This window comes from Mauremys reevesii, linkage group 7, assembly GCF_016161935.1.
Source record: "Mauremys reevesii isolate NIE-2019 linkage group 7, ASM1616193v1, whole genome shotgun sequence".
NCBI classification, from domain to species: Eukaryota; Metazoa; Chordata; order Testudines; family Geoemydidae; genus Mauremys; species Mauremys reevesii.
The window spans coordinates 93216096-93325840 of record NC_052629.1 but is presented as its reverse complement, the minus strand read 5'-3'; the positions used below and the strand labels follow the sequence as shown (position 1 = coordinate 93325840).

The 109745-nt window shown below is 59.0% G+C and overlaps 13 protein-coding genes, 1 long non-coding RNA gene and 1 other non-coding gene across 33 annotated transcripts; 7 read left to right on the top strand and 8 right to left on the bottom strand.

Moving 5' to 3' along the window:
- Nucleotides 1–8139: 8139 nt before the first annotated feature.
- On the top strand, nt 8140–16016 carry LOC120409147. The gene is made up of 13 exons (XM_039546685.1): nt 8140–8221; nt 9847–10429; nt 10929–11023; nt 11246–11401; nt 11840–11996; nt 12338–12374; nt 12617–12759; nt 13130–13233; nt 13595–13670; nt 14780–14868; nt 15091–15222; nt 15374–15444; nt 15608–16016. The coding sequence occupies exons 1-13, from the start codon at nt 8195–8197 to the stop codon at nt 15831–15833; spliced, it is 1896 nt and encodes a 631-aa protein (XP_039402619.1). The 5' UTR covers nt 8140–8194; the 3' UTR covers nt 15834–16016.
- Nucleotides 16017–16128: 112 nt separating this feature from the next.
- Nucleotides 16129–29864, bottom strand: B3GAT3 (beta-1,3-glucuronyltransferase 3). Of its 3 annotated transcripts, none has more exons than XM_039546687.1 (7): nt 29694–29864; nt 24624–24721; nt 23781–23958; nt 22597–22927; nt 20047–20094; nt 17110–17400; nt 16129–16833 (listed from the first exon to the last, which is right to left on the bottom strand). In XM_039546687.1, exons 2-7 carry the CDS (start codon nt 24703–24705, stop codon nt 16735–16737), a joined length of 1029 nt encoding a protein of 342 aa, XP_039402621.1. In that variant the 5' UTR covers nt 24706–24721; nt 29694–29864; the 3' UTR covers nt 16129–16734. The 3 variants fall into 3 exon arrangements, with proteins under 3 accessions (XP_039402621.1, XP_039402623.1, XP_039402622.1); XM_039546689.1 differs by having other exon boundaries at nt 24624–24662; nt 29694–29849; XM_039546688.1 differs by lacking the exon at nt 20047–20094 and having other exon boundaries at nt 29694–29857.
- A 281-nt stretch (nt 29865–30145) lies between these two features.
- On the bottom strand, nt 30146–45415 carry GANAB (glucosidase II alpha subunit). 4 transcript variants are annotated; one of them, XM_039546682.1, is made up of 25 exons: nt 45331–45415; nt 43360–43461; nt 42903–43011; nt 41547–41674; nt 41149–41328; nt 40497–40562; nt 39149–39248; nt 38763–38856; nt 38190–38286; nt 37815–37995; nt 37420–37573; nt 36641–36876; nt 35904–36030; nt 35669–35748; nt 35355–35498; nt 34868–34964; nt 34017–34118; nt 33440–33683; nt 32991–33055; nt 32824–32900; nt 32650–32724; nt 32325–32438; nt 32136–32248; nt 31728–31828; nt 30146–31569 (listed from the first exon to the last, which is right to left on the bottom strand). In XM_039546682.1, the coding sequence occupies exons 1-25, from the start codon at nt 45342–45344 to the stop codon at nt 31460–31462; spliced, it is 2910 nt and encodes a 969-aa protein (XP_039402616.1). In that variant the 5' UTR covers nt 45345–45415; the 3' UTR covers nt 30146–31459. The 4 variants fall into 4 exon arrangements, with proteins under 4 accessions (XP_039402616.1, XP_039402615.1, XP_039402613.1 ...); XM_039546681.1 differs by lacking the exon at nt 45331–45415 and adding an exon at nt 43985–45197 and having other exon boundaries at nt 35433–35498; XM_039546679.1 differs by lacking the exon at nt 45331–45415 and adding an exon at nt 43985–45191.
- Nucleotides 45416–46558: 1143 nt separating this feature from the next.
- Nucleotides 46559–51721, bottom strand: INTS5 (integrator complex subunit 5). Its single transcript, XM_039547560.1, has 2 exons — nt 51550–51721; nt 46559–50377 (listed from the first exon to the last, which is right to left on the bottom strand). Exons 1-2 carry the CDS (start codon nt 51630–51632, stop codon nt 47578–47580), a joined length of 2883 nt encoding a protein of 960 aa, XP_039403494.1. The 5' UTR covers nt 51633–51721; the 3' UTR covers nt 46559–47577.
- Nucleotides 51722–53409: 1688 nt separating this feature from the next.
- C7H11orf98 (chromosome 7 C11orf98 homolog) lies at nt 53410–55820 on the bottom strand. Its single transcript, XM_039547574.1, is given in 5 exon segments — nt 53410–53868; nt 54341–54438; nt 54831–54955; nt 55712–55732; nt 55734–55820. Coding segments are annotated over 5 exon segments (438 nt in total). The 5' UTR covers nt 55806–55820; the 3' UTR covers nt 53410–53746.
- Nucleotides 55821–55833: 13 nt separating this feature from the next.
- CSKMT (citrate synthase lysine methyltransferase) lies at nt 55834–60401 on the top strand. Of its 5 annotated transcripts, none has more exons than XM_039547562.1 (3): nt 55834–56031; nt 56451–58059; nt 59198–59916. In XM_039547562.1, exons 2-3 carry the CDS (start codon nt 57984–57986, stop codon nt 59884–59886), a joined length of 765 nt encoding a protein of 254 aa, XP_039403496.1. In that variant the 5' UTR covers nt 55834–56031; nt 56451–57983; the 3' UTR covers nt 59887–59916. The 5 variants fall into 5 exon arrangements, with proteins under 5 accessions (XP_039403496.1, XP_039403495.1, XP_039403499.1 ...); XM_039547561.1 differs by having other exon boundaries at nt 55834–56075; XM_039547565.1 differs by having other exon boundaries at nt 55838–56075; nt 56451–56682; nt 59198–60401.
- LOC120369586 lies at nt 56158–56307 on the top strand. The gene has a single exon (XR_005583259.1). It is a non-coding gene; the product is annotated as a small nucleolar RNA SNORA57 (small nucleolar RNA).
- Nucleotides 60402–60736: 335 nt separating the features above from the next.
- Nucleotides 60737–72392, bottom strand: LOC120409452. 8 transcript variants are annotated; one of them, XM_039547570.1, is made up of 5 exons: nt 69809–69823; nt 67601–67741; nt 66913–67123; nt 66233–66665; nt 60737–60869 (listed from the first exon to the last, which is right to left on the bottom strand). In XM_039547570.1, the coding sequence occupies exons 3-5, from the start codon at nt 67114–67116 to the stop codon at nt 60826–60828; spliced, it is 681 nt and encodes a 226-aa protein (XP_039403504.1). In that variant the 5' UTR covers nt 67117–67123; nt 67601–67741; nt 69809–69823; the 3' UTR covers nt 60737–60825. The 8 variants fall into 8 exon arrangements, with proteins under 8 accessions (XP_039403504.1, XP_039403502.1, XP_039403503.1 ...); XM_039547568.1 differs by lacking the exon at nt 69809–69823 and adding an exon at nt 68139–69694 and having other exon boundaries at nt 67601–67771; XM_039547569.1 differs by lacking the exon at nt 69809–69823 and adding an exon at nt 68139–69694.
- Nucleotides 69718–71587, top strand: LOC120409456 (ubiquinol-cytochrome-c reductase complex assembly factor 3). The gene is made up of 2 exons (XM_039547576.1): nt 69718–69937; nt 70117–71587. The coding sequence occupies exons 1-2, from the start codon at nt 69818–69820 to the stop codon at nt 70249–70251; spliced, it is 255 nt and encodes an 84-aa protein (XP_039403510.1). The 5' UTR covers nt 69718–69817; the 3' UTR covers nt 70252–71587.
- A 31-nt stretch (nt 72393–72423) lies between the features above and the next one.
- Nucleotides 72424–73909, top strand: DMAC1 (distal membrane arm assembly component 1). Its single transcript, XM_039547575.1, has 2 exons — nt 72424–72764; nt 73282–73909. The coding sequence occupies exons 1-2, from the start codon at nt 72566–72568 to the stop codon at nt 73347–73349; spliced, it is 267 nt and encodes an 88-aa protein (XP_039403509.1). The 5' UTR covers nt 72424–72565; the 3' UTR covers nt 73350–73909.
- Nucleotides 73910–76511: 2602 nt separating this feature from the next.
- UBXN1 (UBX domain protein 1) lies at nt 76512–86722 on the bottom strand. Its single transcript, XM_039482910.1, is given in 11 exon segments — nt 76512–77122; nt 77767–77947; nt 78284–78400; nt 78797–78848; nt 79043–79234; nt 79426–79504; nt 79879–80000; nt 80101–80154; nt 82025–82109; nt 83298–83420; nt 86612–86722. Coding segments are annotated over 11 exon segments (1131 nt in total). The 5' UTR covers nt 86688–86722; the 3' UTR covers nt 76512–77072.
- Nucleotides 83861–86617, top strand: LOC120369505. Of its 3 annotated transcripts, none has more exons than XM_039482911.1 (3): nt 83861–84092; nt 85260–85520; nt 86124–86617. In XM_039482911.1, the coding sequence occupies exons 1-3, from the start codon at nt 84015–84017 to the stop codon at nt 86538–86540; spliced, it is 756 nt and encodes a 251-aa protein (XP_039338845.1). In that variant the 5' UTR covers nt 83861–84014; the 3' UTR covers nt 86541–86617. The 3 variants fall into 3 exon arrangements, with proteins under 3 accessions (XP_039338845.1, XP_039338847.1, XP_039338846.1); XM_039482913.1 differs by lacking the exon at nt 83861–84092 and adding an exon at nt 84765–84843; XM_039482912.1 differs by lacking the exon at nt 83861–84092 and adding an exon at nt 84773–84873.
- A 3389-nt stretch (nt 86723–90111) lies between the features above and the next one.
- LOC120369053 (zinc transporter 1-like) lies at nt 90112–92027 on the top strand. Its single transcript, XM_039481943.1, has 2 exons — nt 90112–90643; nt 91300–92027. The coding sequence occupies exons 1-2, from the start codon at nt 90112–90114 to the stop codon at nt 92025–92027; spliced, it is 1260 nt and encodes a 419-aa protein (XP_039337877.1).
- Nucleotides 92028–92516: 489 nt separating this feature from the next.
- On the bottom strand, nt 92517–95839 carry LOC120369225. Its single transcript, XR_005583013.1, has 6 exons — nt 95545–95839; nt 94790–94814; nt 94337–94390; nt 93947–94024; nt 93346–93437; nt 92517–92654 (listed from the first exon to the last, which is right to left on the bottom strand). It is a non-coding gene; the product is annotated as an uncharacterized LOC120369225 (long non-coding RNA).
- A 4631-nt stretch (nt 95840–100470) lies between these two features.
- LRRN4CL (LRRN4 C-terminal like) lies at nt 100471–104231 on the bottom strand. The gene is made up of 2 exons (XM_039481442.1): nt 104002–104231; nt 100471–102775 (listed from the first exon to the last, which is right to left on the bottom strand). The coding sequence occupies exon 2, from the start codon at nt 102768–102770 to the stop codon at nt 101910–101912; it is 861 nt and encodes a 286-aa protein (XP_039337376.1). The 5' UTR covers nt 102771–102775; nt 104002–104231; the 3' UTR covers nt 100471–101909.
- Nucleotides 104232–109745: the final 5514 nt, after the last annotated feature.

Sequence of the window (109745 nt, the reverse complement as noted above, 5' to 3'; positions counted from 1 at the left end):
GAGTCCAGGCTCCCAGCCTCCTACTCTAACCACTAGATGCTACTCCCCTTCCTGAGCCCAGGATAGAATCCAGGAACCTGACTCCCAGACCTCTTAACAGTGTGAGGGGTGACACTGAATGGAGGGAGCCCCCCACATATGGGATGCACTGGATCACCTTGGCACGGATAGTAGTGTCCATCCACCTCTGGACTGGAGGAGCCAAGGGCTGGGGACAGTGGCAGTGCTAGCCCACTGAGGGCCTTAGGCAGGAATACTCCCCCCCATACTAAAACAGGCAAGTTCTTATAATAAAAAACGAATGGGGGGAGGGGCTTGAGCTGCTCAGGGCCCTAAGCAACTGCTTAGCCTGCTTACGCCTAGTGCTGGCTCTGCCTGGGGAGCAGGGTCTGTGTGGAGGGTCTCTGCAGCCAGAATCTGGGGTGGCTGGTTTGTGGTGGGTCTGGGGGAAGGGTCCTGGCAGGGGGGCTCTGCAGCCAGTATCTGGAGCTGGTTGGTTTGTATCCAAGCTGGGCAGGCAGCCCTGGGAGGTGGAAAATCCCGGGCTGGAGCAGTGGCTCCTGTTTTCCTTGGCCCCCACAGTGCTGACGTTGCGTTGCCAGGGCCTGGTTGCCAGGACACACCGTCACCCAGCCTCGTCCAGGGGCCATGGGCAACACTGGGTAGAAGAGTCAGCCAGCTGCCCCCAGTGGGATCCGGGGCACTACAGCCAGGATGCACAGTCCCAGCCACCCCCAGCGCCCAGGATCCATGACCCAGGGCACTAGTGGCAGGATTCACACTCCCAGTGGGATCTGCACCCCAGGACCCTAGCACCAGGGAGTCACAATCCCAACCCCCACTCCCACCCCCCCACTGGGATCCACTAGCACCAGGATTCCCACCCTTAGTTTCCTTCAGTGGGATCTGTGCCCCAGGGCAGTGGCTCTCAACCTTTCCTACTGTACCCCCTGCAGGAGTCTGATTTGTCTCACGTACCCCAAGTTTCACCTCACTTCAAAACGACTTGCTTACACAATCACACATCAAATTACAGAAGTGTCACAACTCACTGTTACTTTCCCATTTTTACAGTATAAACTGATTGGAATATAAATATTGTACTTACATTTCAGTGTGATACTTGAGCCCGAATTTCACTTGCCAGCCTTGTCTGAAGCCTGAGCCCCATGGCCCAGGGCTGAAGCATGGAATTTAGCTTTGCAGGGCCCCAAGCAATTGCCCTGTTTGTTATCCCCTAACACCAGTCCTGCACTTGTTACCCCTTGAACCTGTCCCGCAGCCCTCCTGAGGGTCACCATCCCCAGGCTGAGAACACAAATCTAGATGAGTTGATGTACCCCCTGGATGACCTCTATGTACCCCCAGGGTTATGTGTACCCCTGGTTGAGAACCACTGCCCCATGGCACTAGCAACCCCCAGACCCCTCCACTGGGAACCACGCCCAGGGCACTAGTGCCTGGATTCACACACACACCAGTCCCCCCCTCCAGGATCCATGCCCCAGGGCACTAGCAATAGGATTCACACACACCCCAGCCCCCCACTGGGATCCATGCCCCAGGGCACAAGTGCAAGGATTCACACACCCCAGCAGCATCTGCACCCCAGGGCACTAGTGCCAGGATTCACACTCCCAGCACCCCACCCAGCACAATGGGGTGAGAAGGGACAGAGACACCCCCTTCCCCCAGGGCTGCAATGGTACCTGGCTTCTATTTCAGTGTGTCTAGCTCCCCTGTATGGCAGGAGGCAGGCACCGCGCTGCAGTCCTCACACCCTGACATCCGGGGGTCCCAGGAAGACTGGCCAGAACAGGGCTGGGTGCCAGGCTGAGCTGGACAGACAGACAGGCCCCTGGTTCCAGGCATGGGACAGAACTGGGCATGGGTGCTTGGGACAGCACTGCCCATCCACACCATAGTACATGTGACCCTGGCACCTAGCCCAGGGGTGCCTAACTCCTGACACATACATACAGTGTGTGGAAGGAGGGGAAATCTCATACTGGGGAGAGATAGGGGAGGTGAGTGTGTGTGACATGGAGTCTATATGCGGGGAGGTTAGATGGGCATCTATGTGTCTGTGATATGGGGGGAGATGAGGGGTCTGTGTGTGTGATATGAGGGAGATGTGGGGTGTGTGTGTGATGTGGGGGAGATGGGGGGACTGTGTGTGTAATATGGGGGGAGATGGAGGGTCTATGTGTGTGATACAGGGGGGTCTGTGTGTTTAATGTGAGGGAGATGGGGAGTCTGTGTGTGATATGAAGGAGATGGGGTCTGTGTGTGTGATGCGGGGGGAGATGGCAGGTCTGTGTGTGTGATGTGGGGGGGTCTGTGTGTGTGATATGGGGGAGATCATAGATTTGTGTGTGGTGATGAGCAGGGAGTCGAGAGGTGGGAGTGGGAAATGGGGGCAGTGTCTGTGATTTGGGCCTGGAAGGCCCAGAGCCCACAATCTCACCTGGGCCCGGCATCCCATTCCCCCAACCCCGCTCTCCCTCTGAGTCAGGGAGAATTTCCCCCGGCGGGCCCCAAACCACGCTATGGGCCCCGTGGGTGGCTGCTCCCGCTGTGGCTTCTCCCACTTCCTGCCCCCCCACCAATGTCACTGTCAGGACCAGGCCGCTCTCCGGCAGGGGTGATTCAACTGGAAACCCAGCGCCCTGCCGAGCCAGTCAGAGTGTGCCTGCCTGCCACGGGTGGGTGGGGGTGGAAGCAGGGGAAGAGGATTGGGGTTAGGTGGGGCATGGCAGGGCTCTGATCTCACCATCAGACCCTTCCTCACCCAGCAGGCCAGTCCTGCGTCCCAGGCTCCTAACTTGAGTCTCCTTCCCTTCACCTGGGGAGCTGAGCTGAGCCGCTCCACCCCCTTAAAGGCCCAGCTCTCCCTGTGAGGTGGGAGAGATGGGGATAGGCACAGGATCAAGACTGGGGGAGGGGGTGGATTAGTGCAGGATGGAGGCCTGCCCATGGGGAGTGGGGCAGGCATCTCTAGCAGAGACCCAGGCAGGCAATGGGAGGTGGGGAGAGGCTGTGGCTGCACTGTAAGCTGTGGTTACAGTACAGGAAGCTGGGACGCCCCATGATGTAGGTCAGAGCCACAGCACTGGACTGGTACATGAAGGGTTAACTCTCCGAGCCCAAGGGGGTGCTCGGTGTGAGACTGGGAGCCCCTGCTGTCCCCCCATTCAGCCCCTACACCCTCCCAGCCAGGATCGGGGATGGAGCCCGCTGTAGACACAGGGGAGAATCCAGCAGCCTCATTTCAAATGTGTGTGGGAGACGCTGAACCTGAATCCCATGTAGCCCTGCCAGTGCCCCTCAGTCCTGATCCGCAGCCCCTGCTAGCCCAGCCCTGGGCTCCCCACTCAGCTCTGCCCGTGCCCCTTAGTCCCAACCATCAGCCTGGAAGGGGGAGCTGCCACTGGACTGGGTGAGATGGGGGTTTCAGAAATGGCCCACCTTTCACGACAGGTTCACACTGATCCGGGGGGTCCTGATGTGCCTTTGCTGTACTGAGCCCTGTAAGGAACCCGGACTAGAATCCCTGCCTGCTCCCCAGGGAGCCGGAGACATGGCCGCTCCCTGCACAGTGGGGACAGACAGGGCCCTGAACCGGGGCTGAGGGAGGTGCGGTCAGAGGAAAGCTGCTGTCTAGGCCAGGCTGTAATAATGGCGCCCACACGCCCCGGTTTCACAATGAATGGAGGCCGTCAGTCCCAGCGCCCCGAACCCACAACAAAGAGCGACGCTGGCCCCGATTCATCCTGAAAGTGAAACTCCCCACGGGCTTCGCGGGAGCCGCCCCCCAACTGATCGACTGGAATTCACTGTGTGTATGGGAGGCATTGCTCTAATTTATCTCTTACTGACTGAGATCAGGGCCAGGCGCTGCACAGACCCTGACCGAGATCAGGGCCCCCATTGCATCAGATGCTGCTCAGACCCCGAGGGAGATCAGGGCCCCTATTGTGTCAGGCGCTGCATGGGACATGAGTGAGATGAGGGACTCTGTCACACCTGGCTCTGTACAGACCCCGAGTGAGATCAGGGCCCCCATTGCATCAGGTGCTGCACAGACCCCAAGCAAGATCAGGGCCCCCACTGTGTCAGGCGCTGCACAGACCCCGATTGAGATGGGGGCCCCCATCATGATGGGAGCTCACACCCAGTCTCAGCCCAGAGTGCTCACAATTTAAACAGTCCCATCCTTGAGCCCCCTGCTCCCTCCAAGGCCGCCCCTTTCTGGGGGCAAATCTGAGCCCCCCACTGCTCCCCCAGTGGAAGGTGTGAACCCAGCTGGCGCTGAGCCGGATCCTGCACAGTCATAGCGCGAGGGCCCAGCCCCACTCGCACCTCATTGGGTGGCAGCCTCCCTGCTCGAGTGAGACCAGGGCTCCCACACAGCCACTTGGCCGGGACCACGGAGCACAGGCGGCACTGCAGGTAGGGTCCTGGCAGCGGGATGGGGCAGGACTCTTTGGGTTTGGATCCCTGCAAGGCACGTCTCCCTGAGGCTGGGTGTCTGTCCAGAGTCTCCAGCATGACTCTGGCACTGGCGCCTGCGCTGGGGTCTGCACTGGGGCCCTGGGGTGGGGATCCTCCCTTCCTGGCACACAGGGCTGCATCAGGAGCAGAACCCGCCAGGGAAGTGGGGAGCCTGCTGTCACTGCCTCCCTTTCCCACTCGCAGGCCCAGGCATTCTCAGCAGGGGGAGCTTTAAGGTAAGGGACCCCCCTCACTGCACCCCAGGCTCATGGGCAAACTCTCCCCCCTGGAGCCGCTGTCCTGCTGCAGGGAATGATGGGGAGGGGTGAGGCAGGAGGGGGGTTGAGGAGTGGGACAGGAGTGGGACAGGGAGTGGGGTTAAGGGTGAGGAGTGGGACCGGAGGGGGACAGGGAGCGGAGTGGGTGGTGAGGAGTGGGACCGGAGGGGGACAGGGAGTGGGGTGGGGGTTGAGGAGTGGGACCGGAGGGGACAGGGAGTGGGGTGGGGTTGAGGAGTGGGACCGGAGGGACAGGGAGTGGGGTGGGGTTGAGGAGTGGGACCGGAGGGGACAGGGAGTGGGGTGGGGTGAGGAGTGGGACCGGAGGGGACAGGGAGCGGAGTGGGTGGTGAGGAGTGGGACGGGGGACAGGGAGCGGGGTGGGTGGTGAGGAGTGGGACTGGAGGGGGACAGGGAGCAGGGTGGGGGGTGAGGAGTGGGACTGGGGGGGGAGGTTATAGGGTGGGTGGTGAGGAGTGGGACTAGGGACAGAGAGCAGGGTGGGGAGCAGCTCTAGGGGGCATTGTCCAGGGGATGTTTCACACTGAGAGGCCCAGCCTTCCTAGCTGGTGTTGGGCCCTGGGAGAGGCGCTGGGAGAGAAATGACCTTGGGCCCAAGGGCAGCAAGCAGGAGATGGGGAGCATTCAGCCCCCACCCAGCAGGGGCTAAGCTGGCAGCTGGGGTCGGGGCTATACCCAGCCCCCCTGAACCCGCAGCTCTCTCTAAGTTAATTGCTGCATTTGCTGGGCTGGGTCCTTGCCCCCAGATCTCAGGCTCAGGCCCTGGGTGAGTTTCCTGCGCCGACCCCAGCTGCTGTGGGTACCATGGCGGGGTGGGAGGGTGCCCTGCTCTCCTGATGCCTCTGTCCCCTTGGGCTGGTCTCCCACCATCCAGAGCCTCCACCCACAGCTGTCCCCAGTGCTTGGCCCCCTGTCCCGCAGCCACCTGGTAAGGGGAGAGGGTATTGAACCAAGCCAGAAGCCTTAGCTGCTCAACATGGCGTCTTCCTGGAGTGCGGGGTTCAGGGACTCAAGGGGCAGGGTGAGGCTTCACGGGATCAGGATTTGGGTTAGGGGCTTACCGACCAGGAGTCAGGTTAGGGTCAGGGTTTACGGTCACAGGGGTTGGGGATGGGGAGGGAGCTGATTCCAGCCCGCACCCTTGCCCCAGACTCTAGGCCCAGCTGCCCTACCCAGCCGGGTTCCCCACCCTCAGTCGCAGTGACTGGGAGCCCAGCACTCCCAGGGCCCCAGGTGTTGCTGGCTGGCCGGCTCCCCCAGGGCGGGGTCTCTCCATCCAGGCCAATCTCTGCCCAGACCCAGCGAGGGCACCTCCAACCCCAACTGCCTGGCAGGGAGCTCTCACCGGGAGCCAGGGTCCAGCAGAACCGGGGGAGCAGGACACCGGGGGTGGGGCACTCTCCCAATAGCTTCAACAAACGGGGCCTCTGGGGCTCTCTGCCCCCCGCCTGGTGCGCTGGCAGCGTCTGATCTCTCCCAAGAGCCCATCACCCCAGTGTCCTGGCCCCATGGCCAACAGGAGGGGTTGGGCCCCAAGGCAGAACCAGCTCGGGGGTGGGGGTCAAATGGAGACACAGAAACCCCTTTCAGCTGGGGGCAGAGCAACCTGCCATGGCCCAGGGCAACTTGGGCATTCTGCCCGCCTGTCCTGTCCCCGTCCCCCGTCCTCCTGCCCAGGGACCCCGCCCTCACCCGAGCTGGGCCATCTGCAGGCTCTAGAGAGGTGCACGGCCTAGCACGGGGCGGGGAGGTGACCAGCACAGAAAGTCCGCCCCACCCCAGCAGCACAAGGAGGAGCAGAGGACATCCAGCCCCCGCACCCCAGCAGAAAACAAATTCTTACTCAGACAGGGCCCCCGGCTCCCCAAGACCAGCTCTCATTTACCCCCTGTATCCTTGGCTGCTGCCCCGAGGTATCGCCCCACGCACAGGGCTTTCCCTTGCAACAGGCACTCAGCATTGCAGACCCCATCCCCCCACTATTGGGACCCCACTCCACAGGGGACAGAGGGCTCAGACCCATGTACACCAAAGAGTTCCAACCCCACCTCGGCCAGCTCAGACCCCTGGAAGCTGAAGGTCCCAGTGCCTAGCAGGAGTCTGAGCCCCATGGAAATTGGCCCCAGAGCCAGGCAGCTCAGCTGGGGACTGCGGCCCAGGCCTTGGCCACCTTGTCTGTGCTCTCTGCAACTCACCGCATGCCTGACGGGCTGGTGGAACAGCTGGGGTTGGGGGAGGGAGATTTTGTGCCATTTGGCCCCACTGGGCCTGGCCTAGATCATCCCCAAGGGCAGAGCAGGACCAGCCAGACATGGGGGGGGGGGAGGGGGCTGGGGCTGCAGCGACCAAGGGGCAATGAGCTGGGGAGGGCGGGCAGGGCAGCGCCAAGGCCCTTTTGAGAAGCGCCAAGGGATCAGTTTGAGAAGATGTTACCAAGCCGATGAAGTGCGAGGCACGGCCGGACCCCCAGGACTGTGTTGGGGGTACAGCCCCCCCCAGATGTGGTCCCATGCTCCGTGTGGGTCTCTGTGTCCCTGCCATGTGTGGTGGCTTCATGGCACCGGGGTGTGCGTGGATGTCTCTGTCTCTCCAGGGGCGGAGGCAGCTTCTCCCCTTCACCTTTGTGTCAGGGTCCAGATGTTGGGGGAATAGCTCCCCTGCACTCCTTGTCCCTGTCCTGCCAGCTGCTCTGCCCCAGGCTCTGCCCAGGCTTCCAGCTCCCCTACATGGGCACAGTGCTGGGGGGGGGGGGGAGGGTGAGCACTAGATCGGGCAGGGCTCCAGGCGCTCAATCTGAGTAATTGAACAAAAAGAAGATGAACAGTGATCTGATCTAAGAACCACACTGGGAACAGACCTAGGGTAACAGTCTTGCAGATGAAGGCCTAACACGAGAAATAGCTAGACAAATTCAGAGTGGAAATACGGTGTAAATGTTCCCAGCGAGGGGGACAGCCCGTTAGATGGGGAGTTGCCATTGCTGGCCGGTTTTCTATCTCCAGGGGCTGTTTTTCTAGCAGATCTGCCCTAGTTCAGCCAGGATTTCATGCAGGGAGATTCTCCGGAATGTGTCACACAGGAGGTCAGACTAGATGAGCACTGTGGTCCCCTCTGGCTTTAGAACCGAGGCATCTGTGGGCTTGGCAGGCCCGGGAAGTGCTGGGCCTAGCTCAGAGCCGACAATGTCTCCAGTGAACATCATGGCTCAGGCAGGGCAGCGGGCGGGGGGCACTCACAGGGACCAGGGCAGCTGGGGTGCGGCAGATTCTCCCAGGGGATATGTGTCACACAGGACAGATTGCAGCGATGGACACACGGCTCCTGCCTGGTAACGGCTAAATTTCCCAGCACTGGGGAGACTCCAGCTTTGCAGCCCAGGTCCTGCCTACTGCAGACTCTCCATGCAGGGAACACGCCCCCTAGTCAGGGTGAGGTTACATGTTTAGAACTTACCCTGGTCCCAGCCCTTCCCAAAAAGGAACCAAGTGCCCAGGGCATGAGCACAGGAGCCTGTGGCACTAATTACTCCGGGGCGGTGATGGGGCAGGAGGAGCCTGGCGCCACGGGCTCAGGGTGCCAATGTTACCAGCCCCGTTATCCTGCCTGGGTCACCATCCACAGAGGTCACCAGGGCAGGGGGCTCAGTGACACCCCTTCACACTCAGCCCTAGAACTGCGCCCGGGGCCGTGACGTCGATGAGCCAGGCGCAGCAGAGTTGGGGTCAAGGTCATGGCTCAGCTCAAAGTCAGGGCTAAGGTGTCTCTGTCTCTGCCTCCTGGGCCCCCATCCCCTGTGTTGTCTGCCAGGGCTCTCTGGTGCTTGGGTCTCTGTGTCATGCTGGAGGGGGAGGGGGCCCTGGCAATCCCAGGTGCCCTGTGGGACCCTGACCTGCAGTGTTATCATTTGTTCTGGAGCAGAGCAGGGAGATGTGGGGCAAGCAGGGTGCAGCCTCCCCCACACCCCTCGGAGTTGTGGGGTTGCACTGAAGGGAGGGGAGTCGGGCCCAGTTCTGTAGTCCTGCTGGGCTCCCCCGCCTTCCCTCCTCTGCAGGGAGCTGCTCCCGCAAGACACAGGGATGGGAGACGACCTTTTGGCCCACAGATGAGACTGGCAGCCAGGACTCCTGGGTTCATCCCTAACTGGGAGAGGACTGGTGTCTAGTGGTTAGAGCAGGGGTGCTGAGAGCCAGGACTCATGGGTTCTATTCCTGTCCAACTGCACGAGTTGGTGGGCAGGTCCCTTCCCCACCCTGCGATGCGCATTGCCCCACATGTGTTTGTCTGTGTCTGCCCCCCCCAGCCCCCCCGCTCTCACACAGGATATTGGGCTGGGAAGGCGCGCGGCGAAGGCACCTGTTTTCCGTTTGTTCGTTCGCTCGCGCTGGGAGATAAGCAGGCGTCGGAGCCGCCGCGCTGACAGGAAGCGGGAGGGGGGGTCTCTGTGGGACCAGCACGATGTGCCACAACGCTGCACTGAGCCCTCTGCAAACAGCCAGGGACCCGGGCGGGCGTCAGCCGAGAGTCTGTGGGTACTGTGGGGGGAGGGGGGAAGCCTGGACTCATGGGTTCTATCCCCGTCGCCAGGAGTGACTGGGGTCTATGATTAGAATGGGGCGGGAGAGTTACTGGGAGCCCGGACTCCAGGGTTCCATCCTCAGCTCTGGGAGGGGAGTCGGGTCTAGTGGGTTAGAGCTGGAGCGGCAGGACAGAGCACTGGAATGGAAACACGAGACCAGGATTCTATTCCCGGCTCAGCTATTGGCTGGCTGGGTGACCCTGAGCAAGGCACTTCACTGCTCTTTGCCTCAGTTTCCCCCTGTAAAATGGGGACAATGACGGCTGGGTTCTCTTCCCAGCTCTAGGAGAGGAATGGGGTCTAATGGTTAAAGCAGGAGGGTTGGAAGCCAGGACTCCTGGGTTCTGTTCCCAGCTCCAGAAGAGCTGTGTGTCCAGCTGGCTAAAGCAGGGTGGGAGACTCAGAGTCAGGACCCCTTCGCGTAGAACCTGCTCTGTGGGGGTGTGCTGCCCCTTAATTTCTCTGGGTCTCTTTCAGCTCCGTATGGGACTCGACACCACAGAGATGGAGCCTGAGATGAGCACCTACGGCCCCTTCTATCCCCCTTGCAGCATGGAGGCCGGGGATCCTGTCAGCACGCAGGGGCCGTATGCTGCCCTGGGCCAGCCCTGCTGGGGCCCTGAGGGGACCCCAGCCCAGCAGGGCCAGCTGTCCAGGGCAGCGGGGGGCCCCTATGGGCTTTGGCCCCAGAGGATGGAGCCAGCCCACCGCAGGCTGGACCCCTTTGCCCAAGCCTTCCCCAACCTGCCTTTCGGGAAGCCATGGGTGCTGGGGACTCAGGCATCCAGAAACCAGGGCTGCAGCCTGCAGGAGATAATGGCCCAGCCGCCTCCTATTGCCCCACAGGAGGGATACCCCCCTGGCAGCCCCCTGCTGCTGCAACTCCCTGGAGACCAGATGGAGGGGTCAGGGCCTCCTCTGTCCTACTGCAGCCTCCCAGAGAGGCAGGGGCAGGGCGGAGGTGGATACGGGCAGCAGCGCAAGGAGCCCCCGCTTTCGTGTCTATACCAAGAGAACCAGTCTGCTAGCTACAGCCCTCCAGAAGGCTACCCGGGTCCCGGTGAGTGACGGGGGGGAAAGGAGGGTGGCTATGGGTGCCCTCAGGGGATGGTGGGGCCAAGATGGGGGAGGCCAGCTGAAGGGGACCCCAGTTTTGGGAAGGTTATGGAACTAGGGGATGCTCTCAGGCGCTGTGGTGGGGGGAAGAGACAACTTGGGGGGGTGGGCTGTGGTATCCGGAGGGGGAAGCATGGAGCGAGGGCTCCAGCTTGGAGAGTTATGGGGTTGGGAGGCACCACTGGGATGTTTGGGTCCAGGAGGATGCCGGGGTATGGACACAGGCAGATACATGCCTGTGGGGGGTGGAAGGGGGATGCACGGGTCCGTGTGGGTTATGGGGCAGAAGGGGGAACTCATCTCAGGGGGGGTATGGGGCCAACCCTGAGGGTTACGGGATATACTAAGGAGGGCCCCCAGCTTTGGGGGGAGGCTGCTAGGATGGGAGGGGGAAACTCTGGCTCTTTGCTGTCACAGCCTAACCTCCTCTCCCTGTGTGTCAGCTCCCCAGGGGCTTGCAGGCCCTGAGACGTATGCTGGGCTCCTGGGCCCCCCTGACTGGCCCCCTGATGCCGCCCCCAGCCTCTGCTGCTACCAGGTGGGTTGGTATGAGGAGGGTGGTGGGGAAATGGGCAGTGCCCAGTCCCAGGACCATGCTGCCGAGTAGGGGGTGGGGGGTGGGGAGAGTCTCCCAAGATTAACGGCAAGGGCAGTGGAGTCTAGTGGTTAGAGCGGGGCTGGTGCTGAGAGCCAGGACTCCGGGGTTCTCTCCCTGTCTGTGGGTTCTGACTCCCTGCACTGAGCCCGTCATCCCCTGCAGGACACTGAGCGCTACTGCAAGGGGCTGGAGTTTCTCCCTGCTGGTTTTGCCCCATGGCCAGGGGTCTCCCCTGGGGAGCCGGGTTCAGAGGTCGCTGCTGCCAGGCTGGGGCATGAGCAGAGCCCCCCACCGGCAGGCCGCACTGCCACCCCCCAGGTGAGAGTGGGATGCTGGGGCTGGGGGAGTGGGGCCTGCCTCACCTGAACCCTCAGGGGAGCACGGGCGGGGCAATGGAGTCAGAGAAGCCCCCTCCCCCCCCCGGGAGCCCTCCTACCCCACAATACCCAGCTACTTGTCCCCATCACAGTCCACAACCTTGCACCCAGCTGGGCTCCTGATCACTCAATGGAGGGGAGGGAGGCCTGAGGACACTGGGGAGGGGGATAGCCAGGGAAGATGGGGTTGGGGGGATGTCTTGGTGGTTAGCTGGGTGTTTCCCATCATGGGGGGGTGGGGGGAGTTGCTATAGTCCTGTCCCCCCCCACCCTAGACCCAGCAGGGGTGCCAGCACTGGGGAGACCACGATGCCCCATTCCCCTCATTGCCCCCCCATGGGATAGGCCCCTGCAGCCTCTGACCCCCTCTCCTCCCCAGGTTTCTGGGAGCTCCTTGGGCTCCAGTTATCGAGGCACTCCTTATTGGAGCCGGATGCACCGGGCCAGGGGCCCCCTGCACTACACACCACCCCCTATGCTCAACCCGCTGCGCCGAGGCACAGGGCTGTTTGCTGAGCTGGGCGCCTCGCTGGGCGGTAAGTGCCCATCTTGGCCACCTTCCAATGCAGGCTGCGGGGCTTGATTGGTCGCTTGGGAGCCAGTACTCCTGGGTTCTACTCCCACATGTGGCTGAGTGTGACCAAGGGGCAAGGGTGCGAGGGAGGGTCTCTCCCTCTACTGAGCCACATGAACTGGGTCCCTGGGTGTGGTGGTGGTGTGGAGTCCATGAAGGTTTGTTGGGTGGGTACAGAGCCACATGGGGGAGGTCCTGCAGGGACCTGGAAGATGGGGAGGGGGTCGGGAGTTCTGTCTCAGGGCAAGCTGGGGAACTGTGTCTGTGCCAGGGGCCTTCACTGCTCGACTCTCCCCTCCTCAGGTGGCAGCCCCGACCCCCTCCAGCACCTGGACACCCCGTAAGTCCTGTCTTTTGGGGTGGAGGGAAACTAGGCTACAGCCCCACGGGCAGGTGTGGCAAAGGGGATGGGCCCCAGGGAGGGAACTTTGGGCCAGGGAATCTCCTGGCGGAGGGAGGAATCCCCAGGCTGGGGGTGGCTGGGGAGCATGAGTGGGGGGGAATGGCTGGTCTGGGAGGGGCAGTAGCAGGGTGGGCATGTGCCTGCGGTTGAGGCTCCCTCACCTGACCCTTCCCCCGCAGACAGATAAATGTGGGCCCTGCATTCCAGCCGTCACTGCCAGCTCTGCGGGACCCACACCTGGCTCAGCTGGACCCCCAAAAGGCTGAACTGGCTTGGAGGCCCTGGCCAGGGCTGGAGCAGGATGCAGAGACCCAGTGCCAAGGTGAGGGGTAGCACTGGGGATTATCAGGGGGAGGAGCTGGGGCACCCACAGGCGGGGGCAGGGAGAGGTGGGGCAAGCCCATATGTCCCTTACAATAGTGGGAGGGGAGGAGCAGCAGGACAAGCCCACCCCCAGTGGTTCAGTCTGCATGGTCCAGTCAGTCCCCACCCTCTTGGGGCAAGTGGAGGGGTCCCACGGGGTGGGGGTTCCCAAGGCCCATCTGATGGCTGCTCTCTTGGTGCAGTGTGGGGAGTGGAGGGGTCCTATGGGGTGGGGGTTCCCAGGGCCCATCAATTGCTGCTGTCTGGGTGCAGTGAGTGGGGTGGAGGGATCCCACTGGGCCCAGCTGATGGCTGCTCTCTGGTTGCAGTGGAGACACTGCTGGACGTGGCTTGCTCCAGTGCCCTCCCCGGGGGTGGCACCAATCAGGAGCTGGCACTGCACTGCCTGTGCCAGGCTGGCGGGAATGTCATGGTAAGAGACCACCCTCACCCTGTGGCCTGGCCCTTGGTAAGTAGCAAGGATGGTTCTGGCAGGGGAGCCCCCTGGGGAGGGAAAGGGTGTGGGGCAGCTCCCCCCTCTCAGCTTTACTCCCCCCTCAGAATCCTGTGGCACCTTATAGACTAACAGACGTTTTGCAGCATGAGCTTTCGTGAGTGAATACCCACTTCTTCAGATGCAAGGTGCAAGGTGGGTATTGCATCCGAAGAAGTGCACCCATGAAAGCTCATGCTGCAAAATGTCTGTTAGTCTATAAGGTGCCACAGGATTCTTTGCTGCTTTTATAGATCCAGACTAACACGGCTACCCCTCTGATACTTGACTCCCCCCTCAGGTTGCCTTGGAGACTCTGTTGCTGCAAACCCCTGTGTGGCCCAAATGTCACCCTCTGGCCAGTTACCATTACACAGGTAAGGGGGGGGGGAAGTGGCATCGCCAGGGTAGCTAGCAGAGGCTGGGGCCAGTGGGGGCAGGGCCAGGGAAAGAAGGGGAACAGGGGTGGCAGCAGCTGGGCAGGACAGGATGGAAGAGGAGTGGGGGCAGGATTGGGAGCCGTGGCAGGATGAGGGGGTAGGGCTGGGGGGGGCAGGAGGATGGGGTGGGGCTGTGAGGGGTAGGGCTGTGGGGACAGGCGGATGGGGGCGGGGCTGTGGGGGAGAGGCGGGGGGGGCGGGGCTGGGAGGGGGCGGCGGTGGAACAATTTGCATAGTGGGGGTGCTGAGAGCCAGGGCCGGTACAACCATTTAGGCGACCCAGGCGGTCGCCTAGGGCACTGGAATTTGGGGGGCGCCATTTTCTTCGGCAGCGACCGTGGCGGCCGGATCTTCGGCCGCCCCGGTCACCACCAGCATTTAGGTGGAGGGAGCTGGGGCAGGGGAGCGCGGGGAGGGCCGCCTGCAGCAAGTAAGGGGGGGGGCGGCATGCAGGGAAACTCCCCACCCCAGCTCACCCCTGCCCCATCTCCTCCCCGAGCACGCTGTGGCTGCTTCACTTGTCCCACCTCCCAGGCTTGCAGCGTTTAAGCTGATTGGCCTGGGAGGCGGGAGAAGTGAAGCAGCAATGGCGTGCTCGAGGAGGAGGCGGGGCAGGGATGAGCTGGGGCGGGGGGTGTGTGCCCTGGGAGGAGGGTGGGGGTGGGAGCTGCTGCAAGGGGGGCCCCTCCGGGCGGCGGGGGGTAGCTGCTGCGGGAGGGGGTGCCTCAGACGGGGTGCGGCGGCGCAAGGTGGAAGTTTCGCCTAGGGCGCGAAACATCCTTGCACTGGCCCTGCTGAGAGCCATAGAAGCAAACGCTAAACCCTGTATATGATGGAAACCACTTCAAGCCAGCCGCACCCCCAGTTCCAGCCCCTGGGGTTGTGAGCAGGAGGGAGGGGGGACAGGAACATAGGGTGGGGTAGGGTCTATGCAGGGGGTGGGATGGGGCCAGGCTGTGGCGGGGAGGGGAGGGAAGGAGGGTGTGGAAGGGCTATGAGGGGTGTGGGGCAGGATACCCTGTCTCAGGTTCCTCTCCCTCCCCCAGGCAGTGATGTGTGGAGTGCCCACGAGCGCCGCCTCTTCTCCAAAGCCTACGCCCTGCACCGGAAGGACTTTGCCCAGATCCAACGTGCGGTGAGAGCAGCACTAGCCCCCTCCCCACTCCTCACTTCCAACTACCTTCTGCTGGGGAACGGACACCCGGCTACTCCAGCCCTGGCCTCTTCCAGCAGGGGGTGCTGTAGGAGTGGGGTGGGAGCGCTGGCTGCAGGGGAATGGATTTCCACCTACTCCAGGCCTGGCCTCTCCCAGCAGGGCTGGGGGATGCTGGCTGATCGAATTCTCCCTGCCCGCTAGGTGCCCTCCAAGCGGCTGGCCCAGTGTGTGGAGTTCTATTACCTGCACAAGAGCCGGTTGCGGCGCAGTCACAAACGAAGTGGTGCCGGGTCAGAGACGGGCGCCATCGTGGGCAGGGCCGGCCCCGGGCAGGTATGAGAGACCTCAGGGACAGGGATGGGGGGAGCCCCTGCCCAGACAAGGAAGCAGCCGTGTCTGTAGTCCTTCGGGGGTGGGGGGGGGGAAGGGGAGGGAAGAGTCTGTGATGAGGTCTGTGATGTCCCCCTCTTTCTCTCTCTCTCAGCCCCCACCTACCCCGGAGCTTCCTCAGGACTCGCCCCCTGGCTCCAGCTTCCCCTGCAAACGTTGCGGCAAGTAAGTGGCTTTAACTCTTTGGGCTCCACGCCCACCAGAGTGGGGGGCAGGCTCCAAGTGGGAGTGTCCCCCAGGCCTCCTGCTTGCTGAGGGAGAAGCAGCTCGGAGGCTGAAGGGCCCCCGCAGACGCCTCACTAACCCCTCCCCCCGACTCTGTCCCCAGGACGTTCTACAAGATCAAGAGCCGAAATGCCCACATGAAGATCCATCGGCAGCAGGATGACTGGGGTGGGCAGGGGGGGATGCTGGGACCTGGCACTCTCCCTGCCCCTCATGCGGGGTGCCCCCCCTGGCTCAACACAGAGCCAGCCGAGCCCGTTGCTGAGGCCCTGGCCTGCCCTGGGCTGGGGCTGCTCTATGGGAGGGACATGGAGCAGCTCTTCATGTGATGGGGAGTAGGACCCCTCCCTTGGCCTGGCATGGAGAGCCCCACCTTCCACGAGTTTGCCCCACTGGGGGCCAAGGGGCTGTGGTCTCCCCATGGGGAGCAGAAGGTTACAGGAGCCCCCTGCCATGAGGGCAGGACCTGCCCCTACAAGAGACTCCATCCAGGCTGTGCCTGGCCCCTGCACTGCCCCCTATGCCTGGGCAGCTCTGACACTGCCTATAGGGCATAACCCCTGGAGCATGTGGGGCAGGGGCAGCGGGCTGAGGGGCAGAGAGACAACAGGGGTAATGGGGGGTAGGCGCTTTATTGAGGATATAACATGCTTATTGCTGTAACAGCCACCACGTTCATGCAACAGCCACGCACACAACATGGACACACAGGGCTCCCTGGAGCTGGGGAGGGGATCCCAGTGGGGTGGGTGGGGGGAGGAACATTGTGTCGCACTCTCTCACAGCTTCACCACCCTTAGGAGCCCTGCCCAGCAGGGCAGGACCAGAGCCGCCATCCTCAGGCACCATGCAGAGGGGCTAGAGCCTGCTAGATCTGCACACTGAGCTGCTGGGCAGGGGGAACGGGTCCTGGAGGGGCTCACTGTGAACAAATCCTGGAGCAGCTGCCTCTCTGGGGGCAGGGTCTGACTTCCAGGCAGCAGGAACTGAGGATGTTGGGCTGTGGGGGGCTCCCTCAGTAGGGAGCAGCAGCACGGGAGATGCTGGGATAGAGGCTGCTCTGCCAGTGGGGTGGGGGCTGAGGGCAGGGCCCCTGCATGTCACAATAAATAAAGCAGTCTGGGGCGTTCAGTCCCCAAGTCCATTGCTCTGGCAGCAGCCCTGATCCTGTCCTGGGCTCTGGGCCAGCTCCCCACACGGGCCTCCATGTACCGGTTCTCCAGGTGCCACTCACACCTCGATGCTTGGGTCAGAGCCCAGGCCCTGCTTCTGCAGCAGCTCCTCCTGCTTCATTTTGGGCTTCTCCGACCGTGTGTGCCAGACCAGAACCTGCAATGGAGAAGTGCAGGACAAAGGTGGGGTCCAGAGAGATCCCCCCCAGACCGTGCCCCTCCCCCAACCAGCACCCCCAGCCAGTCAGCACAGCTGGGGAACTGAAGACAGCTGGGACCATCCTGCTTAGAGGCAAAATTTCACATTCCCCACTCCCAGCACCATGGATAGAACCCAGGAGTCCTGATCCCCTGCCCTCACCCACTCGACCCACTGCACTCCCAGCACCACGGATAAAATCCAGGAGTCCTGGCTCCCAGTCCCCCTCCTCACCTTCGTGCAGTTGTCAGCTCGAGGCTCCAGCTCTTCGATGGAGACCAGTGACTGCAGCAGGCTGCTCTCCAGGTAGCCACGCTCAGCCAGCAAGTCGAACCGGGCCTCGCGATTGGCCAGCAGCAGTTGCAGAGCAATAGCGAAGCCGGCCATGTCCATGGGGAAGGGCCGGTTGGGCTTCCAGGCTGTGTAGAAGCTCACCACCCTGCCCTTCTCCACCAGAGGGCGCTCGAAGCGCAGGCCACCCACGAGCCCCACGGGCCAGACTGAGACACGCTTGGTGGAGCGGATCTGTGGGGGAGAGAGAGGGGTGTCAGCAGCAGAAAGAGACCCCCACATTGGGGAGGCGAGACAAATGCCTCCCTGCTCCCCCAACCCCAACCCCAATCTCCCACCCCCTGCCTCCAGCACCCTGCCGCCCACTCCCTTCCCTGTCACCCCACCCCCTGCCTCCAGCGCCCTGCCGCCCACTCCCTTCCTTGTCACCCCAGCCCCTGCCTCCAGCGCCCTGCCGCCCACTCCCTTCCCGTCACCCCATCCGCTGCCTCCAGTGCCCTGCCACCCACTCCCTTCCTTGTCACCCCAGCCCCTGCCTCCAGCGCCCTGCCGCCCACTCCCTACCTGTCACCCCACCCCCTGCCTCCAGTGCCCTGCCGCCCACTCCCTTCCCGTCACCCCATCCCCTGCCTCCAGTGCCCTGCCGCCCACTCCCTTCCCGTCACCCCACCCCCTGCCGCTCACTCCGTTCCCATCACCCCACCCCCAGCCTTCAGTGCCCTGCCGCCCACGCCCTACCCCGTCACCCCAGCCCCTGCCACCCACTCCCTTCCCCGTCACTCCAGCCCCTGCCTCCAGCATGCTGCCGCCCTCCCCCGCACCCTGCGGCCCACCCCCCTCTCCACTCCCCTACCCCCATGCCTCCAGCGCCCTGCCGCCCACTCCCTTCCCCATCACCCCACCCCCATGCCTCCAGCACCCTGCCGCCCCCCCCCATCACCCCACCCCCTGCCTCCAGCGCCCTGCTGTGACAAAGTGGGGATTTTTTGTAATATTTTTATGCCACGTCTAAGTGTCTCCATTTCACCTGTACGGTGCATTGTTACCCAGTGTGTGTGTGTGTGTAGGGGGGGGGACGACACTGTTTGCTCTTGGGGCAGGCTGGAGACAGAGGTGAGGGTGTCGCCTGTCTGGGTCTCAATCCCCTTACTAGTGGAACACCTCAAAAGACACCAGACAAATCCAGTTGTCTGGACATTGCTCCCTAGCAATCAATGACCCAGAAAGCTATAGACTTCCCCGCCCCTCAGCAGGGGGGCTGAGCAACATTCCCTCAGGTTGAGCTCCAAGGACTAGAGAGATGTGAGCAGGGGTGGAAGGGCAAGAATGGGTGGCTGGAGGCAGCCGGGGCTCTCACCTGGAGTCTGACAGAGGAGATCAGACGGAGGGTCAGTGAGAGCTTGAACCAAGGAGCTCACTTCAGCTTGGCTGGGTCCTGGGCTAACCAGATTGGATTGTGCTTTACGTCTGTTCTCTGTGCTAACCTAAGGACTCCCTATGGTGTGTTCCAGAGGACTAATAAACCCAAGTGTTTTGACATCACTGTGTGAGTGTCACTGCCAGCTTAGCGAGGTGCATTAATCCCTGAGGAGTGTACCAGTCTCCACTGGGGGTCTGTCTCAGTTGGACTCGCTGAATGGAGCTCACAATGTGAAGCAGGTGTGCCGGAGGCCTAGAGGTCCAGTTTCACGAGGCGGTGAAGCCATGTGTCTTACACGGCCTCCAGGGGGTCTGACACACTGAAGGGGCTCCTGCTAGAGAATCTTCCCAAACTGAGACCGTATCACCGATCTTGTGGATCCATGAGAGGTGGTGGCAGAGGTGGGATGCTGAATGCACTGGTAGCATTTTGTAATAAATGACTTGCAGCAGTAAAACAAGGATAGTTAAAGGAAACAGCAAAAAAATGGTCTATAACCAGCTCCCTAAGACAGGCAATGCAAACGTGTGCAGGCAAAAGGGTTAAGCCTTGGGGAGCTCAACAAGGTGCAGCTGCACGGCTGGAGAAGGATGACCACTCCAAGAAGCAGGTTCCATATCCAAGCAGGGTTCCAAGAGGGTGTGAGAGTAGCAACAGGGCATCCTTGAGACCCAGCTCCCCGTACAGCAGTGGTCTTCGCGACCTGGTTCCCCATTGATAGATCTGAAGTGGTGGGATTTGGCACTGAGAGTGAAAGTGCTAGTGAAGGCTTCCAAGGAGGAAGAACAGCGGAAGAACCCGGAGAAGGAGTGAAAGCAGGAACCAGATATGGAGAAGAAGAGGGACAAGTGGGGAAAGATGCTGATTCCACAGGGAACGTAGCTCCCAAATTGTTGCCCCAGTTTACGGAGTGGGGATACTGATGCCTGTCTCACTGCCTTTGAAAAGGCTTGTGATTTGAACCAGGTGACCCTGCAGAGTGGCTCCGCTGTTTCACCCCTTACTCAGGCCCACCGCTATAGAGGCATTCAGCCACATGGATGGAGCTGACCCTGGGGACTATGAACAGTTCAGAAAGGCTCTACGGCTTACGTTTGAATTGACATCTGGGGCTTATAGTGAGGTTTTGGGGTGCGCAAAAGACCCAGAGTGTGACCTACATGGAAACCACCACCCTGATGGGAGAATATCTCCACAAGTCAGGTAAGAGTGCAGGGACACTACACGGGAGGATTGGTTTAACATGGGTGGGTTGGAGGAACTCTATGAGAGCTGTCCTCACGAGCTTAAAATGTGCACAGGGAACTGAAGGATCTGCATAGCACAGGTCAGTTGGCCAATGAGTTTGTGGACAGTAGGTCTGGGTATGAAGAGAGACCCAAAGAGAACTGGGCTAAGCATGGGTCCTGGGAAAGGGAACCAGAGGAGGCACCCCAGGAGCGGAACTCGGGTAAACCCACGCGGGCAAGGTGTCTTCCAAGGGACCTCCGAGACGTGAGATGTAATATCTGTAGGAAAACAGGACAGAAGTGGGCACTATGGCCAAGGCTTGATGAAATAAGGTTTGCTACTTCACTCTGCCCAACTAAGAAGGCCGCATTGTAGCTCCGGCTCTGAGCGTGAGTCACACAGCCAGCTCCTCGGGGGCACCGGGGGTGGTGAAAGATGGGCTCCTGATCCAGGCACTGTACACATGTCCTGTGGTACTCTGCGGGGCTCAGACTCATGGGATCCCCAGTGGGAGCAGAAGGTGCTGGTTACTGGGAAGATGTTCCTGGGGTAGAGAGATTCTGGGACAGACAGCCCTTGTCAGAGTACGTGGTACAACCCATCACATGCTGAAAGGTTGTGTCAGCTGGGTTAAGGTTCCTTTTGTCTGGCTCTGTGCACACCAGGAGGGCTCGGGGTGGCTGGTCTCCAGGATATCAGCTCTGACATCCTTTTGGGGACTGACTGTATCATCTTAAGACAAAATTCCGCCCGTTTCTGTACTAGCCCAGGATTTGACCCATCCGAGCCGCCAGGCTCAGACTGGAGGTGTCAGTGAAAATGCAAATAGCTTGGCTGGCAGGGAGCAGGAGGGTTTTCCCCCCTTGCTTGCAACATAAAGGAATGGCTGTTAGCTCAGGACACCTTTCAGTCTGTAACCATACAGCCAGATCTGAGTGGGGCAGGGGAACGGCCTCAGCCAGCTGCACACGGGAGATGTGAGTCACACTGGCTCAGGCGAAACTTCCCTGACGTCTGATGCTGTGACCAAGGGAGCAAGCTCCCGGCCTGCCCTCGCTGGGAAAGTAGAGGCAGAGCCGAGCCCTGTGGTATCTGAAACCCCAGCTGAGTGTGGGCACACACAGGCAGGGCAGAGGGATGACCAAACAGGTTTGCCCTGGCCAGGGGGAGAGAAGCCCCAGTGAAGAGGCCGCTTCTGGTAACAGACACCTGATCAGAGGGTGGCCCTGACCACATGCATTCTCTTAGCCAAGAGAGCCTGAATCACGGCCCACCAGGAGCAGGAGATGAGAGGATTGTCCTGGGGGTGAAGGCAACAGACTGACCCCAAGTGGGGAGATGGGCTCCTTGCATCACACAGCGCTGGGGTTGAGACACACCAATGTGAAGGAGCCCCCTGCATGCCGGCCTCACCAGACCATGGGACACCACAGCCCCAGGGATATGGCTGGGCGAAGACCAAATGATCCAGGAGTCACTTCCTACCCCAACCTAGGGTAAGGACACCCCCAGCTGCAGCCAAGCTGACACTTGGAGGACCGGGGCTCATTGCCCTCCTCACTCTCCAGCCAATGAGGGGGTCGAGGGAGTGGCTGGACCCCAGCCCAGTTTCAAACTCAAGGTTTTGGGGTACAAAAGGGCATGGGGCTGCACCTTGCTGGTGCCATCTAACAGACCAGACCTAAGGGAGGATGGGAAAGTGCTCAGAACGGCGTATTCAAACTATAAGTTGGACTGAATGGCAACTGTGCAATAAGAATCTGGAGAGTGCCGGGTGGGACAGCTACTAAGGAGAAGGGGAAGATGCTGTAGTATCTCTGGATAACATTTGTGGGTTCAAACTTCCCCAAGTGACTGGTTTAAGTGACCCTGCTCAGCTTGGCCTCAAAGAGGGAAGAGATGTGACAAAGTGGGAATTTTTGGTAATATTTTTATGAAGCTTGTGTGTGCCTCAGTTTCCCCTATATGCTAAATTGTTACCCGGTGGTGGGGTGGGGTGGGGTGGGGGGCAGGACTGTTTGGTCTTGGGGCTGGCTACGAGACAGAGCTGTGGGTGTCACCTAACTGTCTGGGCCTTAATCCCCATAGAAGTGAAGCCTGTAAAAAGACAATGGCAAATCCAATTGCCTGGACATTGATACCTGGCAACCAAGTGGCCCAGAAAACTATAGACTTCCCTGCCTCCCAACATGGGGGCTGATCTCAGATCCAGACTGAAGAGATGTGAGAGGAGGGAGAAGAGCAAGAGTCAACCGGGGAGTCTGAGGAATCAGACTGAGGGTCAGAGACAGCTTGAACCAAGGGGCTCACTATAGCTTGGCTGGGCTCTGGGCTAACCAGATTGGACTGTGCTCTGATGTGTGTTCTCTGCGTTAACCTAAGGACGCCCTGTGGTGTGTTCCAGAGGACTAACACTGTGAGTGTCACTGAAGTGCTTGGTGAGCTGCATTGATCCCTGGGGAGTGCACCAGTCTCCATTGGGGTGTCTCAGTTGGACTCGCTGAACGAAGCTCATGGTGTGAAGCAGGAGTGCTGGAGGCCTTGAGGAACAGGTTCAGGAGGCAGTGAAGCTGAATGGGGGGCTGGCACACTGAAGGGGTACCTCCTAGAGACTGTTCCAGAGCTGGGCCCATAGCACCAATCACGTGGATCTGTGACACCTGCTGCCCCCACTTCCACAGCACCCGCAGCCTGCCTCCAGTGACCTGCCCCCACCACCCCCATTGCACCTACGCTGTCCCAGTGCCCCACTCCTTCCCCCTGAAGCACACAGCACCCACCTCATCGAAGAGGCGCAGGCTGTAGGTGTTGTCGTCGTCGGCGAAGTAGACCACACCCTCCTCACTGAGCTCCCGGTTCTCCCGCAGCCACTGCAGGGCCAGGTTACGCTGCTCCACACCACGGGGCTTCAGCCAGTTGGGGTCACTCTCCTTGAGCTTGTGTTCCTTGGGCGTCTCCGTGTGCAGATGGGTGAAGCGCAGGCCGCTCTGGGCCAGCAGCTCCGACACCAGCTGGGTCTTCACTGGGGAGTCCTCTACCACGATCCAGTGGAAGTTCTTCACGTGCAGGAAGGTCTGTGAGATGCGCACCAGCTCAGCCTTCTGCACCAGCCTGCGGGAGAAGAGAACCAACAGAGAGATGCACCAGCTCAGCTTGCGGGGGAAGGGGGAAACAATAGAGGAACGTACCATGGTCCGGGAATAAATGGGGAGAAGCCAGAGAGAAGCACATCAGCTGGAGAAGGTGGTGGTGGGAGAGAAACCAGGAACATATAGCAGCCTTCAGGGAAAGGGGTGGTGATGAGGCAGACTGGGGTGGGCAAGGGGGAGCACGCAGTGGAGTTAGACTGTTCTTCCCAACGGAGATGAAGCAGTCGGGTTCCAAAGAGCACCTCTTGGGTATCGAAATATCCATTTCTGGAGTTGCCAGTGCTTGGCATTAGAGAAATCTCAGCTCCTCCAGCGCAAATGGGTTTAATACCAGCTTCCCCTCAGCCATGTCTTACCCCAGCAAGGCAACAGTAACTGGGGGTGTGGACACCCACACACATGATCTCACCTGACGAGGATGGGAGGAGGCAGGCCAGTTAGATCCTGGGAAATATGGCTTAGTAGCTTCTGCAGAGGTTGCTTCCCTGGGTGCTTGGGAGTGACTGGAGTGTTTCCATAAACACTGACTGGTGCTGGGCAGGGGGAGCAGGGCCCCTTTCAGCCCCCTGACTGCTAACACTGCAGCAGAGCCTGCTGGCGGGTTCCATGGGAGCCACAGGCCCTAGCCTGCTACCTGCAGGCGCCTGCTCTCCTTGCCGCTGGGTTTCAGGCTGCTGAATCCAGCCCTGGAGTCATTTCTGTTCCTAGCACATGGAGACTCTTCCCATCCCCAGCAGAGCCCCCCATCTCCCCAAGCCCAGCCTATTCCCAGCATGGCTGAGCCCCCTCCAGCTCCCCCCAGCAGGAGCTCCCACCTGGCATAGGTGGGTGTGATGGCATAGATGACGGGCAGTGCCTGTCCCTCCAGCTCTGGGCCCTTTCCTCGTGCCTGCAGCCGCTTCACCTCACTCAGCAGCTGGGAGATCTTCTTGTCCTTGCCATGCATGAGGTCGCTGGCTGATCTCAGGTGCTGGGAGCAGTCGCAGGGCTGCCCTGGAGCCAGGCAGAAGAGGAGGCAGACAGGTCAGAGAAGGGAGTCCCTCTGGGTCGCAGCTAGCCCACCCCTCCCTAGGGGAAGACTGCCTGGTCCCCAGAGTGTTCCCTGCCTGACTTGAAATCCACTGAGTAACGGTGTTCCCAGCCCTTCCTCATCTCCCTACTGGGGAGCAGCGGGGCTCCCAGCCAGACCCATTCCCATCAGGGAGATGCGTGGCTCCCAGCCTCTCCCCTGGGGACTTTTCCCCAGCTGGACCCAGCCCTGGTCAGGGAGCAACCAGGCTCCCATCCCTTCTCCCAAACCAGCATGGTCCCTCCTAACCCACTCTCTGACCCTCGAGTACTCCTGTGATTCCCCGAGTTTCCTCAGACAGGGTCAATGCTCTTCCCTCCAGCCCAATCCCTCACTCCGCACCTCTTTACGCAGATGCCCAGTGGAGCTGGGGCAGGGGCTAGCACCCAGTAGGACAGGGGCTGGCACTGGTACCCAGACAGGCTCCCCTCTCCCCAGGAGAGAGGATGTTCAGGGGCCAGTAACTGCTGGCACTGTGCTCTGGTGGGAATCGAGAATAGCTCCTGGCCCAACAGTGCTGTCCAGGCCCATGAACCTGCTCTGAGTTCAGCCCCAGCACCGCAGCTGCTGCGCTCAGCCCAGCACTCACCCAGCTGCAGCAACGCGTACATGAGCCCAATCACCGACACTAGGAAGTAAATGACAAACACATTCTTCAGCTTCACCTTCATGGTACCACTCTGGCCCCTGGGGAGATGGGAAGGGAGTGGCTGGTTATGGGGGTATCCTGCTGCAGCACTCCACCCCAAACTGCTATGGTGAGCACATCCAGGACATGCTGGGCACATGGACACACACCTCTAGCACCGCAGTCCCCATCTCTGTACCATGGCCACCCTGGACCTCCTGCACCGCCACCACTGGGAGTGCCTCCAGGCAGGGCTCACCATGTCTCTTGGTAGCCCCTGGCACGACTGGGCCCCCAGCCCTCACAGGAGCCTTCAATTCAGGCTGGGCAATGCAGCAGGAAGTGGATAAGGATTTGGAGCCATGTAAATCTCAGCCCCACCATGGCCACTGTGCCCACTGGGAGGAAAGGGGGACATGGCACCATCCCTGGGGAAATCACACCCCGGGAATGGGGGGGAAGGATGGGAGATGTGCCACTGTCCCTGGGGATGGGGAGAGCATGACACCATCCCCAGGGAGATTGCGCCACAGGGATGGGGGGGACGTGGCACCATCTCTGGGGAGATGACACCACGGAGATGTAGTGGGGGGATATGGCACCATCCCTGGGGAGATTGCACTATGGGAATGGGAGGGACGTGCCACCATCCCTGGGGAGATCGCGCCACGGGGATGTGGGGGAGGGACATGGCACTGTCCCTGGGGAGATCACGCCATGGGGATGGAGTGAACAGGGGTGTGATGGAGTGGGAATTTTCTGTAATATTTTGTATGAATAGTGTGTGCATGACTCAGTTTCCCCTGCATGCTGCATTAAGTAGGTGCTGGGAAAAGGTTGTTTACTCTCTGCAGAGACCCAGGTGTGACTGATGCTGTCAGGGGTGTGGGGCCCATATCCCTGGAGAGTTCAAGATGACAATGGCCACTCCATTGCCCAGATATTTGGTACCTAGCAACTAAGGACCACGACTCGCCCCCCGCTCCGCAGGAAGCTAGCCATGCTTGCGGGGGAACAGGAACGTAGGACTGAGGATGGGCCAGGTGGATGGAAGCTGGAGACTCTCCTGAACTGGGACAAAAGAGGGTTCAGAATAAGGCTGTGGCCTGGCCAAGATGGACCATGCGGTAACTTTCTGTTCTCTGTGCTAAGGACTAACAAACCCTTCTATTTTACAATGCTGGCTGAGTGCCCCCGCAGATGTCTGAGGTGGGGCATTGCTCCCTAAGATTGTACAAGTCTCCTTCAGGAGGTCCATCCCAGTTGGACTGGCTGAATGGAGCTCATGGTGTGAAGCAAGGTGCTGATGGACCAGAGGTCCAGCCTAGGAGGTGGTGAAGCCAAATGGCTTATCCTGGAAGAAGAGTTGGGTCTGGCATGCTGCAGGGGTTTCCTCACAGAGGCAGTTCCAAAGCTTGGGCCATAGAACCAGACCTGTGGATCCAGGCCAGGAGGTTGTGGCCCCATCCCTGGGAAGATCGCACGATGGGACAGGGAGGTGGAGATGTGGCACTGTCCCCGGGAGATGGCACCATGGAGACATGTGGGGTTGGACATGGGATATGGCACTGTCCCGGGGAGATCACACCACGGGGATGGGGGGCAGGGAACACGGCCCTGTCCCGGGGAGATCGCACCACAGGGATGGGGAGAGGAGGCAGGGGACACGGCACTGCCCCAGGGAGATTGCAGCACAGGGATTGGGGGGAGGCAGGGGACATGGCACTGTCCCAAGGAGATCGCAGCACAGGGATGGGAGGGGGAGGCAGGGGACATGGCACTGTCCCGGGGAGATCGCAGCACAGGGATTGGGGGGGGAGGCAGGGGACACGGCACTGTCCCGGGGAGATCGCAGCACAGGGATGGGGGGGGAGGCCGGGAACACGGGCCCGGTCCCGGGGCGATTGCAGCACAGGGCGGGGGGGGGAGGCAGGGGACCCGGCCCTGTCCCGGGGAGATCGCAGCACAGGGATGGGGGGGAGGCAGGGGACATGGCCCTGTCCCGGGGAGATCACACCAGGAGTATGGGGAGGGGCAGGCGGGGGACACGGCACTGTCCCGGGGAGATCGCACCAGGAGTATGGGGGGGGGCAGGCGGGGGACACGGCACTGTCCCGGGGAGATCGCACCAGGAGTATGGGGAGGGGGAGGCGGGGGACACCGCCCTGTCCCGGGGAGATCGCAGCACGGGATGGGGAGGCGGGGACACGGCACTGTCCCGGGAGATCGCAGCACGGGATGGGGAGGGGAGGCGGGGACACGGCACTGTCCCAGGAGATCGCAGCACAGGGATTGGGGAGGCGGGGACACGGCACTGTCCCGGGAGATCGCAGCAGGAGTATGGGGAGGGGAGGCGGGGACACAGCCCTGTCCCAGGAGATCGCAGCACAGGGATGGGGAGGCAGGGGACACGGCACTGTCCCGGGAGATCGCAGCACGGGGATGGCGGGGGAGGCAGGGGACACGGCCCTGTCCCAGGAGATCGCAGCACAGGGATGGGGAGGCAGGGGACACGGCACTGTCCCGGGAGATCGCAGCACGGGATGGGGAGGGGGAGGCGGGGGACACCGCCCTGTCCCGGGAGATCGCAGCACAGGGATGGGGAGGCAGGGGACACGGCACTGTCCCAGGGAGATCGCAGCACAGGGATGGGAGGGGAGGCAGGGGACACGGCACTGTCCCGGGAGATCGCACCAGGAGTATGGGGAGGAGGAGGCGGGGACACGGCACTGTCCCGGGAGATCGCAGCACGGGATGGGGAGGGGGAGGCGGGGACACGGCACTGTCCCGGGGAGATCGCAGCACAGGGATTGGGGGGGGAGGCGGGGGACACGGCACTGTCCCGGGGAGATCGCAGCACAGGGATTGGGGGAGGCGGGGACACGGCACTGTCCCGGGAGATCGCAGCACAGGGATTGGGAGGCGGGGACACGGCACTGTCCCGGGAGATCGCAGCACGGGGATGGGGAGGGGGAGGCGGGGACACGGCACTGTCCCGGGAGATCGCAGCACAGGGATGGGGAGGGCAGGGGACACGGCCCTGTCCCAGGAGATCGCAGCACAGGGATGGGGAGGCAGGGGACACGGCCCTGTCCCAGGAGATCGCAGCACAGGGATGGGGAGGCAGGGGACACGGCACTGTCCCGGGTGATCGCAGCACGGGATGGGGAGGGGAGGCGGGGGACACGGCACTGTCCCGGGGAGATCAGCACAGGGATGGGGAGGCAGGGGACACAGCACTGTCCCAGGGAGATCGCAGCACAGGGATGGGAGGGGAGGCAGGGGACACGGCACTGTCCCGGGAGATCGCACCAGGAGTATGGGGAGGGGAGGCGGGGACACGGCACTGTCCCGGGAGATCGCACCAGGAGTATGGGGAGGAGGAGGCGGGGACACGGCACTGTCCCGGGAGATCGCAGCACGGGGATGGGGAGGCGGGGACACGGCACTGTCCCAGGGAGATCGCAGCACAGGGATTGGGGAGGCGGGGACACGGCACTGTCCCGGGAGATCGCAGCAGGCTGGGGATGGGGAGGCGGGGGACACAGCACTGTCCCGGGAGATCACAGCACAGGGATGGGGGGAGGCAGGGGACACGGCACTGTCCCGGGGAGATCGCAGCACGGGGATGGGGAGGCGGGGGACACGGCACTGTCCCGGGAGATCGCAGCACGGGATGGGGAGGGGGAGGCGGGGACACGGCACTGTCCCGGGAGATCGCAGCACAGGGATTGGGGAGGGGGAGGCGGGGACACGGCACTGTCCCGGGAGATCGCAGCACAGGGATTGGGGAGGCGGGGACACGGCACTGTCCCGGGAGATCGCAGCACAGGGATTGGGGGAGGCGGGGACACGGCACTGTCCCGGGAGATCGCACCAGGAGTATGGGGAGGGGAGGCGGGGACACGGCACTGTCCCGGGAGATCGCAGCACAGGGATTGGGGGAGGCGGGGACACGGCACTGTCCCGGGAGATCGCAGCACAGGGATTGGGGAGGCGGGGACACGGCACTGTCCCGGGAGATCGCACCAGGAGTATGGGGAGGGGAGGCGGGGACACGGCACTGTCCCGGGAGATCGCAGCACAGGGATTGGGGAGGCGGGGACACGGCACTGTCCCGGGAGATCGCAGCACAGGGATTGGGGAGGCGGGGACACGGCACTGTCCCGGGAGATCGCAGCACAGGGATTGGGAGGCGGGGACACGGCACTGTCCCGGGAGATCGCAGCACAGGGATTGGGGGAGGCGGGGACACGGCACTGTCCCGGGAGATCGCAGCACAGGGATTGGGGAGGCGGGGACACGGCACTGTCCCGGGAGATCGCAGCACAGGGATTGGGGAGGCGGGGACACGGCACTGTCCCGGGAGATCGCAGCACAGGGATTGGGAGGCGGGGACACGGCACTGTCCCGGGAGATCGCAGCACAGGGATTGGGGAGGCGGGGACACGGCACTGTCCCGGGAGATCGCAGCACAGGGATGGGGAGGCGGGGGACACGGCACTGTCCCGGGGAGATCGCAGCACAGGGATGGGGAGGCGGGGACACGGCACTGTCCCGGCGAGATCGCAGCACAGGGATTGGGGAGGCGGGGACACGGCACTGTCCCGGGAGATCGCAGCACAGGGATTGGGGAGGCGGGGACACGGCACTGTCCCGGGAGATCGCAGCACAGGGATTGGGGAGGCGGGGACACGGCACTGTCCCGGGAGATCGCAGCACAGGGATTGGGGAGGCGGGGGACACGGCCCTGTCCCGGGGAGATCGCAGCACAGGGATGGGGGGGGGGAGGCGGGGGACACGGCACTGTCCCGGCGAGATCGCAGCACAGGGATTGGGGGAGGCGGGGACACGGCACTGTCCCGGGGAGATCGCAGCACAGGGATTGGGGGGGGGGGAGGCGGGGGACACGGCACTGTCCAGGAGAGATCGCAGCACTGGAGCAGGAACGTCCCATCGTTGCTATGGAGACCGCGCCGCGTGGGAGGGAACGTGCTGCCGTTGCCACGGAGATCGCGGCTGGTTACTCACCGCGCCGGCCCCGGGGGCTGGGGAGCGGGTCAGCAGAGGGTCTCAGCGCCCTGCAGCCTCCTCCGCACCCGGCACCGGCACTTCCGGTCCGGCCCCCTCTGTGCTCCGGGTCACACTCAGCACCGGCCCTGTAGGTCTCTAGTCCTCCGCCCCCTGCAACTCACTTCCGGTCCGAGCCCTTCGGCAGCTCCCCCACTTCCGGCCCCTATTGCAGGAGCTCGGACTCCTGGGTTCTAAGTCCCGGCCAATCACCGGCCCCGCGTCCCTCTCCCCCGATTGGATCGGGCCCCACGCGGGAGGGGAACAGGTACCGCCCAGCCAGCGAGAATGGCTGGCGGCTCTGGCCTTTGCCAGCTCCGGAGCAGTGACAGAAGGGTCACAACCTGCCAGTCCCAGGAGTAGCCAGAGCCAGAATGACAGAGGGGGGATAGGCACCAGCTGGGGTGATGGGGTGGTAGGGGGAGGAAGGGGCCCTGAGGCACTGGGGGTGGGGTGGGCAGAGCCATCAGGCCCAGGGTTAATCAGCGTGGGGACAATTGCAGTTCCTGAGCCACCCCCTCCCCGCAGCCCCAGCAGAGAAGCCCAGAACATCACTTTTTTTTCTTTTTATTGTTCATCTTTTATCAAAACATGAAGTCGATGATACTTCGCCCCCTGCAGGGCCAGGCTACCCATGGCTCTGTCTGTCCATCCATCTGGGGGGAAGAGGCAGTTTGGGAACAAAAATACATGCCAGTGCCAGCTCTGCCCCTCTGTGTGAGGAACGCTACCCCCCAGCCACCTGGACAGCGGCAGGGGTAGCAACCTTGCAAGAGCCAAGGGAGGGCGTAGAGACGAATACTCCCACCATTGCCCCCCTTCTGCCAGGAGAGAGGCCCGTAGGTACCAATATGAGCCAAGACACAGCTAGTTCCCCCCACCCTCCCCTTGCCCACGGTCTGGATTCTGATCCCCCCCTCCACATGATCCATCAGCTCCCTCACCCCTATAAATACAAGCAACAGTGAGCTGCTGTCATCCATACTTGACACAGCAGAACCCTCCCCTTCCCAGTAGTGGGGGCAGTGCACCACCTACACCCCCCCACCATGGGATGGGGACAAGGGCTGCAGGAAGGTGGGGGTGCCTTCCCCCACCCGCGGTGGGATACAGGGAGGCTCCCTGCACCTGCACATTCCAAAATTTGCTTCTGGTCCAGCAGCATTGCTTGGGGGACAGGCTGAGTTAGATGGGGGACCACCCCTCCCACCCACAGAGGAAGGGCAGCCAGAAGTGTGAGAGAGAGGAGTAGTGTCAAAGGATCAGGCCAGCCAAAGTGTTTGGTCCCACTACTGTGCCAGGGGCACCTAAATGTTTCTGGAGAACTGGGTGACTGGGCAGCTGCTCCCACCCCCACCCCTCCTGGGAGGGGCCTCTGATCAGCAAGGGGTGTGGGACGGTAACAGCAACCTGGCTCCCAGCCCAAGGATGTGTCATTCACAACCAGGAGCAAATATTGCTGGAAATTAGTCTATGAAGCAGCTCAGAGAAAGATAAGGGTGGTAGGGGCTGGGCACTCCCACCTCCCTGCCACCCCTACACTGTGGAGGGCTGGGGGTGGGGGTGGTGTCAGAACACCCCGTCTGCCCTTCACAGAGGAGACCAGCCCTGAGATACAGGGAGAGGGGTGGGGTACTGCTGGCTCAAGGCCCCATCCCTGCCTGTGAAGCCTGGGGGGAGGGTGGGGGAGCATCATCCTTCACTCCAAGCCCCCCCCTCCACACGTATTATCGCAGGGAGATGCTCCAATCGGCTCCGATGTTGACGCCAGGTTTGCGGAGAGTCAGGACAGAGGTCTCTGGCTCGTGCTGGAAATCCAGGCGCGTCTCGGCCATGCCTGCAGGAGTGGGGAGGGCGGCCATTAGAAAGGAGAGTTCCCTGGAGTACTCTCCCCAACCCCACAACTTGGACCCAACCCCCACAGGACATTTACTGCCATCCCCCATGACTGGACCAGGAAGTCCAGAGGCCCCTTGGCCCTGTGCCCCCACTCACCAGGCTGTCTGAGGAAGACGGCAGCTGGCTTCCCTGCTCCCAGGATCACCACCCGCTCAATCCAGGCTGGGCTTTCGAAGATGCCTTTGGAATCCGCCGATCTAGAAAAGTGGACAGAGCCTGGGGGTCAGAGGCTGCCAGATAAGGAGCAGAGCCAGGCTGTCCAGGGCAGGCAGCATTACTAGGCCAGCACTGTATGTGGGGGGAAGGGAGGTTACCTGGCAGTCTGGGAGGAATTGTGGGCTGGTGCCATTTGAGAAGAGGGGTGTCAGCATTGTGCTGGTGCAGCGTGGGTACCAGCATCAAGGTGGGACAGGGTGGGGTGGCAGCCCAGCGCTGGGGAACGGTGGGGGGGGAAGGGGGGAGAAGAGGCGCGGTGCCAATAACAAGCCAGCACCATGGGGGTACCTGGCTGTCAGAGAGTTGCTGGCAAAGCTGAAGTGGCGGTGCAGGTACTGGGCCTTGCTCTCGAAGTTGTACGTGTGCCCATCGTCAATGAAGAGATCTCCTTCTGCTGTACCCTGTGTGGAGACAGAAGCTGGTAAATAGTGGCAGGGTAAGTAGGAAACCCCCACCCTGGGGCCCTGCATCACTCACCTGGGGGCTGAGCGCCACGTAGAGTGTATAGGGGTCGCGGTACATGCAGTCCGATGAGCGGCGTACCCGCTCCTTCCGTGGCACAATGCTCCCACCCCGCTGGTACACAGGGATCTGCAGGGAGAGAAGTGGTCAGTAGCCCTAGCCAGAGCTGCTCCTCGGCTGGATCGAAGCCATGCCCCTGGAGGGGAAAGGCCCCGTGTCCCATTGCCCCCACACAGAGCCAGCCAACCCCCCTATCCTGGAGCTGAATCAGAGCCAGAGCAACCCTAGAAGTGAAGGCCCCATGTCCCATTCCCAGTGAGGAGGCCCCCCCATGACTCACACTGCTCAGGATGACAGGCACATAGAGCGTCTGGGGGGCATGGTGCTTCTGGTGCGAATGGACATCATACCAAACCTGCCAAGAGAGGAGAAGTTACAGGGGATGCCAACAGCAAGTGCCCCATAGCTCTCAGCATCCCGCTGCCCTTCCACCACGAGCCACCTCCCTCCTCACCTGTCCTTTGCCAGGCAGGTAGACCTGCACGCCCTGGGCTCCCTGCTCCGTCACTGGGTGGACCAGCAATGCATTACCTGGGGGGAGGACACAGCAAGGTCAGCTAGGACATGGGGGGAGGGCAGCACCTGCCCCCAGCCAGGGATCCCCATGGGCTGGGCACTCACCGATCAGGAACTGGTCATCAATGCTGAAGGTGGTGACGTCATCAGGGTACTCCACCCAGAGCGGCCTGGAACAGAGCAGGGCATGAGGGGGGGACCAGACCCTGACGCCCATGAGCCCCCCAAGCACTGTTACGAGTAGTGCCCCTGCCCCGAGCCACCCCCATTACACAGCAACGCCTCCCCGCAACTCCATCCCCAGCCATGCCGTCACCCCAAGAGGTCCCAACACTGTCCCCAATGGTGCCTTCTCCAGTAGTGCCCTACCAAGAGCTCCCCACAGTGCCCCACCCACTCAGTCTCCAGCGGTGCTCCCACTCCAAAAGCTTCCCCAACTCCATCCCCAGCCATGCCCCTGACCCTAGAACCCCCCAAACTACCCAGCCCAAGAGGCCCCGCACTATCCAGTGATGCCTGTGCCCCAAGATCTCTATCCTCCAACCTCTGCTCACCTCATGACAGGCTGGCCAGAGCGGTAGCTGTGGTAGAAGGTCGTGTACCAGTAGGGCAGCAGGGCATAGCGCTGGCGGACGGCAGCGCGGATCAGGGCCTTGTTCTCCTCCCCAAACAGCCAGGGCTCACGCCGCACAGTGTCCAGGTGGGCATGGGCTCGGTAGAAGGGCTGGTAGGCGCCAACCTGGTACCAGCGCACCAGCAGCTCCGCATCCGGGCTCTTGAAAAAGCCACCCACATCAGCTGGAGCAGGACAGACAGGGCCAAGTTGAGTGCCTGGTCTGGCCCCAGGCCCCAATGTCCCCCACCAATCTTCCTCCTGCCCCCTAAGAGATGGGGTCAGACCGGGCTCTCTCTCCACAGCCCCAACACCCCCCTGCTCTGCCCAGCACCAGAGGTGAAAACCTGACCCTAAGCCCCTCAGGCCCCCAACCCACTGAGAGACAGTGCCAAGGTAGGAGTGACCAGTCTGCCCCCCAACTGCCCCCCACCTCCCTGTCCTGCCAACCCCTAGCCCCCAGCCACAGCCTGGAAGGAGAGCAGCCAAGGCCAGCCCTGCCCCATGCACACACTCACCACCGCAGAAGGAGATGCCCGTCAGGGCCAGGCTCAGGCACATGGGTATGGAGATCTTCATGTGGTCCCACTCGGCTGCATTGTCTCCCGTCCACACCGCACCTGTGAGGGGGTGGGCGCCAGAGAAAGGGGTGAGGACAGAGCAGTCCCCCATGCTCAAGGGGGTTACAAGACTCCCTTGACCCTGGATTGTGCAGTCTGGTGCACCAAAAACACTCGTGCCAGGTCTTAAATGAAAGCCAGGCTCAGACTGGTCATTGCTATTGGTGTGAAACGTATGGAGATACGACGGGCAGTACTGACCACGCCGTCTGCTAGACAGTACCCAGGCAGAGCTGCCCAACAGCTTTCCACCATACCAGGTGTGCATTCACCTGGCTCTTGGGTGGCATGTAAATGGAGCATTGCAAACCAATGCCACAGAAGCCCCGATTGCATATGAAGTCAAGAGGAAGGAGGGATGTGAAATCAACAGGGCGGTGGCACACTGCCATGGGGCGACCCTGGGGACAGACAAGGAAATTGGGGGGGGGGTAAAAGGTGGCAACCCCCCCCTTTCTCCTGCATGTAGGAAGCAATTGGGCAGTGCAATCACATCCATGAAAATGAGCACAACCAGCCTTGGTTGAAAGGCTGCAAAGGATATTCAGGGTGAGCGAAAGGGCTTTCGCCAGATCAGCCTGCGACGTGTCTCGAGAAAGTGGGTGCTGCTTCTGGTTTGTGTGGGACCCTTTGGTCCCCGTTATCCTAGCTCACGGTCTCAGTCCTGGGTCCCCTGAAAACCATCAGAGCCTCTCCACTACCCGCCCCCTAAAGGGCACTGGGGGGCAGAACGCCCCCCACCTACTCACCGTAGCGCTGGGAGCCAGCAAAGAAGGCACGGCTCAGCACGAAGGGGCGCTCCAGGCCCCCCGAGCGCTGCTCCAGTCCCTGCGCTGTCGCCATTTGCTGCCAGAGGGAAAAGAGACTCTGTGAGGGTGACGGGCAGAGTCTCCCAACACCTTTCACCAACTGGGACCTCCCCTTCCTTAGGGAAACCCCAGCCCCCTGGGAGCCTACCATGGGGTTGCAAGAGTGAGTGACACTCTTCTCGCACTGGGAACCCCCCTTCATTGGGATCTCACCATGGGGGTGACTTTCCCATCCCCCTGAGCCATGGGTCAACCCTCCCCCCCACAAAGGTTTGCAGGCTCTTGAGCTCCCAACACTCCTGGTGCCTCCCCACACCATGTAGAAAGTTGTGCAGGTGGCAGTGTCCCCCCCCGGGTCTCTGGCCCCCTCACCACATAGAAGGTTGTGCAGCTGGCAGTTCCCCCCAAGTGCTCCCTGCCCCCTCACCACGTAGAAGCCGTAGAGGTTGTGCAGGTCGCGGTGCTCCCAGCCGCCCTGGTGCAGGGCGTCTTTGTACATGGTCACCTCGGGGCCGTTGAACACGGATGGTTCATTCATGTCGTTCCAAATGTACAAGTTCTCCATGGAGCCCTGGGGGACGGGGGTGGGCAATGAGAGATAGGCAGCACCCCAGTCCTCCTGCCCCACCTGGGAAAAGCTGCTGAGTCAAGGGACAGGCCAATGCTGGACTCCCAACCTGAGTGTGGAGACAGCTCACCCCATGGCTCCACTCCCCATCCATGGTCCCACTTCCACCCTACCTCGTACTGGTCATAGGAGAACATGCTGGCCCACCAGGCACGCATCTCAGGGTTGGTGAAGTCGGGGTAGCCAGACGAGCCTGCGGAGGGGTGGGGGGAGGAAATGGGAGGATTAGTGACACCGTAGGGGCTCCACGCCTAGCACTCTGCCAGGCACCCCCTCCTGGCCAGCCCCACCCCCACCCTGTCCTGGGCCACAGCCCTGTCCCCCATCCCAACAGCGTCCCCAGCTCACCTGGCCAGCACCAGCCTTCATAGTCGCTGCCGTCTTTGGTCTTGACATAGAAGCCACGGGAGCGGATCTCGTTGTGGACCCGGTACCCGCTGTCCACCTTGATGTGCGGGTCCACAATGGACACCATCTGGGGGGAGGGGCAAGAGACTTGAACCGGGCACCCCCACAGTCCGAGGGGGGTCAGGCGGGGCAGGGCATTCCTTGCCATTCAGGCTGGGCTCATGGCCATGTACCCCTGCAGGGACCTCACACAGGGCCTCCTGCTGGCAGCCACCCCAGTGGCACGAGGTGGTGGGGCCATCTCCCCTTCTATCTCTTGGCCCAGGATGCTGCAGGGCTGGAGGAACCGACTGAGGTCCCCAGTGAAGCAGCACCAGGGAGTGCAAGTGGGCGCTGGCGGGGTCAGGGAGGGGGGCGTTGCTGGGTGGCCGCCAGAGAAGTTGGGTCAGGGGAGCACGTTGGTGGGCAGGCGCCAGAGAAGTCGGGTTGGGGGAGAGGTGGCATTGGTGGGTAGGCGCCAGCAGGGTAGGGTCAGGGGGACATTGGTGGGCAGGTGCCGGAGAATTTGGGATGGGGGTTGGGGGCATTGGTGGGTGGCCGCCAGAGAAGTTGGGTCGGGTCAGGGGGTGCGCGTTGGGGAGCAGGCGCCGGAGAAGTCGGGTGTGTGAGGGGGGGAATCAGTGGGTGGGTGCCAGAGAAGTCAGGTCGGGGGGGGGGGGCACCGGTGGGGTTCTCACTTTGCGTCTCTTGGCAGCCAGGCGCCCCAGCATGTTGCGGGGCTGGGGGAACTTGTTGGGGTCCCAGGTGAAGTAGCGCTTGCCGTCGGTGTGCTCGATATCCAGCCAGATGACATCGCAGGGGATGTCGTGTGTGTCAAAGCCGTTGTCCACGGCAGCCACATCCTCCTCGTCGTTGTAGTTCCAGCGGCTCTGGTGATAGGCCATGGCAAAGAGCGGGGGCAGGGCCTGTGTGCCTGGGGGAAATAGGAACCAATACATGGGGCGCCCCAGCCACCCCGTGGAGCCACCTTTCCCTTGCACCCGGCTCCCCTGAGAGGGCTGTGCAGCGACCCCGCAGCCTGGCCTGACGCAGCCCCCGGACCCGTGAGGGCCCTGTAACCCCATCCCCACTTCTCTGTACCCATCAGGGCTGCGTAAACTCTCCCCTCCTCCTGTACCCGTCAGGGCCACATAACCCTTCCCCTGGCCTATCCCAACCGGGGCCACATACCCCTGCCCACTGACCTGTCCCCCCCGAGGGCCTTGTATCCCCCTCCCCCACCACCTGTACCCATCAGGGCTTGTACCCCTCCCCCCGCCCACTGACCTGTCCCCCCCAGGGCCTTGTACCCCCCTCCCCCACCACCTGTACATGTCAGGGCTCGTAACCCTCCCCGCCCAGGCCTCCCACCAGAGCCACGCACCGCCCACTGACCTGTACCACCAGGGCCTTGTATCCCCCTCCCCCACCACCCATACCCGTCAGGGCTGGGTAACTCCCCCTCCCTGGCCTGTACCAGTCAGGGCTGTGTACTGCCTGAAGACATCAGTGGGTGCAGGCCCCAGCAGCAGAAAGACATCGATGATGCCGCTCTCCGACATCCAGCGCACATCAGTCTGGGGGGTCTCGCCGCCCCCCTGCATGTAATCCAGCATCTTCCCAAACAGTGTCTGCAGGGGGAGCCGTCAGCAATTGGGGGGAGGGGTGTACCTGCTCCCCCACTGTCCCCCTCCAACCCCTCCACCCAGAGCCAGCCCCCATCCCCACACACAGTACCCGACAGGAGCCAGCTTCCTTCCTCCCGCTTGGAACTACCCCCCACAGAGCTGACACACCCCACACACACTATCCCCCAGGAGACAATTTCTGAACCGCGCCCTGCCAGCCCAGCAGCAGTCCGTGCCCCCATACCTTGCCAGCTGTGTTGGAGCTGATGTCGACCCAGGTCTCAGCGGCATTGAGCCAGAAGATGCCCAGGGTGCGCTGGGTGTTGTGGGCCAGCAGGAGCGGCACGGAGCCGTACAGTGCCATGGGGTTGTACAGCTCATATTGGAATACATCCAGGTTGTAGAGGCGGTATGGGTCACCCCCCCTGCGGGGACACGTCAGGTCACTGCCCTGCCCTGACCCTCCCATCCCCAATCCTGACAGGAGCAGCACCCCGTCCCCCAACAGTCCCTCAGCCTCCCCTCCCCCCAGCCCCCAACAGGAGGAGCACCCCTGCATCGCCCATGGGCCCAGACAAGCACAGAACCCCCCCGCAGCGCCAATGGGCCCCCTCCTCACTCAGTGGTGCGCAGGCGCAGGTTGTCGGCGTGCTCCGGGATCCCATAGACGTGCTCAAAGCCAGGCAGTGAGAAATCCAGCCCCACCGAGGTCGGCCCTGGAATGAGGGGGTTGTGATAACGCTGCAGCTCTTGTTATCCAGGACCTGAGGGTCCTGGGCAGCACGGCACTGCCAGGCTCTGCCCAGAAAGGGGCCTCCTTGCCCCAACACCGTGCCTCCATGCTGGCTGTGCAGGCTGGGGCCCAGTGTCACTCCCACTGCCAGTGCCACCACAGCAAAAGGCTCTACGGGGCAAGGTAGGCAGAGGCACTGGTCTCCTCCAACCAATGGGCCTGTCTAGCCCAGTATCTCCCGGTTCTGGTTCAGAGCAATGGGCCTGTCTAGCTCAGTAAACTCCCTCCCCCCCTGCCCCCCGACTCCAGATCAGAGTAATGGGCCCGCCTAGCCCAGTAACCCCTCCCCGACTCCAGATCAGAGCAATGGGCCCGCCTAGCCCAGTAACCCCTCCCCGACTCCAGATCAGAGCAATGGGCCCGCCTAGCCCCACATGGTAGGGTCAGGACGGCTCTCACCATTGGGCTTGCTGTCCGTGTGGGTCTTGAACGTCTCTTCCCAGGAACCCAGTTCTTCTTCAGCCCGGTCCGGCCCGTCTGACACCTCCTCTGACTGGGAGGGATGGAAGTTAGATAGAGGAGCTGCAGGGATGAGTATGGGTGCCCCCAAGCTCCCAGTCACACCCACGGGGCACCCTTCTGGGGGAGCAGGCCAGCCTCCACATGCATGAGGCATAGTAGTCAAGACCTCTACGTGCCTTTGCACCCAGTTACTGCTCAGCTACCCCCTTCCCACAGAGGCTCTACTTGTGCCACCATACAAGTCCTCCCCACCACTGCCCCCCGAGTCTCTGCACAGGGCCCCCACCCCCTGCTCCACACGAGTCCCCTTCTCTCTCACACACCTTTGTGCTCTTCTCACTGGACTCCTGCTCCCCAGGCACAGCTGGCTCGGTCTCCTCCCCGGCTGCCCCGCCCTCCAGGGCTGACTCCTTTGGCTCCTCCCTGAAAGAGGCAGAGGGAAGAAGAGCTGGCTCAGCACCTGCCCCGGGCACCACCAGGGCATGGCAGCGCCAGGGATGACGCCCCAAGCTGGGCACAACAGCATCTCCAGGGCAGGCAGGCACCGTTAGTCTCTAGAAGCAGGAATCACTCACACACAGGCTGGCACCAGGTTAGCGGGGACGGCGGGCAAGAGGGACAGCCCAGCCCAGATGTACCCAAACTCTGCAGGGAGCCCCCCGACCTGCATCTTTCCCTCTGGGCAGAGCCTTCCCCCTATGCCAGGGAGGGTGCTGCCCCCACCCCTGACACTCCACAGTCCAGGGGGCTGGGTCCCCCATGCTAACACACTCGGGGGCAGGTCTCATCACCCAAAGGGAGAGCAAGCATCCCAGCCACCGGCAGGGTCCTATGGAGCTATAAGGCTGGGGCGGCTACAGAGAGAGAGAGGAGCGGAGACTGGTGTAAAGCGGGTTCAGAGAGTCTCAGATTGGGGCTACAATACCACTGTGAGGGAGGGGACAGTGCCAGGTGTCTCCCAGCCCCAGGGCAGCCCCTTCCCTGATAGCATTCATTGGAAGATTGGATTCAGTCTGAGGGGGGCAGGGCTGGGCTCACCTGTCCCTGCAACCATCCTCCCACCCCTGAATAAAGCCACTCCCCCTGCATGGCCTCTGGGGCAGGGCACAGCCCCTCTCCCCACCTGATCCCCATTTCTTCCTTCTCCAGGAGAGACAGCCCCTCCCTGCCCCCCCCGCCTGGCCCCCAGGGGGACAAAGCCCCTCCCCAACCTGCCCCCCGGGAGGAAACAATTCACAAACAAATTCTACCTGTCCAAGTCCACAGAGCCCCCATGTCACCCTCCCCTAGCTCCTGCAGGTGGCTGCCCCGGCAGGCCCCAGCCCTGAGCAACTAGGGGCTCCCATGCACCTGCCGGTTCCCTCCCTGTGTGTGTCTTGCCTGCCTGGCACAGCCTGCCACCGGGGCAGGGATTAAGTCACTGAGGGTCTGGGGAGTGCTCGGAGGGAGCAACCCCGCCCCCGCCCCCGGCCCCCCAGGCAATGAGGCAGGGGGTGAACCATCCCCCTGGGACTAGAGGAGGGGGAAGGATGAGCCCCAGGGCTCCCCAAATCTGGACACGGGGGGAGGGGGAAGGGATTGGCCCCAGGGCTCCCCAGCTGTAGTACTACAGCCCCCGGCTACGGGCGGGTTGTGGGGGGTCAGAGACAGTAGCAGAAGCTGTGGATTTACCTATAGAAAAGGCTCTTGATCTTATCCCACAAGCTACCGACCGAGCTACTAACTTTATCCGAGAAACTGGGGCCGGGGGAGGCACAACCAACAAAACAGAAACAGCGAGAGTCAGTGCATGGAATTCCAGACACAGAGATCCCCGCCCCCCTTCACCTGCCCCTCACCAGGCCCTGCGCCCCCAGGAGCACAATAGATGTAGCAGGGACTGCTCCCCCTCCCAGCTGTGCCTCCTAACAGAGTCACAGCAAGGGGCTGGGTCCCAGCCCCTGCCCCCTCCAGCCCCCCAGCGACCAGCCCTGGGAACCAGCCCCCAACCATGGTCTCCAGAGAGAAGAAATCGAGGGGTTTGGGCTGTTCGCCAACAGCTTGAACATGGACCCTGCCTCACTACAGCGCCCCCCTGCTGGGAGAGGCTAGGACTGGAGTAGCTGGGAGCTCTCCCTGAAGCCAGCTCCTGCCCAGCCCCCTACATGCCCCCTGCCAGGAGAGGCTTGGACTGAGCACACTAAGCTGAACGGAAGCTGGTCACCCCTCAGGGATCAGAGCCCTGCTGGCTCTCAGGGACACAGCCCCACCTGCAGGGAGGGACTCACAGCTGCCAGGGCTACGGGCTGGACAGGCCCAGAGCTCCCCTCCCCCTGGTACTCACGAGTCCTTCCGGTGCCGCAGGTGCTCGAAGTGCAGCAGCCCGCGGGGGTTGACGCTCAGCACCAGCTCCCGCCCCTGCAGCAGGTCCATGCGGAACGGCTTCCCTGTCAGGATCAGCTTGTGTCCAGAGTCGCCCAGCGAAAGCTCCACACTGTTCTCGTCCCGGCCCGTCACCGCCAGCCTGGGGGGCAGCAGAGAGGGGATGGAGGGCAGAAATATGGACGGGGGACACAGCTAGCCTGCAGGGCCAGTGCCATGGGGGAACCCCCTGCCCATCCCCCCTCACCTGCTTACCCAGGGAGCACACCTGTAAGAGCAGGCCCAAGGGTCCCCCGCTGTTAGCCCCACAACTCCCCCAAGCATGGCAAAGAGGGTCCCTCTCCCTGCAAGGCCTCTTACCAGGTGGTGGGTGGGTCACGCACCAGCACATCGGGCACCTCGTAGCGTGGGCGCAACGGGCTCAGCTCATTGATCTTGATGCGCGTCATGTTCCCCTGCAGCCCGTAAAGCTCCAGCAGGAGTGGGACCTGGCGAGAATCAGTGTCAGCCTCACACCAGTCCCAAGGCCTCCCCTCCCCCAGGGCACATGCCAGTCTCCCTGGCCAGAGGGAACCCTGGGAATCGCTTTGAAGAGCTGGGGAGCCATGCATCACCCTGCTGTGCAGAGCGGGGAGGGGCACTGCTGGAAACAGAACCAGATGTCCTGGCTCCCAGCCCTCCTGCTTCAACCCACTGGCTCCCACTCCCCTCCAGCACTGGGAATAGAACCCAGGAGTCCTAGTTCCCAGTCCCCTTGCCTCATTAGGCTCCACTTCTCTCCCAGAACTGGAGACAGAACCCAGGAGCAGTAGTTAGTCCTAAATCTGAAGGTGCTGTAATGCCAATAAAATACTGATTTTCTTACACAAGAATTATTAAACGAATTCACATTTTAGTTGTATTCTGAACGTCTAGTGCGTGATCCATGGCTAACCCAGGCCTGGCTGAGGACTGACAGGTTATCCGAAGGGACGTGTCCAGATTAAAAACAACATACACACATTTATGGTGGGGGGTGCCAAACCCGTGCGGATCGGAGGGAACTGAATACCAGGGACTCCAGAGAGGTCTGGCTGCTTGTCCTGGCTGCTCTAGGGTTACCCTGCTTGAGTCCTTTCCAACAAGGTTCCTGCCAACCTCTCCACCGCAGCTCATATGGCCACTCCAGTCCCTGCTCAGTAACCAGCCATGGCCTCTGCAGCCTTTAGTCTCCAGCTCTAATGCCATCCCCCCAGGACTCACCCACATTGCATCCTGCTCACTCCAGGGCACACAGACCCCCACCCCCACCCCCACCCCCTGGCCCCAGAGCTGAGCTGCCCAGATGCAGCGGCTCATGTGACCTGGCCAGAGAAGGAGCTGTCAAGCCCCTGCCCCGGAGGGTGAGGGTCATGTACCTCTGCTGGCTGCACTAGATGCTGCCACTCACTCTGGAGCTTTGCCAAGTCCAGCAAGCCCACGCCCGCAACATGCTGCTCATCGTGAGCGAGCGTGTCCCCCAGCAGCATGGAGGCTCAGGGACCAGGCCCCCTTACGGCTCGACTACAATATTGCTACTGCTGCTGAACAGCTTCCAGTGCGATGCCACCACCGCCAAGAAATCCTGACTCCCACCCAGCCTCTGCTCTCATCACACCCAGGACCCGCATCTCAGGGCTGGGCACTACCTTAGCCACAGGCCTCTCAAGGCCCCACCCCGATCTGGGCCCCCCTCACCTTGTTCACTTCGTTGACAAGCTGTAGTTTCATGGAGACCTGGCTGAGCTGGAGAGACTCCAGCAGTGCCCTGTAAGGGGAGCTCCCGGGCTTCACACTCCTCTGGCGCCTGGGGACAGGGGGAGGGTTAGAGCAGCCAGCGCCAGGTGCAGCCTCCAGGGGAGGCGCTCAGCCTGGCTCCCTGCTCTCCAGATCCCAACAGCAGCGCAGCTTGTTTGTATCTCTGCTCCCTCCCCTGGGGAGAGCTAGGGGCAGAATCCAGGCTAGGAGCTGCACAACAGCCCATCCCCCATGGAAACCCGCTGCCAGTGCAAGGGGGAGTGGCCAGAGAGAGCAGCAGCTCCTGGTCCCACCTGGGGGCCATGATCCTCCCAGCCCGTCCCCTCCACTCCAGCTGCCTGCCCTCGCTGTCCCCCCTTTGCTTTGTTCAGCCCCACCCCCCTGCCCTGCTACTCACTTGCAGAAGGAGCTTTGCTCACATGTCTTGAAGTTGCTCCTGTCCACAGCAAAGGTAGCAGCGAGGCAAAGGGCCATCCAGGCAAGAGCTGCCATCCCCAGCCTGGAAGAGAGCCGGGGTCAGGAGGCGAGCTCTGGGGAATGCCCAGCCCAGCCCATGGGTTTCCCAGAGGGGGCAGCACTGGTTTCAGGGTACCCACCACCTGCCCTGAGTCAGGGACAGCATTGGCCCCTTGCTAGGGTTAATGCCAGTGTGTGTGTGTGGAGGGGGATGGGACTTGGGGGGAATTAATGCATCTGCATCAGAGTTAACCCCAGTGCCAGGAGAGGAGAGACAGCACTGCCCCCCCTTACATGGGCAAATGGGTCTCAGGGGGCAGTTCAGCACAGGTCTTGCCCTAGGGGCACCCATCTCCGGCACTTGGTACTCAGGACAGGGCAAATATAGCTGGCAGACCCCCTCATCCTGCCAGACTCTTGGGAGAAGCCCATTTCCCTCCTTCCCAGGGCAGAAGCCCCAAGTGAGTCAGATGAGCCATAGGACTCATTAAAGGACCTGCTATTGGGTCCCTCTGCCCCACGGGCCCCTCTGACATGCAGGCAAGAAGCACTGGGAGAGGTTCTACCTGGCAGTCACCCTCGCAGGGGCAGCTCCTGATGCAGCACGGGGAGGAGGCGAAGGACAGGGTCCCTTCACGCTGGTATGGAGCAAAGAGCAGCTTCCTGCAGGAAGCGCTTGCAACACAGGCCGCAGGGCCATGCAGCACCATGTGAACGGGGCTTGCTACTCGGTGCCTGTCAGCCACCCTGTTAGAGCATGAACTCTTCCTCCCTGCACCATGGCAAATCCCAGCGCTGGCCAGGCTAGGCTCAGCCTCTGCCACCAGCACCTGGGTTTCACAGCGCTGCGGGTCTGGACTAAAGGGCCCCAGCAGAACTGTGCATGGGGAGCCCAGTGCTGGGACAGCAGGGGCTGCAGGACAGGACTGAGTGGCACTGGCACAGGTAGGGATCAGGGAAGGGCTCTGGCCACAGAAGCCTACCCGTTCCTTCCTACCTGGCCCCACTACACCACTGGAGCCCTAATATCGAGCCCCCTGCCACCAGGGCTAATGCCTCCCATTATCCTGGGGAGGGAGACAATGCCCCCAGACCTCCACTCCCAGGGCTGCTCCCCCGACAGTCCCTCCCTGCCAGAGCTGGCCCCTAGCATCCGCTGGGACAGGGGATTTTAGGGCAGCAGTGGGTGCAAAAGGCAGAATTGGCTTGGGGGGGGATTTTCAGGAGCTTGAAAGCCCTCACCCCCCCAGGAGACAAGGGAGCAGAAGGTAGCGGACAGCCCCAGGGCACTGCCAGCCCAGGCTCTGAACCAGCTGCCCCAGGTGCAGTTAGCAGGTTCTGGCTGGACCCCAGTGGACAGACCAGAGCTGGTGTCTAGGGGGCAGCCTGAGCTTTGGTTGGAGGTGCTAGTATTGGGGGGGACCTGGGAGCTGGTATTAAAAGGGGGTCAGGGCAGGCGAGCCAGGGCCAATGGAGGGTGTTTGGTGGGAAGGGGGAAGAGCTAATATCTGAGGGAGCGTTTCTGGGGGCTGAGCACAGAGCGCTGGCATGTGTGGGAAGGGGATGGTATTTGGGTTTGGGGGTCTCTGGGGGTGGCCAAGTAGAGGCTAGTTGGGCAGGGGGGCAGCTCTGGGACAGGAACTGAGAGGATGCTGGTTGGGGAGGGGCTGGTATTGGGGGGCTCTAGGGTGGGGACGGAACAGAGGGCGCTGGGGCAGAGGCTGGTATCTGGTGGGGGGCCCTGGGCCAGGCGGAGGATGGGGGAGGGGCTGGTATTGGGAGGGCCTGGGTCAGGGATGGTCTCCGGGGGGGCCCAGGGCCAGACTCGTTTGGGATTCGGGGCCCTAGGGGGGGCGGGTTCCTGCCCCGGGGGGTTCTGGGTACCGGTTCCCCCGACGGCCCCCACTCTCACCTCTCCGACGCCATCTTGGATCGAGCCTGACCCCGCTCACCGCCCCCGCCAGCACGGCTCGGTTCCCCATTGGGCCGGCGCGGCCTGAGCCCCTCCCCCGCCTCCCAGCGCGCCCGCCAGCCTCGTTGCTGAATTATTCGGAGAGGCCCCGCCCCGGTCATGAATATTAATGAGCGTCGGCCCCGGCCGCTCGTGCCCCGTTCTGTGCCGGGAGGTCCCTGTTCCGGGCCCCAGGCCAAGGTGACGCTCAGGGGCTGCTGCCCGCGCCCGGGGGAGCCCGGCCCTGCTCCCTGCCCGAGCGCTGGGGGCCGCGCAGCCCCGGCCCAGGCTCCCGAGCTCGGGCCGCGCTTGGCGCTGACGCTTCCGCAGGGTCCCCCTCACGCAGACAGAGCCTCCAGCGCCAGCAATGCTGAGGGGGCCCGAACAGGCAGCTGGGGCAGAAGTTACAGCTTCCCCGTGACTAGGGTGACCAGACAGCAAGTGTGAAAAATCGGGATGGGGGTGGGGCATAATAGGAGCCTATATAAGAAAAAGACCCCAAAATCGGGACATCTGGTCACCCTAGCCATGACCCAGACACGCAGGGGGCTTGGAGGCAGGAAACAGATGTAGCTCAGTCGTAGGGGGAGGAGGGGGCTTCTGGTGACACACACACACACAGTCCCCCACGTACCTTGCCACATGCCTACCCCCCCTCACCCCTGTGATCACACAGCCAGTGCGAGCCAGAGCTGGGAATGGAACCCAGGCATCCTGCCCCCCACCCTATCACATCTGCTCAGGGGTGGCTCCAGGCCCCAGCACGCCAAGTATGTGCTTGGGGCAGCATGCCGCGGGGGGCGCTCTGCCGGTCGCCGGGAGTGTGGCAGGCAGGGTGCCTTCGGTGGCATGCCTGCCGAGGGTCCGCTGATCCCGCAGCTCCACTGAAGCCACGGGACCAGCGGACCCTCCGCAGGCACGCCTGCGGGAGGTCCACCGGAGCCACGGGACCGGCAAGCGGCAGAGCGCCCCCCCACAGCATGCCGCCGTGCTTGGGGCGGTGAAATATCTAGAGCCGCCCCTGAATCCAGTCACAACCCCAACCCACTCACACCCAGTCCATGTGCACACCTCTCTCAAACACAGAGGCCCTCAACATGCCTCCACTCCTCTGCTATAACTTCCTCAACTCCCAAGTTGCAGGTCCTGGGGCCTTACCCTCCCGCCCCCCAACACCAACTGCAGGGGCAACAGTCCCTTCTCAGTCTTTATTTTGAAAAGGAGAAGGAATTGGCAAAGGCGACAGCAGATTGAGCTGTGTGGGATGTGGCACCCCTTTGTCCCCCTGAATAGCTGGAGTCTTCAGACAATTCCTGTTCCATTGATCCCAAAGCAGGATGTGGTTGCCGGCCATGACAATAGAGAGATGGTGGCCCGGAGGATGATTGAGCCACGCTGCCCCAGCTATCCACAGCTATCCACAGCTATCCACAGCAGACCCCATCCAATAGTGGTAGATGGAGGTGGAAGCTGGTTTTGACCCCTGAGCGTCTACCCTCTGTTGAGACCCCCTTGTCCATAGCAGCTCTAAAAACTGAGCAGGAACAGAATCCACTCAGGCCTGGCTCAGCATCACCAGGGAGTGTGGGGAGAAGGTGGGCTGGAGCAGAAATACTGAACACATCTGCATCCCCCACTTCCAACCCCCCGCCAGTTTCTCTAGCTGGGTCCCAGGGCAAAGACATGACTTTGTGGCCCTGCTGTAATCCCCCCCCCCCCCACAGGGGGTGGGGAGACAAGAGCCCAGCAGCCTGAGAGCACTTGCAGTGAGCTGATGGGGCCTTGGGACCTGCTGAGCATGCTCAGTGCTTCACTGTGGGTGGCCCAGGGCCCTTCACTACTCCAGGGCAGCCCAAACCTGGGCCATCAAGCCCCTTGGAACCAGAAACTAAAGCTCCCAGTCCCTGAGAGAAACTGACAAGGGGGTGGAGTTTCCCCAATGCCAGCTGCACCAGCTCCTGCCTGCAGCTCCAGGGACTGTGTGGGAGGTGCTGTGACCCCCTCACTGAACCCTAGGAGAATTTTACAGTTGGGTTTTTTTTTACACCAATTAAAGAGTCAAATGTCCCATCCCCCCCACTCAAGCAGCCACTGCAGTGTCTTAGGAGTGGGGCAGGAGCTAAGTCTGGGACCGTCCTGAGATGGCAGGGGTGGCTGTGCCCTGGGAGGTGGGAGAAGTCCAGGACTGTCCTAATATGGGGGGCAGCGCTAGGTCTGGAAGCGCCCTGACAGCAGCCCCAGGCGGTCGATATTCTTGTGCAGCACACTGTGCAGCACGCAGAGATACTTCCCAACATCACAGTCACGGGAGAAGTCGCGGAAGAAAAGCCCCTTATCGGCCTGGAAGGTGAACTTCTGGGGCAGGGGGCTGTTGTCCCGCATGTAGTCCCAGACGCTCAGCAGCAGCAGATGCACCTCGAAGGGCGCCAGCTGATGGAAGATCTCATGCATGTTGCCAAGCACTGGCGGCAGCAGGGAGCCCTCGGCCATGCAGGCCACCAGGGCGCAGGAGGCATGCAGGTGCCACGGTGAGCTGGTGGTGTCACCGTGACGTGAGGCCTCCCAGTGGGCCATGAGGGTGGCTAGCAGGCCACGCAACAGCACGGAGCAGTAGCACAGGGCTGGGGGGCCAGCTGCCACCAGCCGCAGCAGCTGGAAGAGCAGCGGGTTGTCACGGAAATGCCGGCAGATCTGGATGTCGCGCTCCACCGTGCTGCGGGTGTGCTCCTCGGGCGGCCAGCCCAGCTCGCTGTTGGTGACGTCGGGGCAGATGCTCTCCACCAGCACCACAGCCACTGCCTTGGCTGCCTCGGGGTTGACAGCCGCTGTGTGGGCCAGGGGTTCAGGCGCACCGTAGCGCCCGCCCCGGCAGCAGCGCAGCAGCAGGCTCAGAAAGTTCTGGACATTGTGCACAATCTCCTCAGGCTCCTGCTGCCGGGCGGGCTGGGGTGGCTTCAGCCCATGCCCAATCACCCCGGCATGGAATACTGACCACACACTGCCAGAGAAGTTGACGGCAGTCGTGAAGCGCCGGTTGATGTCCAACAGGGAGATCCTGGTGCCTTCCAGGCTGGCGTCATCCCCAGCAGGCGGCTTGGCCAGGCCTCCGAAGAGCTCAGCATTCCCTGGGTGCAGGGCTCCCTCCACCAGCTGCTGCAGGATGGCCTTCATGGCAGCTGGAGAGGCCCCACTAAGACGGGAGAGCAGCCGGGTGCTATAGCTGATGCCCGTGGGGCACTGGCGGTGCAGCACTAGGAAGAATTGGTGCACAGCTGAACGGATGATGACAAGCAAGTGAGCCGGCCGGATGGCCCGGGGCAAGGGACAGACGGAGAGCAGCAGGGAGGCAGCCTCAGCCACTTCAGGATTGCGATGCAGCAGCAGCTGCCCGAGGTCGTAGAGGTGCAGAGAGAGGACAGTCCCTAGCTGGGCGCTCATGGAGGCAGGGCCCTCTCCCTCCCACTGCACAATCAGGGCCAGGTTGTGGAACAGCTGCACCATGTGCTGCTCCGACAGCCCCCCTGTGTGGATCTGGCACACGCACTTCTTGACAGTGGCTGGCAGCAGGTCGCTCATGCAGGAGCTCAGCACAGCGTAGAGCTGCGTGGCCAGGCCCAGTTCCTCCTGGCTCCGGGCCAGTGTGAGCAGGTAGAAAAGGGCATCTGTGGCGCAGCTGGGGGTGCAGTAGACTGAGAGGAGCCCCAGCAGCTGGTGCTGCCACAGGAAGCGCTTGCGCTCTAGCCGCAGCGTCTCCACACACAGCTCCCGCACGTGGCCCTTCAGCTCATCCAGGAAGGGCACAGCCCGGGGCGGGGCGTCCCCCAGGCTTGCTGAGCCCCGGTTGTACACCAGCTTCTGCAGGTTGAGCAGCAACAGCTGGATGATGCGGTCACAGGCCTCACGCACGCTGTCATGGACAGCCAGCCCTGGCGTGGTGATGACCGAGGCTGGCATGGCCGTGTTGACCAGGAACTGCAGGATACGGTAGGCTCCTGCTGACGTCTGGCAGATGAGATGCACTACTATGCTCACCATGTTCTCCAGATCCTCGCGGGGCAGTGCAGCGAAGTGCTGGTGCAGCTGGCTCAGCACGCTCGGCTTGAGGGAGTCCACCAGTTCAGAGGAGATGGTCCCCAGCAGCATGGGCGACATGACGGCCAGCTGCAGCAGGAAGGGCACTGTAGCTTTCTGCTGCTGGTCACGCACAGGACCCAGGCTCTCGTGGAACATCCTCAGCAGCTCCTGCTTGATGCTGTCTGAGTGGCGTGAGGCCAGGTGGCCCAGGATGCCCACTACCGAGGCAATCTTGGGCACTCGCTTGTCAGCAGCAGTGGGGAAGAGCAGGTCAACAGGGGCTGCCCCGTGGACGCAGAAGTCTTTGAGGCCGCAGGAGAGGACACGGCTGATGATGGTGTTGGGGAAAGAGGAGCCAATGTGAGCCACCACCCAGTCGAAGTGTGGAGAATGCTGCACTGAGGTATCCAGCAGGGCATCCACACAGGCATCAGGGCAGGTACTGATCATGGAGGACAGGCACTGGGTGTAGATGTCCATCAGCGTCCGAGTGGCCTTACATGACATCCACAGCTGCAGCAGCTCATTGAGGCTGGAGGCGTGGGGCACACCGTGCCGCCCTGCATACTTGCTGCTCAGCTGCCCCATCAGGTCTATGGACCAGGCTGAGACCACAGGTGCCCAGGCCTTGGGGTTCATGCGGACAAACTCAGACAGCACATTCTGGATCTCCTGCACAACGTCATCCAGGTTGGGCCCCTGAGTCCGCCTGGCACCCAGCCCCGCCTCACTGCTCTCCAGCTCCAACAGGTAGGTGCAGACATACTCATCAAAGACATTGCGCAGATGGTCCAGCACGGCACTGCGCGCAGGGGGCAGGCTGCGCAGCAGCAGGATGGCACAGCGGGCATGTTCCTTGATGGTCAATTTGTTACCATGCACAGGGTCCACACCGCTCAGGAAGGCTTTGATCTCCTGGGCCAGCTCCTGGGAACTGTAAAGAAGAGGGGGAAGCACAGATAGCATCAGGCTGCAAGCAGGGATGTATGGTGCAACCTCCCTTGAGGCCTGGATCCCAAGTCTCCTCACCATCATCCTCATCACCAGCACACATGCTATCGAGGGCCGGGAGTATCTAGTGGGTAGGGCACCTTGACTCAGAACCAGGAAACCTGGGTTCTGTTCCTGGCTACAGTGGGGATGAAAAGGGTGCCATAGAGATGAGTGAGCGTGGGGCACCCAAATATTGCAGAGATGGAGAATATATACATATCTAGATAGCAGCCTGACATCCCAGCTCTGGAGCACAAGATGTGGGACCCCAAAATTCACTCCCACATGGTTTTAGCACCTGGAGGTTTGGGGGGGCCCACTGCACTGGGGGGGGCACAGAGAGAGGGAGAGCAGGCCCAAGGATTCTGGAGTGGCCACCAGTCATTCATCCTATGAAGGGGTTGACAGCCTGCAGTTCCTTTTCTCATGCATTAGGGAGTCCATTATAACATGGATGGTATCCTACAACCCACTGGGGCTGGGCTTTAAATCTTGCTCCGCCAACATCAAGCAGCACCTGATGACTCAGGGGAGAGCAGACCTATAAAGCTATCATGGGGCTTAGAGAAGAAGGGGATTTCAGGAAGGGACTGTGATCAGTCCCTACGTGGCACGGAGGTACCTAGCTGGGGCAGTTGGGTGGCCTGGTCAGATGAGTTGTGGGCCTCCAAAACCTGGAGAAAGGGGAATTTCCTGCTTGGGAGGTCCCTGCCAAGCAGCAGAGGGGCCCTGGGGACTCTAGCTGGGGATCAAATTCCCAGGGTAGAGGTAGGGATTATGGGGCTCCAGGTGAAGGGGGCAGTGGGGATTTCGTGCTGGGCAGCTGGAGGGAAAGGGTCCCTGCTCCTGGGAGGTAGGATCTGGTCAGGGAGGGGTGTGGGGAAGGAGGAAGGGTGATGGGCTCAAGACCCCAGGCGAGAGTTCCCTGTGACGAGCTTTGCCAGGGTCCTAGCGTGAGGTCCCTGTGGGAGGGGTTGTGGCGCTGGAGGTTTCGCCATGGGGCATCCCTGTTCCTGGGGTCCCCAGGGAGAGGTCCCTGCCCGGGGGGAGGGGCTGTGGGGCTCAAGGCCTCGGGGGTTCCCAGTCGCAGGCCTGCTTGGGGGCTCCCGGTACCTGAGCGGCGGGTGGGCCCCGTGGGCCGGGTTCTGGGGCGGCCCTGGCGGCGCCGCCCCCGGGGGGTCGCACAGCGCTGACATCCCGGGCCAGGGGGTCCCGGCGCCAGCACCCAGGCTCGCTCCGCGCCTGCGCACTGGGGGAAGGTGTCACATCGAAACGGACCCTCCCGCACCCGGTGCCCGATATGAAGGTTCCTGCCCCGGTACGTTGGGGAGATGATGCTCAGGCCAGGGAGGGTGCGAGGTTGGTGGAAATGGGCTAGATGGGGTGTCTCACTAGGGAATGGATTTGGGAATCTGGCTGACAGGCTGGGTGCTGAGCTGGGGGCCAGGCCACGGGGAGATGATCAGCTGGGGGGACTTGGGGGCTTGGATAGTGGGTCCTGCACTGGAGATTTGCCATGTTCTGAATTGTGGGAAGAGAGACTGTGAGGTTGGTGGTGAGTTCGGGGTCTGGGCTGGAGACTGAGCAGAAATTTAGGCTGGAGACATCGAGTCCGTGTTGGGTTCCCATGTGAAAGGGTTTCACTTTTGGGTGTCTCCCCCATCCCCCAGCACAGAACGGTTTGTGCCAAACACGTGCTAGGTCTGGCAGCAAGGCTAGAACAGAGGGACAGCCTGGATCCCCAAGATAGCACTACTTCCCTCCAGTGCTGGGACAGCCAGTGTAGGTTCCTCCCACCCCAAGTCCCCTCAGGACATTGCCAAGGGACCTGCCCTCCCAATTGGGACAATAAAGCACATGCCTATCCCTAGAGCCCTGCAAATATCCGCTTTAGATCCAGAGATATCTGCATCCATGGATGTGTTGTATTGTTTGCCATCTTTTGGATCCTAATTTTTGTATCTGTGCAGGGCTCTACCTATCCCCCTGCCACCCATAGAAGCTTTGTCAGTGACTAATGAAAGCAGGAGCAGGGTTGGGGTTCTGAGCTGGTTGATATGGCCCCTTTAGGCCAGCATCCTGCCTCATTCATGCACCAGTAGTGATCTCCCAGTCTCTTGTCTCCAGCAGCAAGATCCCTGTTGATTTAGATAATGCATAGCATGTTGTGCTCACTGGGCAATCCTGCCTGTAGGCTTAGTGGGGAACATCTTGACACTGCCCTGACCCAGTTTGATGCTGTTAGTGGCAATAATAATACATCAGGCCCCTCTTTACCCCAGGTGTGATACCCAGCTTCAGTCACACACCCCTACCACCTCATACAGACTGTGCAGTCCAGCAGTAGCTGTAAGGTAGGAGCTGCCTTAACCTCTTCCCACAGTTCCTCTGACCCCTCACCCCTTAGTGTATGATATGCCCTCTGCATTTGGGCAGCATCCCCTCCTGCCAAGGAAACCATCATGCCAGCATGAAACTCAGCACATTCCCTGAGTCTGCTTATTGCTAACCGGGGCTGGAGACGGTTCCCTGGGTGTTCAGCCAATAAAGGGAACAGGCTCCCTGCTGCACCTGGTCATGGCTGTACTAAGACACCTGTGAGCTTCCCTACAGACACTCACAGCACAGTCAGCCCCTCCCCCAGAAGGAGCCCTCCTGATGCTCAACCTGAAGGGGAATGACCCTCCACAACCACTGCCCTGCGACCCACCTAGCCCAGCTCAGTTCCTATCTCCTAAAGGCCAAGCAGAAGGAGACTATTCTTTACCAAAAAAGCCCCTCCCACCCTTGCTTGTCCCTCTAGGGGTCCTGCCAGAGGGAGATGGTAAACTCCAAAGGTGGTTCATTTCACACATGGGCATTGTCCCCTTCCGTCCCGCAAACAAATCCTGACTTACAGCTGCCATGCTCAGCACAGACTGCTGGGATGAGGGGCGCAATGGAAGAGCCACAAAGGCAGCAGCACAAACAAGCTGAGATGCCAAGTGCCTCTGGCCCCACGGAGGGACCAGCCATGATTTTATTTCTTTCACAGGATACCACTGAGTCACATGTCAAAGCCCCAGTTCAGCCAATCACTTCCCACATAGATGGGATTGGCATTGCTTCAGCTCTAGAAAAGCAGGTAGAGGCCAGAGACACTGGGAGCTGACCATTCACCCAGGGTCTGGCATAGAGTAGAGCCAGGAGAATGAGAACAAGACACTATCTGCCCCAAGAATCCTGGAAAGGAGGCTGGAAAGTCACAGAGCTGCAGGCATCAATGCAGCAAGCAAGGGTGGGGCAGATTCCAAGTTTTGGAGTTGGTGGTTCAGCTGTCCAGTCCTGGCCCAGCCTCTGCTTCCTTCATCTCCACGTCTTGGGAGGCTGCAGGTTTCTTCCTCATCCCACTGCCAGTGATTTTTTTTGTCTGTGCCAGGTTCACAGCTTCAACTTTGCACAAGAGAAAAGGAAAATCATCGGTGCACATATAACAGTAGTGTAATCCCTGTCACGCTGCACATAGCCCGGCCAAGATGTGGGGGGCCCCCTCACAGAGAAGAGATCATTATCCCCACTGGACAGACTAAGAACTTAGGCTCAAAGAGATTAAGTGACTCCTCCAAAGCCATACAGGGAGTCTGTGGAGGAGGCATGAATTTGATCCGATCCCATCCCACCCGTGGTCCAGTCCAGCATTATGGATGCTGGACTAGCCAGGAAGCCCCAGAACGTTCTGGGGATTGTGGGTATCATGAGATTTTAGGAGCTGGAAGACCCTGAGCCCTGCCCCCTCTACAGAGCAGAGTCTGTCCATCCCTACTCTTAGCTTCATTTGCCCCCTTTGGGTTACTCACTCATTTCAGGACCCTGACCACACCCACCCTCCCCGAAGCCCCATGGGTCACAGCCAAGAAGGGGTTACCCTGCATGGTGGCTTTCTCCTTGGCAGCATGACGGATCTGCTTCATCAGCTTCCTTCGCTTCTTCCCTGAGAGGGTGATGTTGGCTCGCGAGCTGGAACTGTGGGGGGAGATACCCAAAGCCATATTACACCCAGAGACGGGGTAGAAGCCAGGAGAAGCAGCTGAATCAGCAGCCTCTACTACTTCCCAGCTGCAGGTGCTCACTGGAGTCCAGTGGTAACAGGGAGAGCTGCATGTTAAAACCACAGACCCCACCCCCTTCCCAGAGCTGGGAACAGAACCCAAGAGCCTTGGATCCCAGGGCCCCCTGCTCTAACCACTAGACCCCACAGCTCTCCCAAAGCTGGGGATAGAACCCAAGTGTCTGAAGAGACGGTGAGGCCTGAATGTTTCTTGGGGCCGCTGAGCTTATTCTGAGCTGGGATAGTTAAATGCCCTTCCCTGGCCCTCCGTCTCAGAGTAGTATCTGGATCCTCTGGAGGGACTCACGCACGCTTCTTCAGGTGGTGGATGGTGATCAGCCCCTTGTCCACCACAGCTCCTGTGATCTGATGCTTCCTTCTTTTCTCTTTGCTTAAAACCCGGCGTCTTTTGAAGAGGTTTTTCTTCAGCTCCTGAGGGAAGAAAGGCACAAGGCTCTTAACTCACCACCTGGCACCAGTAGCACCTCTGGCGCAGCCAAGGGGCTAGGAAACCCCAGGTGGAAGGTAGGGAGAGGGGCACAGGACACAAAGCCACAAACCCAGCAAAACAGTATAGAATTCAGATCATAATACATTTAGCAAATGACAATGCAGGAGGAGGGAGGGTCTGATGGTCACCAGCTTGTTGGGAGTCAGAGAGAATTTGGGAGTTGGCAAGAACTAAAATCCTCCACCGCCACCCATTTTCAACCCAGGGTTGGGGGAGGCAGGGAGCAAGGGCCTGGGGCTCAGCACTGCAGAAATACTATAGAACACGTGTGGGGGAAAAGGGTGACGGGGCTGGTGTCCCAAGGAAACATTGCGTTTCAGAACTGGGGATCAGGGTGTACGATTTCCGGGGGGGGGGGGGGGCGCTCAAAGACAAGATAATGGGAAGGAGGAACCCGCCAAAGAGGATCTGAGGAGCGACTGGGCATGACGCAAAGGGAGAGGCAGGGCTGAGTTATGGGGGCAATAGAGGGGCCATAGAGAGGAACCACAGGAGATGGTTTGAGGCCACGAGGGGAATCCCGTACAAGACCCATGAGAGACTGGATGATTATGGGGACTAGGAGGGCACCGGGTGGGGTACCCTGGGGAGGGCCCCGGGGGTAGGGCTGGGGCGGCTCTCAGTCACCGTTCGGGGCCGGTTGATTTTCCCTCCTGGGGTCCCCATGCTGCACCCACGTGGGCCTGGTCTCGCGGTCCCCGACGAAAGCACTTCCGGGTCCTGGAAGGTTACACCCCGTGATGTGATCATCACACTTGTCTTCCGGTTCATTCCTCCCGCCTCCCCTAGACACGTGTCCCACCTTCGTCCGGCCGCGCAGGGGATTTGAATTCGCAACGCGTTCTCTGATTGGGTCGAGCCGGATGCAGCTCTCTGATTGGGAGGCCGGCTGGCCAGTCACAACAAAGGTGCACCAGACCACGCCCCTACCCCTGCACGTGGAGTCCCTCCCTGGCCTGCCTTATAAGCAGCCGAGATAGGGCGTAAGGCACATGTGGTACGTTTCTAGTAAGAATTTTTCGCCCGATCTGGGGCTCTAAGGTGAGAGCGGTGACTGGCTGGGGCTCGGAACGGGGACGGCCAGTGGTGGCTGGATATCGGGAAGCAGGGTCCTAGGGCGGCGCCTCCTTTTCTTGGCAGGCCCGGGCGGTGCGGTGCCCGGCTCTGTAATGCTCCGGAGGCAGAGGAAGGGGATCCCATCCCCCCGGTGTTCTGTCTTCGGTGCCAGCGGCTTCCCCGTCTGCTGGTTCTATCCTCAAGCACCGGGACACGCGGCTGCGGCCCCGCGGAGAGGCTGTTTGCCCGGCTAGGGGGCTCTCCTGGGGGGTAAGGCTCCGTGCTAGGGGTTGGGGGAGGTTGGCCCTGGTGACAGATCGTGGGGAGGGGGTTTCTTACCAATCTTTTTTTCCTTCTCAGGTTCCCGCAGGGCGGGAGGACTCAGCTCTACTCTTGTCGCTAGAGCGCTCTGACGCTTGGGCTTGAAACCAGACACGACGTTATTGCAACCTCCTCTCCAGATCTGCCCTGCTGCCTCTAGACCTGCTGCCTAACGAGGGGTTGGGAGTGATTCTGCGGGTGTGAATGTCTGCACTCTTCCTTCTGTGCCCGGGGCTGTCACCTCCTAAGGCAGGGACCCCTCCTCTCTAAGGTGCCTGGCATAGTGTGTCCCTGATCCTCATGCAAATAGCACCTAGCTTGGCTTGCAACTGGCCCCATGTGGTTTGGGCTCAAACTTGAGCTCAATGGAGGAGGGGTGGAATTAATACCCCTTTCAGGGGGCTGGTAGTGATGGGCCTAGGGGTGCTGAGCCCACATGAATTAATGGGACTGGTTCTTAAGTGCCCGGGTAGTTTTGAAAATGGGATATTGGTCTCCTGTGTCACGTAGCCCTTCTGAAAATGCCTCAGTCCCTCTGTGGAAGAGCTAATGCTCCAGGTCCAATATGACACAGATATGGGGCAGGTGACTGTTCAGACTTGTCTGTTTGCACAATTTAGCAAAGAGGTCCTGGATTTAACCAACTTTGTTTCTATTTGGCTTACATCTGTTGGGCAGAGGAGAGTGTTAAGGGAAGTTGCTTTTAAAACGGGGGAGGTGTTCTAGTTTGAAGTAGTGCAAGTTTTTGCGTAGGCGGGCTTGTGGGTTGGGGGCTGAGCTGGAGTTCTGTCTGGAGGGGGCAGTGCAGCCTACTGGGGAGACCCCTGCATTGGGAGTCAGGTGGCCGTGGTTCTATTCTTTGCTCTGTTGCTGGGCGAGCTTGGTAAGTCCTGTTCGAGCCTCTGTAGCATGAGGCTTGAAGAGATCCTGACCTTGGCAAAGCAGCTGCCTCTGATCAGAAGTGCGGGGGAAGAGGGCGCGTGAACGCCTGGCACGAAAGCTCACTGAACATGCTCTTTGCGCTAATAAAGCTTTGAATGGAGTTCCTCTTGTTGGCTGGTTCTGTTTGCGGGCTAGGCATATGGGGGGGGGGGGGAAGGGGAGGACCACTCGTGTTAAAGCGCTGGCTGGCCTCCGCCGTTTCTGTGAGGAGACGTGGTGGAGCCCAAGCTGCCTGAGCGAGGAAAAGATCCCTGTGGAGCTGAACCCTCCTCTGGGGCTATGACCCAGCCACTCAGTAATGGGCGGCAGGGCCCTCCTGGGGCTGGTTAGACGGCGCAGCTCCTAGGGCGGGTGCTGCCCAGCCAGGGAGTAGAGAGGGGCCGGCACGAGGCTAATCTCTCCCCCGCCCACAGCTGCTGGTTGCTGTGAGCGAAGCCACGTAGCTTCACGGGGGGGAGGGGAACGTGCGCTCAGCTCGAGTTACAGCGGCGGGGGCCGGAGCCCAGGGCTGGGTCCTTGAGACGAGCGGCCGGGCCCGGCCTCCGCGAGCGCAGAGCCGCAGGAAGGGGGCGGGGCAGCGAGGCCCCGCCGCGCCCCAAGGAGCCGGAGTCCGGGCTTAGGCCCCGCCGCATGGCAGTGCTCATGCTCGCTCCGCGGCGCGGCCCCGCCCTGGGGCCCCTGCTCCGGCCGCTCTGCTCCTGGGCAGGTGGGTGCCAACTCCGCGGCGGAGTGATCTGGGGGGCAAAGGGCCTCCCCCCGGCAGGATGGGCTGGGATGCGTCCGGTCCCTACAGTGAGTGCTAGTTCACCCCCGGCCAGGGGTCTCCCACGTGGGGGGCGGGGGGGGACGGAGTGGGAAGGGCACAGGGAGAGGGGGGCCATGGAGTGAAGCCTGGAGGGATGGGGGTTCCCAGTCCCATTGGATCAGTTGTAGGGGCAGAAGATGGGGGTCATGGTCCCATTGGGTTTTAGACCATCATGCTGGGGGCAGGGGAGATGAGGTGGGCTCATGGGGTAAGGCTGGGAGGTGTAGGGGAGATTAGGTTGGGGGGAAGGTGGGAGTCCTGGCTTCATGGGCAGGGAGAGATGGTCTCACAGTTGGGGTGGGGGAGATGGGGAACACAGCCCTATGGGTAAGGTTAGGAGGAGATGGGATCAGATTGGGGGACAGGGGTGGGAAGGGCCCTTGCCCTATGGGGTTACTTGGGGGAGAGATGAGGACCCAGGTCATATGGAGTCAGGCTGGGTTATGATTGGGGAGATGGGATCAGACTGGGGGGAGGGGTGGTTCTAGCACTATGGGGCCAGTTGGCAGGGGGATCACAGCCCCAGAAATGGAGCATTCAGTCTCACTTACCTCATCCCCAGCTCCGCAGCATATGTGGGCTCCATGTAGGGTTGCTCCAGCAGAGCTGCCCAGAGGATTCAGGGATCATGCAGTGGGTCCCGGAGCGGAAGGACCTATTGCTGCCGAAGACTGGGAGTGGAAGAAGCTCTCGTGGCCTGGGCCCCTTGAGAGTTTTCTGGGGCCCTTTAAGCGAATGAAGGACCCTGCTCCAGGGGCCCTGAAAAACTCCCATGGGGGGCCTGGGGCAAATTGCCCCCTGGGCTCCAGGGTGGGGTTGCACCCTCTGCATCACCCAGCCACCCAAGGGGAGTCAGCAGGGGCGGCAGGGGCTCTCCAATTCCCCTCCATCATAACTCCACTGGGCTGGAATCCAGCCTAGGCCTGAGCTGAGATGGCAATCCAGGCTCTATAGAGCTTCAGACCCCTCCCCATTGGCCATGCTGGGATCTTCCCCCCTCTCCCCAGCCCATGGACTGACCCCTCTTTCCTCTCCCCAGATGGCCTGCTCCACAGCATGGCCCAGCCTGGCACATGGGACCGCTTCTACACGCAGCAGGACACAGCTGGCACCCCCAGCCATTTCAACTGGTTCTTCGACTACAGGGCCATCTCTGGGCTCCTGCTCCCGGCCCTGCGGGGGTGCAGCCCCCCTGAACCCAATCCCAGCCCCATTCGGGTGCTCGAAGTTGGCTGTGGCACTTCAGATCTGAGCCTGGGGCTATACCGGGAGTCCCCACACCCTGTCCACATCTCCTGTGTGGATGTGTCCCCTGTGGCCATCAGGTCTCTTCGCCGGCTGCTCCAGGAGGTCCCCCCACCCCGACACCCCCTCTCCCAGCTTCACCTCCATGTAGCTGATGCCACTGACCTTGACGGGGGTGGCTTTGAGGATGGTTCTTTCCACCTGGTGCTGGACAAGGGCACATGTGATTCACTGCTGCGCTGCGCCCAGGGGCCAGGCCAGGCCAGGCGGCTGGTGGCCGAGTGCCTCCGGGTGCTGCGCCTTGGGGGCAGCTTGCTGCAGTTTTCAGATGAGGACCCAGATGCCAGGGTCCCTTTCCTGGAGCAGGCTGGGGGGCCTGGTGTGACAGTGCAGGAAGTCGGGCACATTGGTGGCATGTGCTACTATGTCTACACGCTCTGCCGGCCGGCCCTGGAGACACCAACCACTGGGGCACTGAACTAGAAGGACACAGGAGACCCTGGGCTATGGGGCCCTGGATATGGGGGTGGGGAATCAGGGACCCCGCCCAAAGGGAGTTCAGGACTCAGGGTGGGGGGCATTAGGGACTAAGGGGATGATGCCTCCAGTCAGTGTGTCAGGGGACTTCCACAGCAGCATGTGCTCAGGGTGAGGGTGCCCAAGCCAGCTGGAGAATCATTAATAAAGGAATTAGCACCTTGCTGAGTCTGGCTCAGTACTCAATCCCCCTACATCTAGGGCTGGTCACCCCCAGTGTGGGCAACTCCCGCCTTGAACAGCAGCCCCCTCCTACTGCATCAGCTGGGGGCTCCACACCCCAGATGCAGGTGCCCAGGTATCGCTGCCTCCCTCCCCTCCTCAAAGCTCAGACACCACCTGGGGCCCGGAAAGTGTGGCGCTCGCAGCCCCCGGGAGCCTGGCCCCACTGGGACACTACACCTGTTCCCAGGGTCTCGCCAGCCACTTCACAGGGAGACACCACAGCTAGGACAGGAACCTTTTATTGCTGAGCTCAACAGGGGAGGAAGGGGCAGCTTATACCCACCAGCACAAACCCTGCAGGCGGCTAGACCCCCAGCTCGCCTGAGCCTTGGGCCCCCCCTGGCCATACAGAGCAGTTGCCCAGTCTGGGCCCCAGCTCCTGGAGGTGGTGGGGGCAGTGCATGCCCCATGGTGCTGCTGTTCCAGATCAAAGTCAGGCTAACTCTTGCTCACAGATGAGGGGCACTGGATTCGGCCAGGAGGGTGCCCCAGGCTGGTCTTATTCTGCCCCCTAAGGTTCTGGTGGCAGGGGGCCCATCCTCTCCTGCTGCTGTCCAGCTCCTGGGGAGGGTGTCCTCAGTCCCTGAGCTACACCCCCCCCCCCCAAGGCTACAGCTGGGTCTCTAGTGGGGTCTGGGGTTCCCTCGGCCCCTGGCAGCCTCACAGCAGCACTTCATCCAGGCTGCTCTCCAGAGCAGGGGGCCCTGAAACAAAGCACAGGGAGAGGCCTGAGGTCAGAGCCTGTGGGGCAGCACAGGAGGCAATGTGGGGCCCTGTTAGGATAATATCTATTTAAATACTAAGCCCCTCCCCTCTGTGCTCCCCAGACCCCTCCCCCCATGTCCCTAGGCCCCTCTCCTCCCCTCAGCCTCACCCTCAGGAGAAGCTGCCAGCCCCAAGCTCCACTAACCATCCAGCTCCATGCCAGCCGCGTTAACAGACCCCTCCCCAATACCTTGTGGCTTGGTGGCTTTGGCTAACTCAAACTATAGGTGGGGGGCAAAGCCCATGGGGCCAGAGCCCTGGCAGAGAATGCCCTGCCAGCTGCACCCTCAGTGAGAGGGCCCCAGCTCAGACATCCCTGCTGATCACAGTCATAGCAGGATGGCCCAAGGAGAGATGCAACAGCCCCTTGGGCAGGATGGTCCCAGGACTTTATTGGTCACAGCCACCTCCTTAAGCTCCGACCAGCTGGGCGCCCAGGCAGTAAGTGAGCTGTGGCATCCTGCGCCAGTCCTCGCAGAGGGCACCTTGCAATAGCCTGAAGAACGTCTGAAAGGTCCCTACCCCAAGGGAAAGGTCATACGAACACAGGAGCTACCATACGGGGTCAGAGCAAAGGTCCATCTAGCCCAGTATCCTGTCTCCACCAGTAACCAGTACCAGAGCTTCAGGGCGAGTGTATGGGCAATGCTGGAGAGACCCACCAGTATCTGATTCTCGAGTTTCTGGCAGTCAGAGGTTCAGGGACACCCAGAGCATGGGGTTGTGTCCCTGACCATCTTGGCTAATAGCCACTGATGGACCTATCCTCCGTGCATTCATCTAATTATTTTCTGAACCCAGTTATGCTTTTGGCCTGCACAACATCCCCAGGCAATGGGATCCTCAGGCGTGAACATCTCCTCTTGCTTGTTTTAAACCTACTGACTATTCATTGCATTGTGGGAAAAGGTAAAGGGCACGGTGTCAAATCTGGCAGGGCACTGCTCTAAGAAGGTTGTCAAACAGCAACTCAGTCATCCAAGTTGTGGGCCCGGGGAATAAGTGGCAGAATCATTCCCCCAGTCAAAGAGGCTGAGAGTGTAAGGCCAGAAGGGACCTTTAGATCATACATAGTCTGCCCTCCTGTGTAGCACAGGCTGGAGAATGTCCCCCAGCACTCCTGCATTGAGCCCAATCATTCGTATTTGACTGAAGAGCCTTCCAGAGAGGAAGCCAGCTTGTACTGGATCGGACACAGACTTCTCTTAGGGGAGAGTCCGATGATAGAGAATCTCCAGGTTATAGTCAGGAGCAGAGGACGGAAGAGGATAATGTAAGGGCCGGGTCAGATGATAAACAGTCACATAAAAAAGAATCTGGCACATCAGAAAAGGGCAGACTAATAAACAGGGGTAAGTTTTTAAAGTGCTTGTACACAAATGCTAGAAGTCTAAATAATAAGATGGGTGAACTAGAGTGCCTGGTGATAAAGGAGGATATAGATATAATAGGCATCACAGAAACCTGGTGGACTGAGAGCAATCAATGGGACACAATCATTCCAGGGTACAAAATATATCGGAAGGACAGAACAGGTCGTGCAGGGGGAGGAGTGGCACTATATGTGAAAGAAAATGTAGATTCAAATGAAGTAAAAATCTTAAGCGAATCCACATGTTCCATAGAATCTCTATGGATAGAAATTTCATGCTCTAATAAAAATATAACATTAAGAATCTATTATCGACCACCTAACCAGGACAGTAATAGTGATGATGAAATGCTAAGGGAAATTAGAGAGGCTATCTAAATTAAGAACCCAATAATAGTGGGGGATTTCAGTTATCCCCATATTGACTGGGAACATTTCACTTCAGGACGAAATGCAAAGATAAAATTTCTCAATACTTTAAATGACTGCTTCATGGAGCAGCTGGTACGGGAACTCACAAGGGGAGAGGCAACTCTATATTTAATCCTGAGTGGAGCACGGGAGCTGGTCCAAGAGGTAACTATAGCAGGACCGCTGGGAAATAGTGACCATAATACAATAGCATTCAACATCCCTGTGGTGGGAAGAACACCTCAACAGCCCAACACTGTGGCATTTAATTTCAAAAGGGGGAACTATACAAAAATGAGGGGGTTAGTTAAACAAAAGTTAAAAAGTACAGTGACTAAAGTGAAATCCCTGCAAGTTGCGTGGGCCCTTTTTAAAGACACCATAATAGAGGCCCAACTTCAATGTATACCCCAAATTAAGAAACACAGTAAAAGAACTAAAAAAGAGCCACCGTGGCTTAACAACCATGTAAAAGAAGCAGTGAGAGATAAAAAGACTTCCTTTAAAAAGTGGAAGTCAAATCCTAGTGAGGCAAATAGAAAGGAGCACAAACACTGCCAACTTAAGTGCAAGAGTGTAATAAGAAAAGCCAAAGAGGAGTTTGAAGAACGGCTAGCCAAAAACTCCAAAGGTAATAACAAAATGTTTTTTAAGTACATCAGAAGCAGGAAGCCAGCTAAACAACCAGTGGGGCCCCTTGACGATCAAAATACAAAAGGAGCGCTTAAAGACGATAAAGTCATTGCGGAGAAACTAAATGGATTCTTTGCTTCAGTCTTCACGGCTGAGGATGTTAGGGAGATTCCCAAACCTGAGCTGGCTTTTGTAGGTGACAAATCTGAGGAACTGTCACAGATTGAAGTGTCACTAGAGGAGGTTTTGGAATTAATTGATAAACTCAACATTAACAAGTCACCGGGACCAGATGGCATTCACCCAAGAGTTCTGAAAGAACTCAAATGTGAAGTTGCGGAACTATTAACTAAGGTTTGCAACCTGTCCTTTAAATCGGCTTCGGTACCCAATGACTGGAAGTTAGCTAATGTAACACCAATATTTAAAAAGGGCTCTAGAGGTGATCCCAGCAATTACAGACGGTAAGTCTAACATCGGTACCGGGCAAATTAGTTGAAACAATAGTTAAGAATAAAATTGTCAGACACATAGAAAAACAAACTGTTGAGCAGTAGTCAACATGGTTTCTGTAAAGGAAAATTGTGTCTTACTAATCTATTAGAGTTCTTTGAAGGGGTCAACAAACATGTGGACAAGGGGGATCCGGTGGACATAGTGTACTTAGATTTCCAGAAAGCCTCTGACAAGGTCCCTCACCAAAGGCTCTTACGTAAATTAAGCTGTCATGGGATAAAAGGGAAGGTCCTTTCATGGATTTAGAACTGGTTAAAAGACAGGGAACAAAGGGTAGGAATTAATGGTAAATTCTCAGAATGGAGAGGGGTAACTAGTGGTGTTCCCCAAGGGTCAGTCCTAGGACCAATCCTATTCAATTTATTCATAAATGATCTGCAGAAAGGGGTAAACAGTGAGGTGGCAAAGTTTGCAGATGATACTAAACTGCTCAAGATAGTTAAGACCAAAACAGATTGTGAAGAACTTCAAAAAGATCTCACAAAACTAAGTGAGTGGGCAACAAAATGGCAAATGAAATTTAATGTGGATAAATGTAAAGTAATGCATATTGGAAAAAAATAACCCCAACTATACATACAATATGATGGGGGCTAATTTAGCTACAACGAGTCAGGAAAAAGATCTTGGAGTCATCGTGGATAGTTCTCTGAAGATGTCCACGCAGTGTGCAGAGGCAGTCAAAAAAGCAAACAGAATGTTAGGAATCATTAAAAAGGGGATAGAGAATAAGACTGAGACTATAGTATTGCCCTTATATAAATCCATGGTACACCCACATCTCCAATACTGTGTACAGATGTGGTCTCCTCACCTCAAAAAAGATATTCTAGCACTAGAAAAGGTTCAGAAAAGGGCAACTAAAATGATTAGGGGTTTGGAGAGGGTCCCATACGAGGAAAGATTAAAGAGGCTAGGACTCTTCAGCTTGGAAAAGAGAAGACTAAGGGGGGATATGATAGAGGTATATAAAATCATGAGTGATGTTGAGAAAGTGGATAAGGAAAAGTTATTTACTTATTCCCATAATACAAGAACTAGGGGTCACCAAATGAAATTAATAGGCAGCAGGTTTTAAACAAATAAAAGGAAGTTCTTCTTCACGCAGCGCATAGTCAACTTGTGGAACTCCTTACCTGAGGAGGTTGTGAAGGCTAGGACTATAACAATGTTTAAAAGGGAACTGGATAAATTCATGGTGGCTAAGTCTATAAATGGCTATTAGCCAGGATGGGTAAGGAATGGTGTCCCTAGCCTCTGTTTGTCAGAGGATGGAGATGGATGGCAGGAGAGAGATCACTTGATCATTGCCTGTTAGGTTCACTCCCTCTGGGGCACCTGGCATTGGCCACTGTCGGTAGACAGATACTGGGCTAGATGGACCTTTGATCTGACCCGGTACGGCCGTTCTTATGTTCTTATGGAGATGGAAACTCTACCCCTGCCCTGGGGAGCTTGTTCCAATATTCAATCGCCTGTCCTGGGACAAATTTGGGCCTTGTTTCTAACTTAAGTTACTCTGACTTCAGCTTCCAGCCACTGTTTTTGTTCTGCCTGCCTCTGTGCAGTTTGAGCCCTTCTCTACTTGCTGTTTTCTCCCCACGAAGGCCTCAGACACCTGAGCTAAACAGGCAGAGTTCTTTCAGTCTCCCACTGGCAGGCATTTTCTCCTGCCCTCCAGATCCCCTCCAATTCTCCAATGTGGCCCTCAGAGCCCCAGGATCAGGCTCACCAATACCCTGTACAGAGGAAAATCCCTCCTAGGGCTTGTCTGCTCTTGGAAATTGACCCACTAGCTATTTCGGGATAAGCCCCATGTGAACACTGGGCGTGGACTGAGCTAAGCAGGATCACGGCCCTCTCACTCCAGAATGTCCAAGGAGCTATTTTGGTACATTTCCAGGCACTAACAAGCCCCTCCCTGCCTTTTTGCCTCCTATAGCTCCTCTGGCAGCTTCCTTCAAGGCCCCAGCAGACCCCTGGACTCAGCAGCCAGCTGGATCCCCTCCACACTCCCCTCACAATTTGACCATGGCTGAGGCACTGAATGGAGATGGAGAGCAGGTCCAGCCCCACGCCCTGACCTCCTAATAGCCTCATAGATACACTGAATGGGGGAGGGGCTCCTGCAGCACATCCCACCCCCCAGAGCTTTATGGAGCCACAGTCCCCTCCCAATGGGGCTCTCGCCATGGAGGCTGGGGAGCCCAGATCCTGAGGTGCCTCCAAAACAAAGGGTTCTGGTCTGTATCCCACGGTCCTGTTGATCCAGGCCCCGGCCCCCAGACTCTCCCAGCCCCGCCCTGCCCCCCAGGCTCTCCCAGCCTTGCCCCTCACTCTCCAGGCCCCAGCCCTGCCCTCCAGACTCACCAGGCCCCGGCCCTGCTGCTTGCTCCTCTTCATCAGTGAAGAGCTCGTCCTCGCCCTCCAGCAGCAGGAAGTCATCTGGGGGCCAGCGCAGCTCCCCGCTCTCCACCTCTCCCACCTCTGTGGGTTCCACCACAATGGACGGCAGCCGGGCCTTCCCCTGCACTGGGCTTCCAAGGGGGCCTTCGCATGGCTTCCTGGGGGGAGGATCTTTGCACATCTCCTTGCATGGCCCTTCACATGGCTCCATGGGGGGATCCCTGCACAGCTCCCAGGGAGGAGTGTCCTCACACAGCTCCACGCACGCCACCTTGCACGGCTCCCTTTGGGGATCATCGCACATCGCCTCGCACAGCTCCTCAGGGAGACCTTTGCACAACTCCTCGCACGGCCCTGTAGGGGCGCCTTTGCCCCTCTCACATGGCTCCAGGAAGAACTAGGCACAGCGGATAAGGGGGTTGGTTTGGGCGCTGCGGGAGCCTAGCTACCCAGAGACCTGGAATGGCATGGGGGAAGGCAGGGCAGTAAGGCCCTGATATGAGAATGGGGATCTGGATCTGATCCACAAGAGGTGGGGGCAGCAGCGCAGGGGGCTCTGTACTGCGGGGCTCACCTAGCTCTCCATGGGGGCCTCATCCCAGAGGACCCAGTGGGGGGGATGTCCCAGGAAGGGGGTGTCTCACCTGGTTCTTTGCGGGAGGCTCTGTCTGGATGGGGCTCCTTCCCACTTCTGATAGCCACTGCATCTCCTGGTCAGTGCTGCGGGGCCGGGCCAGGCTGTTCTGCCCTGGGATTGCCACAGGTAGCTGGGTGGGGGTGCAGGCCTCACCAGGGGTCAGCACTGCCTGGGATGGAGCACCACCACAATCCAGAGTTCTTTCAGCCATGGCGATGCTGGGGGTAGAAACGGGGGATTAGAGCTAGGAATGGCCCCGTCTCCTTCCTCCACCCAGCCAGGGTTAAGCCCCACGTCTATTCCCCAAGATCCAAGCCCTAAAGTTCAGACACCTCTGCACTAGGAATTCAGGCCCTTCACCAGATTGTGGGGGGGGGGAGAGGATTCCCCACACCACAGAATCCCATATACACACACTGGGACTACTGGTCCTTCCACTGTAGGGGATCCCAAGCTGCACAGACCCCACACAGAGGGACTCCCAGCCCTCCCCGGGGGGGGGGGGGAGGAGCACTTCCCTGCCCCAAAGAGCCTCACTGTGACACCCCCAATCCTTGCCAGGGGTCACCTCCCCCTTTCAGCTAGACTATCATCCCATTCCTCCCTGAGAAGCCCCATTATGGGGACAGAGGGAGTATGTGCCTGCGCTGACACACACACACACACACCCCGTAGCACCCCGGTTGGTCACTCACCATCAGGCACTGCCGTGGGCCATCGCAGGATGTGCGGGGATTACAGGGCCCAGCAGTCCCCAGGGCAAGGAGCTGACAGATGCTCCAGGCGCCGTAATCGCTTTGTCCTGACACCAAGCTAATCCTCTGGGCACAACCCCCCTATGGTGTGGTGTGGTGAGGGGGGGGGAGCTGGGATAGAGGGTTGAGGGATGGATTCCCCAAGTCAATGCTCCCTGCTAGGACCCTTTGCATTGTTAGTGCCCCCTAACCTGACAAGAGCACCCCTGCTGGGCCCCCCTGTACTCCCAGCCCTTGGATCCCCCCTGCATTCAATACTCCCCACCCCAGGGAGAGTGCTCTCCTCTTGGATCCCCATCTCCCTGGACTTCACTCTCAGCCCTGGGTCCCACCCCATGCCATCCCCCATACTATGAGGACTGCCTGCTGCAGGGAGATGTTCCCATCCCCTGCACCTACAGACTAAGGTGGGAGCCCAGATCGGGGCAGGGGCAGCTGCTGCCCTGGGCAGGAGTTGTCCCAGGACATGGATAATTACCTGATGGGAGGATTGGAATCAGGGCTTCAGTTAATCATCTAGTGACCTCATGGGAACTGCCCAAGCAGCTAACTGGCTGTCCTGGAGGTGGGGGAGCTCTTTAAAGACCAGATGGGGGACCCAGATCTCAGCCTTTGGCATGAAGCTTGCACACCCAAGGGCAAGGCCACTGGATCCCTGGGGCTGCTCCAGCCATTGGGGGGCGGGGGAAGAGAGTGAATCAGCAGATGCAGGCTGGCTTTCACCATGAACTGAGTCAGGGCAGGACTGGATTAATTTGTCAGCCATGGAGCAATGTACAGGGTCCAAGAGCCCCTGGGATCAGGAAGGCCCACCTCAAGCTTTGTTCAGTTTCCAGGTCCCCCCGTGGCCCCATTTCCCTGTCATGCCCAGGTCTAAGACAGCCCGATTACATGACTCCCAAAGTTTAAAGGGCCTTAATGGGATTAGGGTGATGAGCCCTGGACAGATTAGAGAAGCCACCATGGGGCACATTCACAGCATCATGGGCTGTGGGAGAAATACCCCCACCCCTTCCCAGACCATTCTCCATCATTACAGACCTCAAGATGGGGAGCCTCAGAACCAATGATTTCCCCACTGACGGATGGGGACAGAAGTTTGGGTGCCCCCTACTCCCACTTGCAGGTGCAAATGCTTCCCAGGGAGGACCAGGGCACAAATCCCCACCCCCTCCCCCCACATGGTGGAGAGGGACCACAACAGAGCTGCCTTCAGGACAGAGGGTCCCCTGGCCAGGTGCAGCACTGGGCTTGATCAGATGAAATCCATTTGGCTCATTCGTGTCTCCCTAGTGCACTGCCCAAGACTAATGCAGAACAGAGTCAGCGGAGCCCTGATGCACGAGGTTTAGGGGTTGTCTGAGGGAAGCCTGGCCTGGGGAAGCCCAGTCACAGGAAGAGGCAGGGAGAGGGGTCAGTGGAACTAACTACAGAGGAACTAAGGCCTCCGTAGGTGCTGAGCATAGCAGCAGCCTAGGCAGACTGAGACCTGCACAAATACTCCTCTGTGCCTCTCCAGACGGGGCTGCCTGGGCAGGGAAAGCTTGTGTCACCCCCTGCCAACATGCTTCCCTCCGACTGCTCTCTGAGGGGGGCAGCACGTTTGGGGATTTGGGTGCCTGCCCAGCGGGGACCAGAGCAGGCACAGTGACCTAGCCACAAAACAGCTCCACCCCTTTCTATGATGGGGGAGCAGGTATCTGGCCCGTCCTAGCCCCACACCACCCCCTTTATGCTGGGTGGTTTGGTCCACCCACGCCCCCTGCCCTATGGTGGGAGATCGGGCCGTCTGGCCCAGCCACACACCCTCTCTGCAGTGGGGGGAGCGGATAGTCTAGCCCAGTACACAACCCTCTCTATGGCATGTAAATCCTCTTATCTCTATGGTTGCAATAGGACTCTCTGGCCCACCAGTCCCTCCTTTCCATGGTAGCAAAAATCGAACTTTCTGGCCCCACTCCGCTGTCTCTCTATAGTAGCAAAAGGGGGCGCTCTATCCATAGCGCATGCTCTCTATGGTGGTGCCTGGCTCATACCGCCACTCTATGGTAGTATGACAGGACCCCTCCCCCACTCTCTCTGGTTACCTTCTGTCCGCCCCATCCCCCGGGAGCCCCGAACTCTGTGGCGGCTCAGGGTGTTTCATACCGCGCCCCAATGGAACTCCTGCGACGCCTGGTGCTCGGGAGCCTGATGGTGGCAGGGACCACGGGGCTGGGGGTCGTGGCCTGGGCGCTGGCAATGCCGCGGGAGCAGCGCAGGCGGGAGATGGCCAAGGTGAGGGGACCTGGAAACTACCTCCCCTGGGGCGGGTCACGGAGGAGGGGGGCCTGGAAACCAAAATGTCTTGGGTCAGGGAGAAGGGAACTAGAAATTGCCGCTCCCCTCTCTTTTCAGGGAGATGGGGGAGGTCTAGAAACCACCAAACACCTCGTCCCCCTCCCTTCTCTCCTCAGGAGCTGCCGGAGACAAACCCCCTGCGCTGGGCGGAGAGGCGACACCAGAATGAGCTGGTAATGGCAGCGATCAAAGAGGCAGCTGAAACAAATGAGAATGTGGCCCGGCGGCCTTCACCGGACTGGAGCAAGTGACACCCGACCATCACCCTCCCAAATGGGAGCCAAGGCAACTGGTCCTGAGACGGAGCAGGCTGCATTTTCCATCCCTGAAGCCATCTGTGGTCTCCCACAGGCCAGAATGGGATGGACACTCCCTGGCTGTCAGCTGCTGTTATGATCAGTGACCATTATGCTGACGGGGGGCCTCTGTCTCTTATTCCCAGCCCCTGGTTACACCCACTGGGTATAGGGGTCATGCAGATCTGACAGAGCAAAAACTACAGCATGGGGTAAAGAAGCAGCATTTTCAGGTCTTTAATAAACTAACCTAGTAACGTTGTAAAGACCTGTCTGTTGTCCTAGTTCAAGCAGCTGGTGCAATGGGGTTGCTGCCTCTTATGCTAATCATCATGCCTCCCACAGAACTGAATTTTGATAATATCCAGGCAGCTGGGGGGAGATGCCCCTCCCAGCAGGCTAAAAACTGCACAGGCTGATATTGTTATTCCTCCACCTTTCCCACTCTGCTGTTGTGTCTTATTACCCGGTGAGGGTTTGGCTTTTCTATTGCAAGATCTTTGGTGTAGGGTCTGTTATTTGCTCTAAGTCTTTAAAGCCCCCAGCACAATGGGATCCTGGCATGACTGGCCTTCAGCAACAGAAACATTAAGTAATTGTAGCTTTATGCTTCCTTCTGTCAGTTTGGTGTACCTACTTCTCATGGTATACTGGGATTGTGCACTTGGGGTAGGGGCCAGCTCTTCCCCATAGATCCCTGATGGGAGCTTCTAGATGTAGAGAATGCTGCAGTTCATATTCTCAGCAGCACAGGCTATCATGAGTGTAGCACACCTGCCTCTTCCCCTAAGTTAAACTCAAAGCCTTGGTTCTTATCTTCAGTGTGCTCCATGGCTGAGCCCAAGTTGCCTAAAGCTTCAGGACCAGTAGAGCAGAGCACTCTGCTCCTCAGGCACAACAGAACTCTGGCATCAGTTTGTCTGTACAAGAGACAGTGCTTCCCAGGGGGCTGATCCCAGGTTGTAATAAACTCCCCCTGGAACTAAGAATCAACCCAAATTTCCCCATCTTCCACTCCAACGGTCTGGGCCACATCTCCAACCTGCCTTTGTGAACACCCGCACATAGAATATATCATCTCTAAAAAAACCCCAGCCATAATGATAGCAGTAACAAAAATCTTTGCTCCTCCTTGTAGAAAGAACCAGCTGTGGCAAATGTTAGTCATATCACTTAATGCATCATTCACAAAGAAGCCAGATGCCCCAGGGAATAGGGCTGTATAAGAACCAGAATGGAGCAGAGTTGGTGCTACTGCAGTGCAAAGGAATAATGATAATGTTGAATAATAGTTAATACAGTTAATAAAGTTTTTGATATAAATAAAAAACTACTTAAGCCTCCTGTTGCTTTGTGCCCTGGCCTGTGCCCCTTGCTCTGGTATCAATTCAGACTATACTGAAGGAACCATGTTTGATTATTTATAGGATAATCCCAGTAAAGGGTGAGACTTGTATCAATAATGTACACTATTAAGGGCAAAACAAAACCTTGCAACAGCTCCTGAGAATTCCAAATTTTCCAACCCAAGCTTATGCTCATGCTGTGTTCCCTACAGCACCCCTGCTGGGGGAGTCTGGGTCTGGAGTACCTGAGAACTCCTCTCACAGTCAGTATTCCTGTCCTGCTTCTTACGCTACCCCATGCTGGGAGAAGCCAGACCTGGAGTATCTGAGAACTCCCTCCCTCCAGCTCACTCTGCTGGGAGAGGCTGGAACTAGAGTAGCCAGGAGCTACCCTCACAGCCAACGCTCCTGGTCCCAGATGTTTGTGTAGCTGGGGACATGTAATGGTTCTACCTCAGCCCCACAAAGAGCTTGTCATGGGGACCTGGAGCTGTAGGGCTCTCTTCAACTTTCCTCATCTTCCCTGCGGTGCAGTCTGGGTTCCAGTTCCTCTGGGGGCAATGGAGCTGTCCCAGGAGGGGAGACTGTTTCCATCAGGGTATGCCCAAGAGGGGCCTTAGACAGATGCCGTCAGGGATGGAGGGGGTCTTGGGAAGGGCAGGTTCTTCAGAGCACGGAACTATCCGCGAGTAGGCGACACTGACAGACGGACACTAGACGCTGTGACACCGCACCCTCACAGTGTTTCCTGTTCCGGTCTTCCGCTCCCTAGAACCCCAATAGGACGGGTCAGTACTTCCGGTGGTCAGGTTCCGCTTTGTTACAAAAGTCTCTACTGCTGGTTTCCTCGCTACCCGACGGACTTTCCGGTTCCCCAGTAGGCGCCGCCATCTTCGGAATCGGCTACTTCCATCCCCGCCGCCATGTCTAAGGCCGTGGAGCAGGGCAAGGAGGCCGCGCCTCCCCCCAAGCCGCTGTTCGGCAGCTGCTGGAGCTGCCGCGTCCTGTCCGGCTCGGCGCTGATCGGGGCCGGGTACTGGGTCTATCTAGGCCCGCGCAGGATCATGAGCCGGGGCAACTACCCTTCCGCATGGAACATCTTCCAGCTTTCCTTCGCAGTCGGTGAGTGCGGGTCAGGGGTGGGCAGAGCGTGACCCCATCTCCATGGGAACCGTCCCACACGTCAGTGAGAGCTGGAGTCACAAGTCTTATTGGAGGTCATTGACCTGGGGGGGCAGGGGTTATAGGTCACCCTAAGGCCAGGGTTCAAGGGCCACACCAGCTACATGGGACTAGCCATACAAATCACCCCCATTAGAGGCAGTCCAGCCTCTGGGGTAGGGAAGAGTCAGTGGCACTGCCCCATCTCTCTGGAACTGGAGGGAGGGGTCACTGAGGTCAGGGCAAGGCAGATTATAGGTCATAGAGGGGTTAGGATAACTTCCATGGCTCCCACTACTCCTACTTCTATGCTGGCTTTAAGGAGCATATTGGCTCATGATCTAGCAAGTCCCCATCTCTAGGGAAACTATAACCTACATGTTGCCCACCCCCTTTAAGTTCCTGGGGGTCATGCCTTTGAGGAGAGCGTCAGTCCTATACAGCCACCTCCGATGTCTCCTTCCTTTCTCCCCTCCAGGTCTCGTCTGCTGGGGCGTAGTCATCATAGCTGATCCAGTTGGCAACCAGAAGAAGTACAACAAATAAGGCAGGACAAGGTGCAGCTGCTGCCTCCATCAGCACTGGCCAAGTCAAACAATGTGCATTTGGGACAATAACATGAATCCAAGAGAAAACTGTTTGCCTCTTCTTACTATGGTAGCTCCCCAGTGGTACCTGGGAGAGAAGAGACCCACCCCAACTCCCCCATTGCTACAATCCCCATCTTCCTCTCCACTAAGCTCCAGCTGCATGCAACCCTTCCCTCTCGGCTTGCCTTATGCCATGGCAGCTCCCCAGACTGCCCCTCTGGTGCAATCCCCCAGACTAGCTCCTGTTTATGGGATGAGCTATGACAGTATTTCTCCCCGTCTTGACTCTGTTCATTCCAGCATCCAGTTCTAATTTAATCTCCTGCTGCTTTGAACCCCCCTTGGCTCCAGCTAGGCTCTGCTCAACAAGAACTGGCCCCATGGGGCCTGGACTCACAGAAGTGTGGGGGAGGAATTGAATTTCAGCCTATGCTAGGAAATAGTGACTCAGAAAGACAGAGAGATAATCAGCTGACTAGGAGCTCCTAGTGTAGTGCTTTAGCCAAAAGGGATAATGTGATCCTTGGCTGTATGAACAGGGGAATCATGTCAGAAAAGAGGCTTTATTCCCTCTGTAGCTGGCATTGGTGCAGCCACTGCTGGAATACTGTGTCCAGTTCTGGTATCCACAATTCAAGCATATGAATAAGCTGGAGAGGGTTTGGAGAAGAACCACAAGAATGATTAAAGGATTAGAAAGCCTGCCTTGTAGTGACAGACTCACAGAGCTCAATGTTTTCAGCTTAACAAAGTGGTTAGGAGGTGACTTGATCAGTCTAGAACAGGGGTCGGCAACCTTTCAGAAGTGGTGTGCCGAATCTTCATTTATTCACTCTAATTTAAGGTTTCGTGTGCCAGTAATGCATTTTAACAGTTTTAGAAGGACTCTTTCTAAAAGTCTATAATATATAACTAAACTATTGTTGTATGTAAAGTGAATAAGGTTTTTAAAATGTTTAAGAAGCTTCATTTAAAATTAAATTAAAATGCAGAGCTCCCCGGACTGGTGGCCAGGACCCAGGCAGGGTGAGTGTCACTGAAAATCAGCTTGCGTGCCACCTTTGGCACCAGTGCCATAGGTTGCCTACGCCTGGTCTAGAAGTACTGACATGGGGAATGAAAATTTCATAGATGACTTTTCAATATAGCAGACAAAGATCTAACAAGATCCATGAGCTGGGAAGTTGAAACTAAACAAATTCAGACTGGAACTAAAATGCAGATTCAACAGGAGGATGATTAACCATTGGAACAAGTTATTCAGGTCTGGGGTGGATTCTCCATCACTGGAAATTTTTGGCCAAGTTTGCAAAGGCCTTAGGCTCAACTTGATAGCATTTCTGTGTGGAACATGATCACATTTAAATGCCACATCTGGTCAATTCTAAAATTTCAGGGGGTGTTGTAACCATCAAAGGCCAGAAAACCAAAAGGGGAGGAGGGGCACAAAGCCCCAGCCTATTAATGCTTCTCATACAATACCCCATCTCTGCTCACCCAATAGTGTAATGTTGACAGCCTGAATTATTTCTATCAGACAGAAATAATGGGGGTACACAAAGCTATTGGTATAGAAGGGAGAATGGGGGGGGGTGTCCCTGAATCCTCCCTGTCTAGGGGAATTTCAGAGGATGGGAAGGTGGCAGCCAAGCAGCGTTTTGGGGGAACTCAGCCCGCACAAGCTCCAAAGTGGGCATCCCCTTGTTAAACCTGACAGGATGCTTTTCTCAGATCCCCTCTAGTTCAAACAGGGATGCATTCAGGGATGCTTGAGGGCCTGTGGTCAGATCAGACCAACTGAGCACAGTGGCCTGTTACTAATCCAGACAGATGCTGGACCCAGCCAGGGGCTGAGTGGGCTTTCCCTCCTCAGTTGTACTGGAATAGTTTGGGATTGGGCAGCATGACTGGGAAGGTGCTAACAACAGATAATGGAGAGAGGGTCAAATTCTGTCCTCAATGCTGAGAGCATGCAGCACCTAGTGCTTAAAGCGAAGGGCCTGCTGGGTTTTATGGCTGACCCAGCACATGACCTCAGGCAGTGGCACTGAGCCAGCAAACTGGGGAGGGAAGAAGGGATGTGGAGAGTAAAGGTTCCATCCTGGGAGCAGCACCTACTGCTTTAACTACTGATTGCATCCTCAGCCCAGCACCCCCAGCAAGAACTGGGCTGCTCCCTGCCCTCTCCCACGTTCCCAGCCAGGCTCTTTGCAGGAAGGCTGGCACAGTCATTCCCTTTCCACAGGGTTTGGATTACAGAGGATCTCCCCAGCCCAACTGCAGGAACATCTGCTCCAAAAGGGCCCCCCTAACTCAAGTTGCCCAGAGAGGGCAAGCAGGAGCCCCAGGCCCAGAGTGCCCCATGGGCTGCTGCTCCTTCAGGGAACAGAGCCTTAGAATGGGCCTCTCAGCCCTGACTGCTTGGGCAGAGTCCTGGGACACAGATCTCATCTCACTTGCCGTCTGTTAAATTATCACCTTCAACAGCAGCTTTGAAACCCCATTCCAAGTCCAGGCCAGTAGGGCAAAGCCCCCCACGGGGGTATCAACAGCAGCCTGGCTCCTGCCTATACCCACTAATTCCCTCAGGCTTTGGGGGAGGGTAGGAGCCAGACCTGCCTAGCCACAGCTGTTTTCCATCTCCTCACCTATGCAGCTCCCTCCCACTTGGTAGCAATACTACCCCAGCTGAGGGGAGCACACAGCACCGTGCACCAGGGCAGGAGAAGGGGAGTCACAGCCCATTCAACCCCCAGGGCTGTACCTCAGGCTCTTTACTGACCGTGGGCCAGGCCTGGGTGTCACATCTCACCTGGAGGATGGTACGGTCCAGCACAGCAAGTACCCCCCGCCCTCCCGGTCCTGCCCCGTACCCTAATGCTGCACTGGAGCCAGCACTGAGAGTAAGGGGACAGCTCCTCCTGCAGAGCTTGGACTTCTCTTTGCACTATCCCCTCCCCATAGTGCCCCCATTGGGCACGTGGGGTAAGACCAGATCACACTGTAGGGGTAGAGAGAGCAGAGGAGTCTCTCCTCATAGACTGCCTAGGGCAAGGCATCTTCCCTACCAGGCCTTTCCCCTCTGACTTCTCCAGTTTTACCTCCCAGCCTCTGTCTATACAGCACTTGCCATGACAGACCCCACTCTTGGCTGCAGGGTATCTGTGCAGCACCCGGTGTGACAATCGGGTCCCCGTCTCTGCTACTGGGGGTAATAGTGGCAGCGGCATTATCTGTGCAGCATCTGGCACAACAAATCTATGACCCTTGGACTATGAAGCTATAGTGGGGTCCCCTCTCGGCTGGTGGGGGTCTGCTCAGAGCTCAGCCTGCTGGCTGCCCCCTCCAGCTCAGTTGGGGCCTCCTTCCTGTCACCCACCAATAGCAGCATGGGGGAATAATGGGTGGCAGCGGCAGCAGAACAGATGATGTTTATTAGTGTCCCTGGTGCTGGGGCTCACGCTGTGGCACTCCCCCAGGGAAGCTGGACACATACCCCCCCGCAGCTGCTATGCTGGGTTCCAGTCCTGGGGAGGCGAAATGGTCAGTCACTTCTCTGGGCTCAGTCGGACAGGGGGAGGGGCAGAACCACGGTGTGAGGATGGCAGAGGGAACCACAGGAATCCAGGGCCGGGGTGGGGAGGGAGCTCCGGTCACAGCACATGAGCCAGGGCGTCCTTCAGCTGTTACACTTCTTGGCCACTATGAGAACGGCCGAAGGCACCAAACCTGTTGGGGTAGGAGACAGGCTGAAGCCAGGAACCGGGTGCATATGCATTGTGGGGGGAGCAGTGTCCACTCCTGCCCGTGGGGCTGGGCAGGTTTGATCCCTGAGAGTGGGAGTGATTTCAGCAGGGGGTCTGAGCTGGAAGGGCCTTGGGTGTTCTGTGGTTTGCATCCTCCCACAAGACCCTGTGGTGGCTGGTGCCAACAGCTGGTGCAGCTTCCACTGTGCAGAGAGCCTACAGGGCTGCAGCCTACCCTGCCCAAATGAGGACAACTGGGACAGAGCTGGCTCTTGCAGTGGGTTCTCTGCTGACAGCTCGGGCTCCTGTCCCCAGCAGCACCACCCACAAGCAGACTCCATGCCCTCCCTTCTCTGATAGGGGCCCCAAAGGAACAGCTGGATGGGCCTTAGTCGAGTCCTCAGCCCAGATCTGTTCTCAAAGGACTCCCCACTGTTGCTTAGTGGTTGGAGTAGTGGGGTCTGGGAGTCAGGACTCCTGGTTCTGTTCCCCAGCTCTGGGACAGGAGTGGGATCTAGTGGGTCAGAGCAGGGCAGCTGGGAGCCAGAACTGGTTCTGTTCCCCAGTTCTGCTGCTAACTCTGCCCTCAAATCAATCACTTTGCCTGCCCCTCCGCCCAAGGCTTACCTAGCTCCTGCAAGGGCTTCTCCATGTCCTCGTCAGTGAAGATGCGGCGGGGAAAGCTGGTGAGGAGGTGGAAGGGCTCCCCACCATCCTTGCGGTTCAGCTCTACGTACAGCCGCACGGCTGCCAGCTGCTCCTTGGCCTTGAAGGTCTGCGTGAGCGACGTCCCGTCTAGCAGCCTCACCTGGACGGAGGGCAAGAGCGGCTGAGTGCAGGCCCCATGCCACAGTGGGGCAGCATGCTGGGAGGGCCAGTCCCCCTGCGTTAAGAGGAGAGCTGCCTGTGTTCTCCTTGTCTTGCAACCCTGGGTGTGACCTCAGAGATAGGGGGCTTCCTCCGGAGCTGCAGCAGCAAGCCAGATCAGGCCAATATCCCAGTGACTGCCTGGGACCCCACCACCCTTCCCAGCAAGGCCTGCTGTCTGCAACCACCCAGAACCCACAGCAGGTAGACTGGCATGTGTCTAAGGAGCAGATGGACGAAGCACAAGAGTCTGTGGGGCTGCCCCCTACCCGGGTACCTGTATTCGGCACTGGTCATACTCTCTCTTTGTGGGCGGTTCCTGGCTGGGGGATGAGGGCACCGGTGTCTCCTGGACTGGCTCGGCTGGGGCCTGGGAGCTGCTGCCACCTCCAAACTGGATGGGAAAGGTACACTGAGTGGGACAGGCACCAAGATGCAAGTGGGTTCCCCTTCCAGGCCCAAGCTGGTTTCACCAGGCTGCCCTAGGGACCCCACCCACCCACTCCCTAGCACTCACACAGCACCCCCACACACACCATACCCAGCAGGCACAGAGCAAAGTCACGCCCAGGGCATCTCCCTCCCTACATAGAGGGCACTGAGCATGGGATCTCACAGGGTGAATGGGACCCACCACAGCCCCACCCCCTCATCAGCCCTTCCCCCTACAGCCTACTTCCACACACACCCCACAACCTCCTCACACACTCCTCCCCCAGCTTAAGGGACAGCAGTGGCAGGAGCCACCATGGGGGGCCTGGATCCCACCCAGCCACTGCTGCTCACCCACCTTCTTGACTCGCTCTGCCTTGTCCCGCTCGATCTTCTCACGCACCCGCTGCCTGCAAGAACAGGCATAGTTAGAGGTGGCAGCATAGCCGAGGGTGTTTCTGCTGCAATGTCACGGCAAGGGCAAGTTCCATATCTACATCCACTCCTCCCCCTTTCCCCAATGTACCCCATCCCACTGCCCACCACTCCCTCAGTCTTCACTTGCTCCCCACACATCCCCATCCCACTCTCCCTGGGCTCTCACTTGGCCAGCTTCTCCTCCATCTTCTCCCTGCGCCTCTCCTCTGCCATCTTCTTCATCTCGTCCTCCTGCAGCTTCTGGCGGATCATGGAAAGCTCCTGGCCCTGCTTGCGCCGCTGCTTCTCCCGCTCAATAGTCTCCCGCTTCTCCCGCTCCTCCCTCTCCCGCTGCTTCTGTGCGATCAGCTCCATCATCCTGCAGGAGGGACAGGAGTGGGCACCACCTTCCATGGCCCCTGCTCCCCACAGGACCCACACCCTAAGGGACCAAATCCCCCTTGCTCCAAGAGTTATGCTTCCCAGCATGCCATGCAGCTGGCATCCCTGGGGGACAGGTCTCTCCCTGCCAGCCAGGAAATCATGGGGGGTGGAGGGGGGCCTTCCTACCGCTTGGTCTGTTCCTTCTTCTCCTCCTCAGTCAAGGGGTGCTTGTCATCTCCCTCCGCTGAGCCCTCCTCCACGAGATCTGTAGGGAAAAGCCTTCATTATCCTCTGCTCAGAGGTGAGCACCCCCTGCTGCCTACACAAGGTACACAGGTAATGAGCAAAGCACTGGGACATCAGGGTGGGACCAGGATCCTTCAGAGCCCCTGTCACAAGTGTGTGAGCCTAGACCGCAGCAGGGCTCCCAACCCGCCCCTCCTTCAGGCAAAGCCCACCCCCTGAGTCAGTGGGATCCCAGCGCGGGTGGAGGGGGTCACTCAAGGAAGGAACAGCCAAGAAGCAGGCAAGATCCTGGTGCATGTGGGCCACGGCTCAACCTAGAGGATCCCACAAGTCAAGGTGAGCAGCTTGCCCCCCCTCCACCCAGCACAGGCAACTCCTCAGGGCTGTTCAAACCTGCTCTGGCTTCCACGGTCTCAGGGGTGCTTCCCTCAGGTGGCTCCTCCGTGCCCAAGACATGGCCCTGGGGAGGCACGTATGGCTCATCCACGTCAGGGTCATTCTCATGCTCCATGAGCCTTTTGAGGAAGGAGAGAGAACAAGCATCAGCAGGGAGAAGGCAGAGTCATAAAGGATGGAAATGCAGACAGATCTAGGGGGAGGGGGGCTCCAACACACCAGTCCATGGCCTGCTCGATGCCTTGGTTCCCCGTCAGCGCCAGCGCCTTCTCCCTAAAAGAAACAGACAGCCATGGCTGAGTTCCACCCAGGAGCTGCACAGCTCTATCACTGCCCCACTCCCACAGCAGCATCGTACCCATGAAACGCTTCATAGACCAGAGACAGATGGACAGCTCAATGGGGTGACCCAAACCGCCACTGTCCAGGCCCTGAGAACAAACCTGGGTCTCCTCCTCTCTAGCCAACTGACAGAACATTACCCCAACCTGGAATAGACACCACAGCCACCAGCGTAACATCAATCCGCGAGCCAGGGATGAGGGGGACTCAGCAGGAAACACAGAGGAGCCACGTGCTAGGCTATATAACTGGAGTGATCATTCATGCTGGTGGAGGCTCTGGAAGGACTAGAATACTGTCTGCTTCAGGGCTGAGCCAATCATTAGATACTGGGAGCTAAGGTGAGGCCTTCATGGGGCACGTTGTCCTCCAGCTGCTTACTCCTTTGGGTGCAGAGGCACAAATAGCTCCCTTCTCTTCCCCCCCACCCAATGCTGGCCACTCAAAACCCTCCTACTGACTAGGAAGGCCTACCCAAGAGCAGGGAGGTGATTTCCCTTCTGCTCATGGCCTTGGTGAGATCATGACTGGAATCCTGCACCAAGATCTGGGTGCTACCTTTGAAACTGGGTGTTGAGCCACTGAAGGTGAAGAGAAGAAACTCAAAAACAATTTGAGGGCTGAAGAAAACACCTGACGGTGAGAGATTGAAAGAGCTCAATCTGTCTAGTTCATTAAAAAATAAGACAGAGGTGATCTGACTAGAGCATACGTAGCGGGGAAAAATAGCAGGCACTAAAGGACTCTTTAATGTAACAGAGACATGGAGATCAAGAACCAATGGCTGGAAGCTGGTGCCAGACACATTTCAATGAGAAATTGCATGTTTTTCCCAGGGAGGGTGATAGACCATTGGAACATGCTCCGCAGTGCAGGGGTGGATTCTCCATCTCCAGTCCAGGCTCGCTGCCCTTCTGGAAGATGTTTTAGTGAAACACAAGTGATCAGGCTCAATGCAGGGGGAACTGAGAGACATTCTCTGGCCTGTACTATACCACAGGGCAGACTAGATGATCTAATGATCCCTTCTGGCCTTACCCTCTATAACAGCTTCTAGGAATCCTCTGAAGCACCCTGGGAGCCAGGGCTAGAAGGACCCTGGTTCTGCTCCAGTTGGTCCATTGCTAGGGAACTGACGCTGCTGGCCCCTACATCCAGCTTTGATACATGTAGCAGATTTGATTTCAAACAGATCCTGCTGTTCGCACTCACTGGCTTCGTTCACTGGCCGGTCCCCTCGTGCTGTTCATGAGGGGATGCCCAAGCTGCTGGGGTTGTGAATTCAAGTTAAAGAACATCAAACTGGCCCCAGCCCCTGCTTTGATTCGGTATCACCAAGGGGGTGCAGCACAGGCATCATTGCACAATGTCTCTGACATGTGACACAGCCAGTCTCCAGCCTTGTCCCAGGGGAACGTTGTATAAGCATTACTTGTTTAGTCTGAAGAACTGGGGGGGGGGGAAATGGGCAGAAGCATTATCCCTGCTGTGCTGGTGGGGAAATTGAGGCAAAGGGACAGGACTCCCAGTCCCCATCCTCTAACCCACTAGACCCCACTCTCCTCCCGGCACTGGGGATAGAATCCAGAAGTCCTGCTCTCAGCACTAGATTTTCCTTTCCCCTCAAAGAGCATTCCCACATTGCATCAGATCCCGCCATGCTGCCATTCTACAGCCATAGGCCATGACCCCCCTATCACTGGTAGGGAGCATCCTGACCTGGTCAAGATGCAGTGGCAGCTAAGGCAGCCTGTGGACACCTGGGAGGGGAATGAGGGGATGGAGGCAGGGGCACACGTACGCTCTGTTCTGGGAGAAGCCCATCTCGATGAGACTCTCCAGTGCTGTGCACTCCATGATGTGCTGCTCTGGACCGAGCTATCTCTCTGCAAAGGGAAGAGAGGAAGAAGATGTGTTACCGGGCAGCTTCAAGAGGATCAGTGGCTGCTAAAGGACAGAGTGGGACAACTGGAGAACAGGATGTAATATGTGGCACATCCACTACCTGAGAGGTTCCTTGGGCCTGGACCCCACACCCCTCCCAGTGCCAGGAATAGAACCCAGGAGTCCTGGCTCCCAGCTCCTACTAGATCCCACAGACCCCTTGGTCTCACATGATTCATGCTGTTGTGTGATGCTTAGTCCTGGGGTGAATCCCACCACAAGAGGGTTACAGGTAGGTCAGGGGGCAAAACCCATGGCAGACAAGAGCAAAGGGGCCACTTGGGCTGTGCCCAGGTCCAGAGCGTTGTCCCTGAAGAGGTGGCCAGGAGCCAGAGAGGACGGGGTGTGATGCCATTTAGCCCTCCTCTATCCACTGGGTTAAAGGGCCCCTTAAACCCTGCAACCAATGACTGGATGCACCCAGCTCATAGCTGCGTTCATGCCCTGGCACCGGGGTCCACTCTCCTCCACTCCCCACCTCTGCATGGCTGGTGGCGCACCCTCAGGCAGAGACTCCATCCCATCCCTTCTTTACAACCCCCACCCCCAGGCAGAGCCCCCCACACCCCTCACAAGCCCCTGTATCTCCCCAGAGCCCCCCCCAGCCCCTGTATCCCCCTGCAGAACCTCCCAAGCCCCTGTATCTCCCCACATCCCCTGCAGAGCCCCCAAGCCCCTGTATCTCCCCACATCCCCTGCAGAGCCCCCAAGCCCCTGTATCTCCCCCCACATACCCCTGCAGAGCCCCCCAAGCCCCAGTATCTGCCCCACATCCCCTGCAGAGGCCCCCCCAAGCCCCTGTATCTGCCCCACATCCCCCTGCAGAGCCCCCCCCAGCCCCTGTATCTCCCCCCACATCACCCTGCAGAGCCCCCCCAAGCCCCTGTATCTCCCCACATCCCCTGCAGAGCCCCCAAGCCCCTGTATCTCCCCCACATCCCCTGCAGAGCCCCCAAGCCCCTGTATCTCCCCCCACATCCCCCTGCAGAGCCCCCCAAGCCCCGGTATCTCCCCACAGAGCCCCCTGCAGAGCCCCTGTATTTCCCCACGGAGTCTCCCCTCGCGGGGGCCGGGCTAGGGGGATTTTGGCGGAGCAGGTCCAGGCCGGGGGCGGTGTCCTGGGGACTCACCGGGTCCGGCTATCGGAGGCTCCGCGCCGGAAGCAGCGAGACTGAAGCGGCCGCTGTGTTTGGTCATGTGAGGGCGGCAGACGGCAACCTCCCAGGGACAAACGGCGCCGTTCTGCGCTCCTCCTTAAAGGGGCAGAGACCCGGAGCGGAGTGGGGCTTAGTGGTTAGAGTGGGGAGCGGGGGAATCAGTGTGCCTGAGTTACATCCCTAGCTCTGCCAGTGATTCACTGGGTCACTCGGGGTGAGTCACAGCACCACTTACTGCCTCAGTTTCCCCACATCCAACTTGAGAACCAACCCATTAATAGCTGCCTGAGCCACACTCCAGACAGGGGGTCCACAGAATAACCAGGACAGAGAGAAACATCCAGCCATGCCCTCTCTAGAGTGACCCCCTTTCCCCCTCATCCAGTGGATCTTATCTCGGCCTCCCCACCGCAGGAGCTGTCAGGTCCCAGGCTCTGTCTATATCACTGAGCCTATGCCAACATAATCTGGTCCCCGTCACCATAGCATCTGACTGCCTCACAGTCTTTACTGCATTTATCCTCACACACCCCAGGGAAGTAGAGCCAGGCTATTATCCCCATTGAACAGCGCAGGAACTGAGGCACAGAAAGACTAAGTGACTTGTCCAACATCACGCCTCTCCTCTGACACCAACAGACCATCCTTCTTCTCTTGTGGAAGCAAGCCCCCTGGTGTCAGAGGAGAGGCATGACGACCCCGATGCCCATCCCAAAGCTTTTGACTCTTTTAGGGCTTATCTGCAAAGTGAAGTTATTCTGGACTAAGGTAGGGGGTGAATTCAAAGAACAAGGGCTATTCTGGAGCAGTTTACCAGGCGGCTGCTTTTACTCTGGAACAGCTGTTCCAGTCAATCTCCACAGTCATAATGAGGACAAGCCCATTGTGTGCCCGGGCCATGTGCTGCTGAGGAGACTCTGCTGCAGCCCATAGTCTGCATCCCATCTCCAGTCCCTGTGGGATGCACATTGCCCAGGGCCCCAGCAGTGAATGGACACTGTGCTAGGACATGAGCTCTACAAACTCAGCTCCCCCTCGTGATCTCCTTTGGTACCCTAAATCCACCCCACACCCAGCCCAGTAAGGTGGCTCCCCGGTCAGGGAAATGCAGAGCAAAGGAGATATTTCAGGGGGCCCAGCTGTTGTCACTCCAAGACAGATGTGGGGGTGGCAGCCTTATTTTACCCAGGGAGATGGGAGCTGAGACAAGGAGCCTGATCTGAACCTGGGTGGGTGAGGTCTTGGGTGAGGGGTGGAGTCTCTTCGCTCCTCTCTTGGTCTACAGGGCAGGTGGAAGAGGAGATGAGTTTGCTTTGAGGGCACATGTGGTGTGAGATGGGGCTGTGAGAGACATCTCTCTAACCTGGCATGACACCGCTCAGGTTGGAACATCCCAGCCGAGGCCACAAATGTTTCCTCGGTGATGCCTTGCATCCGGAACCTGCACACATGGGCAGAACCTTGACATTCCTGGCCCAGCACCAGTGAGGGGCTGGAGGCACCTGGGCTGGTCAGGATGGTGAGAGGCAGTGGATGGGAGGAGTTTGTTGTGTGTATATAAAATGGCTTCCTCATCTTGCCCCACCCCAGAGGCAGCTGCATCTCCCCGCTGGATGAGGGATCCCTGTGTAAATAGCCCCTGTGCCCCACCCCAGAAAGGGCTGCATCTTATTTCTGGGCAAGAGATCCCTGTATAAACAGACATCATACCTCACCCCAGAGCCAGCTGCAGCTCAGTGCTGGATGAGGGATCCTTATGTAAACAGCTGCCATGCCCCCATCCCAGAGGCAACTGCATCTCAGTAGCAGGGGCAGCAGTCTGTATATATACTGCCTGCAGTGCATGTTGGGATTTCACTAGCTAAATGTCAGATACTGTAATATTGAGCACTGTAGTCCCTTTCACCCCCTCATCTGTCTATCCTCCCCTTGCAGCAGCCCCCAGACACAGGATCACACCCAGGCCTCACGCCTCAGGAGCCAGGCCCAGCCTTGTTCTACCCGTCAGGGCCCGCTCTCAGCATCCCTCCAGCCCCTTGGGCATCTGGGAATATTGTTGCACAAGAGCACAACTACTGCAGCTGGCCAGACTCTGAGGGCAGTGTGCGAAGAGCCCCCAACTCGGAGAGAGTGGAGCTGGCCTCAGTCAGAAGCAGACGGCAAACACGTCAGGGCCCAGGGTACAAAGCTAGTCAGGTGAGTTGGGGCGCAACAATGCTGGTACAGCTGGATAACAATTGGAGGCCAGGGATCTGGGGGACTGGCTCAGAGCCACAACCCAGGCCAGGACCCCCATGCAGATCAGTGATCCTTAGGGATCCTACAAGAACAAACAAGGCATCTTATCTAACCCTACCAGGGGATCCCTGTATAAACAGTCCCTGAACACCACCCAAGAGGCACCTGCATCTCAGCATTAACGAGGGTTCACTGTATGAAGGGCCCTTGTGCACCACCCCAGTCTAGGTGGCTGCATCTCAGTGCCAAGTGAAGGATCCATGTACAAACAGCCCCCGCCCCTCACCAGAGTCATCTCCATCTCAGTGCTCCCCATGATTCCTTCCTGGTGGGGTTAGTGAATTACTGGGTAAAAAGTGCTGAGACGCTCAGATGAAGGGGGGGCCTCTAGAGGGTGCCACATGGGCGTTATTATATGGCTGACTTATGTGAGTTGGAGGGCCCCACTCCCCCAGCCAGCAGGTCTTGTACAAGGCAGCGTCAGGGGATTGCTGGCAGGGTAGGGAGAGCAGCTCTGAGTCCTAGTTTGGCCCCTCACTCTAGCTCTGCCCTTTCTCGCAGGGACCCTGGGCCTCTATGCCCCCCGGACCCACAACAGCCAGCGTCTTCTGCAGCCGCCAGCCCCTCAGGGGGAGGAGGAGGGCAAAGGCCCAGGCTGTTCAGCCACTCCAGATCCATGGCCTATCCCTGGGCCAGTATCAGCAGCTGTTCCGCTCACTGGTGGAACGGGAGCTGGGTCCAGCAGAGACCCCAGGCCATGGGCTAGAATGGGGCCGCAGGATCAAAGAGCAGCTGTTCTACGCTGTGGGCTGCCCCCGCTACCGGCAGCTGGTGGGTCCCGACGGGCATGTCCGGGTGGTGGAGTATGCACACCGCACTGGGCACAGGCAGGCCCCACCCCATTATGACATCGACACTGGGGATGAGGAGCCACCTGGCACCGAGGAAGCACCAGGCCCAGCTGAGCCTTCACCCTAAGAGGCCAATCCTGCAGAGCCCAGCTGGGCCCAGCCCCACGCAGGCAAACCTCTGTCAATTACACTGTGAACCTGGCAGCGTGTGATCTATGTCCTGTCTGTTGTGAAGGGACCGAGGTGGAGCTGAGTCTGGGTCCAGCCAGGTCATTGTTTCCAGCTCTGGTTTTCTTGATTGCCCTCCCAGGCATGGACCCCATGGGGCTCTGCAGTCCAGCTGCCCTCGCCCCCAAAACTGATGCCCCAGGCCTTCTGAACCCCTAGTTTCTTACACACACATCCCACTGGCTGTGGGTGCTCTGGGCTTCTAGTTTAACCTCTTGAGGGACAATACAACAGGAATGCAGGGAACACAGAGTTAGCAAAGGCAGCTCTGAACCACAGTCACTTTACTCTTCCAAAGCGCTCAATAGTAACGGATCTCTGGAAAATAACAAAAGTCCAAAACCCCCATGCTGCTGGATCTCCTCCATCCTGTGCATCCAAGGCCTCTGCTGGTGTTTCAGGCTCTTCAGCTTCCTCCTGTCCTTGCTCTTCTGCTTCCATGTGGCAATGGCTGCTGCCTACTCAGTGTAGCACTCCTCTCTCTTCCTTCTTTGTCTGGGTGGTTAGCTGGATAGCTCCCATACCCTTCTCCAGCCAGGCACCTGTGCAGAAGAGGTCTAGGTGGGTAGCTCACCACTCGAGAGTCATTTGACCATGACAGCTGCAGATTATGAGTCCTGGTGGATTCTCCGTGCTGGGCCTTTAGCAAGCTGCCACGCCCCTGGGCTGGGCAGGGAGGCTGGCTGGAGGCATTTAAATAGGTTCACCTTCATCGGGGTTACGTCATACAAAATGGGCTTCACGGTTTGATACAGACATATCCCACAATGTCACATGGATATCCTAGTACAGATCCCCCCTTGATGGGGCTGGGATTCCCAGTTACCCCAGTTAAAACCATTTAAGAACACCTTACTAATGCACAAAAAACTTCAATCTGAGAACTGAAGAAGAAGACTGTGCTGGTTAAAAAAATGACTTGGTTTAGAGGGGAAGAGAGGGCAGAGATTAAATATATATATAGAGAGAGAAATACATGGAAAAAAGGGGACATTGATACTAATGAATATATATCAGAAGTTAGGCATTGCAGAAAATTGATAAGGGAAGCAAACAGAAACAACGGGAAATCTATGCCCAGCAGAGTTAAGGACAATAAGAAGGAGTTTTTAAAACATATTAGGCACAAATAGAATCCTGACAATGATATTGGTCCATTACTAGATGGAAATGGTAGAACAATCAATAATAATGCAGAAAAGGCAGAAGCATTAAATTGATATTTCTGTTTTGTATTTGGGGGAAAACATATGATATAGTCTCATCATATGGTAATAATAACCATTCCACTCATATCTTTCCATTCAGCTAGTATCTCTGGAGGATGTTAAACGGCAACTACTGAAGTGGGACATTTTAAAATCAGCAGGTCCAGATGTCTTGCATCCAAAAGTTTGAAAAGAGCTGGCTGACAAGCTTTCTGGACTGTTACTGTTGGTTTTCAATAAGTCTTGGAGCATTGGGGAAGTTCTGGAAGACTGGAAAAAGCTAATATTGGGACATTTTTTTTTAAGAGTAAACGGGATAACCTGAGTAATTATAGTTCTGTCAGCCTGACATTGATCCCAGGCAAGATAACAGAGCAGTTGAGGGTAATGTAATGCAAATCAACAGGGTTTTATGGAAAATAGATCTTGGCAAACTAACTTGATATCTTTTTTGATGAAATTACAAGTTTGGTTGATAAAGGTAATAGTGTTGACGTAATATACACAGACTTCTGGAAGGTGTTCGACTTGGTACTGCCCAACATTTTGATTAAAAAACTAGACTGATATAAAATTAACATATCCCACATTAAATGGATTGAAAAACTGGCTAACTGATAGGTCTCAAAATGTAACTGTAAACAGGGAATCATCATCAAGCATGTGTGTTTCCAATGGGTCCCCCAAGGATCGGTTCTGGGCCCTATATGCTATTGAACGTCTTCATTAATTAAATGGAAGAAACATAAAATCATCACTGATAAAATTTACAGATGATACAAACATTGGGGGAGTGGTAAGTAATTAAGAGGACAGGTCATTGATTCAGAGCAAATCTAGATCTCTTGGTAAGCTGGGTGCAAGCAAAGAATATATCTTTTAATATAACTAAATGTAAAGGTATACAGCTAAGAATAAAGAAAGTAGGCCATACAAACATGGGGGACTATCCTGGGAAGTAGTGATTCTGAACAAGATTTGCGGGGTTATGGTGGATAATCAGCTGAACATGAGTTCACAGTGCAGCTCTGTGGCCCCAAAGGCTAATCCAGTCCTGGAATGCATAAACAGGAATCTCAACTAGGGGTACGGAAGATTTCTGTACTTAGCACTGGTGTGACTGCTGCTGGAATACTGTCTCCCGTTCTGGTGCCCACAATTCAAGAATGATGTTGATAAATTGGAGGATTCAGATATGAGCAATGAGAATGATTAAAGAATTAGAAAACATGCCTTATAGTGGTAGAATCAAAGAGCACAATCTATTTAGTTTAACAAAGAGAAGGTTAAGGTGTGACTTGATAATAGTTTGTAAGTACCTAAATGGGGAACAAATATTTAATAATGGACTCTTTGATCTACAAGAGAAAGGTAGAACGTGATCCAATGGCTGGAAATTGAAGCTAGACACATTTGGACTGAAAATAAGGCGTAAAGTTTTGACAGTGAGGGACCAGGGTAATTAACCATTGGAACAATTTACCAAGGGTCCTGGTGGATTCTCCATCACCGACCATTTTTAATTCTAGATAGGATATTTTTCTAACACATCTCCTCCAGTTCAATCAGGAATTAATGCAGGGAAGGCCTGTATTATACAGGAAATCAGACTAGATGATCATAGTGATTGATCCCTTCTGGCCTTGCAGTCTATGAAGCCTCTGCTGGGGCTGGGATTCCCAGTTTTCCCCAGTACAGACCCCCTGGGTGGAGCTGGGATTCCCAGTTTTCTGCAGTGCTGACTCCCTGGGTAGAGCTGGGATTCCCAGTTTCCCCAGTACATTGGCCCTTGGGGTTCCCATGTCTGAGCTGCCCCATGCAGACCCCAGGAATGGGGGTACCTGCTCACTCCCATCCCAGCTTGCAGAGAGAAGAGGAGACGTCTTCTTGCTGAGTCGAGGGCTGTGAGACTGAGAGCAGCCTGTGTGCTGTGCTTGCCAGCTGGTGGTGGGCTGGGCAGGCAGCCACAGGGGGAGCGAGCGAGTGCTGTCCCTTTAAGGAACCCCCAGGGACAACGGGACTGTGTGCACCACCGGCCACTCCGAGTGCAAACTCCTGGCGCCAAGTGCAGAGCAGTGGGGGCAGGGACAGGAGCCCAGAGCCCAGATAGGGAGAAGGCTGCTGGGGCAGGGGCAGGGACAGGGACAAGGCTGCCAGGGGAGTGGGTTGAGGTAGGGACAGGAGTCCAGAGGCTAGACAGGTACAAGACCCCATATGGGGGCAGGCACTGTTGGGGTAGGGATGGGGCTCCCCAGGCTGCCGATGCGGACAGGGCACCAGGGCTGGCTGGCAGGGCAAGGTCTGCGGGGGCACCAGGGCTGGCTAACTGCCCAGCTCTGTCTTGCCATTGGCCTGTTCCTGGCAGAGGTAGTGGCCAGCCGGGTCACAGGTTCCCTGCTGGCTCTCTCCTGCTCACTCCAGACGCTGGGGATGGTGCTAGCGCTGGGGGTGGCTCTGCTGGATGGCCAGCTGGCCTGTGGAGCACACCCCGATTGCAGGAATACCTTTGGATGGGTGCGAGCCCGGGTGGCAGGGACCCTGGTGTGCGGCGTGTTCCTGACAGCACTGTGCCTGGCCCTGGTGCCCAGGGCACTGCACCGGGCAGGGCACCCCCAGGTGACAGAGCAGCCCCTGGCACTGGTGGGAGTTGGGGCTGCTGGGCTCCTCATCCATCTGGCCAGGGTGAGGCTGGATGGGCAGAACCATCCCGCTCGAGCAAAGAGTCATCACAGCGGCCATGCCAGCACCAGCAGAGAAGGCGCAGCCACAGGCAGATCTGCCCAGGAGACACAAGGTGAGTTCTGCCGGGTGGGGGGGAGGGGGCATACTGGCCCAGGCCTGTCTCTCAGCTAGAGGGGAGGGCTGAGCTTGGAGGTGGTACCAGGCCAGGCCTGCTGTGTCAGTGCGGGTTGAGATGTCTGGAGAGGGATGTGGGGGGAAGGGGTACTGGGCCACTCCTTCAGCTTTGGGTGGGGGAGTTTGCTTAAGTAAGAATCGAGCCTGCCCTATGACTCCCTAAGTCTTTGCTCCTTTCAGGGGCGGCTCTTATGTTTTTTGCTGCCCCAAGCATGGAAGGCAGGCGGCTTTCGGCCGCACACCTGCAGGCAGTCTGCTGGTCCCACGGATTCGGCAGCATGCCTGCGGGAGGTCTGCCAGTGCCGCGCCATCGGCGTCCCCGCCGCTGAATTGCCGCCGAAGCCGCGGGACCAGCAGACCTCCCATAGGCGCGCCGCCGAAAGCCACCTGCCTGCTGCCCTCACAGCGACTGGCAGGCCGCCCCCCGTGGCTTGCTGCCCCAGGCACGCGCTTGCTGCGCTGGTGCCTGGAGCTGCCCCTGGTTCCTTTGCCCCCCACCACCTTGCCTTGTGACCCCTGCCCTTTGCCCCCAAATTGTAGAATGAAATGCTGCCCCCATACCCTTTTCACACCTCTTCCTTCCTCCCTGCACAGACCTGCTGGGGAACAGGCAGCCTTGTCTAGAGGACGGGTTCTTGCCTGCAGAGGAGTCTGGTGCTTGGCTGGCTCTCTGCCTTCGACTCCTGGCTGCCTCCCTGGGCCCTGCCACCGTGCTGCTATATTCACTTGCCTTCCACCTGCTGTGGCCCCCATGTGTGGAGCAAGTGGCCTGCCTGCCCCCCTGCACTGGGATGCCATGCCGGCCCCTGGGCGGCCCTGCACCAGCCCTGGCAGAGCTGGGACCCTGCTGGCTGCTGTACCTGGACCCTGGGCTCTGTGTGGCAGTAGTGCTGGCTTTGATCCTTTTGGGTGCCCCTTCCCTGCGGGGCTCTGCCCTGGTGCTGCTGCAGGCTGTGCCCGACCATCTGGACCTATGGCGACTTGAGTCATATCTGAGGAGCACGGAGGGGGTGGCAGCCCTGCATGAGCTCCATGTCTGGCAGCTGGACAGTGCCTACAGCCTGGTGGCCACGGCCCATGTCTGGTGCCTTGACACTGCCTCCTACAAGGCTGTGGCCAGGAGGATCCAGCAGGTGTTCTGGGAGCATGGGATCCACGCAGCCACGGTGCAGCCCGAGTTCGGTGCACTTCAGGGACCGTGCTGCATGGCAGCAGGTGAGGGTGATGGCTGTATGGGTGGTGGTGAGGCCCCCAGGAAGAGGCACTCGTCACTCCCATCCTCCAGCCCCATGGTGATCCTGGAGTATGAGACCACAGTGTGAGCCATGGGAGCCACTTCTGAACCAGCACTTAAAAGGGGCACGTCCTGGAGTGAGCAGGGGCCATGGCAGCCACTCCCCATGAGCAGCATCTGCTCCCCACACTCCTCAGGCAGGTCGGGGAGTCGAGAACTGTGCCAGCTCCCCCACCCCTCCGCCATGCCGCTGCTCTTTGCCTGCCCCAGGCCCATGTGTGATTCCCGGAGGGAGGAGCCAGGGGCATGTAGGGGAGCAGTGGGGTGTTGGCAGCGCCCTGAAGACTGAGAATGAAGTGAGGAGCAGAAACCGGCTCCAAGGATCAGCGTCACTATGGGGATTTGGAACCTGCCGTGCTGCAGGACAGGGCTGCCCCTGGACTCAGCACTCAGGACAGGCCATGGAACAGGATGGGGCTTCCCAGAGGACTGAGGACAGGATGTGCCGCAGGACGGGGCTGATGTGGGGCCTCTCCTTTTAGAGCGCTGCATTCCCTGTAAATAAAGGGAATGGAGCTGCCTGCCAGGATGTTGCTCTTTATTGCTTGGCGACAGCCACAGGGGTTGGAGCATCGGGGGGAGGTCGGGGACTGGCCTGGGCTGAGACTCCCTTTCGGCTGATCCCGTCATGTGGTGCCCTGGAAAGCACAGCACCCTGCGCGGAGAAAGGGGAGATGGGGCAGTGTCAGTTCCTGGCATGTTCCTCCCCCGACCCCACACAGCCAGGGGTGTGTCCTGTGACCCCACATGGGCTGGAGCATATCCCTCAACCTCCCACACAGCACTGACCCCCACCTGCGCTGGGACGTGACCAGGGCCGGTGCAAAGATGTTTCGCGCCCTAGGCGAAACTTCCACCATGCGCCCTCCCCTTCCCCGAGCCCCCGCCCTGAGGCGCCCCCGCCCCTCCGCAGCAACCCCCCCCCCATGCCTGAGGCACCCCCTCTGCGGCAGCTCCCCCTCTCCGCCCTGAGGCGCCTCCTCTGCAGCAGCTCCTATTGGCGCTGCAAGCCTGGGAGGCGGGAGAAGTGTGCTTGGGGGGGAGGCGGGGCAGGAGTGAGCTGGGGCAGGGAGTTCCCCTGTGTGCGGGCCCCCCCCCTTACTTGCTACAGGTGGCCCTTCCCGCGCTCCCCTGCCCCAGCTCCCTCCGCATAAATGCCGGCAGCGACCGGGGCAGCCGAAGATCCGGCCGCCATGGTCGCTGCCGAAGAAAATGCCACCCTCCAAATCCTAGCGCCCTAGGCGACCACCTAGGTCACCTAAATGGTTGCACCGGCCCTGGATGTGACCCCCTAACCCACTGGGCTCCTAACCCTGCCAACAACCCCTCCGCCAGGGTTCTCTTACCCAATCCCTGCTCGCTACTGTTTCAGGACCTTGCTGATGCCTTCACAGATGCGCTGCACCTTGGCGTTACTGTCCACATAGCCATCACCGTTCTATGGGACCAGGAGATGGGTCAATCTGTGCTGCCCGTGATACCCTGCCCTTCTGCCCAGGCCCCCCCTAAAGCTGAGGATGTGTACCCCTACTCTGCCTCCCAAAACAGGGATGTGCCCCCAGCACAGTGCCCCCCAGCACCCCTAGAGCTGGGGATTTGCCCCCAGCACAGTGCCCCTGACCAGCTCCCCAAAGCCAAGGATGTGCCCCCTGCACAGTGCCCCCAAGCACCCCCAGAGTCATGGATGTGCCCATCACAGTGCCCCCCAGCACTCCCAGAGCTGGGGATGCACCTCCAGCACAGTGCCCCTGACCAGCCCCTCCAAAACTGAGGATGTGCCCCAGCACATTGCCCCCCAGTGCCAAGGATGTGCCCCTCAGAGCTCTCAAAGCCGAGGATGTTCCCCCTGCAGTGTGCCCCCCAGAGCCAGGGATGTGACCCCAGCACAGTGCCCCCCAGCATCTCCAGCCGGGAAGTACCAACACACAATGCCTGCTGGGTACTCACGAGCTTGGAGTGCAGGACCTGGCCACTGTCAGGGAGAAGAATCTCAAAGGCCCCAGAGCCGGGGGCCATTTCCCCTGTCTGGAGAGAGAGCGAGTGTGGGGTGAGCAGGCTGTGGGAAGCATGGGGACTGAACACCAGAGTGGTGGGCCCTATGGAGAGCTGTCCCAGAGTGGAGGGTGAAACCTTGAGGAGCGATGGGGCATGTGATCCCCACACAAATCCGGGGGATGCCCTTGGGGGCTCAGGTGAGCGGAGTGGGGCTCCCTGCTCTAACCCTGCCCTGCTGGTGCTGGAACAGCTCCCAACCCTGATTCCCTGTCCCATCAAACCCAGGCCCCCCGCCCCTCCTGCATCTGGTCCCCAAGCCCCAGCCTGACCCCAGTCACTCACAATCTCCAACTGCTTTGGGAAGCGTTTCTCTAGGAACTCCTGCAGCTGCAGGAACTGGGGGGAGCAGAAGGAGAGATGGGGGGAAGGTCAATGACTTGGAGTAGGGGAGGGCCCCACTACTGCTCCCCTTTCCCCAGCCCCAGGGAGCCTGTTAGGCCCATAAATCCCCACTGTGCCCTACCTTTTGGCATCACCCAGGACACCCCACTCTCAGAGAGGGAGACTCCACCAGCCATCGGGCCCAGCTCCTTCTGCAGGAGGGACCCCGGGGACAGGTCCCTAGGTGGAAGGGCTGGGAACCCCAAGGAACCATCCCCCACATATGAAGGCATGAAGGCACAGTGAAAGCCAGGGGCACATGGGGGCACTGGGAGGGCACACAGGTGGAATGGGGGCACACAAGCTGTGTCTCTCACAGTGGGGAACACATGTGCGGGGAGGCTCTTTACTCACCCGGCTTCTGTATCCTCAGCTGCCACTACAAGGGAAACAGAGCCCAGCATCAGTGTGGAGCGGCCCCATGCTGAAAGGGAACCAGTGTGGGCAGGAAGGCTGGAGTTTGGCCAGAGGCCCAGTACCAGGGGTGTCAGACTTGTGGGGGTGAGAAGGGAGGCTGAGGCTAGGGTGGGCTGTGCCCTTGGGGGGGCAGTTGTGGGTAGGAGGTGCCCAGGGAAGGGGCAATGCTAGGTGAGGGGTGTCCATGGGGGTGCAAAGCTGTATGGGGTGTGCCTATGGGGGCTGTGCCGGGTGAGGAGTACCCATGGGACATGTAGCTGGGTGAAGGGTGCCAACAGGGGTGGAGCTATAGGAGTATGCCCATGGGGGGTGTAGCTGGGTGAGAGGTTCCCTGGGGAGCAATGCTGGGTGAGGAGTGCCCATGGGGATGGTGCTGAGTGAGAGGTGCCCATGGGGAGTGTAACTGGGTGAGGGGTGCCCATGGGGGTGGATCTGGGTGAGGGGTCCCCATGGGGGTGGAGCTGTATGGGGTGTGCCCATGGGGGCGGTGCTGGGTGAGGGGTGCCCATGGGAAGTGTAACTGGGTGAGGAGTGCCCATGGGGGCAGAGCTGGGTGAGGGGTTCCCTGGGGGGCAATACTGGGTGAGGGGTCCCCATGGGGGTGGAGCTGTATGGGGTGTGCCCATGGGGGCAGAGCTGGGTGAGGGGTGCCCTGGGTAGGGGGAACCAGAGGGAGTATCTCTGCCACTCACCAGAACGTGATCTGCACTTGGAGGCATGGGGCAGCCATGGTGATGCCGGACCCAGCAGGAGAAAGGGGGTTAACAGCTCGGAACCAGCCTGGACCAGAGCAGCCCATTCATCCTGCCACGGGGGAAATGTGACCCGAAGGGCAGCTTCCCCACCAGGAACCGACTCCTCCCCCCAGCCTCCCAGCAACCTTCACCAGGGTTGGGGCCAGGGGAATTGGGAGGGGGGTTCTCTCAGGTGAAAGCCCCTACCCACCCCGTGTGGATTGGTCTGGGCCAGGTCTGTGGGGCATCCCAGTTGCTAGGCAACCTCCTGAAAATTCTGTGTGGGGGTGATGCCCATAGGCCCTGTCCCCTGTACCTCTCACAACCCTGCCCTCTACCTCTGCCCCCCCATGCCAGATTGTGTCCCTCCCCTCAGGTCCCACCCCCAGCATCCCTCCCCATAACCTGCTCCCCCTCCCATGCTCCCTCTTCGCCTTCCGCTCCCCCTTTGCCAGCTATTTCCCCTGGATCCTGCTCCCACTGCCCTGCCCAGACCCTGCTCCATTTCCCTGGCTCCAGCCATCTCCGTGGGGCTAACCCCCCAACTCTTGCAGAATATCTTGTGGGGATCCTGAGTGACCCCATGTGCAGGGGAGTGGAGGGAGAGGGTAGTGGTTGTCACAGCCTGTCCTTCCCCCTGCCCCTCCTCTGAATGGACACCTGGCCATTGTGAGGGGACGGGGACCCAGCTGCCAAGCCCCCTGGGTCTGGGTTGAGTCAGGTCATTGTTCCCAGCCCTGAATCTCTAAGTGCCCTCCCAGGTGGGAAGCCCGCAGGTCTGAGCCCTTCCTAGGGCTATGGAGACCCCACAGTCTGGCTGCCTTACACCTTGGAGCCAGCACCCCAGTCTGCCGAAGCCCCTTGTGCTTGGACATGGCTCCTGGGCCACGTGTTCTCCAGACACATCTCCCCAGAGGCCCCTGGGGCACAGGTGCTCCAGACACATCTCCCCAGAGGTCCCTGGGCTGCAGGTGCTCCCGACACATCTCCTCTCAGTCCTCTGGGCCACAGGTGCTCCCGACACATCTCCTCTCAGTCCTCTGGGCCGCAGGTGCTCCAGATACATCTCCTCTCAGTCCTTTGGGCCACAGGTGCTCTGGACACATCTCCCCACTTTTGACTTGAGTGTGTTACCGAAATGTCGGGTCGGCCTAGCTGAGAGCCAATAACAGCCAGACAGGGATAAGGAAAAGTTGCTTTATTTTGCAGAAGAAAGGAGAGTTTTGCACCTTGGTACAAAAACTTTACTGGATACAAAAGGCCAAGGATCTTTATACACCCCTACAAGCAAGCTTTAGCCGTATTATCATTTAATTGGTGATTAAAAAACTTGTGCAGGAACAGTATTTTTGCAATTTTTGCCAGCAAAAACTAGTCTGGGACCGGTTTCAATAGCTTTGAGGCTGCCAAGGTAAGACAGTTCAAAAGTTCAGGCTGCTGTGTACGGGAGGGTGGGTATCGGTTTTCCCATAATGGCTGCTGGCTGCCATAAAGGCTACCAGCTGCTCGGGTCCAACCATCGCCTGTTACAAGTGGTTGGTCAAAGCCCAGGGCCCTGGGGCTGATTCTAGCTGGGAGGAGCCTGGACGACAGAGTCTGGGCCCTTTGGTACAATCCTGTGTATTTACATGGACTGTACAAAGTCCTGTTCCCCCCAACACAGGCAGCACTAAACAACAGGAGGCAGTGTCCTTGCTCACAGCCCCAGACAGTGCCTCCTCCCACCCCCACCCGCTACAAAGCACTCTAGGTTTGCTCCTGGCTTGCGCTGCCAGCTGCTTCTTCAGACTGTGTCTGACTCTTGTTTTGACCTGCTTCGCTCTTACCCAAATAGCCTGGAGAGCCCTCTGCCCACATAGGCCAAATTCCCGGGCGGGCTGGCATACCCCTTGGCTAAGGTGGGGCTGCCTAGCTGTCTCTTACAGCACTCATCAGTTAGGAGGGGCAGTCACAACAGTTTAAGGAGATTTAACCCATCCGGCAACAGAACAGGGTCTTGGCCAAGGCATTTCTGAACCACAGGCACATTGCTCTTAATCAAACCACCTAGAGATCCACATTGAGTCAACGGACACAACACAGAGCCCTGACTGCAGCTCCCCACCCCAGGTTGAACTCACCCATCCTGGGAGGCCTAAGTATGTCCAGAATCTTTAATCAGAACGATGGCCTGGCCTCACTTAGGGAAGCCTCCCAGTTTAAAATAATCTTGGACCCTCCTTTTCCCATGTGCTTCTGTTGGGGGAGATGCAGGCTCCAGCTGCTTCTGTTGAGAGGGTCAGTCCAAGGTAATGGCTCTATGGGTAGCAAAGGCACTCCCAGCAGGGGAAAGTCAGTCTGTCTTGTTGCCATCAAGTGATCAAGACGTATGCCATAGTCTTTCCATTAGGTGTCCAGCCCCCACTGCACAATGGATGTGTTAATTAACTATGGACATGAAACATAACATGAAAGTCACACTCCTCCAGGAAGGTCCCAATACGCAATGGTGCATTCACAGACCCAGGAGGAGGTCACACCAGGATATAGACATTTCTCCCAATCTGCCACAGGAAATATCATGAATTTACACCTAGGGCTGAGATGGGAGCCAGGACTCCTGGGTTGTATCGCCAGCTCTGAGAGAGGAGTAGGGTCTAGTGAGTGTGAACAGGGCAGGCTGGGAGCCTGGATTCCAGGTTCTTTTTCCAGCTGTGCCCCTGACTGTTTTGGGTCTGTCTTTCATGACTGTAATATTCTCTGAGCTCTCCAGGCAAAGGGAAGTATCCGTGTGTGTGTGTGAAGTGCCAAGTTCTCTCCCCATACCCATAGTCACTGCCCTGGAGAGTGGGCCAGGCTGGGGGTCCCATGGCCAAGGAGTGAAGTATCTGAGGCTCAGCGTCTGGGGCCTCAGGAAGGGCAGCCCCTTCAACCAGGCTTCAGGGCCAAACAGTTGGGGGTTCCCATCTCAGCATGGGACACAGCTACCCAGGGGTGGGGGAACTGATCTGTATTGTGGGGGCAGGGTGGATTGTTGCCCTGAATGCTATGAAGCACCTTCCCCAGGGCAGGCCCATCATGGGAATGGGCTAGGGCTCATGCTTCCCCCTCCCTCCCCATCATGGCTTTTCCTGTCTCATCCTCTGCTCTGCTTCAGCTGGACCCTTTCTTTTCCTTCCCTTCCCACGGCCCCTCCTGACACTACTCCCCCGACTACCTCATGGCTCAGCTAAACTGCCCCCTCCCATGCTTGCTGGGACAGAGCCGGTGGCCTTGGCTCAGGGCCCAGGGCAGTGTGGGGAGGTATGTAGGTCAGACAGGAAACTCTCCAAGCAGGGAATGAAAGAGGCTTTGTCCCGTCCTCCCCCATCCATCCCCAATCACTGGTGCCACCCTTAACCCTCTGTGCACTGGGCTGCAGCCAGCATTGCACAGCACCAAGAGTGCCGCAGAAGCACACAGCATGTGTCCGGACAGGCCAGGGGAAAATGCACATGCATGGAGGGGGAAGGGGTTATAAAGAGTGTGTCTTCATGTGTGACATGGTGTTTGTGTGGAGGGGGTGGGGTGTGTGTTACAGTGAACATACGTGTCTGTGTGTGTCTGACAGTGAGTGGGGGTGATGTGTGTGTAATATGCTGTGTGTTTTTCTGTGACCATGTGGATTGGTGTGTGATATGTCAGTGTGAGTGCATGGTACAGAGAGCATGTTCCAGTGAGTGTGTTTGTGTGTGTGTTATCTGGAGTGTGTGTGTTACAGTAAGTGTGTGTAAATGAGCGTGTGTGTTATAGTGATTGTGTGTTACAGCAAGTGTCAATGAGTGTGAGTATTCCAGTGAGTGACACTGTGTGTGTCAGTGAGCATGTTTCAGTGTACGTGTGGGGGTGTTATAGTGAGCATATGTTGGTGTGTGTTGTGCGTTTGTGTTACAGTGAGTGTGTCAGTGTGTCGTGTGTTGCAGTGTGTGTGTGCTGGTGCATATGTGAGCATCAGACCCAAGGTGTTCACAGCTTTCAAGGCTAGGGTGACCAAACGTCCCGATAAAATCGGGACTGTCCTGATTTTGAGGAGTTTGTCCCGCGTCCCGACCAGAGTACGGTCGGGATGCCATTTGTCCTGATATTTTGTTTCCTGGTCTTTGGCAGCAATTCGGCAGAGAGTCCTTCAGTTGCAGACAGTCTTTGGCGGTATTTCGGCAGCGGGTGATTCTGTCTTTGGCGGCAAGGTTTATTACCCCCTGCCAAAACACTGCTGAAGACCATCTGTGACTGAAGGGACTCTCTGCCGAATTGCCACTGAACTCCCGGACGGGTGAGTGTAAAAAAAAACCCCAAATCAATATTTTCCATTTAACATCTGGTCACCCTATTAAAGGCAGATGATTGTCCCAAAACTCAAAGCTCTTTGTAGTCAGGTGCTGCTGCTGCCCTAATGCAGAGGGTGAGGGGCAGGTCCTGGGCTCACGCCCCAGCCTGAGCACTCACACTCCCATGGCAGGGGAGTGCTGGCTCAGTGTCTGTGGGTGAGTGTCAGGGTGGTGCTGGGAAGCCACGCCAGCTCAGGGGATGCTAAGCATCTGGTATGCGAGTGACTCAGGGCTGGCTTCTGAAGGTGCCCACCATTGAGACCCGGCTTCCACAGCACTGCAGCCAGCATGGTGAGAGCATGGAAAACCTGGCCTGGCAGTGAGCATCTGAGAGAGCGTGTGCGTGACACTGTGTCTGTCGGCGAGGGGCCTGGAAGGGAAGGGGCTGGGCTTTGGCCCCCTTAGCACATGCTGTGTGTGCATGTCCATGCGTGTGGCTTTCGCAGTGCCTGCGTCTGGATGTCTTCATGTTTCTCTGTACGTGCCACTCTCTGTGTGCACACGTTACTCCACGTGCCTGCACGTCTGTGTGAGCAAGTGCCAGGAAGGGAAGTGGCTGCAATTTGGCCTGTTATTACACTGTGTCCCATACCAGTGGGTTCCTGTGCCAGGGGACGGTGATGTCTCCCTAGATTACACAACTTGCAGCATAAATGGCTGTGTCACAACAATATAGGAGCAACCCCTTCCCCCACTGCCCCATCTCAGTGTCAATCCACTCTCAGGGGTCCCTCTGGTTTCAGCACAGCTGGGGGTCAGGACACACACATAGGAGGGCTGGACTAGACAGAAGCATCTCCCCACCTCCGTGCCCAGGCAGGCCCCTTAGCACTGGGGCGCCCAGCCCTGAATGCGGATGGTATCAGATCCATGCATTCAGCCCTGCTGGCCAGCGCACTGAGGGTGAGTTCTGCCCCAACACCTCCTTCCTGCCTGTGCCTGGGACCTGCAGAGGATCCCCCAACATGCATCATCTGTCCTGGGCTGCCCCTCACATACCTGGGCACCATGGCTTCCCCAGCAGTCAGGGCATGGAGCTGGGTCATTCCTCAAGAAACCCTAGAACGAGGAGGGCGGGGGCTGCTCCTCATTCCCATTGCCTTCTGGGCTAGGGCCTTCTCACACACATCTGGGATGGATCATGTTTTCCAGGCAATGGTTCAAGGGCCCTTGTGACACTGCTGGGTGCGGCTCTTAGCGGAAACCCCACCAGAGCTGGGTCCAGACAGACTGTCCAGGAAGTGCGGGGAAGAGCCCCGCTGTGGGGGTACTGTGATGATTCACTGTTCCATGCAATCAAGAGGAGCTGAAGGAGACGAGGGACAAACCTGCAGCCAGGACATTGCTTCTGGACTTTATTCAACACGAACAAGTTCACATTGCCAGCAGCGCAGAACACCCCCAGCCTCCCCACCTCGGTGACCAGCCCCCTGCCATGGCTCCTCCCCCCACCGCACCATCCCAGCTATGGGGGGGGCAGGTGGTCCCAGGGTGCAGCCCCGAGGCCAGACATGCAACAGCAACTGGGGTGACCTCCCCCACACAACAAGCAGGGGGAGCCCCAGGCAACACCCCCCCCCCACTGGAGCCAGCACAGGTGGTCTGGTGCAGGATGGGATTGTTACTCAGCATGATTCATACTGGTTGTCAAGGGCCTCTGCCTATATGCCCCTCTACCCTGCCCCCCATGGGGCCTCCCCACAGCCCTTGATGCTTCAGGACCCCCCCACCTTTCACTATATAAATATATAAATAAATAAATAAATAAATGTTATGGGGAGGGAGCATCAGGACCTGAGCAGCCTCACCCCATGTGGAGTGGGGAGGGCATCATGCTCTGGCTGTGTCAGGTGGTGCCCACCGCTAACTCCACATCTCCGCCAGCCCTGGTCCCCACTGCACTGGACAGTCCATGGGGACTGGCTCCGATCCAAGCCAGCAGTGTATGTGTCTGGGGGATGGAGGGTTCAGGTGCCCCTACAGCTGCTCCTCGCCCTTGTAAAAGCCATTGGCCACCCCACTTGGCCCCACCTCCCCATCCAGGATGTTGTCCTGGGAGCCGTGGAACTGCCGTCTCCTCGAGCGCAGGGCAAAGTGCCAGGTCAGCGCAGCCACCACCACCAGGCCGAACATGGCCGCCAGTCCTGCCGCCACATATGCATAGGGAAGCTGGGGGGCCAGAGTGCGGATGGTGCGGCACGGTCCATGGGCCCGACTCCCATCGTCAGTGGGGCTGGCACCAGCCTGGTTGGCTGCCATGACACACACCAGGTAGGAGGTGCTGGGGTGCAGCCCCGCAAGCACTGCCATCCGGAAAGTGCTGTTGAAGATGGGGCCAGCAATGGTGTGGCCCCCATCAGCCTGGTACATCAGTCGGTACTCCCATACTGTGGAGGAGGGGGCACACCAATGCAGGCTGGCCCCAGACTCAGTGACGTGCACTGCCCCCAGCTGGGGCGGCTCCGGGGGCACATCTGGGCCAGTCACCCCAGGGCACAGGCAACCAGTATCCTTGCTCAACTCTGCACAGGCTGTCTGCAGGTGGCGGCAGTGGTGGTAGTCACAAGGCTGATGGGGTGGGTGCTGGGAGCCAGGCATCTCTGGGGTATCTGGGGTGGAGAGGTCCTCATAGTCGTAATAGTCTGTTCCCAAGTCATGCTGGGGTGTGGAGGAGGCAAGGGGGCTGCTCTCCTGGGCACGGAGCCAGGGCCAGTGGCTCTGGCCCTTTGGGGGAAGGGGTAGGGAGCCTCCCATGCTTGTCGGAGCCCCCTCTGGGCACAGGATCAGGAGGCAAGCAACCGTGAGGACTGGAGCCGAGAATTCCGGGAGGATGGTCATGGTTCCTGGAAGAGAGAGGACAGTGTGAGTGCCTGAGGTGAGATGATGCTACAGGATACTGGGGGAGGTATGATTCTGCCATCAGAGCACTCTGCCCCAGTCCTGCCTCCTTACAAGATCCCAGGGAGCTATACAGCCCTTGGGAGCCAGGGCAAGGTATTGCCCCACTTCACACAAGAGGAAACTGAGGCACGGACGGGCAGGAACTCACAGAAACTGCCAGTCAGTGGTACAGCTGGGAACAGAAACAAGGGTTCCTGATTCCCAATCCGCGCCCCCACGCACTAGACCCCACTCCCCTCCCAGAGCTGGGGACAGAACCCAGGGGTCCTGATTCCCAACCCGCCCTCTCACGGACTAGACCCCACTCCCAGAGCTGGGAACAGAACCCAGTGTTCCTGATTCCCAACCCGCCCTCCCACGCACTAGACCCCACTCCCCTCCCAGAGCTGGGGACAGAACCCAGGGGTCCTGATTCCCAATCCGCGCCCCCACGCACTAGACCCCACTCCCCTCCCAGAGCTGGGGACAGAACCCAGGGGTCCTGATTCCCAACCCGCCCTCTCACGGACTAGACCCCACTCCCCTCCCAGAGCTGGGAACAGAACCCAGGGGTCCTGATTCCCAACCCGCCCTCCCACGCACTAGACCCCACTCCCCTCCCAGAGCTGGGGACAGAACCCAGGGGTCCTGATTCCCAACCCGCCCTCCCACGCACTAGACCCCACTCCTCCCAGAGCTGGGGACAGAACCCAGGGTCCTGATTCCCAACCCGCCCTCCACGCACTAGACCCCACTCCTCCCAGAGCTGGGGACAGAACCCAGGGTCCTGATTCCCATTCCGCGCGCCCACGCACTAGACCCCACTCCCCTCCCAGAGCTGGGGACAGAACCCAGGGGTCCTGATTCCCAACCCGCCCTCCCACGCACTAGACCCCACTCCCCTCCCAGAGCTGGGGACAGAACCCAGGGGTCCTGACTCCCAGGAGTCCGTTTGTCCCTATTGGGGGCTGGAACTGAAACCACAGCTATCAATAGGATAATACTGTTCATGTGCTCCTTGGGGGCTTCATCCCACAGGCTCTTCCGCAGGGGAAGCGGGGGGCTGGCTGTCCCCACGCAGCAACCCTCACAAGGAGACACCCCTGGGGCTTTGAGGGGCCAATGGCCTCCAGGCAGGTGTCCCAGGACTCTGAGGATGGGGGTTCCCTGCAGCTCCGGTCTCACTCACCCGCCGCTCCTGTAGCTGGATGGGGACCGGCGTCAGGTCACTGGGGTCACAGGGCTCTGGTCTCCAGCGAGACAGGGCTCAGCGCTGGGGATCGGGGTTCTCCTCTCCGGGGCGCTGGGAGATCGGGGCTGGCACCGCTCGACTCTGCTCTCGCGTCTCGTCTGCTTCGCTCCAGCAGCTGCAGCAAGTTTTATCCCGTCGGGGAGCTGAGCTCATCCCCCGCCCCCAGCCTAGCTGGGGCGGAGCGGCCCGGGGGCTCCTGAATGGCGGGGGGGGGGGGGGGAGAGCTGCAGGTGGCCGTAAGGAAAATAAAACTCTGCCTTATAAGGACATTTCGGTCCCTCCCGGATGATCTCCGCCCCGAGGCCGCAGAGATGGGGCAGGGAGCTCGGCCCTCCTGCCTCCCCCGGCCCAGCCCAGCCCAGCCCTCCCCTCCCCTCGGAGTCACAGGCGCTGTCAGGGCGGGCCGCGGGCGGGCTGGACAGCGGGAAGCTGCCCGGCCACAGGTATCTGTTCCAGACCGACTCTTCCTGCCCTGGCCCAGCCCTGACACTCAGGAGCCAGACAGACCCCAGGGATGAAGCCTGCAGCCAGGGCAAGGCATGGGGAGGGCTGGTAGCCAGGACCCCTGCGTTCTAGCCTTGGCTCTGGTAGGGGAGTGGGGGCTAATGCTTAGAGCAGACAGCCTGGAAGTCGTGACCTGGGTGCTGTCCCCAGTAGTGGGAAGGAAGAGCGGTCTAGTGAGCTAGAGCTTGGAGCCAGGACTCCTGGGTTCTATCCCTGACTCTGGTGGGGACTAATGGGTTAGAGCAGCGAGAAGGGGGTGGGCCGTAGGATAGGTTTTATTCTCTGCCACTGACTCACTCTGTGATCTCGTCTCAAGGACTGGGGAACAAGCATCCAGAGAGGCTCCATTCATCCCTGTTTCTAAAGCAGACACCAGCCAAGGTATATGACAAGAGGCTGGTGGAGCCAGCCACCCCTTACAGACAGTGCTGACCTCATCAGCATGTGTGAGCTCAGGGGAAGGGTAGGAAGTGACAGTCTGTTCCCTGGATCTCAGCCCCTAACTGCACTGTGCACAGTAGCCCTGGGTGACTCATGTGGAGCAAAGGGAATAGGAGCCGCTGGGGTGGACAGGGAGGCTCTGCTCAGACAGACACACATGGTGCATCACTGCTAGGACAGAGCTGCCAAAGGCAGCTTCTCAGCTCCTGGGGAAAGCCTGGATCCTGCTCAGAGCCATGGCTGCTCTAGGAGAGGCCTGGCTTGTAGCAGAGCTGGGGGCTTCCCCACTGGTTCTCAGGGGAACACAGCCTAAGAGGCGGGTTATTAGTATCTGAAATGCCATGGATGGTGTGACAAAGTGGGACTGTTCTTAATGTTTCCTCTGAATACTGTGTGGGTGCCTCAGTTTTCCCTATGCATTTCTTAAGTCTCCAGTGTGCATAAATGGCCGACACTCTGCATCCTGGCAACAAATGGCTGGGGCCTTTCCTCTTGCAAGAGAATAGCTAAAGGTCAACAAAGAGATCAGGTGACCTCCTGGCCTGGGAAAGAGACAAATGCCAGAAAGGAGGGTCTGGAGGGGGGGTTTCAGTTGGAAGCCAGCTGGGGACAGGAAGTGAGGGCAGATGGGATTGTCTGGCTCGCTGGGCCTCAGAATGGACCTGGCTGAGGGGTCCCGTTCTCTGTACCTACAAGCTCTGTTTTAGACCATGTTCCTGTCATCTAATAAACCTCTGTTTTACTGGCTGTCTGAGAGTCACGTCTGACTGCGAAGTGTGGGGGGGTGCAGGACCCTCTGGCTTCCCCAGGACCCTGCCTGGGCAGACTCGCTGTGGGAAGCACATGGAGGGGCATATGCTGAATGCTCCAAGGTCAGACCCAGGAAGGTGAAGGCGTGTGAGCTTCTTGCCCTGAAGACAGTCTGCTCCAAGGGAGAGGAGGCTCCCCAAAGTCCTAACTGGCTTGTGGGGAGCAGTTCCAGAGCATCGCCCAGGGACTCTGTGACAGATGGGAAGGGAACCGTGATGCTAATGTCAGAGTCCTGGCTCCTCCCAGCCAGGGGCCTCATCTATACCTGCAACTTGCACTGGCTTAAAGGTGACAATGTGCCCTGCAGGGATGCTCTGAATCTAATTAAAACCAGGTTACTGGAGCTTGGCTCGGGCCTAGGACTCTGACAAGTCAGCCAGCACCAGCCAACTGTTGTTTAACACAGATTGAGTGAGATGCTGGAAACTCCTAACTGTGACAGGGTCATGAGTCAAGCTTCCCAAATCACAAGATTTAAAAAGAACACTAACTGTTGCAATGTAGGAGCCCTGCACACCTCACCCTAGAGGCAGCTGCATCTCAGCACCAGGCAAAAGAGTCTTGCATAAACAACCCCCTTGGGCCATGCTAGAGGCATCTATGTCTCCATGCTAGGCAAGGGATCCGGATCCCTCTATAAACACCCCCCTCACTCCACTCCAGAGACAGCTGCATCTCAGTGCTGAGAGAAGCAAATTTTGCACCTAATGGAGTTCATTAACTGAGGTCTCTCCGGAGCTTTGAGTTCACCTGCTGGGGGCTGGGAGAAGCATCATTAGAACTGTCTGGTGAGTTTTAATGTAAAACCAGGCTGCTTTGGTCTTTACATTGGTTAGGGTAATTAGTTACTTGGTTTAAGCTGATTCAGCAGGTCCTGATCCTGGACCAGGACCCACTGTGCTGGTCAGGGACCACTCATTGCTGAAGATGTTTGTAAAAGTCTGTGCCCAGCCCCAACTGACTGTGCAAAACAAGGAGAGCTTCCCAGCGGCCCACCCACACAGTTTGGGAAGCTCTTAAAGGCACAGGCCCTAATACCACAACCACTGTGAGAGGTGCTGTATGAACCCAGCGGGGGGGGGGGGGGGGTACATAGACAAGAGGTACTAACAAAAAGGCACTTGTTTAAAACACATGCTGGTGGTGTTAGTGGTGGGTTGCTGCTGCACGGCCCACTGCTGTTTCTGAGCAAGGGGGCTTAGCCCCTGGGTGGTGTCCTGGTATAACCGTGTGTGTGCGTGCGGGGGGCAGGGAGGAGTTGGATTACACTACTATAATTATACCACTACAAGCCCTCCTATGGATGTGACTAGCCCAATCCAACCATCCCTAGCTCTAAACCAGCACATCTCAGAGTGCTTTATGGGAAACTGAGGCACGGAGAGGGCCACCAACTTGCCCAAGGGGACTGTGGCCAAGGTGGGAGTAAAACCAAGGTCTCCCAAGTGCCAGTGTAGTGCTCAGCTCTAACCTTGCCTGGACAGGGATGAGCACCTGTGCCATGGTATACCTGCCCCATTGTAGGGGGCAGCACCACTCAATGACATTAGCAGAGTCAAAGCTGAACTTCATGGGTGTAGAGATAAGGTCTATGTTTCCAACCAACCTGAAGCAGAGGGACTGCAAGTGCTGAGATACAAAAACCTCTGTGGTGGGGCAGGAGAGCAGTTCATAGACAGGGCCTTCACTCACACTGCACCCCCAGGACACCCTTGGATTCCTCCCTTCCCCCTATAAGCTGCCTGGTTGTCACCTTCTCGTGCCCCTCCATTACAGGGCTCTGCAACCCGCCCCCCCCATCCCACCCAACATCCATGCCAGGAGCTGTGCGCCCACACACTGCCCCTTGCCATTTCCCCTCCATGCCAGGAGCGCTATGTGCCCACCCAAGGATAAGCCAGAGTTGGGCACTTAATCCTAGCAAAGATTTGGAAGCAGAGAGAAACGCTCCTGTGTCAGGGCTCAAGCTGATCTCAGAGGATGTGACTTAACCTGTGGGGAGGTTACTCTACCTGTGCTACTGGGGGGGTTCTTGCACCTTCCTCAGCAGCAGGTAGGGCTGGCAGCCAGTGGCTAGGTGGGCACTGGGGACAGAGCCAGCCTGCTCCTTCCCCTAGGGCCAGCAGTGGCTCCAGGCACCAGCGCTCCAAGCGCGTGCCTGGGGCAGCAAGCCACGGGGGGCGCCCTGCTGGTCCCTGCGAGGGCAGCAGTCAGGCAGCCTTTGGGGGCTTGCCTGCGGGAGGTCCACCGGTCCCGTGGATTCGGCGGTGGGTACACTGAAGCCGCGGGACTGGGGACCTCCTGCAGGCAAGCCACCAAAGGCAGCCTGTTGTGCTTGGGGCAGCAAAAAAGCTAGAGCCGCCCCTGCCTGGGTCCCTGCTGTTAATGGGCTGAGCTGGCTGTACCAAAGTGCATTATTCTGCACAGACTCACCCAGAGCAGCCAGTGGGGCCATTGGGACTGGGCAGTCCCATCGATGACTCAGCTGGATGGGGAAACATTCCCAGAAGCGCCTCACAGGCTTAGCAGCCCACATTGCATTTACAAAGGGGCCTTACGCCCCCACCAACTCATTGAAAGGGAAAGGGCTTCAGGCGTCTACGTCACACAAGGCCTAGAGGGGTGAATGCCCCACAGCAGGACAAGGACTGTGCCTCCCACTCCCTCCACAACTGGCCAACCAGTAACACCCATGCCTGGGCCAGCCCAGAGACAGCAAGGATGGCTGGGCCATGCACTGGCTGGCAGTCTGGGGGCTTTGGCTGGGCAGGGAAGTTCTTGCCATCAAAGTGACAGACTGGAGCAGCAAGGACAAGGATGAGGGAGAGCACAGGGTGCAAGGGGCAGCCCTGGCCACAGCAGCCTTCAGCCCACTTCTGCAAGGCTTGAACTGGGCTGGGCTGATGGCACCAGGCCATGTTCAACTTGAGTGCAGGGCAGTGGGGGCTCCTTTACAGTCTTTGTGGAGAGGATGGTCTACCTCCAGGGCAGGGACCCAGAGCTCTTCTTGCCCCCCTGCCACTCCATGCCCCTCCAGCTCTGCCACCTGCAACCCAACTCTCTGCAGGGACAGAAACTTCCCCATGAAGCTACTCCTTCAAGGCCCAAAGGGGGTAGGTGAGGGGCACAGGGAGAGCAGATACCTGCCCTGGTGCGTGGGGCTACTTACCTAGGCTGGCAGACACAGCAGTCTCAGGCGGGGCCTACAGAAGGAGAGCCAGAAGCTCACAGCTGGTCCAGAGACAGGAAGTGGGGTAGGAACCTGCTGCCTGCATTGCCCCCCAATGTACAGCTGGGCTTGGCAGAAGGGGGGGGTGCAGCTTGAGCTGCCTTGAGGTGCTGCAGGTGGCTGTGCCCCCATGGGTGGCAAGCCCGTCCCCTCCCCTCCAAGCCCTGCAAACAGGGCACAGATAAGTGCAGCTCCCATGCTGGGAAAGCACCATTGCACTCCCCCCTCCCCACCTCCTTAGCTCCCAGCCCAAGCCCTGTGAGGCTGGAGTCAAACAAAGGGGAGTTCCTGTACAGCCAGCACCCCTGCACCATTCCCTACAGCACCCTCTGCTGGAAGAGGCAGTCTGGCAGCTACAATGTTCTTCCACCACCCCAGGGCAAAGGCTGCAGGGAGTTTGTGGGTGGGTGGGGTGGCGGGATACATGGGCTGGACTCAGAAGCCTGGCCCTGAACCATGTATCACTCATTGCAGCTGCCAAGTGCCCACAGGGGTGGGTGACAAGTGAAGGCAGCTGCCTGCCAGGAGCAGACACCTCCCCTGCCAGGCTTACAGCCCTCTCTGGAATCCAGCCCCCCCTATTACTGAGCCCTCTGGAATGCAGACATCACACAAGCCAGGCGGGACGCTGGCTTCCTGGCTGCAGTGAGGTCAGTTCAGGAGGGTGGGGAAGATACCCTGCCTATCCAGCTTCGGT

Bases quoted from the DNA above. Each gene is read 5' to 3' on its own strand.
- INTS5 (XM_039547560.1), bottom strand. From the start codon at position 51,632: ATGTCAGCGCTGTGCGACCCCCCGGGGGCGGCGCCGCCAGGGCCGCCC. The intron at 50,378-51,549 runs GTACCGGGAGCC...TCTTCTTTACAG, and splicing joins GGGGCCCACCCGCCGCTCAG to TTCCCAGGAGCTGGCCCAGG.
- LOC120409147 (XM_039546685.1), top strand. From the start codon at position 8,195: ATGCAGGGAACACGCCCCCTAGTCAGG. The intron at 14,869-15,090 runs GTGAGAGCAGCA...CCTGCCCGCTAG, and splicing joins TTGCCCAGATCCAACGTGCG to GTGCCCTCCAAGCGGCTGGC. The intron at 15,223-15,373 runs GTATGAGAGACC...TCTCTCTCTCAG, and splicing joins GCAGGGCCGGCCCCGGGCAG to CCCCCACCTACCCCGGAGCT.
- B3GAT3 (XM_039546687.1), bottom strand. From the start codon at position 24,705: ATGAAGGTGAAGCTGAAGAATGTGTTTGTCATTTACTTCCTAGTGTCG. The intron at 20,095-22,596 runs GTGGGTGCTGTG...GTTTTCCTACAG, and splicing joins GCCTGCGCCTCTTCGATGAG to ATATTACATCTCACGTCTCG. The intron at 17,401-20,046 runs GTGGGTTTACCC...TCTCCCCCACAG, and splicing joins TTGGAAGACACCTTGCCCGC to ATCCGCTCCACCAAGCGTGT.
- LOC120369505 (XM_039482911.1), top strand. From the start codon at position 84,015: ATGACGACCCCGATGCCCATCCCAAAGCTTTTGACTCTTTTAGGGCTT. The intron at 84,093-85,259 runs GTAGGGGGTGAA...CTCCCCTTGCAG, and splicing joins TGAAGTTATTCTGGACTAAG to CAGCCCCCAGACACAGGATC. The intron at 85,521-86,123 runs GTGAGTTGGGGC...CCTTTCTCGCAG, and splicing joins CAGGGTACAAAGCTAGTCAG to GGACCCTGGGCCTCTATGCC.
- DMAC1 (XM_039547575.1), top strand. From the start codon at position 72,566: ATGTCTAAGGCCGTGGAGCAGGGCAAGGAGGCCGCGCCTCCCCCCAAG. The intron at 72,765-73,281 runs GTGAGTGCGGGT...TCTCCCCTCCAG, and splicing joins CCAGCTTTCCTTCGCAGTCG to GTCTCGTCTGCTGGGGCGTA.
- LOC120369053 (XM_039481943.1), top strand. From the start codon at position 90,112: ATGCGGACAGGGCACCAGGGCTGGCTGGCAGGGCAAGGTCTGCGGGGG. The intron at 90,644-91,299 runs GTGAGTTCTGCC...CTCCCTGCACAG, and splicing joins ATCTGCCCAGGAGACACAAG to ACCTGCTGGGGAACAGGCAG.
- GANAB (XM_039546679.1), bottom strand. From the start codon at position 44,118: ATGGCCCTGCGGCCTGTGTTGCAAGCGCTTCCTGCAGGAAGCTGCTCT. The intron at 35,749-35,903 runs GTGAGCTGGGGA...ACCCCTCCGCAG, and splicing joins TGAAGGCTGGTGCTGGCCAG to GCTCGTCTGGCTACCCCGAC. The intron at 34,119-34,867 runs GTGAGTAGGTGG...ACCCCCTCACAG, and splicing joins TGCTGGCTCCCAGCGCTACG to GTGCGGTGTGGACGGGAGAC.
- LOC120409456 (XM_039547576.1), top strand. From the start codon at position 69,818: ATGGAACTCCTGCGACGCCTGGTGCTCGGGAGCCTGATGGTGGCAGGG. The intron at 69,938-70,116 runs GTGAGGGGACCT...TTCTCTCCTCAG, and splicing joins GCAGGCGGGAGATGGCCAAG to GAGCTGCCGGAGACAAACCC.
- LOC120409452 (XM_039547566.1), bottom strand. From the start codon at position 72,160: ATGAGGAAAGTTGAAGAGAGCCCTACAGCTCCAGGTCCCCATGACAAG. The intron at 67,124-72,095 runs GTAGAACCATTA...TTCTACCCCCAG, and splicing joins AAGCTCTTTGTGGGGCTGAG to CATCGCCATGGCTGAAAGAA. The intron at 66,666-66,912 runs GTGAGACACCCC...CGCTGTGCCTAG, and splicing joins AGCCTCCCGCAAAGAACCAG to TTCTTCCTGGAGCCATGTGA.
- LRRN4CL (XM_039481442.1), bottom strand. From the start codon at position 102,770: ATGACCATCCTCCCGGAATTCTCGGCTCCAGTCCTCACGGTTGCTTGC.
- CSKMT (XM_039547562.1), top strand. From the start codon at position 57,984: ATGGCAGTGCTCATGCTCGCTCCGCGGCGCGGCCCCGCCCTGGGGCCC. The intron at 58,060-59,197 runs GTGGGTGCCAAC...TCCTCTCCCCAG, and splicing joins GCCGCTCTGCTCCTGGGCAG to ATGGCCTGCTCCACAGCATG.